The 144,179-nt window shown below is 37.2% G+C and overlaps 2 protein-coding genes across 8 annotated transcripts; one reads left to right on the forward strand and one right to left on the reverse strand.

Annotated features, from left to right (window-relative positions):
* Positions 1 to 2,341: 2,341 nt before the first annotated feature.
* SYK (spleen associated tyrosine kinase) lies at positions 2,342 to 41,834 on the reverse strand. Of its 4 annotated transcripts, XM_007432417.3 has the most exons (14): positions 41,706 to 41,834; positions 28,985 to 29,439; positions 25,815 to 25,975; positions 21,578 to 21,716; positions 18,194 to 18,281; positions 17,146 to 17,198; positions 15,437 to 15,505; positions 12,733 to 12,817; positions 11,715 to 11,892; positions 9,319 to 9,528; positions 8,075 to 8,261; positions 5,652 to 5,792; positions 5,341 to 5,453; positions 2,342 to 4,216 (listed from the first exon to the last, which is right to left on the reverse strand). In XM_007432417.3, exons 2-14 carry the CDS (start codon positions 29,390 to 29,392, stop codon positions 4,144 to 4,146), a joined length of 1,905 nt encoding a protein of 634 aa, XP_007432479.1. In that variant the 5' UTR covers positions 29,393 to 29,439; positions 41,706 to 41,834; the 3' UTR covers positions 2,342 to 4,143. The 4 variants fall into 4 exon arrangements, with proteins under 4 accessions (XP_007432479.1, XP_007432480.1, XP_087985909.1 ...); XM_007432418.3 differs by lacking the exon at positions 15,437 to 15,505; XM_088129783.1 differs by lacking the exon at positions 41,706 to 41,834 and having other exon boundaries at positions 29,257 to 29,396.
* Positions 41,835 to 41,945: 111 nt separating this feature from the next.
* DIRAS2 (DIRAS family GTPase 2) lies at positions 41,946 to 104,018 on the forward strand. Of its 4 annotated transcripts, XM_088129787.1 has the most exons (4): positions 42,261 to 42,678; positions 43,785 to 43,830; positions 97,536 to 97,772; positions 102,971 to 104,018. In XM_088129787.1, exon 4 carries the CDS (start codon positions 103,020 to 103,022, stop codon positions 103,617 to 103,619), a length of 600 nt encoding a protein of 199 aa, XP_087985913.1. In that variant the 5' UTR covers positions 42,261 to 42,678; positions 43,785 to 43,830; positions 97,536 to 97,772; positions 102,971 to 103,019; the 3' UTR covers positions 103,620 to 104,018. The 4 variants fall into 4 exon arrangements, with proteins under 4 accessions (XP_087985912.1, XP_087985913.1, XP_007432478.2 ...); XM_088129786.1 differs by lacking the exons at positions 42,261 to 42,678; positions 97,536 to 97,772 and adding an exon at positions 41,946 to 42,072; XM_007432416.3 differs by lacking the exon at positions 97,536 to 97,772 and having other exon boundaries at positions 43,785 to 43,908.
* Positions 104,019 to 144,179: the final 40,161 nt, after the last annotated feature.

The raw sequence follows: 144,179 nt of genomic DNA on the forward strand, positions 1-144,179 counted from the left end.
ACAAGCACATACTACAGGCTGGGTTATAACCACTATACAAACATTGAATATTTGTAATAGAAGTCCATTACAATCTGTAAAATGTATTTTAATATACAATAGCATTGCATGCAGAAATTGAAATAGTAGACCAAGGAAGGCAATTATTCAGAAAAAAAGTTGGTAAACATACATTTATTTTAAAAAATAAAATGTGGACAATGGAATTAATGCAATAGAAACATTTCTGTTCATTGGCAGATAATAACAGAACATCATTTAAAAACATATATTAAACAATGGTGTTTTTTATTTAGAGTATCAAGGTTTAATGACTGAATGTATTAAATTGCATTCTGTTATATGCTTCATTTTTGATGATTTTTTATTTTCTCATATTTCAGTTATTTTTTATACAAAAGTTTTAACTGTCAAAAGAACAGATATACCTTTTATTAATCTACATTCAGGAGAGGTGTAGGAGAGATTATAACAGCTCTCTCATTTGTATATATTTACATTTAAAGCATCTCGGAAAACATTCCAGTAAGACGTAGCTAGTGATGAAAGTGTGTGTGTGTGTGTGTGTGTGTGTGTGTGTGTGTGTGTGTGTACTATGTTTCTTTTCTTTTTCTCTGGCAATAAAATCAAAAGAAAAGGAGTTGTACTGTTTCCCTGTTGAATCAGTTCTACAGATGGAAACTGCTCTTCTTTCCTTCAGGCCACAAAGAAGCCCGAAGAGACATTTACAGAGCAACCTTGTAAATATCTGTTTGGAAGCTCCATGGCATTCAAGGTGCATAGGTTTCTAGCTTAAATAAAGATGAGTCTGGTTTTATATAAACTCTATATAGCTTTTCAGAATTTCAATCACCCTTGTCAGTCACACATTTATGTCCAACGTTTTATTAAGAACTAGAGAAATAATCTTTTAAGGTGTTTAAGAAAGACATTGATATCTCTCACCTTCAATTTTGACAGTTACAACTTTTAAAAATCAGAAATCATGGATTGTGACAATGGTGGTCTAATCAGAGATGGGAGAACTTTATCTAAGATACATGTACTAAATGAACTTCTCTTTCATGAAATGCATCAGGATTTTTAAACAGATCCATTAATCTCATTACTAGGATGATATATTTATTATACATAGGTGGGCCTGAATTCATCTGCCTCATTACAAATATATTTGTTGTAGAAACAGATAAAATAGGATCTTGTGAATGTATATAAAACTAACAAACAGTAATTAAGTATTAGCTATTCAATTCCATTATTATAGAATGCTTTTCTATGTTCCTAAAGAGATATAAAAATAAATTAAATTCAAGTCAAAATGTTTTATGTCTGGTTATTTAAAACAATATACATTTCCATAATGTAATTTAGTTTCTATCTGCTCCTAAATCTTTATGATAGGATGTTTGGCTGCATGTACTTCAAGTCTTCAGGGATGCAATTAAAATAACTAGTAAGAAATATTAAAATATACAGAAAATACACTATAAAAATCAGTGGAAGGTTGCAAAATTGATCAGGAATTGTTTAGGGAATGCTTCACCTCAAGAATTCCAGAAATCCTTGAATTCTCAGCCGATAATGATACTTCCAAATAAATGGTTGCTAAAATTATCAATCAAAGGCACTGTGGTGCTAGTCCATCTTTCCCTTTTTAGTGGATTTTTTGTGGTATCAAATAGATGTAAGAAAGAATAGAGAAACGTAAGATTTACAAACTAAATAAGATAATAGGAGACATTTAAAGTTACACTTACATTCTGCAGCACATGCAACAGGATTTGCATTTGTTCTCTCGTAATACCCAACTGATACTCACAAGTGTTTGCAATCTTTTGAAGCATATTCGGATAGAATGTTGGAAAGAGAGAATATTTCACTGGCAGATGCTAAGCTAACTGGAAACATGCAGAGTTGGATATGCCCTACTGCCTGAATACCTGACCTTATTCTGAGAAAAAGGCAAGAAGGCTGTTTAGTAGAAACATTATAATCAAGAAACCTAAATTCAGATGCTTTAGTAGTGCTAAGGCATGAACATTCAAGTACTTCTTCTGATAGCCCTATATTACAGAAGATACAAAAAGCACACAGAAAAGTACTTCTCCACAGTAGATACATTATTAGAAACTCTTTATTATATGAATCAGCTCAGTAACACTCAGTCTCTCCGTGGCTGAGCTGACAAATGCTTGGTTGCTTGCAGATGTTTATCATCAAAACATCTTGGTCATCAGCCATGGAAAGATTTCTAGTCAACTACAAATTAGTATTATAGGCTTACAGTTGACAGTGAAGATGGCAGGTAAGTTTTATCTTTTTGGGTTCAAGGTTATATAAAAAAGAATAAAGTAAGGTAGAAGTAATGAGGAGTAAAGAAGACGTTAATCCTAGGAATAAATGCAATGACAAAGAGGATCCTTCCCTACTGCTTAGTTAAAGTGGCTATCTACGTTTGAGTCAGCAGAAAACTATACTGGCATAAAATGTGTTGTCCCATTGCTGATCCCTAACCTGCACCTGGAGACCCCTCACAACTTGTTAAATTCTTGATGAAATTGCTAGCTCTGGAGCAGCTATGCACAGCGCTTTCTGACAGAGGTTAAGAAAAAAGAATGGTGACAGATGCCTGGGAACTGAGGGGAAGGTGTGTGATTGCACTAACTTGAAGCTGATCTTACCCTCTAGCAGTCATCTGACTGTGCTGTTGACAGAATAGTCCATGAAGTACATAAGATTTTACACACTTTGGAACGACTAAGGGTTCCTGCCACTGTCAGAGTGAAAACATTGCTTTAATAATGGATAAGGACAACTTAAGCCTGTTTCATCAGTGGGCTGGGGGACAAGAAGACGACAACATCATGGGAACATAGCAACATAAAGAAGTTGCTAGAGTATGTTTGTATTAGATGCAAGTAGGGGAAAGCCTTCAGAGAAGGAATTTTGGAAGAGGATATTTGATGACAATAATGATCAGAATAGTTAAAGTAATGGTCTTTCCAATAACATGTATGGACAGTGAGAAAAAATGAGAGAAGCAACTTCAAATTATGGATCTGAAGATAATAAGAATACTGTGCAAAATAATTATTCATTCCTGAGCCAAATAAAGGCTTGCTGTCTTTTGAGAAATAATTAGTAAGCTGAAATTCACAAACTTTGAAAATGTAATGTGAATTGATCCTAGATTAAAAAATATGACTTTGCTTATCAAGACTGGGGAAGTAGAAGAAAGGGTAGACAATGGTTAAAATAGATGGATAAGATAAACAAAATTTTATATGATTGTCACTGGAAGAGTTATGGGTTATTGTTGGAGACAAATTGAGATACTGAGCAGTACCCCAGTACACAAACCTGACTCAATGGCATCTAACAAATTAAGATTTTAATACAGAATAAACCTAAATAAATGAGGTTCCCAGAGCCCATTACTGTTTTGATTATTTGATACAACAGACTGAGGTTAAGTGCTGATGCTACTTCACCTATATTTTTTTACTTTTTTACTTTTATTCTTTAGTAAATATACTAAAATAACAATAGGGATCTATTGTGATTGTATGAAATAGCTTGCCAATTTTGTTTATAGATGTTTATATTTTTCCAAATAATAAATACCAAGGGGGAACATCTGGCAGAAGTGGGGATATAGCTCTGGTTTTGCACATATATACCATATGTTTTAAAGCTATGATCTATTATTTCTAACTTTATCAACTCATTTCTAATTTAAAACTAATCTCTGCTCTCTGCTCTAAAGTGAGAGTATCAAATTCTCTTAACAGCAACAATGATGAAAATACAAATGCTCTTTTGATATCACAATAAGTGGTACATTCCAACAACAAGAGAAGTCTCAGGGAGCAACCTAAAATGTTTCAGACCTCTAACAAAATCCATTTTTTAATAGACTAAGGAAGTATAACTAATGCCAAACCCTTGAACATCAAAGTAGCTCACTTTGAAAATATTACTTTAGTTATCAGCAAGCTTTTAAAAGTAGCAAGGCAATTCTACCATAATGGTCTTTTCATAATCATTCTTCTGGAATGCATTTAGGTACTTCTGCAACTTATTTAAAAAGTAAAATTTTGTATCTGCCTCCTGGGATGTCTTCACTGTAAGTCCACAATATTTTTATTGAGCAATGTCATAGTAGAAGTTGCGTAGCTTTAATTCAACAGTAAAAAATGATGGCCGATCATCAATACTGGAAGGAAAAAGGCAAATATTTTTGTTATTTGTCTGACAATTCCCAGTCAATATATTATCTCTTTAACAACATCATTTACCAACATCTTCTCTTGCTTCAGAACAGCTTATTGTGTAACAGCAACCCTTATCAGATACCTTATAGCAGTTTCCCAGCAGTATTAGCAAGAAGGACCCGACAAAATACTGCATTGTGAAATAACATTTTGGAAGCACTGGAAGGGATAACAAATCTAGCAAAGTCATGATCTATATTTTTCTTTCATCTTCTTACTTACCAATACTATCAGATAGGTCCTAACCAGGGGTGTCTGCAGGGAGAAGGTTGAAACCAGGTAATGGGTCAAAAAAGTCAGGATGGTGGTCACAACCAAGAGATCAAAGCATGGTTTTTACACTGTGACACATGTAAAAATGGGGTATAGCCACCTGCCCAGAAAAATGATAAAAGAAAACTAGAATAATAGAAAACATCCTGGAGGCTAGGCAGAGTGTCTGGGGGTTATCTTGCCATTTTGCTTTATGATAAATGGGCATGCCCTTGTGGTCATTTTCTGAATTGAAAAACCCCATGATACTTTGTGAGTACACCCAGGACATGCATTTACAATTCCAAATGTGCTCCCTCCTCCTTGAGAACTATAATTAAATAATCTTTGCTCCAGGAGCTAATGGGAATAAAAGTTTAGCTGCTATTTTTCTTATATATCTATGAGAAAAAGACGTCTAAGCTTTCTACTGCAATAATATAGGATACACTTCTCATTCACTGAAGGATTCCATACCGAGGTGATGAAGAATGTCCCTATATGCTGGTTTAGATGCAACGCTTCACTATGATAAGTGAGCCTGATAAGCTTCAAAATATTCTTCATCCAATTCAACAGTGAGGAGTAATTCTGAAGCATTAGCTGTTTTAGATTAACAGAAGCTTGATATGTTGTTTAAATCTGGATGGATTATGGTTAATCTTAATTGCAACACATGAACAATTAAAGCATGGTTATTGATCTTTTCACCATAATTTAACATAATTAAACAACAACAAAAAGTGGAATGTAAAAAACGAAGCAGTCAATCCAGTAAATAACAGCAAAATACAACTGATATGAGTATACTCACGCATACGTCCAACACAATTTCATTAATCCATAGATTTCAGATGGGCAGCCCAGTGGACATTCCATTCGTTCTCCTCTTTCAATCATCTGAGCAACCTCACTTCCTTTCATACCCTGCAATGAAGTGACACAGAAAACCAATACAATTTGGGCTCTAACTGAAATAAGAATATCACCATTTCTGAAATACTTTTCTCTCAAAAAAGTGCTGTAATGGACATTTGTATAGTATCTCCATGTTGGTTTATTTTTAAATCTATGATTTGGAGTTAAGAAAGGAAAGTTTAATGATGGCAAATAAAGTTTATTTACCTTATATGGCTTTTGCCCATAGGAAAATGTCTCCCACATTAACACACCAAAACTCCAAACATCACTCTTGCTAGAAAATTTGAAGAAGTTCATGCATTCTGGAGCATACCATTTAACTGGCCATTTGCCATGATGTTCTGCCTGTAATGACACCCAAAATTAAAGAAAACAAAATAATACATTGGTGTATAATATCTATTAACCACAACTTATAAAAGAATCAGAAAAACATGTTCCATTTCAATTGTTCAATGAATTATAATTTATTGTTGCAACCCAGAGGTTTTAACATAAAATACATTTTATTAAGTGTGCATTAAAACAGCAAAATTTAATTAAGAAAAAAATAAATTATATAAAATCAGGTTAATAGTCATTAACAAAATTGTTATAAAAACAAAATCATCTTCATTTAATGGCACTATAGAGGAAATTTTTATAATGTTCAGTTGCTGTTAAAGCAAAATTTGCCAATCTCCACATCTCTGCATTCAGCAAAAATTCAATCTTATGGGAATCTGGTCAGAATACTTTCCTTTTTAGAGGAGGTTCTAAAAAGGTTCTTATGTGGAATGGGCAGCTGAGGAAGTTGGGCGATATAGCAGACAGTAGGAATATCCTTTAAAGTGTTTCCTTGAATGGGTAGATTCATTGGGAGTGTGAAATTTTTAGGTAATGGCCATCACATATACCCCCTCCTGTCTGTTGCATCCCTAATCTTACTAAAGTTGAGTGGAGGGAAGCCCCCCCCAGTTGTGAGTTGGGCTGTTACACAAGTTGAATAATACATTTCAGATATTGCTTGTATTTGATTTTAGTTTTTAGCATTGCATATCAAGAGGCAACTTTGTTGATAACCACTAAACTTAAATCAACTTGTGCAGAGATACCAACCGACCAACCAACCAACCAACCAACCAACCAACCAACCAACCAACCAAATCTTTATTATGGCCAAAGACCAGCATAAGATATCAAATTTCCTGTTCTTAAAAGTCCATGGAGCTATCAAATTGTTCTGAGAAACAAAAATATGCTGAGTCCACAAGTGTAGATGAGGTCCCTTAGTGTTCTGAACCAGTAAGGATATGTTGTTGGAATATATTTCATTTGCTCTAATAGGTGAAATTTAGGTAATCAGGAAACTGAAAGGAAATTTACAGTGCTCACATACTAAAAGGTCTGACCATGATGCTTGTTTTAATACGTTGGATGCCATTCTCTGCACAGAGGAAGGATATGGTGGTACCTTTGGGGACTCCCAAAATGGTTCTTCAGAATTTATATTGAAAAAAAATTGAGATTGTATGATGAAGAAAGACTCCAAAACTCAGCTTCATAAAGGAAAAAAAAAAAGCCAACTTCATTCTGAGGAAATGTAATGCTGGATGAATTTGATGACCATTAATAGTTTGCCACCATTTTGGTAGCTGTTGTTCAGCCTTAATTTGAGGAGCACAGTAGTGGGACAGCTCCCTCCCCCCCCCCTTACTGTAAATAAGAGGCCAAGGTAGTGACAAGAAGTTACTTGATTGCTGGACAGGTGCCCACTCTTCACTCACCTTCCATTTATGTCTGGGGAGTTCTGCCCAAAGGCTATAACTTTTGTTTTTTTTATAACTCATGGCCCTACTCTTTGCAATCAATTTCCCCTCTAACTATGTTTCATGTCTGTTCTCCTGAAGTTTGAAAAGGCCCTTAAATACTTTTTTCCCCCAACTGTGGCACTCAATATTGGTTTAAATTATAGTAGTATTGGGGTTAGATAGTGTTTCTTTATGTTTATGCACACACGTGTGTTTTATACTACATATATACTATATTGTTTGTTTATTCTGCTGCTAGATATAAGTACACATCAAATAAAAATATTATAGTAATACTGTATGTTTCTCTGTGAGCAGATGGCAGATCCTATTGGTCTTCACTTTGTCATTCATGAATGTCTCCCTACATGCAAAAAGTGAAAAGAATCACTCACTTTCTGACATTTCTGGAATGAGGACCATTAGTGAATGAGGTGGGTTTCATAGGAAGCATCTGGCTCATGAAGATTCCCACCCTTAACTATAAAGAAATTCATGCCATTAGTTGAAAACAATACTAGAATTCTTCATGTGAATTCTAGCTCCTTGACTCACTTAATTTACATTATAGTTGATATATTGTAAAGGGTGCTTTGCAGTGGCTTTTGTGATGTCCCGATAAAATGTTTTATTGAACAAGGCATATACATTTAATAAATAAATTACAAGAATGTAATTCAAAAAGCTTAATTATAGGAATAAATGTTCTGCTCAATTTCTTTTCTCCCAAATGAATTTGTACAAGTCATAATGTTGAACAGAAGCTGAATCATAGTGACATCACACAGTGACATTTGGTAATAAAATCTTAAAACATGTTAAAGAGTGAAACATTACCTTGTAATAATCATTAGAGCCAAGAGCTTTTGAAAGTCCAAAGTCACTGATTTTGGCATAATGTTGTGTAACCAGAAGCACATTTCTTGCAGCTAAATCTCTGTGCACAAAATTATTTTCTTCCAAATATTTCATTCCCATGGAAACTTGATGAACCAGCTCTATTAGATTCTTTTCTGTGACATCTCTACAAAATCAAACTTGACTTTTAGAAACCTTGTTGTTTTTTTTAACAGTCTTCATTCCCCAGTCCCACCCAGTAGAGAGCAGAGAACAATGATACATCCAATAAATATTCCAACTTAATTGCTTAGAGAACACATTCCTTATGCATTCATTCTTTTTCATACAATATTGCTAAATTTTAATTATATCCATGTAGCCTCCAAGTAATCTAGAACAGGGGTAGATACTTTCCTCCAAGTCTTGTACAGCCTTAGAGCCCTTCAGAAACTGTCACTGAATTGTAAATTTTAATGTGACATAATTATAATGTTACAGAAAGTGATCATTATTAAATACACAGGGAATAAACATATTAGTTGAATTAATCTTTTAAATTAGTCTAAATTAAAATAAATATTTTCTTGTCTTTGCTGATTTCTTTGTCCTGATCCTAACAACCTTTTGGAATGTGCCCCTGAAAGGCTTGACTTAGGATAATAAAGAGTTTTACAAGCTAATCCCAACCATTAAGTAGAGATTTTCTGCAAAGCAGACCTGTTGAGAAGCAAACTTACAGAAACCAATACAAAGACCTGCCTAAACAGACTCATTTATATTTGTGACTTTTCTATAATACAGTGAATTCCGTGCTCTGGAAATGTACTTGTGAAATACTAAATCCAGCAATATGGTAGTCAAATACTATGGATTCAGGTAAGCAGGGATGGCGAGTCAGAATATGACAAGTACAGCCTAGTCATATATATTTGCATTCAATAAAATTCACTTTTATTGAAATTCAGTAGTATGTCAAAAAGTTGTAGGTATGCCTTCAAAGTAAAGCAAGCTTTAGAAAATGTTCATTTATTAATAATTTTGAAAATGTCACTATTATGAAAATATTTGCTTTTGAAGTATCCAAAGAAACACCAGTATCAGCAATTCCTTGGATATTACAAAAGCTATTATTTTCATATAACCTGCACTTTCCAATGAGCTGAGGACATTTTTATGATCAATTTAGATTCCATCAATTTTATTTATTACTGGTCAAAACTTGCAACAAGCTGTCAACTTACCCATGTTTTAGCAGATATTTATTCAAGGGGCCAAGCTCAGCCATTTCCATTACCAACATCCAAGATTCAGCTTCACATATACCAATCATTCTGACAATATATGGGTTATCAAGTTGTTGCATTACATTTGCTTCTCTTAGGAGTTCATCTTTTATAGCTGGATCATTACTTTCATTTTTGAGAATTTTCACAGCCACAGTTTTCTTTCCTCTGTAACAGGAATTCCAGAAAACTTAATTATGTTACGTTCCAGAGAAGGGTAGGCTCTGATGGTTGGAAATGGGGTGCTGGGGATTCACATATGGGCTGACGTGGCCTACTGCTGTCCTAAAATAAATTTTGCTGGCCAGCAGTAATTCACTTTCTTTGCTCTGCTAACATTTTCTGAACAGAATCAATCTTAATCTCAAATCTGTAGATACCATCTTAATATTTTTAAGGACCTGAAACCACTGCGGTGGCTTTATCAGAAATTCCAATTCTTTAGTCCATATTTGAAATATCCTAGACCACTTCAAAATATTCTTGAGCTTTTTATAGAGGTATGTTACAGGTTTTATTTCTGTAATGGAGTCCATCAAGGAAAAAAGCAACTCAGGTGTCTTTGAGGCAGCCAAAGCATCTGGTCCATATTGATCTGTTAGAGCATGCTTAAGCTGAAGATACTTCCACTATTGCGAACTAGAAAGACCAAATTCAATCTGAAGTCAGGAAAAGTCCTTAAAATAGTCATTACGTCATAGCTGATGTAAAATCATGACCCCAGCTTCTGCCCAAGGTTTCGAATTCAATGATTTACCACCAATTTTCAAAGTAGAATTTTTCCAAAGAGTTAGATATTCATGAGTCTCATTATCAAAACTCAGTTTATGTCCCAATATGGCTCAAAGATTTCTCACCACTTGTACTTCTGGAAATAAAACATATTTTCTGCTATATGTTGTTTCAAGCACTTGCCATGATTACAAAGAAAATAGATAATAACAATCCAACCTAGCCCATCAGATATAATATTCCAGTATTTTTTTCATTCCACCAACAGGTGGCTGATAAAATCTTGGCCCAATGTTATTTTTAACCCATATGATATGGTATTTGACCCATATTTACCCATATGATATGGTAATGACCATATCATGACCACTGACCCATATAATATGGTAATGTGATCATTTAGTATCTTTTTGGGATACTGTATTAATGTATATTAATAAATTTATGGGAACATCTTTACATGTTAAATACTGTATGTTAATGTAATGTTGAATTATATACGAAAGCTTTAGAATTTGACTGTTTATCAGGAATTGTGGTTGTGTCAAGCAAGCGGGGGGAGGGGGGGCAAAAAGAATTATATTAAGAAATTGGAAAAATTACATTATTCCAGATGTCAAGGAATGGTTGTTGGAAATGTGTGATCAGTTTTGGAAAATGCAAAACAGATAATTTTCTACTAATTAAAGGATACAGCAATATGCATTACTACGGCAGAGATTCTGTGATACCTTGCAATAATATCTTGTACTGTTCATATTATAGCAGGGAGCTCATTGGTAAACCAGTGACTGCTGATAAGTATAAAATATAAGATACGTTTTTTCTTTCTTTTTTCTTTTCCTCCTTAGTTTGTACTTTTAATTTTTTAAAATTTTCTTTAAGATTAAAAATTGTATTGTTACCAAAAAAAAAAAAAAAGTGTTGCACATACTATTTTTTTTTCCTAATAGAAAAGTCAAAGATATATAGAAAAATTGTCTGATAATTATATAGTCTACTTCTAAGGCACCAGATTAAAATCAAAGGAAGAATGCTAATTTTCCATATGAACAAATTATAACAAATAAACTCAAAGAACGATACTGATATGAAAGTCTTCTAACAAATTGCTAGGCTATAATCCAAAAGACTCTTTCTAGACTAAATCACTTGAATTTTTGTCTAAGCATACACAAAACTGCATTTTAAGGATACAATGATATCCATATTGATAAGGAAGATTCAGGCTGAAATTCTGTAAGCAATTATTGAACTTAATGGGACTTCTGACTGAGCTCAGAGAGAATAAAAGCGCCAGTGTTCTTGGTTTTAAACTAACATGCTAGCTTTTTGTTATACAACTGCAATCCAATGCAAGGATCTGAGAGTTAATTTACTTAGTGGTTAAATTATTGCTACTATTGTTTTATGGAAGCAACTCTATATTAACTTTAAATTACCAAATGGTTTGGAATGTTATAGCAAATGAACAATATTCATTGGATTGAACCTACTTCATTTTTAACTCTATGGTGGATAAAAGGTCTCACACAAAAAAAATTCCTAATAATTAATAGCAGTATCAAAGTCCAACAGCAAAGAGGATACTAAAAGAATAAAGATAGAGAACAATAGCTTACTTTTTCATTTCATAAGTGCCTTTTTTTACTGTACCAAAATTACCGGAACCAAGTTCCTTTTCTTCCAAAGTCAGTAAGTTTCGGTCAAGGGTGACATTTTTAGCTTTAACTTCTTCTGGGTCTGCATATGGACTTTCATAAACTTCTGTATCCATAGGCAAAGGTTCCCTCTGATCACCTGTTAAATGAACAGAAAAACCTATTTTATTACAACAGTCCTTTGGAATCTGAAAATGTCTTTATTGATTTTAAAATATTAACTACTAGTTCAAAACGAGGCACATCTTTTCAAATCACTATGGGAAGATTACATTTGAGTTTGAACTTTAGTTTGAAATTTATTTGGAACATTTATTGAGGCTAGAGTCCCAACTAAATTCTACTGCGAAGACAAATGTTAGATACAAAATGTAAGGAAGCTTTTATACCAGTTAGCAAACAGTAAGAAACAGATGGTCCAATCGGCTAGCTGTGCTGGCTATGATAGCCCCTACTTCATGTCCTTTCTGAATGCCATGAAGACCTGGTTTTTACCCCAGGCATTGGGGTTGGGATGTCAGCATCAGAGTTCTGGCATGAGTGTACGTGACTAGTGGTTTTGTGGTTTTACTCAGCTTCTATATAGTTTTATTTGTTTTTTGGGTTTAATGGAATTCTTTGCTTTTATCTGGTTTTCCGCCCAGAGTTTATTAGATGGATGGCTATATAAACTGGATAAATAAATAAACTGAAGTGCAGCATATTTCGAGGGCACCAGGTTAGAGAAGAGTTGGAGAAGTCTGGTCCACAGTTCTACAAAGCACCAATGTATCTAAATTATTGTGTTGAAATCTTAGGCCAATTTTTTTTTGAAAGCTGGAGAAAGTCATATAGCGTGAAGGCATGTGAGACCTGAACAAGTGATTTCACTTGTTTGTAGTGAAATAAATAAGCATTTTGACTTGTGAATAGCTAGGGACACTTTCTTAACTGCCTATATTTCGCATATTACCAGAAATGAAACAATGTCATTACATACCTCGCTTTGCCCACGAAGGAACATAATTGTTAAACATTGCAAGTAGTGCAGAATCATCTTTCCGGTCAGGAACAGGGAAAGATAGCTATGACACAAACAGATTTTTATTTTAGTGCATTTGGTGGCAAGGTGAGGGACAAAGTTAAAAAGAAAATTAGATGACAAACATTAAGGAAAAAACGAAACAAAACAAAAAGTGCAAGCAGAGTTAATGAATAAGAAAGGGAGCAAAGCTTATCGAAATCTTAGGTAAGTTATTTGCTGCATATATTTTATGACACAAAAGCATAAAGTTTTCTGCAAATATTTTAAATAATTTCTTAAAGGAGGAATTAAATAACGGTTTTGTATTTCAATTACACAAGTGTAGATCTTATTTTAGAATATTGCATCCATTGAAACAAGAACTACTCAGTGTTTTTCTTCTAATACATTTTATATTTTCACTGCTACTTCTCATTGTATAAACCATTCTTCAAAAGTGCATGGACTTTGAAACAGTAATTTGGAAAATAAATGTAATCCACTGGTCTAGCATTATTTGAAACTAACATGGATAATACTGGCCAAATTAGTCAGTAGGATGAACCTATCTCTAAATATCTCCTATTGCTTTTCTCAACCATTGACCTATGCTTCTTTTAATACATGCAAATAAAAATGGAAAGCTTATTAACACATTTAGCTTGCTTGGAATAACAGAAAACTGATGAACACACATGCACCAGGATAAACAAGTGATGTAACAGATACATAATTATGGTGGCCATAAAATTATTCTGTATTTCTTTCTTTCTTTTTTTTTTCAGGTCAATGTGTGTTTGAATCAGAAATACATTTATATACATACAGAATAAAATACTTTGTGGGAACTGGATTGCTCTATATTAAAGCAACAAAAGCATCTTGCTAACTTATTCAATTACTAGTGTTTGAGATAAATTTGATTTAAAAAAGCTAAGCTACAAGGAGAGTTTGGTTGCTAACAAAACAATCTGAGTAACTTTGTTCAAATAAGACAACTAATAACCTAAACATGTTTGTTTATAAATAAAATGTATTACTTCATAAAAATTTATAAAGTAACATATCTTTAGAGCTGCCTTTAGGATGGTAATTCGGAATCCTGAATTCGGGGCATAACTTTTCATGGGAAAAAAGGCAGTCAGTAACACATGCTTTGAACATAAAACCTGCTGCTACTAAATCATTTATAAATGGTTTTTATTTGTTATGTATGCCACAGAAAGACAAACTGTTACTGGTACTGTAACTTTTAAAGGGAATCTATAGTAATTAATAGATGCCTATAAATTTCGCAATATATACAGTATGTAAGTACCTGTTTCTACTAGGAAAACGTAACAGCCCTACTTTGAATGAAGCAAAGAAAATAGAGATAGGAGAGATCACTGACCACTTAGTCTTCCTGTCTTCTCCAAAGCACCCGATTGCTCTCTTTAGCAATAAGGAACTGAGAGTGTTGCAACTGACAGGACTAAATTAATTTATCTGAGAATTACTTTTAAATATGAAATCTTGTTGTATGAGACTTTATCAGTGTGAAGAAGAGAAGCAAACTAAATTATTTTTCCCCTATTTAGTTATGAAGAGGTGAGCATGACCCATGCGATGGGAAAAGAAACAAGCATCTGTAAATCTGTTTTGTAAATTAGGCCTCTCCTTTACAGATTTTTATGTAAAACACGTAAAAGGAAGATAAAGTCATTTCTCTAAATAGTCTGTGTTAATAAATACAATATTCATATTTGTTTCAGACTTGTCAACTTAGTTACCATTCTAACAAAATTGTTCTAATACTTTTCTATTAGAAGAATCTTCATAGCACAGCGAAGCCCATGAACTATTTTCTTTACTGTATATCATATAGGAATTTGCATAGGGCTAAGCAGCTGGAAGACTCTGAAAATGATTAAAAGGTGGCAATCAAAAACACTCAGTATCACCAGTACAGTTATTATAGTTTGAGAGGTAAGTAGTAGAAATTAGTCTGTTGCTTTGAATTATGAAGGCAAGGGGCTCATAACCTCTGGATCAAGACCTCCTGGTGACTGTGAGGGAAGTTGCACTTGCTGCTGCACCTGGATGGGGGCGGCCTGCGCCAATTGCTAGTTTAGCACTGAGCACTTCTTCAACGGCCTTTCCTGCAACCGTCTCTATCTGCTCCTGAGGGCCACCCAAGCAACCCAGCCAAGATCAAGGTGCTCTTATCTAATCTTCTCTTTGCTCTCTTCTAGGGCTTCTTTGTGGGGGTGTGTGTGTGTGTTGGAAGGGCCTACTAGGCCCTGCACTGAGCCTGCACACTCACTCCAAGCAACCTAAACTTCTTATAGGAGGACAATGAATCACAATGGGAGGCCAGTAAGGTTGGGCGGCCTGGTGTTTTAGAAATTGGACCTGTTTCTAACATAGTTATTTATCTTCTTTCTAACCAACTTAATTATGATTAGTAAAACAAATGTAATTGCTGTATTTCAAAACAAGTAATATGCAAGCCCAAGAATATAATAGCCATGGATTAATTCTATAAATTAAGAAGTAAAAGCTGAAGAAAGTTGCCAGATGTGCACAGAGGATTAGTGGTAAGAGACAGAGTAAACTATGAAAAAGATTTGTAAGTTAGCAAAGTGAAGATAAGTCCTTCCACACACTTAAAAATTAACAAAACTGTGTTTAATTGCACCTTTTTGCTTCCCGGCTTTGGGAAAGTGTATGATTTGATTCTGGTGATAATTCCACCTGTTGACCAAGTCTAGAAACCATAAAGGATATCAAAAGGATAAATAAATGTATGAAGAAAATATGAAAAAAAAAAACCCCATACCTATTTTTTTCAGTCTTTTACAATAGGTCTGTTCTAAGTATAGCATATTTTGTGCAGTACATTGCAATCTCTGGTTTTTAAAGTTAAATGGATGTTTGCTTCCATCAAAACTCTGGCTGAATTCAGACTTTGCCTTATTTCAAAAGAGATCCACTAAAATCAATAGGTCTTGAATTATTCATCTGCAGACTTATTGATTACAATGGGTCTATTATAAGTAGAACTAATTCTGGGTTTCATGACAGTGGTTGCATTTTTAATTAGAACTTTTGGCTTTATAATCAGCTTGTTATGTTGCTTGTTTTAAAGGTCATAACTGGGAAATATACCTTTATGGCTTTATCTTTAGCAATTATATGGGAAGGTCTAAAAGTTCTATTGGGTAGGAAAACCTCAAATTTGTTTATTCTTTTTCAATGGTTCAATTACTTTCATGTATACTGGAATATTGGAAATGGAATTTAATTTTTTTATAACATGTACCATCCTCGTGCACAATTAAGAAAACGTTTTATCACTTTGGCCTAGTTCACCTATGGAATGGACATGTAAATAGTCGCTTTGAACCCAAATATCTTGGAGATGGTTCCATGAGGCATTTATAATATATCATATATTCCTGAAGCTTCACAGATCTATCTCAAACAGCCATCTATAGACAAATTTTATATATACCAGTAAGGCCCAGTTTGTTTAAACATGTTTGCAAATTAATCATAATTAATTGGATTCATGTAGCCATAAACCATAATTTATAAGGCATAATGATCAGATTTACCAACCAGTCACATTACGACTTAGCACAATTAATAGATTGGGTCTAAGATAAGAAGAGGTAGAGTTATTTGAACCAGTGCACAAACAAGCTTAAAATAATCACTTTTAAAGTTTAAGTCACTTACATGTTTGTTCTAGCACTAATGTGAATGGAAAGGATAAAATCCAGTCTTACAAACCAGGACATGAATTTCCAATAGTGTTCAATGCTTGAGACTAAAAGCCTTATTGGATCGTGCTTATTATTTTCTCTGCTTCTTCAACTATCTTACATGAATCTCTGTAACATTGTCACCTATTCCTTTTAAATATAGTTCCCATTATCTTCTTTCATCTTGTTCTCCTGTTATATCTTCTGCTTCTAATGCATTCAAATCCTATATGTGCAGGGATTACAGAGCAAACAAATATATCCCAAACTACTTACTTTCACTAGTTATTCTGAATAAAGAATTGGTCTTTCAAAATGTGAAATATTATGATAGCTAATGCACTCCATTTTATCTATATCATATAAAACTCTATATATGGTAGATAAAATATTCACTAATCACTAGTGCTATAGTTGCCTATTAATAAATTAATTTTTATAGCATTTAAAGGGAGAGCAAAACACAGTCCTATCGAATGAAAATACATAAAATGTAACTTGCAACCTGTTTATGAAACTTATTTTAATTGATTATTCAGCAAGAATAAATATGTAAACCATTCCAAAGTGAAACACTTAAATATTGCCAGACTTTATATTATTTAAAACATTACTGGTTTTCACCAATACATTTTCTTACCTTGGTGCTGCGAGACTTAGGAAGCGCTGGCGTTTGGGCAAAATCAAATGTACCTAAGGTAAAAAGATATATCAATTACTATAAAAATATCAGTTGTGACTTTTATTCAGACCAGTGTCAAGGAGAAAAGACAGGTGGAAACTTTATCTCCATCAAAGATAAATCCAGTTCCCATTTTAAAAAAATGAGACTGTAGACAAATGAGCACATATGAATTGGTCCTGGAACAGACTTCTCTGGAGTAGAAAAGGTTATAGATAAACTTTTGTCTGTTGCTCAAGAGGAATCCTGTACTTTGGCACTCTATTGGAAGGTTTTTCAACAGGCTGAAAATTACTACTACTAGCTCATTACTAGCTCATCATCAGCAAATGATCAAATTGGGAGCAAAATTTAGTAACTTTTCCTAAAATTGGCCCCAGATGAAGGATAGAGATCTTCCCAGGTCAGGTTTTCCTGATGTATAAAATAACACCAGCTTATTATAAGTCAAGAAAAAGTTGGTTTTGCATGCTTGTGAAGGCATGGATCCTTTGCTTTATCAGCACTCCCAGTGGAAGTTTGATCTTAGTGACATGTTCCTAGAACCTGAAAGCAGCCAAGTTATCTAGAGGCCACATTAACATCAATATATATGGGAGTTATGTTTCATTTGTGTCAATGTGCTATGCAAAGGATTATTTCAAATGTTTGCACAGTTCTCATTTACAAGTAGATGCAACTGATATCTGATCCAGTTTCATTTTGGATATAGAATCGATCACATATAGGTACATAAAAGTCTCCCCTGCAACACACACGCTACATCATAACTCACTATTCCAAACTGAGAGAAAATTATGTCTCTTCAACTGATGCAACAGATACTCATATCTTGTTTTAAGCACCCACCTTTCAGAGAAATTAAGTTAATTATGCCTGTAATGCCATTGCTAGGTACTTTTAATTTCATTACTAGGAATTTGATCCATCTTGACAGAATCAGATATTATTAATGCACACAGTGTATGGATTCAATTTCCACATTTTAAAAATATAAGCCACTTACTATTTCTTGACTGAAAATCTGGATCTGGAACTGGGTCTGTGATTATTCTTAGAAGTCCATCTGCTTTGTAGGAATAATGTTCCACTAGCTTTCATGTAGATGAAATAAAATAGGAGCAATTAAACAAAAGGTAGCAGAAATAAATGCATGAACAAGCTATTAAATTTTTAGTTCCAGCCCACAGCTAAAATTTTGGATTATAATTTCTACTTAATACTGTAAATTAAATATCAGGTTTCAATGAACAAGCGGGACTGGAAACAACTTGACAATTTCATAACAATGTGAGGACTTTTGATAAGTAGTTTTATTGAAGACAAAAAGCTATCGTGAAATAATTTGTGTGATTGCAGCATTTCAAGTACAAGGGCCATTTAGAGAATAAATATTCAAACCTTTTCTATCACTTTATATTGTTTATCCTTTTTAATGGGCTACGGCATTCGAGGGGCAGGAGGTCCAATTTCCACCTGTCTTTTGTTTTGATAATAGATAGATCTGATATCAGATTGTTTTCCTCTAAAGTATGTGAGATTTAACTCTCACAATAAAATTCAAATATCTTTCCTGGGCTATGCATACTATTTTGAGCTCCTCTTTCTCACTAACCATTGACTTAAGACTTCTGCAGGTATTAAGCCTGTAGAAAGATTAAAAGTATGATGGGCCAACTGCATTAAAAGTCATAAATAAAATTTGAGAAATGCATATTAAGGATTCTCATTTTCACCCAGTCAAAATGCAATAAAATTAATAGTTCATCTCACTTCTAAAACTATTCATAGGAATCCAGTACAAGCTATGATGATGCAGAACTGACAAACAGTCCATCATGATGTCACAGTGCAAATCCTGGCTTTTCAAACTTGCTTCCTGATATTGGGCACAAATATATAAGTCACATGGTTTGTAGTGTGATGTCACAATGCACTATTTATTTATTTTAACAAATTTATATGGCTGCCCATCTCACTGAATGTGACTCTGGGCAATGTACAACCAACAATTAAAATAATGCCACAACTATTAAAACACTTAAAAAAAGAAAAAAGCAAGAGTGCGGGGGAAGAATATCCATCTAAACACAGTACAGACATCGTGCAGGCTCCCCATGGGATTCCCAGGATTGCTGGAAGAACCACATTTTCAGGGCCTTCCAGATGCCTAAGAGGGATGGGGCTAACTTCACCTTGGGGGGTTGATGTTCCAGAGGGTGGGAGTTCCACAGCAGAAAAGGCATGTTGTCTGGGTCCTGTCAGATGAAACACTTTAGCAGACGGGACCCACAAGATACCCTCCTGCTGGACCTAATGGTATAGGTAGATGTGATCGGGAAGAGGCAGTCCCTCAAATAGCCTGGTCTCATGCCATGTAGGGTTTTAAAGGTCAAAACCAGCACCTTGAATTGTACCCAGAAGCAAACTGGCAGTCAATGCAGCTCACAGATGGCAGAGGTGTGACATGTGCCATCCTAAGGGCACACATAACTGTCTGCACAGCCACTCTCTGCACCAGTTGAAGCTTTTGGATACTCTTCAAGTAGACAGCCCCATGTAGAGTGCATTGCAGTAATCTGCTCTGGAGGCGACCAGGGCATGAGTGATTGTGATGCACTTTTGTTATTGCCCTTCCCCCACGATGCCCATGAAACTATTGTGCATGACAGAATTGTTTTGGCACGGTGACGTACATTCTAAGAGTATATCACTTATAAAAATCTCTGTCTCCCTAAGCAACCATGAATTTTGATTCTTACATATAAAGCAATATAATTACTGTATAATCAAGAACAAGTGTTTGTGTATTATAAATATTTATATCTCACCTAGCTCCCAAGACCTGACCAAACTCAGATTCCTTTTAACCGCACTTGCCTGTTCCAAGGGAACTGCCTCACTTAAGCAGCTTTCTGTCTGAGACAACAAAGCTACCAGTGCCCTCTACATCAGTAGATAATCCTTTTATCACGACATTTAATAATAAGGGGGACTGAAGCCAAAAAGCAGTTTATTAAATAAAAGAGGTAATGGCAAATACACAAGTCTCCTGTTTATCTTTTTTTGCACTTTTATAGTTAAGATGTATGGAAGTGCATTTTGCTGCATTTATCTAGAGGGTTGATGGGAAGTACGTAGACTTTTCCCAATAACATACAGAATTAATTGATACCGCTCACAGATATTTATACTATTAGTGGTACACCTTTTTTGCAATGTGGTAAGTGTACTTAAGAAAATAATTTGGCAAACCTGAAGTATGAAATGTTCACACATATCACTATGCCATGGCTTGTTTAAATCATGGTTTGTCAAATAAGCCACAAACCTAGTCATAGAATTCAGTTCTCTATACCATACAACGAATGCAAGTACAGTGGTACCTCGGTTCATGAACTTAATTTGTTCCGTGACTCTGGTCGCGACCCGAATTGGTCGCGACCCAAACCAAATTTTCCCATAAGGTTCAATGTAAATACGATTAATCCGTTCTGACCCCTACGAATTTGGTTGCCAACTGATTTTGGTCGCCAACCGAATCAAATTTTCCCATAAGGTTCAATGTAAATACAGTTAATCTGCTCTGAACCATATGTATTTTTTTTTAAACCACAAAAATATGAAACAAAGTACAGTACAGTACAGTATGAAGAGAGAGAACACTAACTTTGCTTGAGGCGACTTCTGGCATGGAGGACAGGAAGGCGGGTGGGGAGGCGGTTATTGTTTGGAGGGAGAGTCCCCCTCCCTACAGGAAGCCACGACCACGTGTCACAGCAGGAAAAATGGCTGCGGATCCTGTTAGTCACCCGATGCGGAGTTTGTGAATGGAAGCAAAATTTTGTGAACGGTGCTGTTCGTGAACCGAATTGTTCGTGAACAGAAGCGTTCGTGAACCGAGGCACCACTGTACATATAAAATATTATGAAAGTGTCATGCCTTATTGTAGCTATCTGCCTCCTTTCCAAGACTTTTCCAAGACAGTCTCTTTTTTGAGACGTTTTATAACTGAAACTCAAGACACAGAAAACATTTAAAGGTGAACATATATATATTCCCAAATGGAATCCTAAATGTACTTTTTAATGGATTTTTTCATTTAGATCTGTATAACAAACATCTTTCCCAATCTGTTCTGCCACAAAAATTGCCCAGTTATCCTAACTGGATAGGTTAATCTAATCAATATTAAACACGGCATATTTTATACATACAAGCATACACACATACACACACACATAAGGCTTCAACAGACGACATCAATAGATGTAATTATGAAAATAATTATAGCATTGTTAAAAACTATAGGCACTTACAGCAAAATAAATATATATAAAACCAGCATGCAAGTTCAATAGATAGTTAAGTGAATAGCATTTAACAAACCTGACATAAAGTATCAAATTTCTTTCCATCTGGGATTGAAAGTTTTCCTTTCTTGTCTTTATCAATGCGATAATGTGCTACTTTGCCTTCATTGAGTAAACAAAGAGCATAGGATCCATTGTTATCTCTTTCCCTAATCCTGAAAAGTAAAGAAATAAATAAATTATATTCTGTAAAGAGTCATATGGAGGGGTGTGACATATAGGACAACCTAACTTAAAATGCATGTCAAAACATGTTGGGACACATTGCTCAAACTGCAGTCATTGAAATGCTCCTGCTCGCAGTAGATAAAAAACAGGTGATTATTATGCGGTTCAAACTGAGATTCTTTAAAAAAATGTATTTATTTATTTTAAAAGGAAAAGGAGAAAAAAGACACAGAAATTGCAAAATACAGACATTACATGGAAAAGTTTGCAGAGCAATGTAAGATAAAATTAAAACAAAAATAGAACCTATTCCATTGGAAGAAGCATCTCACATTTATCCTTATATAGCCACTCAGATTAAAATAATTATAAATATAGTTTCATGATCGTTTAATACTTCAGCTGTTTCAAAAATGTTATATATAATTATTATTAAAATAACATTTTAAATTTGCTAAAAGATCTAACTACTGAAAATAAACCAGCATAGTTAAAGAGGTTTGAACCCTTATTTAAGAGAACCCCAATCTCAGATATGGCAGCAAGCTATTTACAGAATGAAATGCAATTTCTAGCAAAAAGTATAAAGTATCCTGGCAGCAATTATCATATATAAAGACAGCTCAATCTATTTTGTAGGTATATATACAGTTTAGCAATACTTAACAGAAGAATAACTGGTAGCAAAGGAAAGTCAGTATTTATAACTTGCAGTTGATCATTTACCAGAAAAATTGAGCTTTATGACATTGCCCCCAGATCTGATAAAACATTCCAACTTGATCTTTACATTTTCAAAAATTTTCTGAATATACATTGTCCATTTTAGTAATCATCACTGGAATAACGCACTAGGAGAAGAATATATTATATCATTTTTCTCTTAGTGTATTATTGACAGTGAATTTGATGTTTGTCCTCCATGACTGGATTGTACTGGTCATTTGGAGATACTGAAACCATGAAAGCATTTCATTTCATTTAAAGGGTGGAAAAGGGGGGGAAAAAAATGATTTCTGTAGGCAATCTCTCCTGTGCTTGATCCTTTGCTTCTTCCCCCTCTCATAGAGTGAAGAGATTGGAGAGGAAGGAATTACAAGAGAGTAAGCAGGCACATAATAGGAAACACATTGGGCTGTTTGAATAGCATGCTCACAGCTGCTGGTGCCACTGCATTCCTTTCAATGTGTATTCCCCATTTGTACCTGCTTACTCTCTTGTAATCCCTTCTTCTCCAATGAATGTAAATATAAACATTAATTCCCTTGTTAATTATCCAAGGTGAGCATTCCAAAAGGCAGGGGAGTGGTTAGGAGTCAAACAAAAGAGGAATATGTGAAATTGATTAGTCTTGTCAGTTTGAAGTTGCAGTCATGTGATTTCCCATTTAGCGACCCCTTTGTTAGCGACGGAGTTGCCAGTCCCAATTGTGGTCGCTAAATGAGGACTACACTGTACCTCTAACATATTGATTTTTTTATACTTCTAGAACTTCTTTTCATATCATATATTTATATAGTTCTTCTGTATATTTTGTTCCTTCCACAAATGCAGTCCAACCATATGGTACTATAATCCACTCTGTAATCTAAGTTAAACATTTGGCCAAAATGAGAATCTTATTTGTCCACCAAAGTTAGAAACTACTGAGGATTTTGGCTTTGAATCCAACATCTACCTATTTAGATGGCATCATAAACAATCTATGGAAACTTCCATAGTCTGTTAATCTATTCCTTGCCTAAAAGAGCCAAGTGATAGCAACTGAGCAGCATGCATTAGGATACTTGCTCATTCACTGTAAACCAAAATTCACAGAAATTAGTGCTTATTGTAACATGCAAATGAAACCATTGTTACAGAGAAAAACATGGGTTTAATTCTTCACTGCATCATTAGCTATATGAAGTTCCTGCTTCTCATCATATACTTTTCTGAATTACTTAAATTATCCATAATTTATTTAATGGCTCTGGAAATCAGCAAATCAGTAAATACTTCTCAAGAAATCACAGAATGGACAACATGTGAGGTAACAAAAGCATTAAGAATCAATTCCTGTAGTCATCTAATCCATACAGTAAAAGGTACTCATTGCTGGATTCTATTTCAGCAAACCAGTATTTTAAATGTACAGTCAATGTGTTATATGAAAATTTTCCTATCAAGGAGAAACTCAGCTTTATAATTTTGAGAAAGATACTAATACATACAAAGTCTCTTATCCTGATTGCAACACAAAGATGTTTTACAGCACCTATCCCAGTCTGATGCCTTCTAAATGCATTGGGCTATAATTGCAGTTAATACAACCTAACGTCTCCGATAAGGAGGACTACTATACAAATTGGTTTCATTTTTTACTTACCCCCCTCCCCCAAATCATGTTCTTTGACGGTTATGTTTTAAAAAGTTGCAAAACAAGGAAAAATGAAGGCTAGTAAAAGAACTGTACTGACTTACGGCCATTCTGTGACACAATCTGTAAAAAAAGACATAACTCATGTGATCTTAATGCATTATTTCCAAGCTTCCATGAATAGTATATTCCAGTTCCTGAATTACTATCACATTGTGCATTTCTTGATTGACCTATAAATAGGTTAACTGCTAATAAAAAAGACAGGAAGGCCAGAATAATGTTTGCTTTTTCTGCCGATTTCAGCAACTTTTCTGCCTTTACAGAATTTAGGCTTTCACACAATCCAGTTCTGGTTTTCAGGAAACTAGAAAAGGGTTTTATAATCAAATCACATGTTATGCAGCTTACACGGTTTATTTTATTGGCCTATTACTTACTTAGTAAATTATTAGAGATCTGTTATTAAGATCAGAGTAGGTATAGTTGTCAATCTCTTGAGGCTACTGCAATCTGCTTTCTAAATGGTAGATGAAACCTATGAACTGTAACTTCCTACTTACTTGATTATCCCAAACAATTAAGAATTGCTTCAGGTTGACTAGGTAGTTTATTATTTTTCTTTTCAAGCCAGAATACTGTTCATAACTTACAAGGGGAATAGTGCTATAGCATTTTCGGTCAAGTCTTCGTGCTATAGCTTTTTCCTGGAGACTGTTGTTGTTTTCCCCAACCTGGGTAGCTTCTATATCTGTGGGCTTCAACTCCAAGAGTTTTCAGCAACAGTCAGCAACAGTCCTAGCACTGGAAGTCTAGGTGTAGAAGGACCTATTTTAGCTTATCCTTAAAGTTACTTTGGTAGACAGCACAGCAAACTGCAGACACTGCTGGAATTGTCCAGTTGTGAGTTCAAAGTGAGTTCTAATCTAAGAAATAATACTGCAGAGTGAAAGAAGATTGAAGAAGAGTATGTGATAAAGTATGACACAATACCTACTTTGAAAAACTGTATAAATATGGTCAGAAAGCACAGCAAACTAATTATAGTTTTAGAGAGAAGAATATAGAAATATATTTCAAATCTATTATCTGTTTTCATTCAATGTCAAATGAATGACAGTGGGAGAAATAAACAAAATATTTGCTAGTACTGTTGTTAGGGCTTTGATCCCACAGTAGTTTCTTCCATTGGGCAGAATGAAGAATGCATCATTATCATCCAAAAATTATGTCAGGTCATAGTCCACTTATTTCAGGATCTGTTTTGAAAAAGAGGGTATCCTCTGGATACCCAAAAGGAAAGCATGAAGGCAACATAGTTCTCTAGTTGTTCATCCAGGTTCTGACATTCAATGGCCAAATGCTTTCAAATATGAACTATTTGAAAAATGGACCTTCTATTTAGCTATAGAGATTATAACCACCACCTACCATTAATTTGTCCACTTTTGTTTTTACATGAGGGTGATAGTATATGAAAAAGTTTTTTCAACTCTACAGTCAGGGGACATGAAGTTCTTTATTCTTAGTAAAAAATTGATAATACCACTGTAAACAAATCATGAATGCTGTTTTAAGTAAATGGAAATGCACTGAGTGACAGAAAAAGAAACTTTGGAATGGTTAAAAACAATTAATATACCACATTGTTTTATTTACTTTTTCTATTATTCTTCTGGTTGTTAGAATTAATTTTTGGAAACTGCAGGGAAAAGTGAGTACTTACAAAAATTTCCCATTGGTCTTTGTACCAAGAAGCACACGGTGCTCTGATTCCTCCCGAGATATCATCCCATGGAACCAGGGCATTTTCAAATGTGCTGTTGTAGCAATCAGTTTCTCCAGTTGTGGCTTCTGACTAATAATTGCTTGCTCAAGGGCATGTCCCTGTACAATTGACAGAAAGGGCAAAGGTGTAAGAATATAATACAGTTTATTATAGAAGCTGAAGTGTGAATGGTTTGGACATAAAAAGAGCACTTTACTAAGATTTTAGAGCATAAAAAATTTAGAGCGTAGAACTTTTAGTACAACTCTTAGTGATCATCCAACTGTCTGGCTTGCCCTGACAGGAATTTACCCCACTAACCCTTTTCTGAGGACTTGAAGATATGGTGTTGTTCTCAACCAGAACTGCCTCATTGCAAGGGCAAACTCTGTCCATCTTTTCTTGTCCAATAACAAAAGTGGTGTTTTCTAACTTCTAGCTGCACAAGCAGTACTGTGCAATGTCTACAATGCAAACTGTGGCAGAGAAGGTGTAAAGTCACACTAAATAACACAAATAAATTTAAAATAACTGAGCAGTGAATGGTGAAATAATTAAAAAAGAATTGTGAAATACATATTCAAAGAAGAAAACTAGCCAGAGAAGTGTTTAGGCCATTAGATGACAAAACAGTGAAAAAAATGTTTGTGGAGAATATGGAGTTTGCAGAGAAACTGAATTAATACTTTGCTGCAGAAGATATAGGACCAATACCTGAACCTGTATTGACTTTCCCAGGGAAGAAATTGGGACATCTAAAGCATGCTGGCCTGTCATAAGATGTTCTAGCACATCTTGAAGACTACATGAGACCAGATCATTGGGGTTTGATGGCATCTGCCCAAGCATCCTGATAAAATCGCTGCCTTCTAGCAAAAACATGGCACTTATATTTCAAATTGTAGATAGTGTGAGTAGACTGGAAGTTGACCCATGTGACACATTTTTTTAAAAAATGAACCCAAGGGATATTTAGGATATTATACACAACTCAATGTCATAGCTAAGTATATGGTACATCTGCCTCTGAAATACTGTGTTTTAGATTTAAAAAAGGATATACCAGAGCTATTAAAAATGAGTAAGATGACAAAATATTTACAGGGCCCAGACAGCTTTCTTGTGAGAAAAGGATAAAATATTTGAGGCTCCTCAATTTATAAAAAAGATAAAGGATAGGAAACATGACTGAGGTATATCTTATGCATAAGATAAAGTGGATTGGCAGATTTATTTTTTCCTCTCTCTCTCAAACACCTAGGAGTAGGATCATCCAGTAAAGCTGGTTGCAAGGAAAGTTATAACAGAAAAAAGAAAGTACTTCATATAGCACATGATAAATACTGGAATTCATTAGTATAAGACACAGTGATCACCACTAAGTTTGGGTGGCTTTACCAGGAGCTGGAAAAAATCATGAAAATGAGTCTATCAAGGATTATGAATCTTAGCTTGCCCCAAATACCAGTTGCACAGAAACATCAGTAAGAGAAGGGTATGGCTCCATCTTGTGAGCAGTTCAGAGCCATCTGGTTGGATACTGTGAGAAGCAAAATGCTGGATTAAGATAGGCCTTAGTCAGACCGAATGGGAATGTTTTTATGAAAACAGATATGAAATATGGAAAATAATACAATATATTTGAAATTTTATATGTACCGTATTTTTCTGACTATAAGACGATACTTTTTTCTAAAATCCTTACGCTAAAAATTGAAGGGCGTCTTATTCAAGGAAGTCAGCCGAGGAGAGAACCGCGTGGTTGCAAAACTGCCCGTACTTTGTCTCTGCAAACGGGCTTCCTCCTATTGCTAGCCTCCAATCACGAGTGAAATAGCTTGAGTCTGCAAACAGACTTCCTCCAATCACGAGCCTTATGTAACTGACGTCAGCTGATGCTGAACAAACCAATTGGAGGAAGTCTGTTTGCAGAGACAAGCTATCGGCAGTTTCACTCGTGATTGAATGTAATCAGTTATGCAAAAGAGCATGGAAATAGAGCTGCAGAGAGACGGTTTGGACCTCCTCCCACTGAGTGTATCAGGTAAATGGTAACTAATTACTAAATAAAAATGTGTTCTGCACTATCTTTAAAATATTGATTTCTTAATTTTGGGTTGGAAAAGTGGGGGTCGTCTTGTACATGGGGGCGTCTTATTGATGGAAAAATACGGTATGTATGTATGTATGTATATATATAAAAGTTGCCTAGAAATAATATGGGCAGTGTTTCTGAAATAACAAATTAAATTACATGTATGTATGACTGGGGCATTCCAAGTATTCTGAAATCCACTCTTAGATTAGGAGAAAAAATGCTGCATCCAGTAATAACAGTATTTTTATTAGGGAGGAGGACTTGCCATTTATGTCGAGCATGACTTGCATGCTATTACAAGTTGTGATTTTGGTTCACACTTTTTCCCTTACTCTTTTACATATAGTGGTGCTTAAAAGTTTTTTAACCCCTTTGAATTTTTAATATTTCTCCACAAATATAACCTAAAACATGATGTGTTCCCCACACAAGTTCTAAAACTAGGCTCACATATTTTTGGCATACCCAAATATGTAGGGTTGGATCATTTTCCTCAATAAATAATGAATAAGTATAATGGTTTTGGTTCATTTTTTTAACTGGCCTCTCTTTATCTAGTTTTAGGACTTGTGTGGAAAACAGTTCATGTTTTAGGTCATATTTATCCAGAAATATTAAAAATTCAAAAGGGTTCACAAACCTTTAAGCATCACTGTACATGTTACTTGTTAGACAGGGGTAAGCAACATGTCAGGAGCATTTGTGGCAAGCTGATCTGTTTTTTGCAGTTCACAGAAAATCCTCTGACCAGAATTGCTAAAATACATGACACGGTTTCCCACCATTTTAAAATGATAAATATATGTCAAATGTACCTTAAGTCCTAAAATAGGCTTCAAATAATGAACAAATATAGAAACCAACCCCAATTTCCTCTCCAAAACTCAAGAAAGATGGAAAATCCTGGCTTTATCCACATATACGACATGGTCTTGCCTACTTTGCATCATCGCTTGGCCAACTATAGCCTCTACCCTCCCAAAAGCAAAAGAGGGGAAACTACAGCAAAAGGAAAAAATAATTATCTTACACGTAAATTCCAGGTTTGTTCAACATATTCTCTGATTAGATTTTCCTTTAAGTCCTCAAACTGACTTGTTTTTGGTTCCACTCCTGTTGGCCGATTACATGGTTTCCTGAGTAAACACACTAGACCATCAATTTCATCTGAGTGGTAGTCAACGAGTTCTACAGGACTCCTGTGGGATTTTCCTCCAGTAATAGCATACGTGCCATTAATTTCCCTCTCAATGGTATAATGATAAACCTTACTATTATATGCCAGAGACAAAGCAAAACCACCTAGAAAGTTTCGGCTCTGTCGCAGTAGGTATAGTCCGTTGCTTAGTCCTCCTTGCAGCAGGTAGTCTTCAGCTTCTTCACGTGTGATGTTGCCAAAAAAATAGGTTAGATGGCTAACAGAATTAAAACTTGCCATTTTTCTCCCACTACTTCTGTTTGCTTGTTTTTGAAGTTCTATTACACCTGGAAAGAATGAAAAACCTGAGTTAGTGACATTTTCATATGAATGTATGCTATTTTGTACACTACTTTGATGATCTTATTGGAACCATGAGATGGAAATATATACAATGGAATCAAGATTTAAGAGATAACTGATGAATCATATCATAAACCATAAAGGGAAACTATATTTTTGTTGACTACAATACCTGATGATGCTGTGGTACAGGAGTAAGCAGTGTAGAGCTCATGGATATGTATATCACATGTCAGAAGTAAAACACGGAAGAGAAAGCATTCTGTGGCTTCTGAAATGCCTTCCAATCCCTTAATAATACCTTCACTCTTGGTCATGTGACAGATAAAATGGGGGAAGGGGCTTAGAGTGGGGGAAGGCGCCACCATGAGAGCAAATACAGATTTCAGTAGCTTAAGAATAACCTGCCAGTTTTTGCATTCTTAAGTGTCCCAACTGAATTCCATGTTTGCAATGTCAATGGACGATGTGAAATACTGCAATATTTGTGTGTCGGATTATTTTTCAATCATCTGCAATTTTGCTTATCATTCAAATGACTTAAGAAAATATAATGTGAAATTTCCTGCAGCTCTTCTGTCTTTTCTAGGAATGCATTTGGGAAAATGCTTCTAGATTTTTTTTCTTCACTGAAACTACTGGCCAGATGTGGCCCACTTCTTATCTCAATGTTTCTTCTGCCAACTTCTTATCCCACATAAATTTGCTTCAGTTTTCGGATATTTATTTTGCTAACAGCCTCCCAAGGTCCTTTATGTTCTTTTACAACATTCCATTGAATTGGAAATACTTTTTAAAAATCGTTTACACATTTTGGATCATCAAATTAATTCCCGATAGCCTGAAAATGCGAAAATAATTCTGCTTCGATAGTTTTGGTCATACTCTAAGTCAACTCAGGGGAAAGCAGCATTTGAACTAAATTGACTATCCATGTAGAATTATCTCAATAAATTATATATTTCACCATCCTTAAATTGCATTCATGTGGCTGAGGTTGAAAGAGTGGATTTTGCTTAATAGTTTACAGTACATCAGTTTTGAATCAGGGACTTCCTGACTTAGCTTTACTCACTGAAGTGTGAATTTCTTGCATATGAATGCAACCTAAGAGTTTATCTATACTGGTACATATAGCTCACACATATATACCATTGATTTACTAGACTTAGCATTATAAAATTCAATTGCTCTTTTAGTCTAAGAGCTGCTGAATAATAGAAAAACCTGTGTTTGCTTATGTACAGCTATGATTGTACCTTTGGACCATGCCTTTAAAAACTGAAACTTTTTTTTCCTCCCTCCTAATCCGGTTGATTTAAGGTTTTGCAGACTGAGGGCTCTCGTAGTATCCTTTTAAAAATTATTATTTAGCCTTACACAGGAAACCACAAGTGCTCACTTTTGATGTTTAAATATATGTGCACCTCTAGCTGAAAGCACCTAAACTGCATTTCTATTTCCTTCTGTGGCTAGTGGACATTTAATAGTCACTTAAAATCATTTTCACTATGTGTGCAAGAAAGAGTAGTAGAAGAGAAGCCCAAAAAACCTCAGGTCTAATTTCATTTTAATATGAACCTACCCAATTCATAGTTTCTGAATTAATCTATGAGCTGAATTTATTCATGATTAATGAACATTCTTAGAAATGATTCATAGAAATTTGCAGTGAGAAGGGAGGGGAAAATCAGTGTAAATGGATAGAGTAAGGTGGGGAGGGGAGGATCTGGGTTGGGTAGGATGGGGTGGGAGGAATTACACAAAAGTGTATACATTAATATACATTTATTAAAATACATTTATGAAAGAAAATGTGTAAAAATATGAGCAGACAAGACCCTTTACAAACTGAGGCTGAAATGGGACAGAATTAACATGTGCTTTTAAAATTGCGAACAACAGAGAAAACAGATTGGTCCTAAATTAGGCAATTAGTACTATTCTTTTCCACTGTCCTTGTTATAATTTTCAAACCCTCCAAACTAACACCATACCACCAAACCTTAAGTGAATTTGCAGCAGAAATATTGTATGCCTTTTTAATTAAAAGCTATATACAATCCCCTCAAATAGAATGGAGTAATAGTTAGCAATTTTCTACTAAGGTCCTGCTGGATATATTTCATCCTCCTCAAAAACTGCCCCTGCAGATTTTGGAAGTATATGCAGGTAAATACAAAGACAAAGAAAATATACAACAGAACACACATTTTAAGCAAATACAGGTAGTCCCTGGGTTAAGAACTCCCAGTTTAAGGACAACCCATAGTTAAGAATGGAGCCTATTGTAATAAAATTCAAGTTAAATACACAATGGTTCAAGTTAATTACACAATACTACTTATACAGTATTATACAATAATACTGTTCTGGCTTACATACAAATTCGACTTAAGGACAGACCTTGGGAACGGAACTTGTTCTTAAACTAGGGACTACCTGTAATTACATTTCAACTGAAAGTAAATATTATGATTAAATTAAACAATATTCTTGCACAGACATAATATCCTAGCTTGTACAAGCTAAAATAATAATAAATAATTGTTAATAATAAATAATAGTTAATTTTTTAATTAGTAGGAGTCCTATGCATATTTAACAGAAGCTGCATCAATAGAATGGGCCAAATTTCAAGTACCGAATTAAGAAAATTACTTTAGAATTTATTGAGGAAGAAAGAAACCTCTAGCTCCCAGAGTTTTTTAAAGTAAAAACTGAAAAAGAAAAAAGCGTCCTCTGTCCAAAACCAGAAGTATTTTAGTGACAGAAGAGTTAGGATTACAGTTACAGTTAGCAAAACATGTCAACCAGTAAAATAAGACAATAAGAGAAAAATCCACCAAGAATTTTAATAGACCATCTGTCTACACCCATTTGTATAAGTAATTTGTTAACACCAGCAGCCCAACACTACATGAAAAAGCCAACACTTTTCCAAATGTGTTAGCTACATTTCACTCTCCTGGAGATAATCTTTAATATTGAAAATAAGGTGCTAATTATAAAGTTTACAATATAGCAGAGGAGAGGAAACAATGGCTATGAACTTAGCGTACCAAACACCTAAACCTATAAAACAGAATGTGGAAAGCAGTATTGCCTGCAGTTTTCAAAAAAAAAAAAAAAGTATCCTAGAATCCTAGTTGGCATAAATGACCCTAGGCAAGGGTCATTTATGCCATCAAATTCTACCCCTTCCTCGCTGCAGGAATCTAGACTGAAACATCCATGACAGATGGCTGTCCATGCTCTACTTTAACACATACTGTTAAACACAGACCAACTACTTTTCTAAGTAATTGGTTGCACTGTGAATTAATAAGTAACTACTAGTAGCTTTGGTGTCACCAAGGTAGTGACACTGCTTCACACTTCAGGCTGTACAAACATACAGGCAGTCCTCATCTAATGACCACAACTGGGACTGGAATCTCAGTCGATGAGCGAAGCAGTCATTAAGTGAGATATGCACATGACTGCTTCGCTCAATGACTGCAATCCGGGCACTCCTGGTTGCAGTCACTAGCGATCTCCCAGGTTGTTAAGTGGATGGAGCAAATGAGCTGTCTGCTGAAGGATTTCAGCTCAGTGCAGAGCTGAAATCCTCCCAGCAGGCAGCTCTTTGAGAGCGAAAGGGCTGCCTGCCAGACAGTTGCAGCTCTGCATAGAGCTGAAATCTTCCCAGCAGGCAGCCCTTTTCCTCTCAAACGTTCCTAAAGCCCACTGAAGGGTTTGCCTCCCCTCCATGGACAGAGGGGAAATCCTTCCTAGGGCTGGAGAAACAGAGCTCAAATCTTCAGGATTTGAACTCCGTTCCTTCCCACCACCAAGTGGTTTCCCCTCCCCACTCAGCGGTGAGTAGAAACAGAGCTCAAATATTCAACATTTGAGCTCCATTCCTGCACACTGCCGCATCCCCTCCACTTGTAACTTTCCCTGCCAGCTTCCAATAGGGAAGCTGGCAGAGAAGATTGCAAATGGCGATTACACAATCATGGGGCCCTTGGTAACCAGTCATAAGTGCAAGCCAGTTGCCAAGCACCCAAAATGCAGCCATGTGACTGCAGGGGTGGGGTGGGAGTGGCGCGACATTTACGATGGCCAGGAGTGCTTTCTGAGGTCATCGTAACTTCAAACCATTGTTAAATGAACAGTCGTTAAGTGAGGACTACCTTGCTCAAAAAGCAGATTAAAGCATGCATTATTAATTTGGTCAATCATACTGGATATGAGTGTTAGAAAGTATTGCCCAAGAAGGATAAGTAACTTTTTTATGGTGTAGAAATTTTTAACTATTTATCAATATGGTCTGAAATTAAAAGACCTGCACAAGTAGCTTTACACAAGCAAGCGTGCTTTGTGCTTAGTTTTCTTAAACAACTGCCCCTTTGTCAAATCTGAGAACACTTTCAAAATTTCTGATATGAGGATTTCTCATTTCATTGGAAAAATGAATTTTTTCTTTGGAAAAATGTTTTTCATATTCCTAATCCAGATCAAAGCAGCAGGATAATCTCAAAGGCCATCAAATGACAGATCTGTCATTTTCACACAATGGATTGATAACCAGAATGTACTGTATATGGACATATAAAATATTAAATGGGAATATGGGTGATGGTTCCTGACTATGTTCATTTTTTTGTGGAAGCTTACATACTCAGTCTTCCATATCTCAACCTTAAAATCTTGCCTATTTATTTCTCTATAAATACAAATATTAATTTATCTGACAACTCTATGAATAGAATGGTAAAAAGCAACAAACCAAATCTCATCAAGCACAGCATAGGAAAAGAAAACTGTCATAATTTGCATATATGTGAAAATATAGAGCCAATATCTCCAGGAATCAATACATGAACATCAAAAGGTATCAATACCAGAGCTATTATAACAATAAGCCAAAATAAAACTCACCAGTGGAAGTAAAGAAAATCAAGTGGAACAAAGTGACCTTAAAAATAACTATTGATACAATGACCTGAATATTTTGCAACTTTTAATAAAACCTTTTCATCAGTAGATGACTTATGTATGTATTTTTTCTGACACATGAACTGAGAATGAGAACCACCTCATGGCAATACATAAACTACACAAATAAATAAAACAATTCTCAAGCACAGAAATGGTTGGAAAGTAAATTTACTGAATTTGAAGGTTATAGAGTCTCCAGATGGCAGGGTAAATTGAGGAAGGAGCAATGTTTATTTCTCTCTTAACTCGTCCCAAACAAATATCTTCTGAATACTTCCCTTTCGACTGGTTTCATTTTGTGTTAACACCTTGACTGGAATAGATTAGAATTTAGCTTGGGGAAAGTTCTACAGCCTTTCTTGGCCTACTTTCAACATAATGCCTAATGCCCCTTTCTATTGGTCTCAGCAAGTTCCATACGGGCTGACAGGGGGGTCTCCAAGACTGAATTTCTTCCTCTGTAGTCAGTATTCTCTTCCTATCCCTGAAGGCACAAATCTGAAAAAACTTACTGCTGCTGTGACATCCTCAGAGATTTCAGGATTATAACCAAAACCTCATTAAACATAACTAAAGGTGTTATGGCTGTTGAAAATCTTGGGGCAAAGGCAACATAGCCTAAAATTTGACGTAGTGTCTTGCAGATCCATTTATGCTATACATTTATTTAAAACTCAGCCACAAGGAAGCAGAGGTATGTGATTCAAGAATACACTGCTGGCTTAGTCTAGCAAAGGACATAAATGTCCCATCGTCTTGCCTGACAACCTACCGGCCTTTGGAACACCCCAAAACTGTAGCATCATGTACTTAGTTACACATATCAGAAAAAAAATGGGCAGCAGCTTTTGTAATCTAAAACTGCAATCATACAATTAGTGACAGATAAAATGCAATCCACACTGATTCATAATAAAAATATGCCCAATAAATAAGATTGATATCACTCAGCAGAAATAGAGGGACCTGTTAGTTTTGATTTCTTCTTCACTTGTCTTTTTTTTTTTTTTAATCTCAAATTCATTCCCTCGCATATGTAAATAAATCTGAAATTTTTGCTAAGTTTTCATTGAAGGATATAAACTAAACAAAATGTTCGTTCATCCGTATGTATTCTTGTGCTGGTCTAGAAAACAGCCAAACACAAGATGAGTAAATATTTATAGGGTAATTTGGGGCTGGCCAGACAAGGAGGCTGCCACATGGCCATTACTGCAGCCGGTATCCTGATAAAACATTGACTGGGGTCTGATACTTGAGCCTCATAGGGAAATGGAGGCTGACTCTTTTATCCCATTAGCAGAATATTAGGAGTTAGGTCTGCACTGTAAGGAATTTTTAATTGTCTGTTTACAGCATCATCAAGCTTCTTAATAATATCATATTAATTATGATGTTGATCCAGTACATATTCTTGCTATGACGAGTTACTGTAGTTCATAAGCTATACTCTGAACATTACAGTGGGGCAAAAAAGTATTTAGTCAGCCACCAATTGTGCAAGTTCTCCCACTTAAAAAGATGAGAGAGGCCTGTAATTTTCATCATAGGTATACCTCAACTATGAGAAACAAAATGGGGGAAAAAATCCAGAAAATCACATTGTCTGATTTTTAAAGAATTTATTTGCAAATCATGGTGGAAAATAAGTATTTGGTCAATATTAAAAGTTCATCTCAATACTTTGTTATATATCCTTTGTTGGCAATGACAGAGGTCAAACATTTTCTGTAAGTCTTCACAAGGTTTTCACACACTGTTGCTGGTATTTTGGCCCATTCCTCCATGCAGATCTCCTCTAGAGCAGTGATGTTTTGGGGCTGTCGCTGGGCAACACGGACTTTCAACTCCCTCCAAAGGTTTTCCATGGGGTTGAGTTCTGGAGACTGGCTAGGCCACTCCAGGACCTTGAAATGCTTCTTACGAAGCTACTCCTTCGTTGCCTGGGCGGTTTGTTTGGGATCATTGTCATGCTGAAAGACCCAGCCACGTTTCATCTTCAATGCCCTGGCTGATGGAAGGAGGTGTTCACTCAAAATCTCACAATACATGGCCCCATTCATTCTTTCCTTTACACAGATCAGTCATCCTGGTCCCTTTGCAGAAAAACAGCCCCAAAGCATGATGTTTCCACCCCCATGCTTCACAGTAGGTATGGTATTCTTTGGATGCAACTCAGCATTCTCTCTCCTCCAAACACGACGAGTTGAGTTTAGACCAAAACATTCTACTTTGGTTTCATCTGACCATATGACATTCTCCCAATCCTCTTCTGGATCATCCAAATGCTCTCTAGCAAACTTCAGACGGGCCCGGACATGTACTGGCTTAAGCAGGGGGACACATCTGGCACTGCAGGATTTGAGTCCCTGGCAGCGTAGTGTGTTACTGATGGTAGCCTTTGTTACTTTGGTCCCAGCTCTCTGCAGGTCATTCACTAGGTCCCCCCGTGTGGTTCTGGGATTTTTGCTCACCGTTCTTGTGATCATTTTGACCCCACAGGGTGAGATCTTGCATGGAGCCCCAGATCAAGGGAGATTATCAGTGGTCTTGTATGTCTTCCATTTTCTAATTATTGCTCCCACAGTTGATTTCTTCACACCAAGCTGCTTGCCTATTGCAGATTCAGTCTTCCCAGCCTGGTGCAGGTCTACAGTTTTGTTTCTGGTGTCCTTCAACAGCTCTTTGGTCTTGGCCATAGTGGAGTTTGGAGTGTGACTGTTTGAGGTTGTGGACAGGTGTCTTTTATACTGATAACAAGGTCAAACAGGTGCCATTACTACAGGTAACGAGTGGAGGACAGAGGAGCCTCTTAAAGAAGTAGTTACAGGTCTGTGAGAGCCAGACATCTTGCTTGTTTGTAGGTGACCAAATACTTATTTTCCACCATGATTTGCAAATAAATTCTTTAAAAATCAGACAATGTGATTTTCTGGATGTTTTCCCCCATTTTGTCTCTCATAGTTGAGGTATACCTATGATGAAAATTACAGGCCTCTCTCATCTTTTTAAGTGGGAGAACTTGCACAATTGGTGGCTGACTAAATACTTTTTTGCCCCACTGTATGTGCTTAGTGTATGGGAATACAGTTATACAAAGATGGTTACAACTACAGTATTTAGCCTGCCTTGATCTATGATATCAAAAAAAAAAAAATGCTAGCTCAAGAACCTATTAATATTGCTTAAGTGTGGACTACGATTCAGACATTTAGTTCAAATGTCAGAAACTACTACAAATGATAAGAAAATAATATGACAATACAATATGTAAAATCAAAGTCCCCATTGTTTTTATTTTTTACAATATTTATATGAATACAAATAATTGGATATTCAATATATTTTTCCTACTGTAACAATAAAATATACTCTGTTAAAATTTACAAAAATAGTTCTGAGAAAAGCTGTTTCCTATATCTATCGGAAACTACATTCCTATAACTACACAGAGCTAGTAGAATAATATAATTAGTTTAGTTTATCTGATGTTTCTTTTGTATAATCTGACAAAACAATCAATAATTTAAAATATTATGCACTTGCACGTTATTTTTTTTCCATTTAGAAAACTTGTCTATAAACAATTTAATAATTTATCAATTCTCTTTCTCCCTCTAACATAAATGTAGTAATAACAAAAAGTAACCAGCAAAATGCATAAAGTAAGCAGGAAATTAATTTTATAATATAGACAATAAAATGTGAGAGACGAATCTGGTTATCTACATTGTGACTGTTTGGCACTATGTCAAGCTATGGTACACTTTTTGATACTTTTTAAGAATTTGATACTAATTTATTCACTATGCTTATTTTAGTATGTTTATTCAGAAGACTAAATTTTTTGCTAGATTTTGATTTTGTTATCTCTATGATTATCACTTCTAGTGTAAATTTAATGCTAATTTATTCACCATGCTATTTTAGTCAGTATGTTTATTCTGAAGACTAATGTTTTGCTAGATTTTGATTTTATCATCTCTATGAATGTTATTTCTAGTATCAATTTTGACATTAACATAATTGATATATTTTATAAACCAGCCAGAAATGTTGTTTAGGGACAGTATAGAATTTATATTTCTTCAGGTTTCCCTGCTTCTTTATCAAGATATTTGGTGTAGAGGAAGACTTCTGGTTTAGCTTTACCATACTGTATATAGGATATTTAAGTAAATTTCTACCCTTTGCCAAAATTCAGAGAACTTCAGTTGTTAAGCTATCACTTAACTCCAGCATCTTTAAAATGTACATTTCACCAGGTAACAAAATACTTATTATTACATTTTTGTTCCATTTCTCCTCCCTCCTCCAAACCCACATTACTTAAGATCCTATAAACCAGGGTTTCTCAACCAGAGTTCTGTGGAACCCTAGTGTTCCATGAGAGGCCACTAAGGGTTCCCTGGAGATCATGATTTATTTAAAAAATAATTTCAAATTTGGGCAATGCTCTCGTGGTGATGAGCAGAGGCCGAACAAAAATTTAGTTACAACTCTTTCTGAGTTCTCTGGTGGTGCACTGTAGGACTGTGTTTATTTCGTTGAACCCATTCTTAATTCGTGATGTGAGATAGGGAAGACCATTGATAACAGGTGAACACTATATTGCAGGAAGGGAGGAATGTATTGAAGGAAGGGGAGGGAAAAGGGCATTTTTCAAGAAATTAATGGACTTGTCCAACTTAGTCTGTGACGTCAATCTCCCCCTCCTGCATCTTTTCCCTGTGGTTTTCCTGTAGTTATTTTATTCTGTTGTTTTAAATAAATTTTGTACACGTTTATTCAATCATGTCTGAGGGTCCAATGTGGTGATTTTTGAAGAGGAGGTATGACGCTGGGCTTGGGGATCTGGATGTGTGGTAGAGCCCACTCAATGGCTGTATTGAAAGTTGCTGAACATTTCTGGAACTCTGCAGCTGACTTTGTTTAATAGTTTTAATATGGTTTTATAACCTTTTAAAATATGCTTTTATGTGGTTTTATATTGTGTTTTGTTTATTGTTTTTAGTTCTGTTTTTTCACTGTTGTAACCTGCCCAGAATGATACATATGAGATGGGTAACTCTACAGTAAATTAACAAATAAATAAATAAATGGCCCACCACAGGGCTGCCCCCTCCACCCAGCCATGGAGCTGTGTGACTCTGTGTCCATTTCCTCTTCACCTCCCCAAGAGACTAAAACCCCAGTTCTTCTTTTTTCATGGTCAAAAGGATACTGTATTGACTTTGTGGACTGCATTGCACAAGGTTGCTATTTACCCTAGTAACATCCATAAAACCAGCCACCATGTCTCACCATGATGTTCTTCCTACTGGTATCCTCCCTTATCATTCCTGTTTCATTCTTCTCCTAGCTGTCTGCCTCTCCCCCATCCCAACCAAGCATGGATCCTTTACTTTCTCTGTTCCCAACAGCAGCAGCTAAATTGGAAGGATTTGCACTTGGCTTAGGTCCAACGTGACTTGCTGCTGCTACTGAGGTAGATGGCAATGCTGTCCACCAATTGCAGAGCTAAAAGGGGAGAGGATTTGTGCTTGGTGGGGGGAAGGCAGAGAGGGAGAGGAACCTTCTTTTCTCACTCCCCTGACTGCAGCAGCAGGGACGCACTGCCCACATGTGAAGATGGCAACTCTTTCTTGAACTCTACTTTGATGGGTCCTGGAGATCTCTGAGTCATTCAGAAATGACTAACTTAGCCTGCCAGTTCCACCCCTTCAGAATTTGTCAACAGCACCCATTTGATGTCATGAGGGAATTTCTCTGCAGAATAATCTGATGGGATAGAACAAGGAAAAACCAAAAACCCCAAAGGCATTGTTCTTTCCATAACAGTGATATACAGACACTGCAATAGAAATTGAAGGTTTGTCCTGAGATGATACAACAGCCAGTTTGGTGTAGTGGTTAAGGCACCAGGCTAGAAACCAGAAGCCCAGGAATTCTAGTCCTACCTGAGGCATGAAGCCATCTGGGTGACCTTGGGCCAGTCTCTCAGCCCTAGGAAGGAGGCAATAGCAAACCACTTCTGAAAAACCTTGCCAAGAAAACTGCAGGGATTGGCCCAGGCAGTTGCCAGGAGTCAACACTGACTAGAAGGCAAAAAACATCCAACACGCTTCCTAAGAAGATAAAAACTACAACCCTTAAAAAGAGCAGAGTTAGTTAAGCATGAGGAAGAAAGCAAATGAGCTCCTGTGCAGTTGCTCATGAATATCAGAGCATGAAACGATCAATCTTAACCTACAGCCCTTTTCCAATTTCCCTCCTCACACAAAAAGCTGAAGTTTCAGAACACTTCTGTACACATTATTCTGACTCCTGGTTTCCTCTGCCACCTGCATCAGTGACCCTATTCTGCCCTTACTGTCAACCAGCTTCTTTTACTTCCCTGCCTTGTGTGAAGCAAGTAACAAGTGTTTACTTTTTTCTTTGAGCACAACTTACTGTCTTAAGACTCATCCAAAAGAGATAAAATCATGCCTTTAGAGCAGATTTTGTCTGAATTGATCTGTGCTAATGCAATGAGACAAGAAAGAAAACCAAACCAAATTGTGCCTGACAAAAAAACTACTTCCACTTGTAGTCTGTGTATTATGAAATACAGAAAAAAATTGTAGCCTGTGTATTATGAAAGAAAAACGATTTTGAGTTGTCTTTAGTAACAATGCAGCTTTCACTTCAGTTTTGTCCCTGGCTGTGTGAAAGAAACAATATTTTTCTCCATAAAAATTACGATAATGTTTAAGTCTCTTAACTATTCCTATACATACATCAGCCTCCCTCAACCTAGCGAAACTCCGTCCAGTTGTGTTGGACCTTAACTAACAACCATTTTGAGAGAGATGGTGAGAGCTGTAACCTAACGCAGCCGCGATTTTTCAAGAGTTTGCACCGACGACTCTGTTTCCTTTTTCATCCTCCTGTTTCACACTGGACCACGCCTCTTTCCCTGAACTGACTGGCAGCCACGCCACTCCCTGCCTTGCTTCTTCTGAACTCGACCTCGCACTCCCGCCTTCCAAACGACCCTTTGCTATTTCTTGGTTTGCGTGGTATTGTCTTATCGGTAACTCCCTCTCCCCAAACTCAAAAGGATTATGGAAGCTTTAACTCGGATCTCCTCCTCCTCCAATGTCCCTCTCCTGCAGTTACTCAACTCCAAGTCCTGCGCGACTGAAATTTAGAAGAGGGTAGTTCCGAACCCCTTCTAGCAGCCCTTCCCACCCTCGAAGTCCGGCGTAGGAACGCCTCTTACTTGAGAAATCGACGGGTGGTGGAAACCTCCGACCGGGGTCTCTCCTCGCGAGCCCTTGCCTGTCCAGCGGCGGGAGGGAATTTGCGGAGAGACGCGCTCCCAAGGTGAAATCCGCGTCAGCTCGCGCGTTCAGGCTCTCAGGGCGCCTCCCCCAGCTCCCGCTCCCGGCGTCGTGGCTGTTTTCTGCTACTCTGGCTGGGCGCCTCTGGTGAAGCCCCAGTCGGTTCAGGATGAGCGGAGGGCTCGCTTCCTCATTTTCTCTTTCGCAGCCCCAACTATTTCCTCAGCGCGGAGGCTCAGCCGAGGAACACTTCCTCGTCGGACGAAAGCGCATCTGCCCTCATTTGCTTAAGAGCCTTTCAGGCCGGTAAGGGGTGGGGGAGCAGAAAGACCCAGGTTTGGGTAACAACCTGCTCAACTCGGGGATCGGGTGCTTCCAGGACTTCCGCGGGGATGTGGCGCCTTCGAATGTCGAGCTCCGCCACGTCTCGCAGAAAGGTCTCGGCAATTAACATTGGCTGTCACGGTCCACCGCCTGATTCTAAGTCTTGTGACCTGCAGGACCGTAACTTATGTTTAAAAATTTCCAGAGGAATAGCTGTGCTGGCCTGCTGCTACAAAAACAGCAGACTGAGTGTAGGCATCTTTAACGCTGATGTGATTTGGCATGGACTTTGTGGATTACTTCCATTTGCTTTATTGCATTTATTAACTCAATAATAAACTTGAGCATTCCATTCAACAGACACTTAAACTGAAAACAAGATACCTAAAACCACAAATAGGGAATACTTGATTTGATAAGATTTCTTTTATTCCATGCCTAAGATTGCCTGCTATGTTGATTTTGAAGAAGAAAAAAAGTCTGACATGAGGAGAAGTGATCTAACAGGAAAAATAGCTCTCTTTTGTTCTCTTACTTCATCAACATAGCCTGGAGCCTGGAAGGCGGTATGTAGGGGACGCTCCCCAGGTAGGCAGCTGCTAAGATCCCTTTTGCTTCTATCCCAATTTGCAGGGTGCAAGTAAGCAAGAGAAGGCAGCATCTTGCTTAATCTCTCTGAGCTGATTGACAGATGATGGGGCCCACATTGTTGACATGAGCACGAACAGTTGCCTTTTCCTGCTCTGTGGGGGTTAGAAAATTGGTCAACAGATGGGCAACCACCTCATTCTCTCAGTTGCTGGTGCTCTGTCTTCTCCATGGCATCATGATGAGAACTGAGCCAAAATACCCCACATTTACATATCAACCAGTGAGAGAATTGAGACAGGAAGTGAAGTAGGTAGCCTGTGGTAGAGGAGAAAGCAGGTGAGCATCAACCATTACTCCTCCGACCCTTCCCATGGAGGGAAGGAAAAGTTACAGCATGGAGGCAAGAAGCAGCTACTGCTTCCTTTCACTCACCCTTTCTCTTTGTAGGGGGGAGTGGATAAGTGTGCTAAGGAAGAGAGACCTATTGTTGCCTTTAGTTTGTGCTCAGCCTTTGCACTGCTCCAAGGCCTGAGAAAGAATGTGGGAATGAGTCTTTTGCCACTCACAACCTTTCTTTTGATTATTCAGCATGCAAGTTCAGCATGGAACAAACAGTCTTCTCCAGGCAGCACACTGGTGAGGGTTCTGTCCAGTGTGCCAAATTCTGCCTATTGTGCCATCCAGAAAAACAGAAGGAGCAAGAGAAACAGCTTCTGCCTCCATGCTTTTGGTCATCCTCTCCAAAAATCAGGCAACAGTCTCTGACTGCTAAACTTCCTATGTTATTTAGAGGAGGTCATGTATCAGTGGACCTTATGCATTTATATAGAACATTTCTTAGAAATATTCAGCTGTTATCTTGGAAGAATACCAGGACCATCTATATCAAATTGCTTATGTTTATGTTAAATGAACCCAGGAGGAAAAAAAAAATCAGTGTTTGGAAAAGAGTCCTTAACCATTGTTGCCAGCATATGACATTCAGTCTCATAAATTCTACTTAACTGATACAGCAGTCCCACAGTCCATTAAAGGCTTTATACTGTACTTCTACTCCTTTTGAAATTGTGCTTAAGAACTTTTTTTTTTTATTTTGCCTGCAGTGAATTCCCAGTATGCCATGACATTTGCAACCACTCCTATGCAAAGGTATGAATGGGGAAAAAATTAAAAGTTATGCAAGATCTAGATGTCTGTCATTTCAAAATTTCCCAACCAGCTGGTTAAGTGAGTTTGTTTCCTTCACATATTACATAGTGTTAGTACAAATAGTATTAATAATAATAAAGAAATGTACAGGAAATAGATACAAAAACATACTGTTTTTATTTGATGTCTCTGGGGTGAAAAAAGGTTCCAGATCTTAATATTCAGCATTTAAATTAAATTACAGAAAGGTATTATGAAGGTTGAATTCCAACCATTCATAAAATATTTTCATAAAAGTATTTGCATTTCATAAAATATTCTCATAAGAGTATGTTACATGGAGACTTTATTGACAGCACACTGATGATTCCTCTCTGTAGTTCTGTGTAGCTGAAATTTAATTCTGTTGAAATGATGCCCTTTGGGGTGCCTGCAGTATTGCCTTTATTGACATTTGGATTCCATCTGCCATCACACCATTCAACACTGTTTCTTCAAGTGCTTTGAAATAAGTTTAAAAATACAATTCTGCTAAACAAGAATTTCCTTAGGCACACTTCCATAGACACAGTACTAAAGCAGATTGATTGGGTCTTCTCTAGCCGACTTTGCCCGTTTTCTGTAACAAGGGGTTCTGGGAAGTAGATTCTAGAATGCAAGTCTTTGTCAAACATGTGGTTCATCTCCTTGAGCTATTTTAGTGATGAAGATACCTACAAATCCTGTGATGAATAATCGGGGATAAGTATGTAAGGGACAAAGTTTAATTTGAATTAAAATGTATTATTTTTGCTCTTTGGGTATTTCTGTGGTTTCCTGTAGTTAAGTGTTTGTTTTAATTAGCGACTAGTTCAATCTTAATGTATCGCTTATTAAGTTCTCAAGAGGGCAAGCTATTAGTGGAATTAGAAGACATCAATTATCTCAATATTCACAAACAGAAAAAACACATCAGCCTTCCAACCTAGTGACCTCCAGTTGTGTTGGACCATAGCTACGAACCATGTTGGCAAGAAATAATGGGAGCTGTAAATCTAACACAATTTAAATTCCTAAAATTTAAGGAATTTTAAAAGAGTGGATGCCTATCCTGCACTCCTTCCTCCCACAAAGACGAGGCTGCTTCTTCATGTATTCTCTGCTTAATATTGAATGCATTTCTTTCCCTGAACTCTTCTTGCTTCTTATGTGGCAGGTCTTGCTTCCTCCTCTTTCCAAATTAGCCTTTACTATTCCTACATTTCCAGACTATTAATAACTCCCTCTCCCAAAGTTCCCAAGCTTTAAATCATTTGTGACAGAAATTGAGATGGGCACTTCTGTCATCCTGATCCCCCCTCCCAGTCCAGTATATTAACACCTCTACTTGAGAGGAGAAAAAAAGGGGGGGGGGACCCCTGGGAAGCCTTTCCTTGCAGGTCCCAGCATTTGTGGATGGACATGTCAAGGTGAAATCCAGATCATTCAGAAGCATCTCCTACCTCAGGTGCAGTCTGAAATTTGCATTCTTTGTCCAAAAGCCAGTATAGCTCTTTTTTCTTTTATTGCCATGCCTGCTGTAGCCCCAAGTCAGTTAAGAATGAGTGGAGCGCTCACTTCCTCATTTTCTTTTTGCAGGCCTAACTATTTCTTCAGTGCCAAGGTTCAGCTGAACAACAGTTCAGCCTTTTCTGCACTGCAGCCTTAAACTGCTTGACCTTCCATGTGTAAACTGGCTGGAAATTAAGCTGGTTTAAGAAATTCCTTGCTGGATTTTAACCCTTTTCTTCACTTTGGTCATGGTGATGCATGGCAGGGTGAAGTGCCCTGATCAGGACAGTGTTCTAAAATGGTCTCAAGGACATATATATATATATATATATATATATATATATATATATGTATATGTATGTATATGTATATGTATATGTATATTTCTACTTACCAAAGATATACAAAGTGTCACATAGACACTAAGAAGCTTCTTTGAGGCACAATTGGAGGAGGAGTCTTCAGCAGAGGACCCAGCAAGGGCAAACAGGGTCAGAAGATCTGCATAGCAGATTGGTCTGGTGGCAAAGCTGCCTGCATCTGGGAGGGACAGATCAGATGTCAGTGAGGATAGATAGCACTGGAATTCCTGGCATTTCAGGAAAGAATTATTTTTTCCTCTTTCCATTCTCCTTTCAGTTCCAAAAGCGAGCTCAAGAAGTAAAAGTACAAAAGCTGTATTAACAAAAAAGTGGATAGGCATCCACTCTTAAAATTCCTTAAAAAATGAGCATATCAACTTGTGATAAGGGGCCTGTATGATTGGGGACAGAAGTAGCAAGATAGTGAAGGAACAGTATAAAGCTTTATATATAAAAGAATGTATAGTTTGTTAAGCTAAGGCCACTGTCTATATTAGAAATAAGCACAGATTATTTACCTAAAACACTATAACAATAAAGATCACCATAATTTAGAGAAGAACAGCATGTGTGTGTATGTCTGGAGAGTTCCCATCTGTTTTCCCAGCCTCAAGTAGGATGGCCTGCCTAGTTCATGCCTACCACGGCCCCTGATGGGTGAATTCTGCTGCTGGTTTATCTCTCCCAGCTGCAACAGGAAAGCAAGCACCTATCACTTTCTTTTTCATGGAGGGTTTGACAACATGTTTCCATTCATAGGGCTTTTGTATGAGCCCCCCTCTTCATACTTGACATCTTCCTATCTGGTGCATCCAGAGATGGGCAATTAAAGAAAAGGAAAGGAAAATGCAGGTGGGGTGAAGCTTACATGAGGATTTGAAGATTAGATTATAAATGTAATGGGATATGTTTTGACAAAGAATTACTCCTACTTAATGTATTAAAAACTAGCACTTATGATAGTCTTACTATTCCTAAGACCAGAGATAGATTGGAAGTTATCTATTTTTCATATCTTTTTTCTTTTTCTTTTACTTTATCTCACTTTTTCTTTTCTTTTTCTTTATAATTTGTATTTTCAATTTTCTTTTTCATTTCTAACTTTTAACTTTGTAATTTTAAAATTTCAATAAAATATTATTAAAAAAAAAAGAAAGAAAAGGAAAAAAACCCAGCCTTTCATTGTTCCACCAGTGAACTTGACAAAGGGGGCAGGGGGAGCATTAGTCAAGGTCCCTTCAGAAGGGGGTAGCAACTCCAGCTGCTGCTACTGAATGCCTGGTTGGTCTGCAATAAGGCTTCCCTCATTCATGATTTAATCATTGATGAGAGGGCTAACCTGGCATGTATTACCGAGACTTGGATGGGTCCGGAAGCGGGGAGATAGCCCTTTCTGAGATATGCCCAGCGGGGTTTCGGGTGTGGCATCAGCTGAGACTCCGGGGCAGGTGTGGGGGTGTGGCAATTGTCATCTGGGAATCCCTTATGGCTTTCAGGAGCACTGCCCCCCAGGTCCCTGGATGTGAGACTCTGTTCCTTAAGTTGGGCTTAAGGATCAGTTAGAATTGTTGCTGTTGTACCAGCCTCCCTGCTATATAGAAACCTCCCTGTCTGAGCTCCTTGACTCCATCTTGGGGTTGGCAGTGGAGCTCCCCAGTTGTATGGTTCTGGGGATTTCAATCTGCCTTCTCTCAGAGTGGGGTTGGAGGTGGCTCAGGAGTCATAGCCACCATGATGGCCATAGGGCTGTCCCAGGTCATCCAGAGCCCGACATGGGACAGTGGTCACACTCTGGATTTGGTGTTCCTGTCAGAGCAGTGGCTATATGATCTGAAATTGGGGGAGATTGAGAAGGTGGTTGCACAACAGCTTCAGAGGGCTTTGGATGAAGTGGATTATCTGGATCCTTTTCCATCGGGATTCAGACCTGGGTATGGGACAGAAAAAGCATTGGTCGCACTTTTGGACAATCTGTGGTGTGGATGGGATGGAGGTTGTGCATCCATCCTTGCCCTACTTGACCTCTTGGTGGCTTTCTGGATCGACTCGGGATTTGGGATGGGCAGTGCGATGCTGTGCTGGTTTGCTTCCTTTCTCCAGGCTGGATTCCAGTCGGTGATGATTGGGGAGGAGAGGTCCCACCCTTGGCCCCTACTTTGTGGGCTGCCATAGGATTCAGTGATCTCCCCTCTCCTATTTAATATCTACATGAGGCCACTGGGTGAGATCATCCGTCACCATGGGATGAGGTATCATTAGTATGCTGATGATACCCAACTGTACATCTCTACCCCTGGTGAATTAAGTGATGCTGTGAACGCCTTATCCTGGTGTCTAGAGGCTGTGAGGGTCTGGATGGGGAACAACAGGGTTTAACTGAACTCTGGCAAGACTGAGTGGCTTTGGGGTTGGGGTTCTGCTGGTTCTGAGGTTATACCATCTTTGCTGCTGGATGGGGTGGCACTGCCCCAGATAGACCTGGTGTGCAATCTGGGGGTCCTCCTAGACTCACAACTTCTGATCAAAGAGCAGGTGGCAGTCGTGGCTAGGAGATCCTTTGCATAGCTTTGTGTTGTGCACCAATTGCACCCCTTCCTGGATTGGGAGGCTTTGCTCACAATCAGTCATGCCCTACTCATCTCCATATTGGACTGTAATGTGCTCTACATGGGGCTGCCCTTAAAGAGTATCTGGAAGCTTCAACTGGTGTAGAATGCACCAGTGCGGGCAGTTATGTGTGCTCCTAGAAGAGCAAATATTACACCTCTGCTACGTGAGCTGCATTGGCTGCCAGTTTGTTTCTGGGTCCAGTTTGAGGTGCTGGTGTTGACCTTTAAAGCCCTTCATGGGGCTGGGTTATCTGAGGGACTGCCTCTCCCTGATTACATCAGCCAGATTTGGCAGGGAAGGTATGCTATGCGTTTCATCAGCCAGGGACTTGCATTTGGTGGGTTCCAGGAGGCAGGCCTTCTCTGCCATGGCTCTCTTCTTGTGGAACATTTTCCCCCCTGAAGTTAGGTTCGCCCCTTCCTTGCTGTCATTTAGGAAGTCCCTCAAGACCTGGTTATGTCATCAGGCCTGGGGATCTTTGGGAACCGGAGACAGTCTTAGATGGCTCCACTGTGATTGATACTCTACTCTTTCCGTGGGGTTTGTATATTTTAAAATTTTAAAATTTTTGATGATGTTTGCATTTTAATAATTACTTTCTTATCTTTTATAATGATTTTTTTTATCCATTTGTTATTTTATTCAACTATTGTAAACCACCCAGAGTCACTTTATTAATAAACAAACCTCTACACATACCCCAGCTCATGAGAAGGTAACCTCCATACACTTTCCCTAATATGCATCAGGAATGCAGTTTTCTTACTTGAAACCACCACTGTGCTTCATTTCATTGTAGACAATGCCTCCATTCCATTTGGCTCCTGAGCGTTGTGGTAGGAATGTTCCCTCCCCTCTAGTCAGTGGTCACTGTTCTCCACAGCTATGCTGTCCTGGGCAGTTGAGTTTGCTTGATTGTTCATTTATTTATATATCACATTTATATACAGTAGCTGCCCATCTTGTATCAAACTCTGGGCAGCTCACAACCAAAAAATAAAACAACACCTATTTGCAACAAAAATATTAAAACCAAAAGACCTGGCACCATAGCTAAACTTTCCCATGCAGCCCACAACAAATTCATTTCACTAATCTCACCCTATCCCAGTGCTTGGGGAAAAAGCCAAGTTGTGAGTGCTTTTTGGAAAGTGAAAAGGGCGGGGGCCTGCTGAACTTCCAGGTTCACATCCTGTCAATAAAGTGGAAGCTTTCTTTCTGGGCAGGGCAGTATAGAAAATATTATCAGGTAAACAACCACCTCATTCTCTCACTTGCTTATGCTGTCCCCTGTCCATGGCATCCGGATGAGAACTGAGCCAAAATAGCCCACATTTACATATCAACCAGTGAAAAAATTGAGACAGGAAGTGAAGTAGGTAGCCTGTGGTAGAGGAGAAAGCAGGTGAGCACCAACCATTTCTTCTCCAATCTTCCTGTGGAGGGAAGGAAAAGTTACAGCATGGAGGCAAGAAGCAGCTACTGCTTCCTTTCACTCACTCTTTCTCTTTTTGATGGGTGGGGAGTGGATAAGTGCACTAAACACCAATGGTTGCCTTTAGTTTGTGCTCAGCCTTTGCACTGCTGCAAAGGCCTAAGAAAGATTGTGGGAATGACTCTTTTGCCACTCATACTCTTTCTTTTGATTATTTAGTATACAAGTTCAGCATGGAATGAGAGCCTTCTCACTGTATACTAGAATCTTCCCTCTAGGCAGTGCAGTATTGTGGTCTTGTCAATGTGCAACTGTTTGAACAAGTACTCTCGAAAGATGCTCAATTCTGAATTGACCTAGAAGGAAGAATCAGGTGGGGTTCCTGAGTCTACCTAAAGCAGTTGTAGCCTCTCACATGCTGGAGGTATACAGATGGGAACTGAATAGCTACTTGTTGATGGTTTACTGGGTTCCAGTACTGATCAGAGGATTGACCTATGACTTATAAGATCCATTCCATTTCATACAATCTATTATTCTAATACTGTAAAACAAGCATGAATAATTAACTTCACAACTTAATATAGAAATATTATAGAAACTATTTTCATCTAATTTTCAACTGATTTCCCTTTATCTTTTAATTGTCCTCACAATTAAACTTGATCATCAACCACATCTGGATTTCACTCCAGTCTAATTTAACAGCTTCTAAATTTCATTCCAATCTTCCTCCTGCCATGATTTTTGCATCCTTACAATCATATGTCTCCACCTATTCCTTAATGCAGTCTAAGTCATTTGTATCAAATACTATTTTGATGTTTTACTGTTAAAAGAAAATGTGAAAAAATACTTTGCTTAAAAATCAGGGAATAGTTGGTTGCAGATACTTTTTTTTTTGATATGAAAAGTGTTTACATGACTTTCACCTCTTAGGACTTTAGGACACTCAATTATAATGAGTGGTGGGTGTCTTGCCAAATACATGAAATGTCTAACTAGTTGAGATATCTAAAGTAAGCTTAGGAGTATGTTTATGAAGATTCTCAGTCATCCAGGTGGAATTGTCTGGAGGTTGAGTGATGGCTAGTGGACTTCTTTTCTTTTTGGTAGAGACGTTTTGCTACCTGTCCAAGCAGCTTCTTCAGTCTAAAGCTGCTTGGACAAGTAGCAAAACGTCTCTACCAAAAAGAAAAGTCCACTTGCCATGACTCAACCTCCAGTAAGCTTAGGAGGAACGGGGATGCTTTGGAAAATTATATCCTACATTTCTGTGAGTTTTCGAGCTTCAGTATGTGAATATTATGTGTTACTTAGTTGAATATGTTTTAGAAAAATAAAGCAGGATATATCTTTTATGTAAATAAATAATGGGCATACTAGTACATGTCTGACTTTTTGTTTTATTAAACCCCTACCGTGTAGTTCTCTAGATAGATATCTCTTACCAGATGGTCTGAACTGTAATAATGTTACTGTTACTCAAAGGTAGGTGTGCCAATAACAGCTATGTCTGAAGTGAATGAGGGCATCAGGAACTATGTTAACTGGTTAATTTAGGTCCTGAAAGTTCATAACTAAGCACAAATGGGTTTGTGAGGTTTAAGGTGATATTGTAAATAATGATGTCACTTTGAATGGCATTCAGCGATGCATATATCCTGTAGTTTTTAGACAAACCAGTTGTGGACTGTGTTTAATACCGTCCAGACAAAAATGGATTAATGAAACAGTTGATAAAAACTGTAGAGTAAAACTATGAGAGGGAAATGAAGTTAACATGAAATAGCTTCCAATAAATTACTATGAAACTGAACAATATTTAAAATTAATATTAAACATTCTAATTACTTAGGCCTTTAACTCATTTCAAAAAATTGGCAGGGCTGGACTTGATTAGTCCTTAGATGGAGGATTATCAGGAAATCCCAATGCTGCAGTCTAGATTGGGAAGTTGAAAAAACATAGTGGAAGAAAGTCACAAATCACTTCTGTTTTGTTGTCAAGAAAACTACATGAACGTATCCATGAAATCATTTGGCATTAAGTTTGATTTGAAGGTGAGGTCACTTTCATCTTAAATGTAAAACTAGTTGCCACCTAGAATCACAGGCATGTATTCCACATATTATTTGACGATTTGGACATTATTGAGGAATGCCCCCAAAGTCCACTTTTACTTAATAAATATGGTTAGTATTGCAGGCAAAAAATATAGAATTGCGCCTTAGATGGCGTCATGCCAAAAATCCCCCCAGAAAACAAGATTTAATGAATTTGATCATGTTGATCTCCATATTAGTTATTGCCAATTTGTAACAAACTTGCATTCTTATTTAAATTGTAATTAATGTGTCAATGGATAACAAATGCTAATTATATCTTTTTAAAATGTAAAACCATGACAATTTGAAATGCTACCAAATATTAAAAGATGCCAATCAATTCTGTCTTTCGATTTAACAGTATTAAAGGACCTGCAGATGGGTCCAAAAAACTCACAAATTTTCAATCAGCATTTGGAATATATATGTATGTATGTATGTATGTATGTATGTATGTAAAAACGTAATGGCTTGATTTGCAAATGTTATCAGCTTTGGGTACTATCCTGCAGATCACACTGCTATTAAAATCACAAGAGTATTTTTCCCCTGGTCAATTCAATTTCCTTGTCACAGGATGGATTGGATTCTGAAACTGCATTTTAATAGGGCATTGGACTTCCTTTCTTTTACATGTAGTATTAATCACACTTGCCTTCCTAAAACAAAATGAAACTTTGTCCTTAATTATCAATTTATGTCACGAATAATCCACCACTAATTATAAGAATTGCATGGATCATTATATCTTCACCCTGAATCTGTGTAGGCATTGCACTATGTAGGCGTCACTTTAAGGAAAGCTATTTGGAATTAGATCTAGAATTCTGCTATTTATCATCATACATCTACGGAAATTATAATTAGCTTGCATAAAAAGGTCAGAAGCTAATCGTGACTCGAGCAGATATTTTTTAGTATGGATTTTGCAGAACAGAAATACTTATTTATCCATAGCTAGCAAATATAAAACTAAGATCATTAGTAGGTATTTGTTTTCTAATGTAGTTTTTGAATTCCTGTAGTGGATACTGAAATTCTCTGTTGGATTTGTTCTTGTTTCCAGCAGATGGCACAGTGCATTGCAGGAACTTAGAACAATAATATGACTACATTTTTTTTATTATTGATGGTTTTAGGAAGAACAACTCTGCTTTTTTTTTTATTAGCATTTGCAGTAAAAAAGAAATCAAACTCTAAATCATGACAGCACTAGGAAAATGCTGCAAACACTGGTGTTCTTTACTTGGGTTTTTTTTTTCCATAAAAATTTTATGTAACTTCAGTGGAGGGAATATTTGTACATTTATCTTTGCAGTCAAAGTTTAGAATCATTAACAATCCTGTGTATTTGACTTTGGATAAAATCCATATAGTTTAGAACTGGTTGAAATAGGATATTACATGATTTAAAACTCTAAACCTGTTTACAGACATATTACTAGATGTGGAGTACACACATACAGAAGGAAGACTGACTTTACCATGTTGTTCCTAATAGAACAACAATAGAATAATGGACTAGGAAACCATTGTTATTGCCCAGTGCAGCAATAACAGATACTGGTTTGGGTACTAAGTCAGTATACTGAAGCTTGAGAAAACAAATTCCACTCAGCTCTTCCCGAGTTCAGCAATTCAAAGTCTAAATCCTATTCTTGTGTATAATCTATTAGTAAAGGCTACCTGGTTTTTAACTGCTGAATTACACTGTGTGCACAATTATTAGGCAAGTGAGTATTTTGACCATATCATCATTTTTATGCATATTTTCCACCGCCAAGCTGTATAAACCTGAATGCTTATTGGATATAAGCATATCAGGTGATGTGTATTTGTGTAATGAGGGAGAGTGTGGCCTAAGGAGATCAACACCCTATATCAAAGTGTGCATAATTACTAAGCAGCTTCTTTTCCTCAGGCAAAATGGGCCAAAAAAGAAATGTAACTGACTCTGAAAAGTCAAAAATTGTAAAAAGTCTTTCAGAGGGATGCAGCACTCTTGAAATTGCTAAGATATTGGGGCATGACCACAGAACCATCAAACGTTTTGTTGCAAATAGTCAATAGGGTCGCAAGAAACGTGTTGAGAAAAAAAGATGCAAATTAACTCCCAAAGATTTGAGAAGAATCAAACGTGAAGCTACCAGGAACCCATTATCCTCCAGTGCTGTCATATTCCAGAACTGCAACCTACCTGGAATGCCCAGAAGTACAAGTGCTCAGAGACATGGCCAAGGTACGAAAGGCTAAAACTCGACCACCACTGAACAAGACACATAAGTTGAAACGGCAAGACTGGGCCAAGAAATATCTGAAGACAGATTTTTCAAAGTTTTTATGGACTGATGAGATGAGTGACTCTTGACAGACCAGATGGATGGGCCCGTGGCTGGATCAGTAACGGGCACAGAGCTCCACTTCGACTCAGATGCCAGTAAGGTGGAGGTGGGGTACTGGTATGGGCTGGTATTATTACAGATGAGCTAGTTGGACCTTTTTGGGTTGGACTCAAAATCAACTCCCAAACCTACTCAGTTTTTAGAAGACATTTTCTTCAAGCAGTGGTACAGGAAAAAGTCTGCATCCTTCAAGAAGACCATGATGTTTATGCAGGACAACGCTCCATCGCATGCATCGAAGTACTCCACTGCGTGGCTAGCCAGTAAAGGCCTCAAAGATTAAAGAATAATGACATGACCCCCTTCCTCACCTGACCTAAACCCTATTGAGAACTTATGGGCCCTTCTCAAATGGGAGATTTACAGTGAAGGAAAACATTCCACCTCTCTGAACAGTGTCTGGGAGGCTGTGGTTGCTGCTGCATAAAAAGTTGATTGTCAACAGATCAAGAAACTGACAGACTCCATGAATGGAGGGCTTATGACTGTTATTGCAAAGAAGGGTGGCTACATTGGTCATTGTTTTTTTGTTTGAAATGTTAGAAATGTTTATTTGTAAATTTTGAGTTGTTGGTTTATTATTCTCACTTTAACAGATGAAAATAAACGAATGAGATGGGGGAATTTTTATTTTTCATTTAGTTGCATAATAATTCTGCACACTAATAGTTGCCCAATAATTGTGCACACATAGATATGCTCCTAAGAAAGCCAAAACCTCACTTTTACTTTCTTAAATATTCAGGTTTGAGGTTTATTAACATTTTGGATTGACCGAGAGCACCGTACTTGTTCAATAATGAAATTCATCCTCAAAAATACAACTTGCCTAATAATTGTGCACACAGTGTACATATATGGGTCTCAAACTAACTTGGCTGCTCACATGATTACTGAGCTTCCTGTCTTATCCAAAATCTGCTGTCAATGAAAAAAATAGAGCCGTGAATACAGGCTACTCAGTATCAGCTTAGCAGACTGGGAATTACCTTTTATTTCAACCCTTGGAGGCTCTGCATGCTCTAGCTTTGGGGTTAGCAGCTTAGCTTTGGGGACAAAAGGCAAGTCTTATGACACATGCAGCTTTATTCACTCTACTCTTTTCAGCAGCTACTGCCTAAAGTAACTACCTCATTCTAATCTCATAGTAGGGATGACTTATTTATTTATTTTATTTATTTATCATATTTATATAGCCGCCCATCTCACACAAAGTGACTCTGGTTCTGAGAAGATTGAAATAATGTGGATTATTGGAAAGAAGTGAGAACACAGCTTCCTACTAATGGTAGTAAAAAGCTAGGGAAAAGCAGCTTTGTGCTAAAAATGAATGCAAAAAGGGAGAAAGAATTGACTTTGCTCCTGGACCCAATTTTCCCCCCAGAATTTCTAGCTAAACTATCCACAAAAACAGTTTTGAGCCTAGCTCATTCATTTATTCAGGATTTTTTTTCTTTTTTCCTTTTTGTCTAGTCAGCATAAGATATAAAATAGAAACTGCAGAATTATAGAATCATCAGGTATTGGTATTGTATACAGGCAACCTATATTATTAAAAGTTAACAAAAATATGTTTACTATAAAATACCTATGAAACTTAACATCTGTAAAACAAAAATATGTAAGTGAATGAATCTGCGAATCTAGGATTTATAAGATACTATACTGTAAAATATGTACTATATATATCAAACCAAAATCTGTAAAATTAGAAACTATAAATAAGTGAATCTATCAAATAGTATAACAACAGCTAAAACCAACTTAATTTAAAATAGCCTAAGATAATACCTAGTCAAATAATAATAATGATGATGTATCACATGTAAAATTATTGATCTAAATAGTAAGGTACTAATATCAAAATACAAATTTGAAATATTTTTAGCCCAGTTCACCCTTACTGGCTTTCAGGTCTTGCTTGGCTACATTGGAAGTGATAAAAGAGTTGATGAGAAGGAATAAATGGACAATTATGGATCTATATGGCCTGGTAAGCTTAAAATTGATGGTAACTATAAGTAATGATAGATAAATGTAATTCCTTCAATAAAAATCTATTCCATAAGGTTTATTATTCATTTACAAACATTAATGGGGTTAATCCTATTGGAAAATGGATAATCTGAACCAGAAGCTCCACCTTCACAAAGCCTCCAGTTATTGCCCAGCATTTTAAATGCGAGTCCTTTGAGGGTCTTACAAGGGATAACCATGTCATCTGCATGAATAATCTAAACAAATGTTTTTTATATCAATTTGGAGGGGTAAAAATCCAAATTATTCAGATGGATCACCAAATCATTTATATAAAAAATTGTCTAAGAAGATGAAATAGTATAGAATATCAGAAAGAAGTGCAAAATATAGCCGCTTAACAGTGGTAGTATCTTTGTTGCATCCTAGCAGTAATAATGAAGCATTTCGCTATTGGGGTAAAGCATTGTTTGTGCTGAAAATGAAATATAACTAAAAGAGAAATAATTGTTTTTGAAGTTAGAACCAACCTTATCCCCCTAATTTCTCACTGATCTATCTATAAGGGTCAAGATGATAGAAACATGGTTTGGATTAGTCTGAAGCTGTGCCAGAATCTTGCTTGAATTGCTGATAAAATTGTGGCTACTGTTTTCTGGCTTAAGCATCAAAAGCTGTGACTTGGTTCATAAACCCTTGGCTCTTGTAATTCTAGGATATATTCATGTGTCCCCACCTTCTCAAAATAAATATAATTACTTTCCAACAAATTTATTAAAAGCTTATGGTAATGTCCTGATAAAGGAAACAACTCAGGTGTGTACAGTTTCAAAGCTGTGAAAGATACACACACTAGAGCTGTAGAGTCAACCTAGATTTACCTCAGTAAAAAAGATTAATACAGCAGAGGCAGAATAAATCTATTTGGCAAAGCAAAAAGGCAAAACAGTTTGCTGAAATCTTCAGTCGCTGTGCAGAACATGGCAAAGCTTCCATTCTGAGTGGCCTGAAAAGAATGGGAAGCAGCAGCAACCTGTAGCATCTTTGCTTTTATTGGAAGGAAGTAGGACTTCTCATCGGGGGCAAACTACCCAGCCCACATCTAGAGAAAATGCAGCAAATCTGTTATCATCACTTTTCTTCTGGAGCAGCAGGCGAGCCGATCAATCGAGGTAGTTAATCTGTTTTACCTGTGGCCTGGTGGGGAGCCAATCTCCTATCGGTGCCAACTGAGAGGCACTAAATATCCAAGTAGAAATGGGCAATCCTCAGTCATAGCCGCATGAGCTCATCTTCATTTCAAAAGCCCTCTGCAAGAGATCAGTTCAGGTTGTTGTTTATAGTTACCTCTCCCTTCCCTGTAGCCTGATAGAGTCAGAAAGAGTCAGAAAGTGCCAAAAGATTAAGAAGAGGAAATGTGTGTCTCAATCCACTTCTGGGGTCTAGCTCAGCTCTTTGTTTCCTTTGATCCACCTTCTATGCAACATCCAACAGATTAGCCCTTGGTGCATATGTACGGAAAAGAAGATGCCAATTTTAGTGGATAAGATTTTTGTTTAATTAGTTTATATTGTAAAAATCAGCCAATTGTCTTCTGGATTGCAATAACCAGACACAAATGGAACTGTGAAACTTAAAAGAAAGTTAAGTTCATATATAGGACGCCAATTCTGTGACATCCACATTGCAAGATTGAATACTGCAGAATTCAGTACCACTGTTTTCAAGCTAAGACCTTGATTTAATGTTAGGGAATGCTTTAAAACAAGCTCTGTTGTGACATCTGACTCCAAGAAGGTGAAGTTTGTTCTTTTACTCACTGATTTGTCAAGAGCCTTGCCAATAATAAAAGTTGTGATTATTTATATCAAGTCCCATCCCTTAGGGAATAATCAAGGAAGCAAGAATCACACAAACCTCAGTAAGGAGTTTTATTGCAAGAATTAGGGGCAAGGGACAGAATCATGGAAACTGTGATAGGAACCTCCACCCCCCCCCCTTTAATTAAGGCAGAGTCTCTTTGAACATTTTGAATCTTTTCTTCCTAAATTGACTTAGCTGCCATTTGTGGGGTAAACTAATGAACTCCTCTTCCATATGTGGATTGTTTATTTCTAGAATCCCTCCCAATTCTTTCTCACCCTCCTCACAATCTCTCACAATTCTTCCTGTGTCTAGAATGTAAAATCATTTAAGAGATGTTCATTCAGTCCTGTCTCCACTATCCCATTTCCATGAGAATGTACCTGATTCCCATTTAACAGGCAGCTCTACTCCATACCACTCCATGATTTTCCATGGCCCTAAATAAATTTACTATTTCATAGCAAGGACAACCCGAAGGGGATTAACTCATAGTAAGAGTAATAGTGCAAATGAATATGCTTTCAACTCAAAGTAGATGCTGGTTGAAAGGAACAATGTGGAATGATGAGAGATAATCAGAAATGGTAAGGATAAAAAAATTCAGATGCTCTTAGCAATCACATTTGCCAGTGAAAGATTCCCTGAACAGCTGGTCCATACAGGGGACTCTGGGATCTTTTGCTTAAGTACTAGAGGATTTAAAAATTTAGATGGCCATGATGTGGATAGTAACAGCCATAAACACGAATGGGGTAGCTAGTGCTAGACATGACATGGGAGGATAGATTAGAAGGGCTAGAGAATTCAAGGCTCTTGGAACAGAATGCTGACCTTCCTCAAAGCACTGAGTGCAGGTTGGCAGTATCACCAACGTCACTTCGCTTCATGAAGTTGAGCAGTATCATCAATGTCTTTTCAAGCAGACTCCACACATTACCAGTAATACTAATACATTCCTTTTACACTATACAATAAAGAAGGGAATTTGGATGCACATATAATACCTAATTTAAGTAATGGTAACAGTTTCTTTTCTTTGACGTTTACCTGTAAGTGGTTTATCACCCAATTCCCATTGAATTTGCTGCTCTCTTTCACTCTCCAGTGTGTCATTCATGCTAGGGGGAAATTGCCCAATCACATATAAATTGCAAACATCATTTTCATGACTTCTAAGAAGGCAAAACTGATTGCCTGTTTCTCACACTTAAACAGATGACAATTGATCTTTCGGTAAAAATAGAATTAAGAGTGGTTTGTGAAGGGAAGACTCAGAATGGTTGTTATTAATATACTTGCAAGTGATTTCTCAACAGCTAAAAGCTCTATTTTGTACGTATCTATGCATTTCCAAAAAGGCACTCTTTATAAAAGTGCTAATTTTTTGTGTCCCAATTTTAGCTTTCAGCACTTTGTCATTCTGTTCACGGATAGCCCTTGCCATCAGATTCAGTCTTTCTGAGATAATTTAACTGACGAAAACAGTAATTGCAATTTTCACATTTTGTTTTCTATTGGTAATACAGTTATATATATATTACGGTTATATAAAACCGTAATAAAATATTCTGTTGTATGTAAATCCACCTTTGTAGAAAAAAACTGGCCATGACAAATTAATCTTACTGAGCTACCACTACCCCATATCAGACAGTTGATCTCAAAGAAGATGAATATATGGCTATTTATCTGAGCTTGCTTTTTATTTTTAGTCTACTTCTGATATTTTATGATAAATTAATTTATTAAAAAATTATAAAAAATAATTATGACTCATGCTGGGAATGCTGATGTCACTTTATAGAGACATTATGGCCCATAACCATCAGTAAAAAGGCTTTCTTCCTTCAGTGGATTGATTTGGGAATATTATTATTATTATTGTTATTGTTATTATTATACAGGGACATACAAAGCATTTGACTTTATTCTGAAGACAACAATTTTATTTAAGAGAACTTCAGTAGGCTTTGTTGTGACTGATACAAAGCTACCATATTTCTTTGGGGTGATGTACTGGTCATTTTGACATTTAGCAAGTAAACTTTATTCCGTTCCTCTTTGTATAAGAAAATACTCTGTCCCAGTGACTGTGGTGCTAAAAATTGGAGACAGTGTCCCAGTGCAACACTTCTGCAGTGGATTGGTATGTGTTATTACAATGACCATTTTGTCTTTTCTAATATGTGAACTTCAGATATAAGCATCCAAAGGCTATAGGTGAAAGTCTGGAGGTAAGGCATGCAAAAATGCTTTTGAAGCTAGCACTCCTTCTCATATAATGACCCTAACTCTCTGCTAAGATATTGTCCCAACAATTATCTTTTGAGGATACTTTTCATTTACAGACTGATTTTTTTTTCTTTTCCTTTTCTTTTTCATCCAAAATTATTGTTAGTAGAAACACACAACGAATAAGCCACATTCATGTATTTAATGGGTGCACCCAAACCTGCCTTATTTGTTTCTTACTGCTTTCTTTCCACTTCAGTTGAACGAATGAAGAATAATTACTTCCAATGACTTAATGGCTGCTTTGTAGTGGTGCTTGGTTTTAACTGGTGGCTATAAGTTGGGCAGCCACTGCACGGCTGTTGCAGAATGGACAAGCATTTCCAAAGATTCTGAAATAGGAACATTTCTAGGCTGCACAGTCAGCCTAGAATGTCTGTTGTTCAATGCCTCACTTCTGGGATTAACTTTTGAAGAATAAAGTTTAAGAAGTTTTAAAGTAAGTTATTATTGCTTCGGGCTATACAGTTAAGAAAGAAAGGATGTTCAAAGCTTACGAAAGAATTATGTATTCTGCTCCTATATATCTGTAGTAGAAGCAAAAAACAGGTAATAAATGGACTTTTGAAACTACCTGAAAAAATAAAAGGTGAGAGATAAGCTATTTTGGACTAAGTTGAGAGACCAGTTTCCAGTATGTACTTGGCCATAGTCACTCAACACAACCTTCCTCACAGGATTGTTGTTGTGATAAAATTGGAGTAGTGAGTTTTTATATACAAGCTGATGGTAAAAATACTGTCCAGGAGTAATGTTAAAATTAAGAGCTGTGACTTTTCATAATCTCTTTTCTTACAAGATGACTAGTGAGGTGTTAGTGTAAATACATTTATGGCTGAAATAATAAAATATATAGAAGTAAGTGAAGTTCTGATTCTTGGAGACATGAATGGGATTCTTTCCACAAATCTTGATAAATACAGTTCATGCAAAAGGAGCTCCGACAAATTGCCAAAAAATGTTGTAGATTACATGCAATTACTTTCTCAGATGCATGGATAAATAAATACTCTTTAAGGGAAGAATGAACTCATTTTTTCCCTTGGCATGAAACTTATTCAAGAACAGATATGTGTTGGATATCTAATTCATTATTGGGTAAACTTGTAAAAATAGAAATTCCAGCACTCATTTATGCAGGCCATAATCCAATAATTATAACATTGCATAGAGGAATCATTGGCTCAAAAAGTTGCTGATTGAAAGTTTTATTATTACAAGTAGTTACCAAATTAAAGTGCTAATTTGAATTAAATATCTTCTTCCAAACCAATTCAGCTCTGATGTTTCTTTATTTGCAGTGTGGCAATCCAGTAAAGTGTTTATGAGAGGATTATTAATTTCTTTGGCATGGAACAGAACGTGAAAGAAAACTGGAAAGATACATTGTTGAATGGTTTGAAGTAATTAGAATAAAGACACAAGCAGGATCTGATGCTCATTATAGAACAAATATTAAGGTGATTAATATTAACTAGATCATTTGGAAATAAATTAGACTTTTAAGAAGTTAATTTTGTTAAGCAGAAATTATTTCAAGAAAGATATCAAACCAGATTAATTTTTGTCCTATCAACTGAGAAAAGAACTAGAGAAAAAATTACTTCTTCAGTTGGGGGCAATAAGTGTGTTTCAACTTCAGAAGAAACAGAACAGTTTGTTACTGATTCCCAACTATATATAGGAACAAACATCAGGTTTGGAGAAGAGTACAGAGTACTTTCATACAGCACAGATTATGAAATATACAGATCAGCAAAAATAATTACTTAAGCCAATTACAGAAGATGAAAAAAAGGAAGCAACACAGAAGCTAAAATTGAATAAATCTCCAGGACCAGATGGTTTTTTTTTTTGCAATATACTAAAACACTTTCAAAGAAATGTTGATGAAATCAACAGATTGAACAGATCAATCAACAGATTGAAATCAACAGATTGAACAATATCAACTACTTCTTTCTTTATGGCAGGAGATTTTCATATCTTTGATGTATAAGGAGGGGGATGACCCAACCCATCCAGAATGTTATAGACTTATCTTCATTGAATGTAGACTACAAGGTATTTATGGCTGTTCTTGCAAATAGGTTAAATAGTCTTTTAGCTGATCAGACTTAATCTACCCCTAAGAGATAGATGAGATATCAGATTGATTTTGAATCTCATTGACAATAATAATCAGGAAAAAAAGAGAAATAAACTACTGTGTGATTTTTCTTGATTCAGAGAAAGCTTTTGATAAGTTGGAATTGCCTTTTATATTCATAAAGAGGTTGACATGCAACTTTAATTTTCTTTCATGGACAGAGACTATTTACAATGAAGAAGAAGCTAAGATAATTGTAAATGGATTAGATGTATTATTAAGGAAGGGACAAGACAAGGTTGTCTCCTCTTTCCTCTATTTTTATTGGCATTAGAATCACTAGCAAAGAAAATATAACAAGAGAGTAAAATTTCGGGAATCAGACTGGCAAATAAAAAGCATAAATTAAAATTATATGTGGTGATGATGTTCTCACACTTAACTAAAGGACTGCTTAGAATCTACAATGCTACATATACAACTGTACAATTGAATATCAGGATACTGGATTAACAAGAATAAGACAGGGATAATTACATGTAATTTATCTAAAGAAGAAAAACAGTATATAAAACAACAGAGTTTAATATCAGTGTTAAACCAGTTGAGTTCTTGCAAATTTACTTAACTAGAAACAATAACTTATTCAACATCAGGTTTTAAAACATGTTCAGCATCTAGCATTTTAAATGTCTGATTGGCCATAAAGATACTGCTTCAGTTTATTTAGTAATTCTTGCTAATTCTTATTACATTCTTGTTAATTTGATTTATAATTCTAATCTGGGGTGTTTTTGTCAATTTCTGATCTGATTTTAATATTCATAAAATTCTGAACTGATATATCTGGGGGAGATAGGCGGCATATAAATTTAATAATAAAATAAATAAAAATAAAATATTATTTTCTTTGTAGTTCTAATTCAGGGGAAAAAACATAAATTGGATGCAGTGGGCATGGAATACAGGTAATCCTCACTTAACCCTAATTGGGACCAGAATTTATACTGCTAATTGAAGCTGTCATTAGGCAAAACATCACATAACCACACTGCTTAGCAACAGCAGTTATGGTAGTCCCAGTTGTGAGGACCTCATGCTTCTCCTGCCCTGCCACACTCGCCTACACTTCAACCCCCCCACCTGCCTATCTCCCCCCATCTCTGCCCTTTTGGCCACCCTGCACTCTGACCCTGCTGCCCCCTGCCACCCCCAGCTTCACTGTCTTCTTCCTCCAGCTGCTGATGAGGCACACCCAGCTGAAGCAGCTGCTGGCCCTTTGCAGAGGGCAGAGATGGGGGGGGAGATAGGCAGGTGGAGGGAGTTGAAGCACACACTGCACTTAAATGCAGGTGAGCTACCTAGCGCCCAAATTTTGATGACATGACCATGGGGGTGCTGCAATGGCTGTAACTTTGAGGACTGGCTATAGCTTCCATTTGTTCAGCTCCATCATAACTTTGAACAGTTACTGAATTAATGGTCATTAAGTGAGGACTACTTGTACTGAAGTACGGGTGCCAAAATAAGGATAGGGCAATAGTGAATAGATGCTGAATTAATATGGATTGAATACACCCACTCCTTATTTAGTGACTACCTTGGTTAGCGACCATTCACAAATATGGTAATTAGCAGTAATAAAAATTCATTTTCCAACCAATGGGTGGATTTACAACCAAATTTCATGGGCCTGACAACAACACATGCCACAGTGAGAGTAAGACTGGCATAGCTGTATGAAAGACCATTATCTGAATGAGATAGCAGCAACTAGTGATCTTTGTAGCATCTCTCTCTCTCTCTCTCTCTCTTTCTCAGTCATGTTTCACTTAACTACCATTTCACTTAACAACCTGGTCATCGGAACAAATGCAGTTGCTAAAAGAGGAGGGTAAAAAGATCAGTGCGAAAGAAGTATATTAAGGTGGTTTGGCCAGATACACAGAATGAATAAAGACCTAACAGCAAAACAAATATATGAAGGAACAGTGAATAGGCTGAGAGGGAAGGGAATTAAATGGTGATTCTCAATAATATCAGTAACCATGATAATGAAAAACAGGTAAGACATTTAAAGGACAAAAAGCAATGTGTGAACTAGTGTTTGGATATAGTAGATTCAAGGATGGTTTGCAGGATGGAAAGTTATGGAGAAATATAGTGAATAGTGTTGGTATAATCAAGATTTAGCTATATTTCATTTTATCTCATATCTTAATTGCTTTTTCTAATCTCATACATTAATTTCTTTTCCTTATCTCATACCTTAATTTCTTATCTCATACTTCATTAAGCACCATAATTTCCTTCTCTTTTTCTGTACTTTGCCTACCATTGCTTACCTGAAAAGAGAATAGTTTGATGTATGTATATAATGTATATAAAGTTTAAAACAAACAAGTCTGAAAGCAACAATGAACAACACAAAAATCAATCTTAGTTCTAAAATCTAAAATACATTGAAACGAAATTTAAAGCGTGGAAGCTTTTATATTAAAAAAGGGTTCAAAGAGTCTGCAGCCAGAGGCAAAAGTATTCCAGGCAAGCGTCTCTAAAAAAAAGTAATGGGTTACTGGGTGCCAGCTTTGCAAAAACACTCTCCTAGCCCTAAAAGCCATCCATCACATTCCACATTTCATTAGGTATTAGAATCTTGTAAGGAGCCTCTGATGAATATCATGTGTCCATTTAATATGCGGGGTGGGTTCCATTATAATTAGAAGAAACTACCTGGGGCTACCATGTATGGCTTACAAAAATCCAGATTACTAGATAGCAGGAAAGTGTAGAGCTTTTTCCTCTGATCAAGTGATCATCTGTAAAAACATGGGTTTTTACAGCCCATGTATATCTACCTTAACTTTTGATAAGCACATTCAACATTGTACCATATAACTATCTAACAGTGTTGTCCAGACTTGGCCACTTTAAGATGAGTGGACTTCAACTCCCAGAATTCCCCAGCCAGCTGGCTGGGGAATTCTGGGAGTTGAAGTCCACTCATCTTAAAGTGGCCAAGTTTGGACAACTCTGACCTAACATATAGGATGTAACCAAAACAGTATGTTTTTTAACAATGTCATCAAAACTAAAGGTTTAAAAATCCAAATCTCTTTAACACAAGAATAAATAAATCCACTAGTGGCACCAAAATTAAGCGCCCTCTTATTAACTTGGTACTCTTATCTTATTAGATTGCTTTATTATGTAACATTAGGGAATGACCATTTTGAATTTGCAAAAGTAATTTAAGGTTACTGCACTGTATGTAACAAACTATTTTTTATTTCTAAGAAATCAAGCTCTTTTTTCTTTTTTTACATCCACATCCTAACTGATGGGAACACTCAACACAAATAGTTATAAATAGCATTGAAGTATGTTTTTGAAAAAGGAAGTTTCATTCATGCATGCTAACTGGTAATTTGTAAATGTTCTTTAACCAGAAACATCTGCTTGGTCTTCTATATGTAGTTTTGGGCACCACCCCTATTTAAGTTACTTTTAACAATTTAAAGAAAGTGTTAAAGTTTGCAAGAATTCATAAGAATTTCCAACATTTCATATGTTACCTGCCTGAATACACATCCTTCAAAAGTATTATAGTAATAATTTATAACTTGGAATCATGATGTATAGATATTATTTTGTGAAAAAGTTGTTATTTAATCAACTTTTGAATTGAAGCAGAGATCAGCAGTTCTGGGCTTAAAGAATAAAGACAGCCAAAAGATTTTGCAATTGTAACAAAATATTAAACTAAACTGATAAAAGATACATTGAACAATTATCTTGGGGTGCTTGGAGCCTTCCTTCCCTGGTTTTGAGTGATTACAAATGGAAGGAAATGCACTTAGCTTCTCTCCTCAGCAGTTCTGATCATCCAAGGAATATTAGCCTCCATAGTGTCATCGTTACTGATTATTTAGCCCCTTCTTTCAACAAAGAAAGAGAGCAATTTCTCCTCTTTCATAATTAAACCTGTGTCCACTGGCTTCCCATACTCACATATGGCTGGAGCAGGCAGACTGGGCTGCTGAATGAGAAGGGAGACTGAATAGTGAAAGTCCTGAGCCCATTTTCAAATCATCTTTCAGGCATGAAATTTGTAAGCCATGTTTTCTTAGCATGGAACTGGTTGTATTTATAGAGAGAAACAAATACCAATTATGAAGTCCTTTATACACTGAAATATACTGAAGATTCAAAGATGCCAGTTAATCACAGCCAAGCAAGCCAACATTTTTCTTTCTTTTCTCTTCATACCTGTTATTAGCATTTTTACAATTGTACATTGTTAGCACTCTGGAAATATCTTAGAAGTGCCGTGAATAGCTCACTTTTAACACATTTGCTGTCTTCCTTTCCCCATGAAGGTTTTTAGAAAGCTCATTAGCACTTCATCCCTGGCTTTGCAATGAAGACTGAAATGGCAAAAGAGAATGCAGTAACTCTATGCTTGCTTCTATAACCATTATAGGCTTTCAGACCTAACTGAACAGTGGGCTCTCTTTCCCATGGAAATAGGCTCACCCTCATTTCAGTAGTCCTTGAGGGGAAAACACACGATGTCGACGGACAGCAACATTTTCAGGCCCTGGCATTACCAATAGTCTGGGTCCCTCCTCTCCTCCTGGGGTTTTAAAATATCCAATCTCTTTAAAAAAAATCATTTAAAATATTAGAATTGTTTTAACTTTAATTTCACTGACAGGTGCAAGGATAGTTTTCATTGTCAATGGATCCCCCAGTGCTCAGGTAGATCATGTTGTTGATCCCTATTTTAAAGGAAGCTATCAGCATAGTTCCCCCCTCTTCCTTAGCTTTTTAAGTCAAAGAAGTATTGGTGGATCACTTCTTTGCAACATGTATTTTAAAACTTAAGTTAGATTTTTTTTTCCATCAAGACCCACATTTGCTTAGGATTAATGGGTCAAGGGAGAATACTTATATTGGCCAAAGGCCATTATCTTCATTTCTACCCTTTCCTTACCTGATGGGCTGCTAAGGGAAGAACAGATCATTCCTACCAGAAGTTGCACTGGTCACTGACCCTAATAAAGTTTATTCTGTTCTGTTCGTACCAGAAGTCTGAACTGATCTGCAGAAGGATTCTTCCACTCTTCCATCAGGTTGGCTTTCTTCCATTTTTAAAATATTTATTTATTTATTTATTTATTTATTTATTTATTTATTTATTTATTTTTCACATTTGTCATCACCCATCTCCCTAGAAGTGACTCTGAGTGATTTACAGTAAAGCAAATTCTTTGCTTGTGACTCTTCTATCCTAATGCTAAATTAGGTTGAAGCTGCATAAAGTTGGAAGGAAGGAAGGCATACTATTCAAACCATGATGGCTAAATTCAACTTTAAAGAAAGCAACAGGATGATCCTCCTCAAAGAAGGGGAGGATAGCGTTGGGAGCTGGTAAGGGATGATGCTATCTTCCTGTAAAGAGAGAACCATAAGATTTCAGGTTGCACTTCATTTAAAGGGTTCTTACAACTGTTTTCCAAAGGAAAATCACTGCTTGAACCAAAATGTGGCCTTCTCTTATTTGTTAAGAGAGGGAGGTAAGTTACTATCCTAAAGCAAAAGGATATTTTTCTAGGCAAGGACTGCTCTTAGGAAATATTTTTATTCCTCAAAATATCCCTTTTCTCACAAAATAGTCACCAACCACACATTATAAAAATTCAGGTCAACAGAAATAGCCACTTTGACCTAATAGAAACTGAGATGTGAAAGTGCAATTATAAGTTTTGTGCAGAAGATACATTTAGCACATGACCATGACACTGAGCTTCTGTATAAATTACTACATATTCATATATTGGAAAGGCACGATGTTGACATAGCAAATGTTTACTTATGGGAAATGGTCCCATCTGGTGATTAAATCTCAGGTTTTTTTCAATGTGGGAAAACATATCACATTTTTTGCAACTTCTGGGTTCAGATTAACTTCCAAAGAATTGCGTTCCTCTTTTACAAGAAAGAACTGTCCAAACCTCTACATCTGATCTCTTTTTTTATACTATAATGCAGTTGTAAGGAAAGTATTTAGTATAGTTCCCTCCTGTAATTAAGTGAAACTACAACCTTGTAATCACTGAGTAACTATAATGGCACAGATTGTCACTGAAAACTGAAATTCTGGATGACATACATATGACCAGGCTATTTATGTCCAAATCAGGTTGCAGTTAGTAAAGCAATCTAAAATGATAAGATTGTTTTAAGGCTTTTGGGCCTCTAGATATAATGCTGTATCTAAGAATACTGCCAAACTAATTTTTGTTGGAATGGAATTCCATTCAAAGCAGATTAGACACCATTCATTTGGGATGTGTAGATCAGTATAAGTACAATCGTTTTTCCTGTAAAACCTAGCATGGAAGCATTCTGTTTCTTTTTTTTTCCCCTAATGATTTTTCTAAGATTTGTGTCTGTTTATATTTGCAGGTTTCCCTTGCATATGGAGCTTTTGCATATAACAACTCCTAATATTAATAGTTAACATAATTCTTTCTGAAATTTTCATTTAATGCAAATTTCTCGGTTCCATTCCTTGTTATATCAGTTTCCTGGTACAGGGTTTTAAAATATAACTTTTCTCAATGTACATTCCTTCACTGTTAACATAACAATCTCTTGCATTTAGTTCATTAAAAACAAAAGGGTGCTGGATTTTTTGAAGTGAACTATTGACTAGAAGAAGCCAGTTGCTACTATATACTGTTCAGTACAGTCTTTTGAGTTGTTGCAGAATCCATTTGACAGATATTACAATCTGTTGCCATAGAAATCCATGGCAGATTTCACACTCCTAATACTAACAGTCTCACCATTTTGTCTTGACTGAGTCAAAACTTATTGACCTCTTATAGTCCTTATTGTACTTGAGAACTGGTTCAGAACATTAATAGTTTCTTCTGGATTTGGAGAAAAGGATTAATAGAGCTGAATATTATCTACATATTGATGTCAACTCAGTTCTCATTTTCAGATAACCGCTTGCAGCGGTTGGATCTGGAATTAACCAAAGTTGTAGAATTGAATTTGGCGTATGTGTGTTTGTATGTGTGAATGACAAGGGTGTGCAACTACCGATAGCTTTTTTGCTTCATCTTCTGCTGGCATACTGCCCCTGTAGAGGCATCCTTACCGTGACAATGCCAATATAATGAAGCAAGCTCCATGGTGTCACAAGGAAAGCCCCACCTGTTCATACCTGCATCATAAACAACTATATAAGGGATGGAGTCTCCATCACAATACATATTTTGTTGCTTGATTCCCCTTGCCTGCTACTGCAGAAGCCTCTGTGCTCCTAGAAGGTTAGTCCTGATATAACATGGCCTCTGGAGTGAAAAGATTGTAGAAGGAGTTGTATCCTAAGGATGCTTTTGCTTTTTAAAAAGAAGAAAAATATTTACTGTGTTACTTACCTAGGAGAGGAAGGAGGGACTGACTCAGATAAATATGGACATTTGGAGGGTGCACTAAATGGGTTTCTCAGCATGCTCTCCCTCTAAATCAGGGGAATGTGGCTCTTACTTTTAGCTAAATGCTGACCAAACAGAATGTTCCTTTATGTTTTGGGCTTTTTGCCAGAAATAGTCATCTCAGGTATCAGGGCTCTCACTTCCAAACTGTCTTGTAAAATAGAGACATGAATAGGAATCTGTTTAAAGATTTCATGCAGATAGTGTGTGTGCTGCCTTTTAACTTAGCTTTTAGAGCAAGCCTTAAAACTAGGACAGTGTTATTTTTAGTATGGTTTTTAAACACCGAGCTCTAGTTTTTAAATATGACAGATGTTTGTTTCAAGAGCTGTGCAATCACAGGAAATCAAAAGCACTTGCCAGAAAGATTAACAGGCAGTGTCTGACATTAATCTGAAAAGTTGCTTCTGCAGCAATGCCTGTTTCCCTGTCCACACCCCCACCCCAGTGGTCATAGATCTAATCCTCATAAGTCACAGACCAATTGGACTGTAACCCTTCAGAATATTTATCAATTGTGTGGGCTGCATGTTTCAGAGGGTATATCAGGTCAGGGAGATGTAGCCTTCTTGCTGACAACTGTACGTAAAGACTAGTTCAATATCATTCCTATAGATAATATGAAGGAGAATTAGAAAGCTTGCTTGTGTGAACATACATAGTCAAGATATGACTTAGAGTCCCTGCTGTTCATAAAAGCAGCTAGTTTTATAGTGAAGAAGGATTTTGGAACAGTGAAAGCTTTAAAAAGAAAAATTAGATGTGGAAGATTCTCATTTTCAACTGAACCTAGACTGAAATTCCCTTGGAATTATATGATTACCCAGCTTTGCTGATGATAAACCATTTCTCCATATATAAGTGTATGTATGTATATGTTCCTGGCATATGTTTGAAAGTGGGGTGGGAATTGGGGTGGGAATACTCATTGAGCCACAAGAAGATGAAATCAGATGGGGCTGGTGTGGAGAAAGGGGATACTTACATTTCTCTTCCTGCTAATGCTCAAAATGCCCCTACCCAGTTGCCTTCCAAAGCTAAGCATGTAGTCCATCTGCCTTTGTTATTCCTCCAGTTTCAGTTTCAGTAACAAGTGTAATCTTAGTGTGGAATCAAAACGCAGGACACAAATGCAGAATAATCAAGGCTTCACTGCAGTGTTTATTGAGCAGTACGTACTGGAGGGGGACCCCACCAGAAGTTAGTGGGAGGCACTCCCCTCCAGGCAAAATGGATGCTCTGATATTTATACAGTTCTACAAGAAGGGGAAGGGAAAAAGAACGTATACGCATACATATTCATATGATGATGCAGGCATACCTAAATAAGCAATAGTTCTCAAGTTACTCTCTGCCCCTCTGTTACCTGTTAACTGCTAGTAAAACAATAGTGTCACAGAGGAGAAGAAACAAATTAGTTCAAGATGCCAAATGCCAGGAAGAAGGCATCCTCCCTCAGGGCAGATCCCCAGGTTGCTATGGGGATGTTTGTGATAAGGAGTTTACAACCGGCCTGGTTCACATCAGCTTCAAGGATGCTTCCACATTCCTTTATGTTTCAATCTTATTAAGGTGATCCCATTCCTCTAAAAACTTGTCTTTTTCACCCAGAGATTCACCCAAAGATATATTTTTCTCACATTAGTTATTTATTTTATTTGTTATTTACTTGTTGTTATTTGACCCATATCTCCTCTAAAAGTTCAGGGCAATTTATATACCAGCACTCCTTCTTCCAATTTTAACCCCACAACTCTAATGCCTGTGAGATGGATTGAGTAAGAGAAAGCAATCAGCTTGAAGATGCTCAGTAAGCTTCCATAATTGATGGTGGATTTGAACCTTGGTCTCCCAGCCCTCTAGCACTTAACTAAGGTGTAGGAAGGATAGGAAGAACAATCATAGTGGCATGATTTGGCTTTCACTGGGTTCCTTTTCCCCTACCTGCTAATTTTCTATATGAGGAGACTTTTGAGAGCCCCCAAATAAAGTCTGAAGTGATATAGGCCAGACTGTGGACTCAGTGAGTTTTTGGCCAAATAAAATGTGAATCAAAACAGATTCCATACTTCACATTCTTGGACCAGAAGTTCCCACTTCTCCTTCCTTCCTTCCTTCCTTCCTTCCTTCCTTCCTTCCTTCCTTCCTTCCTTCCTTCCTTCCTTCCTTCCTTCCTTCCTTCCTTCCTTCCTTCCTTCCTTCCCTCCCTCCCTCCCTCCCTCCCTCCCTCCCTCCCTCCTGTAAGATTCTAAAGTTTACCCATTGTAAGGAATAGGATGAAAGAAGCACAATAAAGATAAAAAATGGTGTATTTTTAACTGAAATAGAAAGAGAGCTGCCAAACAAAAGGCAGTTTCATTATTAACATGAGTTACATGTGAGCAAAGAATTAGGATTGAAGAACTTCAGCAGGTGGATCTAGAAACAGTGGGCACCTGATTGGCTAGACAGAGCCCTAACATGCTCAAAATCTCATTTGACATTCTGTGCCAAAGTATAACATTTGGGGAAAGCCAAATGTTCAATCCATAATTTTTGTTCTTCTTGTTGTTCAGTCGTTAAGTTGTGTCCGACTCTTCAATCCATAATAGTGCCAAATAATTCCCCTACTGTTCCAGGTGATTATCAAATAGCAACTCCCTCTGATGGTTCTTCTTAAATCCAAACAGTTAAAGGAAAGAAAAAGTCATATTTGAGTCAAGCTGATTCCAGAAATGTGAATAAATGTTGGCTGTCATCATGGCTCTTATCATTATTGGAATTGAGTATTTGAGCTGGGCCTTTTACTTTATTTTATTGAGGCTCTTTCCTGAGTTTGCTTATAAGCTCCCAAGGTATCTGATAATTATGGAGAAGTGATCCCCTTATGCAAAATCATTTGTATCCTGCCCAAACCAATATTTTCAAATTGAAAGCAACTCAGTTATGATGTACATGGGATATCTGGCAGCAGCTGTGCCCAGGAGAACTCAAAGTTAATAGTTTTTCAATCTGTGCGTATAATATTCAAGCAGAGCTTCCTTGGACTTGTGGGTTTCATCACTTATATTTGATAAAGCAGTTAGTTTTTCAACAGCTTTCCTTCTGGGCTTGAATGCAGATGCTACTTGGGTAGCATTTCAGGTATGTAAATTAATTTTTACCCAGGTAAGCCAATTAGACTGCTGGATTTCCTAGCTGGGATCTTGAGTTAAAGCAGGATAAACAGAAAGATGGCTTTTTTGTCTTGTTTTGTCAGTTTATGCATGCACTTAATCCCTCCTTTTATGAAGGTTACCTAGCAATAATATTAATAATGCTAAACTATTATGAACTACCCTCTCAAAATGTTAAAGTAATGCTTAAATAAATGAACCTAGCTCTTGATTCTATTGCAAAGGGTGCATTTTTCTTCCTTTGTCAAGATTTCAGCAAGGAGTCAGCTTATGCAGAAATACAGTTAGTTAAGTTACACCGGTGCTGAACTAATCTGGGAGAATGAAGAATATTTGTGTACACCGTGAAATCCCTTTTGGCTCTTGTTTTCACAAAAGGACAGATGTTTGAAGAAGAGAGAACATATTCTCATTTCTGAAGCGATTGGTCATAGTTCCACTGCAGGGATAGGCTACAGAGTGACAGCATGGGTAGTCCTCTCTTTTGGGGCTTGCCAGGCTCTTTGCCCCAACTGTTACTGTTTTCATTAGATTCTTTTAATTAAAAGAATGAATAAATAGGAAGTGACATTTTGCAAACCAAAGCATACAGGCCTCTCAAGTGTTCCGAGATGGCGTTTACATAATCCACTTGATTCATTTAATAAATTCACCCACATACAAGGCTCACACAGTACATTGAATAATAAATAAATCAAGTAGGTTCTGTTTGCACAACATGCTAAATTGTGAATATACTAAGCAAGGTTAAAATTAATGTGTAGCATGTTGTGCAAATGATGCCACTAGGTTTTTAATTCACCTGGTTATGTCTGCCGTCTGAACCCAGCCTTAGAAAATGGAGGAAGCCATTAGGTCAGTGCTGCATTTGGAAATATGCCCACCAGGTTAGAGAAAGAATTGAAAGATGAAAGATAACTGGGATGCATCAGTGTCCAAAACAAGCCACGATGACATCAAGATGACGTGTATCATGATATCACTGAGCAAATGACAAGATGATGTAATTCTACCATGATATCTGGCACAAGTCCATACCTCACAGCATTTATGGGATATGACTCATGATAGTTTCCCACCTTACACCCTGTGGACACCCATGGTAGGATGGTAAAGGAGGCTAGAGGAATGATGGGGACCATTGTCACCAGTTTGTCCCATTAACCCTGGCAGACATTTTGTTCTTAAGCAAGTCTCCACAGCAGTCATTTTGTGCAAAAATTGATAATATAAAATTCCAAATGTGTCCACTGGCCCAAAATAGTTGTCCCTTTCTATTACATTATTAAAAGAAACAGAGGTGGGCCCCTGAGCTTCATTAGGGCCTGTATAACTAAAGGTAAAGAAGGTACCTTTTTCTTTAATTTATCAGAATTATTTATTTCTCACTTTGTATGTTCCTCCACTACTGAAGTAACTCCAGGCAGCTTACATGTTAGAACTAGAACAGCTATAGAAAAATAAAATAGAAAACAATAGTAATAGATAGCCACATATTAGGGAGGATAACCAACACAAAACTATTATAACAATGAGGAATTAATGATCACAGAACAGATCATTGCACTCCATCCCAGGCTTGCTGGAAGGGCTAAGTTTTCACAGCATTGTGAATAGGGTCAAGGCCATACAATCCTCAGGGGAGATGCTGTTCCACAGGTTAGATGCAGTTATAGAGAAGACACACCTCCAAGCTCCCACAAGATGGCAATGCTTTACAGCTGAGACCTGGAATGTGCCAACAGAAGAAAGATGGTTCCATAGGTAACCAGTTTCCAAGCCACACAAAGCTTTATAAATGACTTGCATTGTGTCTGAAATACCACTGGTAACCTGTGCAGCTTGGAGAACACAGACATTACATGGAGGAATAGAGGAATATTCAAAACTGCATTTGCAGCTGCATTCCAGACTCCTAAGTGGCTGTCAAGGAATGGTGAATGCATCACAGTAGCCCAAACAGGAGATGACTAGGGCACGAGTGACTGCAAGAAGAGCCTCCTGATCCAGAAGAGGATGCAGTTGGCACACAAAATGCATTTATGCAAAGACTCTTCTGGCCATAAATGCCATCTGCTTATTGAGCAGGAACTGAGAGCCCAGGAGGACCCCCAAATTATTACCAGTTTTGCCTAGAGAAGAGCAACCCCATTGAGAACTAAAGATGGTAAATCTCCGTGACCCAAAGGTCCTCAAAAACAAAGCCACTTGGTCTTATTTGGGTTGAGCTTACAGCCTCCAAGCCCTGGGACAGACTTCTGTGTCATTACCTGTCCAGCCCAGGGTTGAGATACAAAGCTGGGTATTATCTGTGTACTGATGATATATGATCCCATGCCAACAGGTGATCTCACCTTGCAGCTTCATCTAGGAGTGAGAAAATGTTGAAGGCCTTGGACTAGCTCTCTCCCCATCTACTGATACAAATTGGGACTGGCCCTGGAGAAAGGAGGAGAACCATTGCAATACAGACTCCCCATTCCCAGTCTACCAATATATCATGATATATGGTACCAAATGCCATGAGAGGTCAAGCAGGAAAATGAGAGTGGCACAACACCTATCCTGATCCTGTAGAGACCATTCACAAGAGATACATTTATTTGTATATCTCTCTGTTTAATTAACTGCACTTAAAAAAACCCACTGAAATTCAGTTATATTTGTATGTCTATACAGTGATACACAAGCAGAAAGCACTGTTATATAGGCTTTGCAGAGTTTACTGAGATTACATCAGATTTTTTAAGAGTTATATTTTTGCTTCAAATATAGAAGGTACAAAACTCTTTCAAAAATGTTTGGTGAGATAAGAAACCTTCCTTCCTTCACACATTTTATTCAGTCATGTGTGTGTATGTGTCTTTGTATATATACTTTTTCTTGATCTGCTGTGAACCCTGTTGCTGAGCCAACATATGAGGCTATGAATCTTGGAGCAAATTTCACTGAAAATACAACAGAGGAGTTAAATCCATATGCATATCTGAGTCAATCTAATTCTACATATTAAACTTGGATTGATGTTTGACTTTTAACCAATTCCTCAGTTATATTTAAATATATTAATATGTTACTAAACCCTTAATAAGCCCTATTTTGAGATGCTAAAGAAAGTACAAGATTTCTTTTCTTTTTTTCCTTCCCATATGTTTCCTGCATGTGCAGGGTCCCCTTTGTTTTGGATCAACTGAATGTTGATCTATTGTCAAAGGCTTTCACGGCCGGCATACAATGGCTGGTGTGGGTCTTCCGGGCTGTGTGGCTGTGTTCTTGAAGTTTTGTTTCCTAACGTTTCGCCAGCACCTGTGACTGGCATCTTCAGAGTGCAGGAGCACAGACAGGAGCAGTTCTCTCTGTGCCCAGGGTGATGTGACCCTTTTGTGGGTATTTATAGAGATCTGAGGGGGGGGGAAGGGGGGATTGGGTGTGTGTGTGGGGGGGTTGGGTTACTGAGTGGCTGCTTGTTTTGGTGTCAGCATCTGTGTGTATCTTCCTGGGGATTAGGCAGGGTTTTTTCTTCTATTGAATTGTTAACGAGGGGCTGCTGGGGGTGATTAGCAAGTTCATTGTGTGAACTGTTCACATGTCCTGGTGGTTGAGCTGAGTTCGTTGACCTTTTGCAGGCTGTATTTTTCAGGATTGGTAGCCAGGTTTTGTTGATTTTTAGACTCTCCTCTTTTTTATTGAAACTGTGCTGGTGTTTGTGAATCTCAATGGCTTCCCGGTATAGCCTGGTATAGTGGCTGTTGGTGTTGTCCAGTATCTCTGAAGATGCCGGTCACAGGTGCTGGCGAAACGTTAGGAAACAAAACTTCAAGAACACGGCCACACAGCCCGGAAGACCCACACCAGCCATGAATGTTGATCCATTGGTTGCAACAGCAATCGACCAACCAGCTTGTCACCTGAGACTGACATTGGGGGCTGAGAGAGAGTGACTGGCCCAAAGTCACCCAGCCAGCTTTCATGCCTAAGGTGGGACTAGAACTCACAGTCTCCTGGTTTCTAGCCTGGAGCCTTAACCACTAGACCAAACTGGCTCTCTAAAGAAAGTACAAGATAGTGTGCAAAAAATAGGACTAATGGTTTTGCTCTTTATGAAGATTCCTGATTATTGCACCACAAGAAATTTTAAAAAGCCCTACATATTTTCTCTATTCTCAACTTCACCTTAATCAATGGGGTTAACAGTTAACCAGCTAAAGCTTTTGTTGATTAGTTTACTAATTTGGAACTAGTAAATTACTAGTTTAAAGGTTACTGCCCTCATTGAACAGTCCTGATTTTTTCTTAATTCAGACTACACCAATTATCACATACCCTTTGGCATACAGGTTGTTATACTTCCATAATGAAAATGATCCCTTTGAGCCTTGCATGTTCCATTTATCTACATATGTGGATATAGTTCATGTGCACAGAAAGCAAAAGTTGTTTTAAAATTATATTATGTAGTTATACCCTAGTTTAGTCTTCTCAAACCTGGGGAGCCTTCCAACTGTATGGATTTCAAATCTCATAATTCTCAGCAATGGCCATGCTAAGCAGAAAACCTGGGATGTCGTCTGTAGCTGGAAGGTGTTCTTGGAGAAGGCCGCTCTAGCTCTTATTAAATACTGCATTCAAAATTCAAAAATCCCTTCAAGAATTATATGGTACCAATGTTACAAAAAATCAATTTGTTTATGCATATGTTTTATAGATTATTTTTTCCCATTAAGTTTGTACATAAATCCAGTTTTTGTGATACAAACATGTAGTGATAGACACATATTACTATCAGCCCTTCAGGGTAGACCAGACAAGGATTCCAGAGTTATGAATGCTAATACTACTTTATTATAAGTTTATGGTAACAGAATCTTGCAAGTCTGAATACACTCCTCCCACCCCCACCCCTTATCTTCATGAGAACTAGGGAGGGCCATGCCTGAAACAGTTAAATTACATTTCTGCCCAGGACTCAGATTTCTTTTATCTGATTGTTGTCTTGGTTGCGGCCCTTCCTCCTGTTCCTAAGTGTTATTCCTACTTCCCATTACCATCATGTTGTTTGTTTTGCATTTTGAGTTTTTATTCTATGTTAGCTGCCAGAATTGCTATTGTGAGGTGCACAGCTAAACCTTGAATGAGTGAATATTAGTTCAGCAATACAGCCATAATTCTAGATATTCAGACACATTCTTATGGTATGCTACATTACATCCAAACTTCCTTACCTAAACTTGGCGCAGCTTACATAGGGATCATCCTTCATTTTGCCTCACAACAATGGCCCTGTGAGGTAGTCTGGGCTAAGAGAAAGTGACTCACCCAAAGTCATTAGTGGATTTCCATGGCTTGATAATGGACTTGATAATGGCTGATAATGGACTTGAACTTGGCTTTCCCCAGTCCTAATCTAACACTTTAGACATTATACCACACCAGCTCTTTATAGCACATTCATTTGCACAGTGTTCATGTGTTCTGAATACAGGCAAAGTAATAACCAAAACAGGGACATTCTTGAGAGAAACAAGCAAATGTTCAATTTTTCTAGGATTGGGAAAATGGATTTCCAGGTCCAAGTACATCATCTACATGCGGCATCTTCCAAGGCTGGGCATTCATTACTGCTAATTTATAGTAGCAGTGGCAATATTGTTATTGCTTCGGTTTATCTTTCTACCCGCGGAACTTTCATCATTCTTATTTGCATTCTTTTTTCTTGCTTTTTTAAAAACTAGTCTAAAGTGCAAAAAATGAGTTTTGACAATGAAATCCCTTCACCACAGTGATCACAGTGCATTTTCTGGCGACCCATTTTCTATAGCCCATGTCTCCTGGCTTCACAAGGTACGATCAGGCTCTTTTGACTCTTTTAGGGCATCAGGACATTAGGTGCATGTGTTTGACGGTCTGTGGTGCTGGTAAAAAACGAACTGCCAATAATAGCTTCCTTTTTCTGGCCAAGACTTGCATACTGAGAGGTCTCAGTCAATCAATCCTTAGCTGCTTGCTAACACAAATATCTTGTCCTGCTCACCTCAGTTCACACTGGGGAAAAAAACCCCAACCCTTTCCTTTCTATAAAAAAATAACAATCAGGTGTTTTGTATATTTGTGATGGTACCAATTTGCTTATACTTTGATATGCTAACTCCTTTATCCATCCAATTATCCAGCTCCTGTGTTAGGAGACATGGGGCTGGAAATCAGGCCAAGCCAGCCAGCCCCTCCAGTGACTGCCCCAAATGTCCCACTCGACCCAATGCAGTGAAACAATAGCTTCTCTGCTTGCAAATGAGTAGCTCAACTGGAAGAAACCAGGGTCTAGCTCAATAGAAATTCCCCACCAACAGTATCCTAAAATCCCCAGAGGATCAGCTTAGTCTGTGATTGGATCAGCACCTCAGTCTGAAAATTGCCACAAGTGTACATCCTGTGTCAACCTTAATAGGTTCTGTGGTGCTGGAAACTGGAAAAAGAAAGCCACTTTCTAGGCACAATTAGAGCTATTCACAGAGTGACCTATGCTTTTGAGCTTCTGCATGGCAGAAAGGAGTGACCAGAAATCAGCCACCAAATAAATATATAAAGGGAGAATGCAGCTCCTTCCAAAAGATGTGCATCCCCTATTTATTCAGTAGGTGGCAGTTAAAAGCTTAGATGAGATCTGCTGTCGCCATTGAGGTACTAATAGCAGCTGAAGCAGCAGTGAAAGCTACAGCTGGTTCACCACCGAGAGGAAGAAGGAGCGTGACTGGAGGGAGCTTGTCACTCCCTAGCACTAGCATTAACCACGACCCCGGCATCCAAATAGGAAGGCAGAAGGTAAGCCCTTGAATCCCATAAGCAATGCAAAGAGCCCCCCAGAACAGTTTCTAATTGGACATAAAAGAGGAAAAGGAAGCTGAGCTACAGCTGGGTAGAAGAAAATCAGCCAGCTATCTGTCATAGCAAAAAGATTCTGTCTCTCTCTCTCTCTCTCTCTCTCTCTCTCCCCCTCTCCCAAATCTCCCTACTAATATGACAGAAACTGAATGGTATTGATCAGACCTATTTCCCTCAGGTAAGTTTCTATGTTGTTGTTGCTTTCAGTTTAACCATTCTGCAAACCTCTGTTCTACAATGAGCACATGATAATGCTCGCTGAACATTACAAATTTTCATCTAATGAAATAAACGTGTGATGGATGTTTGGTTCTGCCCAAGCATTGGAAAAAGGTAGAAAACAAAAACAACAACAACAAAAAGAAATTATTTGAAAGGAAGGTAGAGAGGATGTGGGGAGGGATGTGTGAGAATAGATTTTGGAAGGCAAAGAGATGCTTGCAAGAGGGAACTTTATGTACCTCAGCATCTTTTAAAATGTTCAGAATATTCAGTGATGGGTTCAGGAATTTTGCCTCACATGCCTTAGCAAATGTGTCTGAATTTATTCAAAATGAAAGAGGCAATGCCAGATATTATTTTAAACAAAAAGTCTCCAGTATGTTTATAGCAAGTAAACTTTAGAGATGGCTTGCCATTTATAAGCCAAGGCATGTCCAAATAACTCAAATAATCATTTGTCCCTAAATCAGTTTTAATCAAGGAATGATGGAAAAACCAGCATTACAATGATTATTTTGTTCCACATTATTTTTAACCTTTCAAAGAGGAATATGTTAAGAATCATAAGGTCTTTTCTTTAGATTCTGGCTTTGCATGTTTTAATACAGGTGCCTATCTTTATAGGCATAAGTATTATGTATTTATGTTTCTGTTCCATATACTCATAGTTTTTTGAAATGTTTGAGTAATAAACTTGCTTGTTTTGACAAAATCACAATTGAATGTTGACTGATAGTGATATGAATTCCAGATAATTTTTCAGTATCTACACAAATCTATACCTCTATATTCAGAAGAAAGCCTCACTGTATTCAACTGTATTTATTTCTATGTCATTGAATAATTACGATTTAGGCATAGCTATTAGTCAAATTCTGCAAAATATAGCTACAATTTTACTATACAAGATCATTTGTAAACAAGGACTGCAGCTCAATAGTCATACACAAATGTTCAATTTCTAATCCTAGCCAACAAATGAAGAAATGCTTACACAGAAGCATTTGAATTTAGCCATATTGGCATCTTTTGTCATAATCTTGTGTAAGATTTTAACTCCACAGTTAAGTTATGAATATGGAATGGGCATAGAGTATTGCCTGCAAGAAATATCTAGAATGGTTGTGCTATTCTATGACCAAATCTTCTATATTTTTATCAAGAAACCCTATGATTATTTATATGGTTTATTCTTTTTTCAAATCCGCTGACTCTGAAGCTCTCTTTTCAGTGTTGTGAAGTATTACTATGTCATCAATACCTCTTATTTTTAAAATTTCTGAGGGAGTCAATTCAATACTAGTCTGGCCATTCAGAACAGTATAAAATGGAACAGCTTTAAAGTGGAGGAAGTTTCATTACAGGAGTGTTTTATTTAAAAAAAAAAATCTTTGTAATAATAAGTAATCTGAATAAACTACTCAGGGAGTTTACATGTTGACCTACAAATCATAATCAAACCCAACCAGCATGGAGAGGAATTATAGCCCAACAGCTTCTGAGGGTCCAATGTACATTTGGCTGGTTTGTGGGAGCTTCATTGAAAGAAATGTGTGTCGCATGGGGCACTGCTTGACAAAATGTGCCAGATGTTGCAGAATAGTTCCAGTGGGAAAAGCAACTACTGGCAGACAAGCCTATGTCCTTTATTGCTCAAACTTTTTAAACCACAAATGTAGCCAGAGACTCCAGCTCCATAATAAACCTTGCAATTCTCAACTCATTTTACAAGATCCAGCTAATATTTGGTTTTTTCCTTGCATTATCATATGGATTCCTTTAGAAATAATCAGACAGCTGTGAAGCTCTTATCCTGATTGTTATAAACAAGACGTAAAATCTGCTGGATGATTACCCTAAATTGAGTCATTGTTCTATCTCTCTCTCTCTCTATTGTAAAATATCTGTTGTAAAAAGAGACAAATAATTACCTCTGTAACCATACCTATAGCTATTACAGTCTGAATAAAAAATAAAGGATAGTTCATCTTTTCAGTATCTACTGCACTGAGCATCTGGATCAAAGTGAGAAGCTGAGGATTATAAAGCATTTCCAAAATGTGGGGAAAAGATTCCAGAAATCTTTTTCTAAATCTCCAGAAACCGTCTCCTAAATTTCTTTACTGAGGGGCCTGTCACCATGTGTTTAGTGTTTTTTTTTTTTTTTTTCCACCTAATAGAGTAAACTTTGCATTAAGGCTGTGGGAAGAGAGGTGGATTAGCTGCTACTACAATGCTAGCATCCTTTCCTCTTTCTAAAATAAATGTTTTCTAAAGCATGGGAGCTAAGATAAGAGCTCATCAATTTCCAGTCTGCATCCAGTTCCTTCCTCTAATGCTCAGCAGCTCACACTAAAAATCAATGTTGGATACTAATGAGATTGCATGACTGTTTCTTTATTTTTCCTCCTTAAAGTAGATTTCCAGTGGTTACTGAAAATTATCCTAATTCCAGTGATTAAAAAATAAAAAATCTCACCAGATTTTATTTTTAAAATATGTTGTCCTTTCCATTGTAGTCATTACAGTCAACCTATAAGTGATTCTAATCCCTCCATATTCCAGACCTAAAATAATTTTTGTATTTACTATTTTAAAATGATTTATTTGAATAACGGTCTGTTTTCTTTTTTCAAAAATCCCAAAAGCCCTGCTTTAAAGCATCACATTTATCAACTGTTAAAATATTTATTAATTACCCTCAAAGCTAAAGACAGTTTTAAATTTTTAAATAGTTTGATAAGCCATTGTGAAATTATTGTCAAGTAAAGTTATAAATGAATTCAATCCATTCTGAATTGTTCTAAAAATTAACATTTAGACATTACAGAGTTTCAGAAAGAGTAGAAGTAAGCATTTGTTTAACATAACACATAAAATATGGATTCTGCTGCTAGGGAATGTGGTGGCGTCCATCAGTTTAGCTGGTTTTAAAAGGGGACTGGAAAATGTTACAGAGGAGTGGACTATCGGGGTTACTAGATCTCAGAATCTAAGGCAATATGTCTTAATTACTAGTGGCTTTACATTTCCAGCAATTTTTTTGAAAACGAATTGTCCATTTTAGCAATCAAACCATCTTATACCAATTTTCTCTGAATCTAGAGTTCAGAGTAAATTGCTGAAATTTTATGAGCAAGTTGGATCACTCATATTTGGGAGCAATTTGGGAAAGCAATTCACATTAGAATGAAATAAATTTTACAAGTTGAATTCCTACTCCCACCTATAATGTTCTTATTGAACTTTACCAAACCTACACAGGATACCGAATTAGCCTTAGATATGATAACTGCTGCAAGAGTACCATATATTTCTTACTGGAAAATCGTCTGACCCCTTCAATGGAAGAATGACTAATCAAGTTGTGGGAGTGTGTTCTGACATTCAGAATAACTTAAAAGACATTCAGAATTACCTTAAAAGTAAACCTGACACAGAATTCAGCTCAAACTGGAATCCATTCTTAGACTGTAATCTAATACATGAATTGCTACCACATCCCAAATTTGTGTTTATCCATCCATAGCATTTATATTCCAATTTTACAAGATACTTACATTAGAACAGATTCTTAGTAATATGGATTGAATTTATTATAATGTATAATTTTATTCAGTGATCTATATTATGTTAAACATGATTCTTGATATTCATTTTTAATTAAGTTTAATGGTAGTTGTTAGTCTTTTAAATGATACATAAAATATACTTAACTGTTTACAACTAATCAACAGCATATTAAAAAGGTATATTTTCCAAGAATATTTAAATCCTTGGTTTATTCACTTCTTCTCCTTTTTTAAAATAATAATTATATTAAAGTTTACACAAGCAAAGATAAAAAAGTAATACAAACCAAGAAGAATATAAAAAATAAAAAATAAAAGGTGCAGAGAAGAAAAATAAGAAAAAAGGGAAAAAAGAAGAAAAAGAAGATATATTGGTAGTCCCCAGTTTAAGAATGAGTTCATTCCCAAGGTCTGTCCTTAAGTTGAATTTATATGTAAGCCAGAACAGTACTGTTGTATAATACTGTATAAGTAGTATTGGGTAATTAACCTGAACCATTGTGTATTTAACTCGAATCATTGTGTATTTAACTTGAATTTTGCTATAATAGGCCCCATTGTTAACTATGGATTGTCCTTAAACCAGGCATTCTTAACCCAGAGACTACCTGTATAAATAAATGACTCCCCCCTCCCTCCAGACAAGTATAAACAACTTCAGTAACTTAACACCTTCTCTAATATTTCAATAAAAAAAAAACTCTTCTTCCCATATCTCATCTCTTATCAATAAACAAATTGTAAAAACTCATCATACAGTCCTAATCAGCAAAAGTCAATTAAGAGCTACCAGAAATAATATATATATTTTAACCTTAATCAAATAAATCCATTTTATATTTCAACTTATCATTTTCCCTAAAAAAATAAAGCAAAAGAAATGTCTCCCCATATCTTATCTGTTATCTATAAACAAATATTTAAAGTCTCATCATTCAGTCCTGACCCAAAAAAAGTTTCATTAAAAGCAACCAGAAACCACAACATATATATTTTGACCCTGATTGAATAAATATATTCCCTCCATTTACTTTTTAAAAGCTTGATCTTTAATCCTCTCACATAATATTCCACAAGTTGATTCCTTATCATTTTCTCTTTGTCTTCTCTCAGAAACTCCTTCACTAGTTTAACAAATCTCTTTTGTAATCTCAAGAAGAAATCTATCCAAATCGCTCTTCTAATTTATTATTTGTATGTCCCCTTTAATTATTAAGACATCAGCCAGTTTCATCTGTAAATCTAATGTGGCATCTTTTTCTATATCACTTTTTCTATATCATTCATTTTCAGATCCACATTCAAATCAGCCTCAGTCTCTGTTTTGTCCAGTAAAATCTGTTCCTCTTCACACTGAGAGCTTATTGCACCGAAGTCAAATTCCTTGTATGTCTCATACTTGGCCAATAAAGCTATTCCTATTCTATTCTATTCTATTCTATTCTATTCTATTCTATTCTATTCTATTCTATTCTATTCTATTCTATTCTATTCTATTCTATTCTATTCTTCTGTAACCTCTATTTCCATTTTTATAGTGGTAGACAATCTTAAGAGTAAATTCTGGGTACATTGTTTCCAAATATTCTTGATTTCTTCCATAGTCAAATAATATTGCTCCATTGTATTAATGGGTCTCTTCTCCTTTAATTGTAATCTTTCTCTTTGGTTCCCTCTAGACAACCTTCAAAGTCCCCTCTTATCATATGTTGATTTTTCAATCAACAAAAGTTTCCCACGGGAGGATTTCTTACAGTCAATTTCAAAATCTTCATATATACTTTTATAAAAATTTAAACACAGGAAACATTCTGTCAAGTCCATCTGGCCCCTTAACATTCCAAAATCAACATTCTAGTCCCCTTTTTGCTGTTTTTCAAAAATAATCCATAAACTTGCATGAAACTTCTTTCATCAAGGATAGAAGGAAACTCTTCTGGTGTAATGAAACTTGCCCTTCTGAAGGTTCTTAACATCCAAAAAGTCAATAACAAGCAATTTTTTAAGGTGATTAAGAGAGGGTGTGGGCAAACCCAGTGTCATTTTGAAGGCGCCAAACCACGATTTAGTCAAGATGATTTTTCTCCTGGCTCCCAGAGCTCTAAAACCCTCCAGAGATCGCTATTTTATAATTTTTTCATGGGGACCCTCTGAATGGAGAAAATCTGTGGGTGATCCTAGTCCTCTCCTTGATCTGGAGAGGAGTTCTGAGCAGCTGATCCATTCACTGGCTCCTCTTTCTACCGCAGCAGTCTGGTCTCTGCGGAGCTGTCTTCAGTCCGCCATTGCTTCCCTGGAAGCATCTGGTTTATTCACTTGTATTATATTTTCTTATTCTTTTTTCATCATCTTTTTTTTCTTGTTTATATATTTTCTTTAAAGTTCAACTAAAAATGTTTTTAAATATGAGTGATTAAAGAGGAACTATTGTTCTCATGTCTTGCTTGTGAATTTCCCAGATCTATTTGGTTGGCCATCTTGTGACAAAATGCTGGAATAGATAATGCCACTGGCCTGAGTTTCAATAGGACTCTTCTTATGTTGGCATATCCTTCTCTGAAAGAAGTAATGATCATAAGATGATGATCCAGGAGTTTATGAGTACTGATGCTGCACTAGCCTAGACTTTAAGTAATGTCGTATGATCACTACTAGGCTAGAAGACCACCTAGAAATTTGTGTAAGACACCTAGAGAAAGACATAGTCATCACCAAGCTGGATTGGTCAGGAAGCAGACACCCAAGAAATACTGGGACTCTTCTTTATTGATATAAGCTATAATAACAGAATCTTGAAAGCCTGACAGAATTTCTCTTTGCCTCCCTCTTATACTAAAAAGAGTCAGACAGTCTTGAGTTTCTTCCTTGCCCACTCTTGTCTTTCCAGGCTAAACTGATGATTTTGGACCAGCTGCTGTATATTTTCTTCAAGGCCATCTCTGTACTCCTCTACACTACCATTAACCAAATTGAGGCAATTACTTTTGATAGCAGATACTGGGTGCAGAACAATTGCAGGAAGAAGGCTTTTAGCAGGTTTAAAGTTAAGAATCAACCATCTTTCTCATCTACTTTGGGTTACAAAACAGGAAGAAGGAGGTATTATTTCAGCTTTTATAGTGGAGGGACAGAATATAAACTGAGTAAATATAATAAAAAGAGCACAAACTATTGGTTTTAAGAATCATATCAAAGAAAGTTTCAAAGTTGTAGCCTGTCACATTATCATAATAAATTCAGTGTCTACTAAAATTCTATCATTTATTTATTTTTTATTTGTTTCCTGTGGAACTTGATCACCATCACGTCCCAAGACCTGGGAGAACAATTAAGTTTTTAAGTTTGTCAAAAGTCAATATGATCTACAAAGTTCTACATGAAATTAAATAAGCCAAATGGAAATGTTTTTCCCTAAACTCATTACTGAATTTGAACCCCAAATTTACATTCAAAAAAACAAAATAAATATTAGATATTGCATGCTTCTATGTATGACCTTGGATTCCTTAAGAACATCATCTGCTTTAGTGGCTTCTGTTATTTGTTGGCACATGTGATGGCTCAGGAGTGGCTCTTCTGTATGCCACTCACATGGATTTTGTGATCATAGTCCTCTTTGATATTTGATCTGTGAAATACAGTAAGCTCAAGACAGAGCATCTGTGTTTATTAAATCTTTGTCTGGTATGAAAGTCAAGTTAACATCAAACCATGGAAGTGCCAGCAATAGTAGCTACATTCTGAATTAGTCCTTTCTTCAGTCTGGCAGTCAGGCAATTATGATTGGTTTCTGCAAAACTGATGCTGTACAATATTCTTTATGTAATTTGTGTCCTTGTCATTTGCTGAAGTCTAGTGCTAGATGGCACCATTACCAAGTTGCACCCTCAGATTTGTGGGTGGGCAGCCAGCCTGAGAATGAACTTTGAGACATAATTTACCATTGTTAGGATCACCTGGACCCCTTTCTGACATTGATTTTGGCATTTCTATAACTGCCTGTACTTTAGCCTGTTCTAATTTAATGCCTTCTTTTTGTTAGCATTGCTACTAACGTTTGTATTTCTTGAACTCTGAAACATCTGACTTTGTTGAAATTAATATTTGAGGACCTGATTTTTTAAATACCTGTTTTAATTGTTGATTATATTCTTTCTCTGTAGTGGCCCATACAAATGTGTAATCTGCGTATACCACAGTTCCTCAAATGTCTTCTATCAATTGTTGCATAGTGCAATGAAACACTTCAGAAGCAAAACACAAGCCAAAGGGCATGCATTTAAAGTAATATTGACTGCATAGTATTTTAAATGTATATAGGTGTGTGCCTTCATCATCCAGTGGTAGGTGTCAAAACTCAGCTGATGAGTGAGACTTAGAAAATTTATATGTACCTCTTGGTTCTGCTATGAATTCCTCTTGTGCTGGGATGTGATAATGCTTTTTTTTTAATTCACTTGTTTAATTCCTTGGGATCCAGACAAATTCGCAGACTTTCATCTTTCTTGTGAATTATAATCATGAAATGAGCCCTTTCAGTTGCTCTTCAGTATGGTGAATAATTACTCTTCATTCTAGCCTATACAGTTCTGCTTCCAGTTTTGTTTTAAAAAATACTGGTACATTGCTCATAACATGTACTACTGATTGTGCATTAGTACAGTGAAAGACACCTTCATATCTACGGGGGCATTTTTTTCTGAGATATTTCTAGATTGACCGAGTCAACATAATTGCCAATTTATAATTTTTCAGATATTTCTGAATGGTTGTTTGCAGATGTGGTACTACTAATACATTTATATCATATAGAGTGCCATTCCATTTTAAAGTAAGTTCAGAGCCATGTAACATGGCTATTGGTTTCTCAGCATATAACTTTAGACACATGGTCTGGCTTAGATGTCAATCTGTTATATTCACTTTCAGCAATTAGACTGACTTACACACCAGTATCTATTTTATAAGCTATGAAGGTTCTGTTTTCTTTTTGATATCTCATTGTGTCTGCATTGATTAGGCTATGAAGAAATTACCTTCACAGATTCATATTCTTTGACACTTCTATCTATATTTCTGGAATTGTTTCTGTAACTTTGCACATTTTAGCTATGTGGTTATACTTTCTACACTCAGAACATTTTCCTCTGTATGCTCAACCATAAGGATAGTTCATACTGTATTAGTAGCATTGGCTGCATACACTTTGCCCTGTTTCCATACTTTGTTGCCTGCTGCTAGTTCCTTTGTTAGGGCCAGATCCATGCTTCTAATGAGAGTTTGCTGGTCCCCTTTGTTTCCATTAAGTTTGTATAACAGATGATTGCCAATATTAGCACAGCTGTGTCCCTTTATTTTCAACTGTGAGTGAGCAACTTCTGTGTTTGGCATATATTGATAGTATTTGCTAGAGACAAGTTCATCTTTCTGAGAAAGTATTCTGGCCCCCTCATATTTCTTATGCCCCAAACAATTTAATATTGGATCAAAGTTTAAATCAACATGACATATTCACTAAACTTACTATTTAGCTTCAAAGCTTTCAATTACAAATATCTCTACAATCCCAGTCTCTTTTTTAGGTGTGATCTGAAGACAAATCCTTCATATGTTATATTATTTCACAGCATACAATATCCTTATATTTCTGCATTAAAGTTCCTGAATTAAAGTCACTTCTCTTTTCATGCATTAATATAAATGTACACATCAAAGGCATTTCTGTTAGGAAAAATGCTCTTCTCTCTCATTCTCTTTTTCATGACAACCAGCTTCCGTCTTATAAATATAAATCTTTGTTGAAAGCATTGCCATTTCTTTTACTTTGCCAGTAAGCTTCAGATTTGGTGGTGGCCTCTGAGCATCTTCTTTTTTCTGTTAAGGCTGTCTCTACTTGGCTAATACCAAAGAGGGCTCTATTTTCTACTGGCACCAAGTAATTCTACAATTGGCCTTCTAGCTGTGTGATGTCTCTCTGATATGGCAGTAGAATAATCCTCAATTTTTCTTTTAACAAACTACGAGAAAGACATACCTATCCCCTTTTCTGCCAAACTTGAGTATGTAGGACGTCATTGCTGCTGCACAGGCATTCAGCTTCAGTTCTGATATCAAGTACCCAGTGTGTAATCTGTCCTAAGAACAGACAGTGAGAGTGTTTTTCTGTTGCTTCTGTGGGCCTGTTAAATGAGAACAGTGAGAATATTTTAATTTATGATTTTAGTGTTTATATTATTATTATTATTATTATTATTTCTTTCTGGTTTACAAGGGACTTGTGGACTATATTTTATAATTTTATTGTACACTGCCCACAGTCACTTTTTCATGAGATGGGCAGCCATATAAATTTGATGAATGAATGAATGAATAAATAAATAAATAAATAAATTGTAGTGATTCCAGTCACTTTCTAAGGGTATTTTTCATAATGATGGAAGAAACCTGCATGATAATTTATGATTTATCTGCCATTGCCCCTGCTGTTGCCTGCCCTATGGAATATTCTCCCCCCCAGAGTTGCGACAGGCCCCTACCCTCCTGGCTTTCCAAAAAGGTTTAAAGACCTGGCTCTGCCAGCGCACATGGGGTGATATGGGCTCTAACCATCCTTGGGAGTGGTTAGTGCCCTGACAACGCTCCCTTGAATTATTCCCCAACTTTCCATCTTGCTTGGAAGCTATTTATTATTAGGTCTGTTTTATACTGCATTTTAACAAATTTTATTTTTGCTGTAAACCGGCCAAAGTCGTTTCAACGAGATGGGCGGTGACAAATTTGATTAAATAAATAAATAAGCAAACCTTGGCATTCTTATTCCCTATGCTATTAATATATTTCAAGATTGTCCAGATGTTTGGAATGGACTGATACCAACATAGAGATGATATGCTGCCTTCTGCCTCCTTTTTCTTTCAATTCAGGGAAACTCTAGAAATTCTGTGAAGGTTGAATGTGGCAAACAAGGAAACTGCTTTATCCTGAGACACAACTTTAATCCCTCTAATCTAATATGGTCATCACTGATTGCCAATGCTGTCCAGGCTTTCTTTGGTGTTGAATCTTCAACCTCTGTTCTGTTTTCATGTAATTACATATTTACTAACAGCACAATCCTATATTTTTATATTCAGAAATAAGCTCCACATAGTTCAGTGGAACTTACGCCCAGGTAGGTATGCTTTGGACAGTAGCCTTAAGCATCACATATCCTTGAGGGCTGTATAGTCTTTCAATATGGCTTTACAAATAGCTGACATAAATGCTTTTTTTTCTAATAATGCTTAGAATTTCACCTTTCAGAATTCTGGGAGTTATAATCTGGAGGAAATCTGTTCTTTAAAAAGAAGTAGTTATAATTACTTATAAAAGCATAAGAAGAGCCCCATGTAATCAGGCCAACATTCCATTTAGCCCTACATTCTATGTTCCCAAGTGGCTAGCCAAAGGCATTCAGGAAGCAATAGAAGGGCAATAAGCCTCTTCCACTGTTGCTCCCTGACAATTGATTTTTAAGATATGTTGACTGTGATTCTAGAGATAGTAACAGCTATCCAGATTAATAGCCATTGATATCTCAAGACTCCTTGACTTTGTCCAGTTGCTTTTAAAACCATCTAAATTGGTCTGAAGGCACCCTTGAATTGGCACCCTCTACCCTTGAGAATGAACAAGGGTTGCCTTTAGCTTGCAATTCTAGAGGATTAATTCCTTGACATCTCATGGGTCTGTTCTCTTGAGGACACCTGTGCAGTCAGAATGATCTTCAGTATCAGTTGTTGCCTAATGTGGTATTCCTGAATATCTAGAGTATTGGTTGTTTAGTTCAGAGTGGCTTAAACAGGTTAAGATTGGTTGGAAAGGAAGTGGTGAATAATCCATTCCCTATTTGTGTGTGTTAGAAATGGATTTAACCTTCTGACCCTCTTCCCTAGCATGCCTCTATTTCTCCAGTCATTCATTCCAACTGGAAGTAAATTCTCCATGCTGGTTTTGAGGCTATGGTATTCTGGAGCTACAGTGGGAGTGGAATGGCAAATCTAAAGCCACTCCATCCTACCTCCATTTTTTTTTTTCCAGGGGATATAATTGCTGTTGCTGCTAGCCTCTAATTTTATCCCCGTAGAGTTGGGGTCATGCTGTGTACAAACTATCCGAACCTTTCTTTGATAATGGAGAGGCAATTCAGTCTGTTCTAATCTTTTTTGGATAGCATGCAAGGACAGAAAGAATTGCACTGTGGGGATCTTATTAAAGAACATGCAGTATTGCAATATTTGTTTGCTCAGGAAAAACTCAGAAGAATTCTAATTACATTTCATTAAATCTGACATTTTTGCTTCTTAGCTAAATTTAGTATGACTTGGCTAGTCTCATAAACTGTACTAAAGTGATTCAGGAAACTTTTTGGAAATTATTAATTCTTCTGATTGGAATTCTGCTTAAAATGCAGTTCTTTTTATAGGACAGTAAAAATGGGACAGATCCACCAGTGAGATTTTGTATATGCACAGGGCAAAATCTATGCTTTGATTGGTTTCTAATGCTGCAATCCTATTTTTGTCTACTCAGAGGCAAACTCCAGTGCCATGGAGTTTAATCTCTGGTAAGTATGCAATTGCAACCTAAGCCTCTTTTATTCTCAAGATGGACAACTGACATTATAACATGTCCAGATGTGCAATTCCTGCACAGGTTTTATTCTATTTGGAAACAGGGCATTGAAGTCTTATTGATATTTTGTAATATTTGGATGTATAAAAGCTGCAAGTTGTGTATGGATGGAGGCACAGCTTAAATTTCCAAGAAGTTCGTTCATTCATTCATTCATTCGTTCATTCATTCATTCATAAGACTTATATGACTGTCCATCTTATGAAACACAAATTGGGTGGCTCACAACAATAATAACACAAAACCCAGAAACAATAAAAACACTTCTTCAGTATCAGATGTTGAAAAAAACAAACTGCAACCTAAAATCTTTATAAAATCAACATCCCCAGTCAGAGGTGGAAACCCTTTTGTGGCCAACAGTCACATTTGGAATTTTGAATAATGTTGTGGGTGTATTCACATAATGGGTGCCATAAGATAGGGTTTGTCTCTGCACAAAATGTGTGTTGTGGCAGAAGGCAAATTGATGAGGTTCCTTGTGGTTGCATGATATGGGAGTTTTGTAGCCATACTCCTCAAAGAAGGGTAAAGTGGGCATATTCAGGATTTGTTCATCTTAACCATTTAGGCTTAGTGATATGCAGTTTTTATCTATTTTATTTATTCAATATATGAAATATATTTATATTTGTAAAAATTAATGCATAACTATAGCGTGTATACACATTTGTCTACATATTAAAACCACTGGAAAATAAAGCTCATTCAGAAGGAGAGCAATTTCTATATGGGAAAATTTATTGCATTTGGAATGAACTGCCTAGGCCCTCATGCTATTAACACATTATCAAGCTTGATTGATACCCGATAATATTACTATTGCTAATATGAAGATAGTAGGTTAAAACTGCAAATGAAACAAAACTGCATTTAATAGGTAGCAAGAAAAGAGTTCATTTATTCCCTGAGAAGTAAGTATTATACTGAAGGCTTTTTTTTTTTTTTTTTGCATTGGATAGGCAGGCTTGGAATGATGGGAACTATGATTATGATCAGACACACCTGGAGGAAACCAGACTGGAGAAGACTGCCTTTAGAATACACTGATTTTTCTTTCATTGGTGGACTACCTTCAATTATATGCTCCTTCTTCCCACAAATGCAGGAAAGCAGTATAAAAATTCTTCTGAAATCAGTCTGTTCAGAGCCCGTAATTAAAGTGTTCATTAGAGAGATTCTTTAATAATTACTTGAGTTGACTAATGAGAACTGTAATATTAGACTTATCTTTTTCAGCCATATTTGGCAATTAAAGTACCTCTAAGCCTTCAGAATCAGAGCTCATAAAAGCAATTTAAGTACAGTGCTAATAAATGTGGCAGCATGTACGGAGTGTAATCTGCACATCTCAGAACAATCTTTGTTTTGTTTTTTGCTTCAGTTTTCAAGTTCTTATTGTTAATTTTTTAAAAAAACTTTAATTGCATTTTGTTAATTCAGTTTAAGTATATGCAGTTTTTTCCAGTTTCAATTTGCATTCATATCCCAAAACTGCAGGGCCACACAAATTCAAGTAAATTCCTACACACACTCAAGTCCTTGGAGAGAGAAAGTGTGCAAACATAAAATGGCTAGTGACAGATGGGAGTTCACTGTCTCTCAAAAGACTTTAAAGCCCCAATCACATAGCAATCTAATTTTCAAGATAGCACCTGAATTAATGCTGCAATCCTATAAATGCTTCCCTAGGGTTTCTAGAGAGGGAACTGCATTATTCAGTTGAAGCAAAAAGAGTTAAGAGTTTTTAATGGATAGTGACTTATACATGAAGGTTTTTATGACAATAAGCCTGTTAGTCTATATGATGCCACACAACTCTTGTTGTTTATTATGAAATATGGCTCTGTTATTGTTGATTGTTTTATTTTGCACACCCAGAGTTGCACTGTTCAAGTTGGGTGGCCGTATACATTCAATCAATCAATCAATCAATCAATCAATCAATCAATCAATCCACCTTTTAAGTAGAGAAACCATATCTGGGCTGCAAAAGTCCAGACCACCACAAGGTGACAGTAAAGACCCTTGCTGCTAGCTAGTAGTCCTGATTTTTGCTGCCCCCAAATGGCAGCCCTACACTTAAGTAAATATGCAAATATGCTGGATAGCAAAACACCCTTAGCTCATGAAGAATGAATTTTAATTCATTATTTGACTGGTGGCATCTGTATATATTTGATTGTCAATAAAACAATAGGTAGGAATATAGAAAGTTGCCTTCTTTTTTTTTTGTATACTGAAGGATGGAGCTTGGGGAAATGATCATTTTCATTATGAATCTAAAATGCATAAAAAGTCTCAAGCTAATCAAGAACATAGGAACACTGTTGTATAAAATAGCTACAGGAGAAATTAAATTGAGGATCAATTATTATTAAATTACTGCAGAATCACATGCAATTCAGGGGGTAAAAAGCCTCTAAATGGTAATAAAACCATCACAGCCATTGGTCACAGAACCCAACTTGGTAGGCATCATATTTAAGACTAAATTTGGTGTGAAACATCGAAAGTGGGAAAAAGAAGCCTACCTCGTACCATGTATAGGGCCAGGATTTTTATTCAACAAATGCTTTTCAGGTGTTAACCCTTGTTTTTGAATGAACAAGATAAATGGATCGTTTTACTCATGAGACAACCAAATAATTTAGGAAAAGAAAATGAGTAACTTTAGTCCTGGAAAAAACATCAAAGTACACTGGAGATCCTGATGAATCTAATCTAATTTGTGACTAAGCAATTCCTGAATCACTCTTTGATATGAACTAAAATTTAGTTCATAAATTTTAGCCAAAAATAAACTGAGGCCCCAAACTTTAAAAAAGACAACTAATGCCTGTGCCTAAAAGCAGTTATAGAACTCAAAACAAAATGTAGATAAAATTTTAAAAGAAGAATTAATGGCTTTCAGGATGGCTCAAAATGGATAATAACAAAAGAATCAATAGTATATTCTGAAAGTAAGAAGGGAAAATTCATTCTTTTAAACCTTGAACAAAAATATTGGGGTAATCTCAGTAGAAAAATACAAGGCACAACTACACTTCCAGTTTGAGCTCTCATATAACACTGCTCCCAGCCTTGTGGTTCATCATCCAAATACCCTCCTTCTCTTTCATCCACTATTACTGAATAAAGAGACTTGGTTGGTTCCTCTCTAACAAAGTTAGTGATTATTTCTGCTTGCTGAGATGTCCATTTAGAACGAATGGGGCAAAGGTCATCAGCCACTGTTGCAATGTGGCAAGGAGGTAAAAATAACCATGTTTCCTGGAAAAAAAACTATGTTGTAGCTGGAGATATATTCCAAAAATGATGGATCTCTACTTCTGGATTTCCACCCTGCAGTGTTTCAGGAAATGAAGGATAGAGAAGTATTATTAGTTGAATGTCATTCAGTTTGGGCAAGCAGAAGTATTGCTGTAGACGCTTCCTGAGAAACACTGGGGGGTTACATCTGGTGCATTGTCAGCTGCTGCACTGGAACAGCCCATGTCAGATATCCAAGTGTCCATCAATGCAGCTGAGATGGAGACCAGTAAGTGCTGGTTTACAATCTCTGTAATTTGTGGGACTGAATTTGCATCTCCAGGTGGTGTATTTGGATCTTCAGTGACGTTGGTTCATTGGTTGTCTGTCTAGTTGCCTGTCTTCAAGGGATGATGATGGAGATGAATTCATATCAGTACTTCTTTTGCAGCCTTCTGTATGGGGCACAGAAACCAAGCCAATTAGTGCGGCAGCTGCTTGTACACCATGGTTAAAGTTTGCATGAGATTCTCTAACTTCTTCAACAAATCTTCCTGTTCACAGCTTGGCAAGGCTCCAAAGGTGTCAATTAATTCTGCCTCCAGAGGTTGAGCTACAATCTGTCCTCCTTTCTCTGCCTGAAATTGCTTATCTAAATAAGCTTCTCCCAAGGACAGGGCTGGTTTGTAATCTTTGCAATTGGCAGCAGCAGCAGCAGCCACTCCTTGATTCTCATTTAAAGTGTTGGCAGCATCTTGATGTAGTGACTCAAAAAGTGGGGAGATCTGTGTCTCACAAAGTACACACCTTGGAAATGTTAGGAAAGCGGTCAGCATGGGCTTGATTTTAAAAAGCATACTTGGAATTATAGACTGCTTGAATGTCAGTAGGATCCATTTATAGCCTATCTTACGAGGGAGCCACTCTACTAAATGTAAGTCAATTGCATAGTAGTGACATTGAGTAAATGACTTAGAGAATAATATATTGCTTTCTTTGAACCCCACCGTCCACCGTTGAATCTATTAAGGGTGATTTGTAGGTAAATCTGATTAGTTTGTAATATATGGTTGTTTTGATTTTGATTTTCAACCCTTCGGTGTCTCAACAGTTGAAGGGCAGGCTTTTGGGGGCCTTGTTCTCCTTTCTCAGTAGATTCAGCTATAGAGTCTTTACTTTGGGTTACAACACTTAATCATTTTTGGACTCAGAATTTTCTTCTTCAGCAATCTGAGTTAATTTATTGTAAAAGGACTCAGTAAATACATCAAGGGACTCTTTCAATGAATCCACTTTCACTTTTATTTCTGTTAAATAATCAAAAATTGATAGAACAATCTGTGCTGACAGTATGCTTTGCCTTGACACAAGATCTGTAGTCTCATTTTCAGAAATCTTTTCCTGACAACATTTTATAGTAAATGCTGCAATGGAACATGCTGCAGCTGCTTCGGAAGAGGAACCTGTTATGTCTAAGGGCCCCAGGGAATTTGGTTCCCCGCTGTTGTAAATGGGATGGTCCACTACACTTTCATCTTGCAAGTCCCAATTCAACACCTCATATCTATTTGGAGTGTACCTGGGGTTTGGATTATTACTAATGCTGGTGCTGTCATTACTTACGCTATCTTCTTCAGTCGCCTTCTTTTTAAATTCCATAAGGTCATCTATTTTTTGTTGCTTGGATGGTTTAAGTGATGTCTGCATGCCAGAATTCATTTTTTGTCATTTCTTCCTCTTTCCCATGCTGTAACCTTCTCTTGTCAGGTTTAGTCCAAGGAACTCCAAGAGACAATGCAAAATCAGTTCAGCTATGTTTATTAGCTACAACCTCTAGCAAGAATCTTCCCAGACTCCCAAACCAGCCAGCCACAACACCGTGAATTCCTCAGGGAGGTGCCAGCCTCATCCTCTTGTAGTTCCCACGCTCTTTTGGTGAACTAAGAAAACGCTTATCTCCCTGAGCCTGGCCTTCATAATTCCATTCCATCACATCTCTTGACGGTAAAGTATAAACAGTTCTCACTTAGTTTATAGATAAAATAAACAGTTCTCACCCAGTTTGTTTGGAAATTAGTCATATACAGTTGTGCACAGGGATCAGTAATTAATAAAAGATTAGTCTGATAATATAGAGGTAAAAATAAACATTTGCCAGAGCACTCTAGTAGCTAGATGCTTTCACGTCACCATCTTGGGTCTGTGTCTTATCAAAGGACATTCCTAACAATGTGCAAGTTGCCTTATAGTAAGACCATTGATCCGTCATATCCAATATCATAATCCCTGATAGGCAAAGGCCCTTTCCAGGAATTTTGCTAGGAGTATATCCTGCCCTGTCTAGTGGTCATACCTGGGTTCATCTGCAAACAAATCAGAAGCTCTCCCACTGAGCTATGACCTTTTCCTTTCTCAAGGGAAAAAAATACTGTATCTATTTAACATGCATAGACTGCATTCCCATTTCAGAGGCGGATCAGAAATTAGAGAGAATGTCTTCCAAGATGGCACCTAATACCTATTTATTCTCTTTGCATGTATCGATGATGAATCAGGAATGATTTTTATTCAAAGAGTTTTCATCAATTAAAATAATAAATTAATTCAAATTATATTGAGTCTACTAATGTAATTCAGAAATGCAAAGACTGCAGGACTGGATATTTGGGTTGATGGTCCATTGATAGGGAATTGGTGGAGTTAGCCTCTCAGGATATATAATAAATTATGTTTACTGTTAGCCTTGGAATGGAATATGGATAATTGGATGTTTTAAAAAGAAGACAGAATGTAATGACACAATTGTAAAACAAGTATAGAGAATCCTAAAATGAAGACCCACATGGGTCCTTAGTCATATCAGTCACATTGGAAAATGCAAATGGATGTGCCTGAGTGTTCAATTCAATTTCCTTCTCTCTGTCCTCATGTCATCAACCTGTTGTACACACTTTGGACTGAAGTTGCATCTATCAGCCTTGTTCCTTTAGCTGTTACCATGACTACCACATTATTATCCTCACAATTGTTTTTTCCTGCCCTTTCTAAACCCTAGGCCTAGTTAGTAGTTGTCTCATATATTTTGTCAGTTTTATTTTCCATGGAAATTCTCCTTCAAACTGCCTATGATATTATTATTACTATTGGTCACACAGTCAGCCAGGTGTTTAGACTGGATTTTGCATTTTTATCCACCAATCAAGTCCTTCCCAAGGACCTGGGATAGGCAGATGTTGTTGTTTGATGGTGTTAAAGGTTGTAAGCTGTTCCAAGTAAAGCTGCCTTTTGCAATTGACTGCTGGTGATTTTGTCAATGCTGATGATCTTCAAGTAGTGCTCCGGATGTTTTGGGATTGCATGTAAGGCACCTATTACTACTGGTACTATCTTTGCTTTCTTTTGGCACAGTTGTTCTATTTCTATTTGTATTTTGTGATTTTCTCCAATTTTTTCTCTTCTATTCTGCTGTCTCCAGGTATTGCAATGTGCACTATCCAGACTTTTTTGCCTTTCTTATCAACAATTGTTAAGTCTGGGGTGTTGTGTGGCAGGTGCTTGTCTGTTTGAATTTTAAAGTCTTTAGCTTCTTCATTTTCTATGACTTTGTCTGTTTTGTGGTCCCACCAGTTCTTGCTTGCAGGCAAATGTTATTTCTTGCAGATATTCCAATGCACCATTATTGGTACTTTGTCATGCCATTGTTTGTAGTCAGTCTATGTGGTCTTTTTGCAGCAGCTAACCAGGTGGTCCCCTGTTTCTTCAGTTTCTTTGCAGAAACGGCATTTGCTGTCTGTTTCTGGCTTTATATGCATTTGTTCTTAAGGCTTGGCCTTGTGCAGCCAGAATTAGCCTCTTTGCCTCTTTCTTCAACTTTCCTGCTCTTAGCCATTGCTAGGTCATGTTATCTGCTTTGCCTGCTAGTTTTTTTGTGTACTGGCCATGGGATACTTTGCCTTGCCATGTCTCTTTTCTATTCTTCATTTGGTCTTTCTTATTGGCCAGTTCGGTTTCTTTGGTATTCAGTAAACCTTCATGGTATACTAGCTTCAGTGCATCTTCTTCACTGTCCTTCAGATATTTTTCCAATGCCCTTTTTTCTTCTTCAACTGTCTGGTGTACTTGTAACATTCCACACCCACCTATGCTCCTTGGTAAGTAGAGTCTGTCAGTGTTGCTGCATGGATGTCATTATTGTTCTGGTCTTCCTATCCAGGGCTTCTAGTTCAGCTTGAGTCCAGTCCACTATTCCAGCTGTATATCTAATGACTAGAATTGCCCAGGTGTTAATCACCTTGATGGTATTTCCTGCACTGAGTTTGGACTTTAAGATCTTCACTTTTCTGATGTATTTACTGCTAACCTTTTTCTTGACTTCAGTGTGCTTGATGTTGTCAGCCTGAAGGATGTCCAAGTATTTATAGTGATCTCCTTCATCCAGACTCTTGATGTTCTTTCCATTAGGCATCTTGATTCCTTCAGTTTTCACTATTTTTCCCCTGTTGATGGTGAGGGTGGCACATTTGTTCAGTGCAAACTCCATTGCAATATTTTGGCTGTATATTTGGACAGTGTTGAGCAGCGATTCTATTTCAGATGGTGTATTTCCATACAGCTTCAGATCATCCATGTAAAGGAGATGGGATAACCTGGCAGATGTTTTTGATGTTTGATAGCCATTGCCTGACCTGTTCGGTATTGTTGACAGATGAATCAATGCAATGACAAACAGTAGTGGTGATAGTGAGTCTCCTTGAAAGATTCCTCTCTTGATGTTGACCTCTCTGTCTATCGCCATTTACCAGCAACTGTGTCTTCCATTGTGCCATTGATCTTTGCACAAAGCTTCTGATGTTTCTACCGATATTATTATTGTTATTAACTTTCCTGCAGCTGCATACACTCATGAACTAAAGACATCTTTGTCTTTGCCTTCTCAAGTCTTTCCTTATAGTCTCTCACCATTTTCTCCATTCTTTCATCTTGAAATTATCCAGGGAGCTAGGAATTCCATTGGACAGGGATAACTGTAATGCTATCTCTGTTTTGCCATGTTAGGTTGACTGCATTTCCATTTAAATGGCTCAATTAAACAGTTTATTGCTTTTACTATCCGTTTTGTGTCAGCCTCAGAAAGCTTTGAATTTTTCTCACGACACTTCCATATAATCACTATTTTCAATCCCTCAAAAGCATTTTGCAAATGACTCATAAGTGCCTTCAGTTCTGTAGTTTACTAAGGGGAAGATTCAAAGGACCTAATAAGGTAGTTCAATGGGGAAATGGTGATTCCCCAAGCTACATAGAGGACAATGGTCTGACATTTTCTGCTGGAAACTTGTTACAGATTGGTTCTTGTGCTGCAGCTGAGCTGGAAATAAATCATCTCAGCTGCCAAAGAGAAATAGCAGCAAGGGATCAGCCTAGGGGTAGGGACTGGAGCAACATAAGCACTTCTCATAGAAGTACCCTAAGGAAGGCTTTATTGAGACAGAAAGTTCTTATCTTTAACATGAAATGAAAAGATTTCCCTTTATTCCATTCTGTTATTGGTCTGTTGACTTACTTTGGCTCTCACTGCTCTATGGAATTCTGATTTTTAGAAACCTTTAATCCTGCTTAATAACAGGTTGGGAGGTTTTGCAGCCTGTGCAGCATTCAATTTCTTCAACCTTCTCTTTCCCTTGATAGATCCCTTCTTGTGTTACCAATAGTGCGTATCTGCATGTGTAAACTGTGAAAGGGTATGTGTAATTTAGTCACTCATTTCCTTTTAATGTGATATTTTGCTGATGTTTATATGTACTTTTATGATTAGCAGAGCACTACACAGACAAATCTTGTTGGTGTTCATTAATGCACATGAATACACATGAATACAATGGTTTCTCAACATGGACTTTGGCATCAGAAATATACGGGTGGGAAAAGAAACAAAACAGACTGAACAAATTGAAAACTGCAGAAGACTGCACATTCTGCTTATCAGAAATAAAACAGAGATTTATGTAGGATTATTGATGCATCAATTTCACTTCAAAAACAAGATCAAGAAGTTCATAATTCCCTCAATCTGAGGAGAAATGTAATAGACAATTTCAAAAAATCTTTGCTGGAAAGTTCCTGAAATCTTCTAAAATCATGGAAAATATCACATCCTCTCCATATTGCATTGCATCTTTTTAGAATTAATACATAAGTTAAGATTAGTTACATACAGAAAATTGCCCTAAAGTAGGCCAGTGAACTTCATAATTCCAAGCCTAATTTTAAATTAATTACCCTTGGCTTTCAGCAAACCTGTTGATATGTGTTTAATTTTACAGTGTTTATTAAAATACATTTGAAATTAACAGAATAGTAAGGGTAAGAGTAATGAATGCTTGGCCTGTGCAAGGCAGTGCCATTATTCTCTTTGTCCAGGCAAAGAAACAATGTAATTTGTGTCAGTGAAGCAGTTTGCATCACTTTAATTTAATTTATTCGATTTAGGTGCACTTTGAAGCCTCTGCAAGCCTCTTATCTCCTCTATCATTTGCAAATTCAGGGGAAGCTTCTGCACTAATACAACAAAAGTGAAGAAGCCTCTTCTTGCTTTTGGAAGAGATAAAAGATTCTAAAAGGGGGTTGTTAAGGAAAGTCTTATCTTGCAATCTCCTCTTAGCAAGGCAAAATCCAAAGCATCTTCCAATTTTTGCATCTCCCAATGAAGTTTTACTAGTTCAAAAACCAGGAAAATAATTAGATATACAAATATGGCTGTTTCCTTCAGGACTGTATATATACAGCAATGGATTACGACTGGCAGATCCATAAATTCTTTCATCAACATGCTTAATGTTCAGGAGATATATAGCTTTCTATGTGAATCTAATAATGAATAAACATTTCTACTTTACATCCTGAAATCAAGTACTCATGATAATTTCAATTAATTAAGAATTACTATTAATTCACTGATCTGATCTGTATTGCAAGTTCCAGGTCAGATGAAAGAGATTTTCTCATGGTTAGGTTTCATGACTTTGGGTGGTGTACAACAATTAAATATTGAGAATGAAATATATGAGAACAGTTTGCAAGTCACTTTGTGTGAGATGGGCGGCTATATAAATACAATAAATAAATAAATAAATATTCTGGGATTTTTGATAAACTATTTAAAATGGATTATTAATATGTCTTTCATATTTTTCCCACTGCAGGTTTTCTTTCCTGGTTGAAAATAATAATAATAATAATAAAAAAAAAAACATGCCAGAACAAAGTAATGATTACAGGGTGGTGGTGTTTGGAGCAGGAGGAGTTGGCAAAAGTTCACTGGTCTTGAGGTTTGTTAAAGGCACTTTCAGAGACAGTTACATCCCTACAATTGAAGACACCTACCGGCAGGTGATCAGCTGTGATAAGAGCATATGCACTTTGCAGATTACCGACACAACAGGGAGTCATCAATTTCCTGCCATGCAGCGCTTGTCTATTTCCAAAGGACATGCATTTATTTTGGTCTACTCAGTCACCAGCCGGCAGTCTTTGGAGGAACTCAAGCCCATTTATGAACAGATATGTCAGATCAAAGGGGATACAGAGAGCATTCCAATCATGCTGGTGGGAAACAAGAATGATGAGGACCACAACCGAGAGGTACAAACCACTGATGGAGAAGCCATGGCAAAAAAATGGAAGTGCGCCTTCATGGAGACCTCAGCTAAAATGAACCATAATGTCAAAGAGTTGTTCCAAGAGCTGCTGAATTTGGAGAAACGTAGGACTGTGAGTTTACAGATCGATGGCAAGAAAAGCAAGCAGCAGAAAAGGAAAGAAAAACTGAAAGGCAAGTGTGTTGTCATGTGAAAAGATCCTTATTCTGGAGCAGTCATGAGGATGCCTTCTTCTGACTGTACCAGGTTTCATGCCCCTAAGCCATGGGAAAATAGGTGAAACTGTTTTATTAATAGCAATTTTGAAAGAAAAGTACTTGAAGTAAAAGTACTTTCAAGAAGTTGTCTTTTCATAAATTAGCCATTAATAAGAACAAAAAATTGTTCCAAAGACCCAATGGTGTCTAACTTCCAGATCATAAACAATAACATATCCATAAGAAAGGACTTCCACTAGCATACCATTGCCATGTGCAGATCTGGTAATTAATCATTTAAAGATATATGCTAGTGTTATGTATAGAATTGTGAAAGATGTGTGTGTGTCTGTGTGTACACACATCCATACACACATATTTGGCTAATTTAATTTAATTTAGGCATTAGAAAAAATTACTTTCCTAGATTGTAAGTTTTTTCCTCTTCTACTATGTCTTGTCTTGTCTTATTCTCACTGATCTCTTACCCTGCTAAGTAATGTGTGAAATAAGTGAGGTACTTCTTCCCTCTGTGATCAGTCTTGTTGCCAGAAGAACTGCTGGCTGTGTGGGTAAGCTTCAGTAGCCTTCAGCTCTACTTGCAGGGAGCTCAGTTCAGAGATGGCAGTTCAAGATGGCATGGAAATTATTAGAAAATAGGATACCTGGGAGAGGAAATATTTTTGACCAAAGGATAAAATTAAACAATGTTATTTGTTTAATTCTATAATCCTTAACTCTCTGTATATTTATTTTTACCACATACCAAATAACGTCAGTGATGTTCTGTAATCTGAAGAATTTCTAGTTTATATAGTTATCAAGTGAATTACAGTTACAATCTGTCAACTGTGAAGAGTTACAACAAATACAATTTATTTAGATGAAATATCAGATTGGCTAGGGATATTTGTGTTGGGGAACAATCATATGTTACCTGGAGAGCAACCAAAGAACATACATGTCGCTAAGGCACAGACAGGGAGGTCCATACCTTTATGCCAGAGGTGCACTGATACCAAATCAGAAAGCTCATATAGATAGATGTGAATATTTTCTCTGTGATATTCAGTCTGAAGAAGAAAGGAGTAGTATGTTAGCATCCATACACCAGTTCCAAAATCTGATTGTTCCCCACACACATAAATAGGACCATTAGGACTGTACAACAGGTCTGGAGCTGGTGCAGATAATTTTTTACCAGTAGTGGGAAGAAGTAAGAAAAATCTGTTCTTCCTCACCCATCCCCCTCACAACAGACACACATCCCATTCTGGTTGCAGCAAACCACAGAAGTTGTGGATATGAGGATGGATCCACCAAGAGATCTACATTTTAAATGATCCTTGGGATTAGGGATTTTTTTAAAAATGCTCTCATTCCTCAATAAATCCTTTTCTGTGCACAATAGACTTCAGAGAGTGTCACTAAGGAAGGAATGGATTCAACATTCTCATGAATGAGTTGGTACTACAGTACAGGGCAAAGATATAGTACCAAAATACATGGATGCAGCTGTCCAAGAACCCAAAAAGTTGTTATCAGGTTATAATTACTCATGTGACTAAAGGGAACAATGGGGAAAGTATATCTTTATGAAAGGAATATCACCATGAATTTAAATAGTTCCTCCCCAAAAAGGAAGTTTAGACAGAAAAAAAAACTCATCTGCCTCCTCACCATATTCTCAGCAAATCTAAGCTGATGCTTCGTTTTAAAGATGAATCATTTAGTTATATTTAGTACAAAAGAATAATAATCCTAACTGTGTTTCATTGTAATTAAATATTAATTTAATTTTTCTTCCTCCCCCCAAGCTACTTTTTGAATGGCTGTCCCTGGTTTGTCATTCAGAGTCCAAATAATGACCCTAAGTTCAGAGAAAGATCCACACCCTTGCTTTGGAGAATAGTGTAAGATTATTTGAATCTTATTTGCAAACATGTGGATTCAAGGTAGGCAATTTTGGGGCTAGGCTTGAAGATCTTAAATAGATAGCTGAAACCTCTGCATGTATATTATAGCACATGAATCAGAACATTTGTGTGTTTTTTTAAAGAGAATATAAAGGGAATGGGATCTTTTGAAATAGCATATTAAAGTTTTGGCAAGTTCATATATCAAAAGCGAGGCAATACAGCAAAGTATTCACAAAAATAGCATGTGTGTTTCACTGTGAATGTCACTGACGAGGTGCTTTTAATGCATTGTCTGCTTTTAACTAGGTATTGCTCCTGATGATGTTAATGCTGTGAGCCCTTCCATCTTAGCAGCTTCAAACCAATTTCTGTTTTGCACAAAAACAGGAATTGCAGACAAGCAAGAGCCTGCCATATGAAACCATAGCTCATTCCCAATGAAACATTTTTTTTTCATTTTCTTCAGAGGAGAAATAAAAATGGAAATAAAAATGGAAAGCGGATGAACCTAAGGTGAAGACAGATGTCCTTTACAAATGTTTGATCATGGTAGAACAAATGTGTGTGGGGGGAGTGTGGTGTAACAGCAACACCTCTAAACTACACACATTCATTTGAACGAGAAAATCTGTCTTCCGATGTTCCTGTAAAGGAGGGGAGGGGGAGGAATGCTACTGTAACAGTGCTCCTCCCATATGGTTATTTGTTCCAGACTGAATGCCGGAGATGATTAATGGTGTACTCTGAAACGTGGTGGAAATTATTTCAACATCCATTCAGTGCATTTTGAAGCATTTGTTTTCAGGATGTCAAATCCTGTTAAAACGTCTTCCTCCACATTTAGAAACTATAGGTTGGATCCAATTGCTTCCTTTTCTCTGAGTCAGACTCTCCCGGAGAAGGACACCAAGAGTTGGGTTCATACAACATGCTTAAACTAGTCAGTTAAAAATCTAGCAGTTGATTTGACATAATATACTAAACTTTATTAACCTTTCTTAGGATTTTTTGTAGCTTACCCTGGTGTGAGAACCCATCCAATTTGGTTAGTTTATGATTTAAGGCAGGGTTCCTCAACCTCAGCAACTTTAAGATGGGTGGACTTCAACTCCCAGAACTCCCCAGCCAACTGGGGTTGGCTGGGGAGTTCTGGGAGTTGAAGTCCACCCATCTTAAACTGGCTGAGGTTGAGGAACCCTGATTTAAGGTATTGTATGAACACAGATAAAGCTAACTCATGAACCAGGTTAAGCTTTTTGTCTGAATTCAGTCATTCATTGGGCATAACCCAATGGTTTAACTCAAAAAATGCTTCCAATTCAGTCTTTTCAAAAGCAACAGTACATCCTGTTTTCAAAATTTCTTTTAATTTATTTTCATCAGGCTTGCTATTAGAAAGAGCCTTTTTTAAAACCATATGTAAGCATATGCACCTTTTTAAAAATTTTCTATTGAGCAAGTTGATTTTCAAACTATCAGAAAATCCAGCAGCATTTAGTAGGGCAATAATTCAATAGAGAACCACATAATTGGTTTCTTTTGTTTTTAAGCCAATGCTTCACTAAAAAGGTTTTCATCTTTTCCATTTGGGACTCCATTAAGGAAAATGAAAAATCAAGATTGAAATACATTTTGGAACATCATCTGATAGCTGCTTGCTAAAATCACATGCTACATTTAGCATCTATTTATAAGCAATGAATGAATATCTTGAATTAGAATCTCAGGACCAATTTATGCATAATATAAGAAAGATGGCTCTTGGTTCTTCTGTCCTTCATGCATTCTGCTAACTTCACTCCCCAGGCCTATTTTTCCTAACCTGCAGAAGCTGAATAGAGCAACTCCAATACATTTCCTTGGAATCATTCAGTACCTTAAGGCATCCATGAACACTGAAGTCACCTGATAGCCTCTTCTTTGGTTTCCTGTATCTCTAGTTGCTCCAACTATCCCTATTTATCAGGGATGCTTCCTATTTTATGCTATCAATTCCTGGTTAATCGCTGTTTCTCTTAGTAATTTGGAGGGTGCTTTTCTAGTTACTTGCTATACTTAATATTCTTCAGGATTTATCTCCTTACCTCTGGGGATGTGGAAAAGGTGTCTGGGGTTGGACTCAGTCTAGTCATTTTTGCAGTTGTGTCACTGAAGGTGAGATGCTTTAGTGATGATTTAATTAAGTCCCATTGTTTCATCAATTGGTTCTATAAAACTACATACAGATACAAGCCATGATGTATTCTAATGGCAATGCATGTGCATGAATATTGAGGTGCCAGGCAGTACATAGCCTGCCAATTCACAAACTCACAGATGCTAAAACATCTTTAGTTTTTCTGATAGGGCAGGACAATTACGTTCCTTTTAACCAACCCAAAAGAGCTACGGTTTTAACTCAGTTTAACATGATCAGCAACAGACAAAATAGAACTTTCAGAAATATCTCAAAGCATGTTTGTGTGTGAGAAAGGAGCTCCACTTGGATGCTACAAACATGCTCCTATTTTCAACATGGTAATGCTGGGAGATAACTAAGAGCGATCCCATAGAACAGCCTGTAACCCCCAGAAGAGCTATTAATAGAACTTTCCTTGTAAATGCACAACACCCCTGATGAAGAAGCTTGTTCAAATCCTTCTTAACTTCATTGCAGTCTATATTATGTAAAAAGGACAGTTCCTTTATTTCTCAAATCCTGTCTGTGATTGCAGATCTAATCGTTGTACCAAGGAAACTGAAACAATCAATTTTAAACATCTAGCTGTCCTATTTAGATTCCAGAAATTAGAAGATATTTTAGATAGTTGTGCATATTAGGCTCTGTCAAATCAGTCATCCCTTGGAGGTCACCATTTAGATGAAAGCATACAATTCTTCTGTTGCTTGTTAATCCCATTCTTGTAATAATAGAATAAGCCATGACTATATTTCATTGCCTTGCATTTACTCAGGCAGGGCTACTATACAAGCAATATTTATTCTTGGACCAGTAATTCTAAGGAAGGTATGTTTTATATTATACCCTTTTGTTGTAATTTATAATAGATTTTACATATATGTGTGTTTATCAAAATACGTGTTCACTCTTACAATGTAAGGTTTTGTGGGAGTTTTTTGATAGAAGACAGAAATTCTTAGGGAATAAATAGTTATTTGGCTTTGTTACATTTGTGGTTTGTTTCCAAGTGTGATACTAATAGATATGAGATGTTTGAAAATTGACATTCACACAAAAAATAACATGTTTAAACTTGTCAAGAGATGCCAGCACCATGAAAACATAATATGGAAAAGTATGCTGTTCAAAAAGCATGATTTTTATATAAGTGTGCAAGCTATTAAGATGCATAGTTATTCAAACGTATTTATTGTTAGAGTTTCATTAAGTAATATTTTATTCAATAGCATTTATCATGTACTTTGTGCCTCCAGGTTTCTATGTTCCCTGTGATATTCTGTATATAAAACAGAGAAAATAAACATTTTAAATGACAAATTTTAGATTTTGTTCTATTTATTTATTAATCAGGTTTATAAGTCAATTGCATTGCAACCAACTCTAAATGAAATCACACCTATACCAGTAACAAAGATTAAAGTAAATAACAGCATTTCATAAATTATTACTTCTACACTGAGAAGAAGACTCTCCCAATGTAAATTACCTACAAACCACAGGGAGACCATGTCTGCTTCAGTCTTTAAAGGGTTCCTTTAACACCATATTTCACTGGAACAGAGAGTATGCATTTAAAGACCAACTGTTTAACAGCAAATTCCAGGGATGATTTACTCAGGGGCAGAGTTTGTGAATCTGGGTATGCTATAAAAGGAAGATGGAATCATGAACTTGCTGGAGGGTTTCTGACTTGGTCTGTCAATCTGCCACATGTAGTATCTTCTCCAAAAGCCCTAGCCAGTTCCCAGTCAACCTGGTTGAGTGAGTGAGTGAATGAGAGAATGAATGGAAATTGATTATTGAAACTGTTGAAATAAACCAACAGTTTTTATTACTTTGGTGCCTGTGATCTCATATCTATGGTTGCATAAGATTCCAAACTTTTTAACTTTGGCCTCTGAGTGCAGCCAACCCTACATCTTGAAATAGAAAGCAAGGATCCTCAGGCTAGCCTCCAGATGTTCTGTAACAGTCCTAAGCAACATGAAAATCAGCACCTTGCATTCCACTCAGAAGCCAACTGGCAACTAGTGCATCTCTCAAAATAACGATATGTGAGCAAAATATGAATTTCCATAACAATTTGAACTGCTGTATTTTGAAGCAGCTGTAGTTTCTGAGTAATCTCTAAGGACAGTCCCACTGCAATCCAACTGAGAAGTGACCAAGGAATGAGGGACTATGGGCAGGGCTTCCTAGTACTGCAGTAGTCATGACTAGTGCACATGATAGAATTAGGCAAAGGTCCTCTTATTGTCAAGCCCCACATGTTGTGAAGCAAGAGCAAGGAAGCAAGAATGCCATACATTTCAGTGAGGTCCCTTTAATGCTAGTTCGGACTCTTGGAAACTGTAATAGGAATCTCATGACCTCAATTACACTGAGTTAATTAATGCCCAGTCTTTCTGAAATTATTTTTTCCCACCTCTTTCAGCAGCCAGATTGAGTTGCCTTTTCTGAGAAAAACATTCAAGGTTGAATCTCCCAACCTTTCCACTACTTACCACACCTATTCATAGCTGCCACTTGCTCTTTGAGAAAGAGCCATGAGTTGAGGAGGATCCTTATATAATGAACCAGTTCTAAATGAGGGAGTCTGATCTCTTTTCAGCCTGAGATCAAGATGTAGAACTCAGTATCAGCATACTGATGATATCTGATCCCACTGGCTTTGTGTAGATGCCAAATAGGAAAAGAAAGAGAGAGCAAAGCCCTGTGGCATCCCATAATACAGAACCTTAGGACTTGACCTCTTCCTTTCTACCACAACTAACTAAAGCTGGCCCTAAGAGTCTGACCAGTCTGAGCCTCAGCCTGTGCACAGGAATTAATTGAACAGAACACACCCAAAGAGATGCTTATCAGCTGATCCAAAGCAGGAGCTAGGCACGGTCCCAAGCCCAGCAACGTATCACAAATTAAAGAAAGTCAAGCCATCGAAAGAAAGAAACATGGTTCAGCAAATTAGTCAAACTGGCAGTAAGGATTATATAAAGAAATTGCAGCTTGACTGGCTCTTTGTGGCAATCAATGTTCTACCTCCTGCTCACAATTGCTGTATGCTGCTTTGAATTCCTTGGTTGACCCAACTGAAATTTGGACTGGACTGACCACTCTTCAATTACTTCTGAAGAGGTGTTCCATCTCTTTGACGATCTGAAAGGTAACTTTTCATGCATTCATTCTCTAAGGAGAAAATCTGCAATGTGTTTATGTTACAACAAGTGAGGATTTATAACTGCAATAAATACCTTACATTTGTATTGTAAGCTGGCCTTGTGTGTGTAATTGGTAGCACAGAATGTGGAATGATGAGAACCCCTGCACCACTATGCCCCCCAACTCCTATAGGTGGTCCACAAGATATCATGATCTGTTGTATCCAAGGCAGCTGAGAGATCAAGAAGAATCAGGCCAAACCCAGGTTTATGGGAAAACCTGGGATGCACTATGTGCAGAACTGATGGTTTCATATGTAGAATAATGGACTGAGATCATCCAGATTTTTTTTTTCCCCTTCTCCAAGTGTTCTACCATCTGTGATTTAGTCCTATGGTAGACTTTTAGATTAGTCATGTATTACCTCTTCCACAGCAAAGAGTTTGTTCCTTGGGCCAGACTTTAAAAGATGATATGAGGGGAAAAGGCAACAGGAGTAATGCTGAATCTTAAAAGCACTTGATAAGACAATTATGTTGCAGGGAAAAGAATAAAAGATAACTATCTTACTGGCTTCAGCTCCTTGGAGAACCACTGGGAAATAACAACAATAGCTAGTCATTCCTTAAAAGTGTGACTAATAAACTGGACCAAAGCAAGATTAGACCTAATCCCACCATATAACTGGCTATAAATCAGTAGCTGATATGCTTTTATGATTATTTATCTCAAATGGACAGATCTTTCATGATTAGCAAAATAGGACATTTGTATTGCTCTTGTGAAGTGCTATTCATTTGGCAGGCAGTGTCTGCTTTTTATTAATTCAGTGCTTGCCAAGACAGAGCAAAGTGCTTAGCCTTAAAATGAAGCTGATTAGCTGAGAGCAAAGTTGCTCAGTTGGTACTATTATGCAGAAGCAGAATTGCACGCCAGGTTTCCTCTTGACAAGAGCCACGTTGTTTGCAAAGGTGCACCTCTGTTCTTGTGAAACAGAAGCGGGGTGCAGTGGGGGAGCTGAGTGCAGTTCGGGAATGTGTTAGGTAGTACTTCTAAATAAATTGATTTTAATATGGTCATCCATACTATTCTGGTTGTATATACATTACAATACATGTATTACCCTGTTTATACTATGGGAGAAAAACATAATGTTTCAATAAAGCATTCTAAGATTTGATATAATGCATGATATTGTCCAGAGTGCTGAAACACATACTCACTAAGCAAGTTCGTATAAGCAGAATAAATTTGTATTTCAACATATTGTGAGACCTAAGCAAGCATATAGAAAAGCTGTATATGGTCAGAAACTTGCCACTCACAATTCTTTTCTTTGTCCCCAAGATGTGGAAGTGAAATAGGGTATATTCAAAACTAGCTCATGAGGAGGAATAACATTTAAAAATTATCACCTGACAATTTGTCAATCAATAACAATTACTTTAGAGTTCATATATCAATTGCTTTTAAAAAAAAATCTATGTTGGTTTTCCAGTCTTTGTTCATATTTAAAAAGCAGCTTTTTCTTAGCAGCTAAACCCAGTTCTAGATCCTTATCTTGGGTAGAATCATGAGTGGGTTCGCCCAGATCAGCGCACATACTCACTAAGCAAGTTCATATAAGCAGAATAATATTTAATTGCAATTTTAAAAGATAAGAATAAAATATGTTTAGATTATGAGTTGCCTAAGCATAAGTGGCATTAAATGCAGGCAATTTTTAATTGCACTCAGTTTGTGCAGTGGAAATGAAATGTCTTCTCTACCAGGGCAATGGATGACCACTGCCACAGTCTTGTTTCAAATCTTAATATAAACAGCTTATGTGGAGGAGGTCCATTGATTCAAAACAACCAAGAAAATTGTTCACTTCTCTTCTATGGGTACCTTTGTAGTTTAATGTGCTAATGGACAGCAATAGGCTATGTTGACAAGTTTTGAAACAACTGGAAGTACTATATTTGAGGATGATAGGATATTTGAAATGTCAGGGAAAATATATTCCTATTGCAGTGTAACATGTGTTGATTCAGAAGCATTCCAAAAGTTCTCCCAGAAAAGTGCATATTATTACAGAATGCACAATTTACTTATGCAAAATGTAGAGTGACAAGCAAACTAATTTTCTTTAGGGACCAAGAATGATAGCAAATAAGCCGTTTAATTTCCATAACCGGAATACAACAATAAACAAGCTGTCTTATGCAAAGAAGAAAATAAGAACATCAAAAGTGCTATGCTGGATCAGATCAAAGGCTTACCCAATGCAATGATTTGTGCCTACTGTGGAGAGGCCTCTGGAAAGTCTGCTCCACAGTCTTTCATTGCTCTTCTCAGAATGATGAAAGCAGCGCTGTAGTGTCATGCCATAAGCTCCACCCATACAGAGCATGCATGTGACATCCCAATGCATGTAGAAGAAGGGCTTGCAGTGTGATGCCAGAGTGCTGCTTTCATCCCTCTGACCCCCCTCATCCCCTTCCTCACTGCAGAGGCTGCTAGGAAGCTTGCAAATAGAAGGAACTCACAACAGCATCTTCACACGACTCTCTGTAGCTGCAACCCAAAGGCACACTGCTTCCAGTACTGGAACTAATATATAATCATTACAATTTATAGTTGTATGAACCAGATTTTTGCCACTTCCTCTCTTGAAGGCTCCAAGGTAGGTGTGTCAGATTCAGCCTAGGAAGCACACACTGCAGCCAGAGCCATTGGTCAGTTTCACTGCCTCAGGCAATAGGGCAAGGAAACCATGTAACCACAAGTTAACTACCGACAGGGCGGGAGCCAATCAGAAGTGGCAACACTGTAGTGCAGCCGGCTCCCCAGGCGCCCTGGGCAACTCCGGTTTACAATACACCGGGAGCGGAGCAGTCCAGAGGCAATTGGCAGGTAATTCAAAACCAGATTAAAACAGCCACACCAACTCAACATGAGAAAGGCTCAAGGAACGCAAGGGCAAGACAGACAAAGGATGAAAATCAAAACACAATCGAAACCGGCTGAATCTGCCATCAAGGCGAGGGGAAGGAAGATCGCAATGGACAGATGGGTAGCCCAGGGCAAGGGTAAGGGGCGGAACCAAGGGGTAACTACGGGTCAAGGGGAGAACCCTATAAAACTGCTGTAAGAAACCACACCAAGCCAATCCTGGCTTTGTCTGTAACCGCTACGCATTACGCCTGAACTAGTTTTCATCCGAGCCTGTGCCTCAGGAGGTTTCTGTTCAGTGCCGAATGCAGCGAACCTTACAAGGTACACGTCACTATGTTTTATTTCCTGATGATAAAAACTGATTTCCTGAAGTCAAATCTTTCATTTGAGATGAGGACTGCCCTGTGTGCAGGTATGATATGAAAAGGTCTATATGGAAAGCTAGAATCAAAGGGCCAGGTTTTTTTCCAAGCCTTCTTCCTCTGAATTTTTCAACAAGTCGGAGGGTACGTTTAACCCCAGCCATAATTTCCCTCTACTTTTGTGTTATATTTGCTTGAGTACCCTTATTAGCTTCTGATTATAATTCTATATTACCTTAAGAAATCATAAAAAGGCAACTCATTCCCATATATATTCCCCTCACAAAATTCAGAGAAAAACAGGTTAACTAGTAAATGGAACATTTCTCTCAGATCATAGTTTGGTTCTTTCCAATTTTTTTTCTCTTGCCAAGAATTATGATTCAAAGGGAACCCACAACAAATAATTCTACCAGATGATCCACCTACAGTCAAAGTTAAAATACACTAACTGCAGTCATCACTGCATAATAAACAGAGCAACTGAAGTTAATGCAGTAAGTGAACAGATTATAACCTTTTAATAATAGATATGGAGCACAAATTTTCTCTTTCTCCTCTACGCTGATCACCTTGAAAACAAAATAAGGTCACCATCCTATGAGACTGCAACAGGCTTGGGGGAGCACTGAGGTATATGATAGATTTTTCAAAGGAAATTACCTCTTTCCATGAAAAGGTACAATATGTTCCTCAAACAGAAGAAAATTGTAGGTTCCTGCTGCCCTTATATTACTATAAAATTTTGCAGAGTTGCAGAGAACAGATGCAAGCAATAGCCACAGCAACCATTCTATGCTTAAGGGGATGCATTTGTTTTGCCTCAGGAATATACATTCAAGAAGGAACCGGGGGGGGGGGGACCAGAAATGTTATGTTGTCCTGGCTTTGTCAAGGAGCAAGGATCCTGGCTGAATAGGTAGAGAGTACACTTCTTTAGCCTAGGTATAGTCAACCATTTTTGGTCTGGTAGGCAATAAATTGGAGGAGTGGGTTAGTCTTATTGACCCCTATCTTAATCTCACTGACCCCTATCTCATAGCCTACTAACCGCAAGGGGCAGCTGGGTGTAAATAGACAGGAATCTATTGTATCTGTACTCCCTCTTGTATCTTCTACTCTGCCTGCTCTTTGCCTGTGAGGTTGCTAACCTCAGGGTTCTTCCTTCCTGTCTTCCTTGTCTCAGCACACTTGCTCTTTGGCCCTGCCTGACAAGATGTAACTTGCTGGCAATTAGGATTTGCCTCTTCCTCCACCCATTTCTCTATAGAGTTTCTTGTAATAAACTTTATTTCTGCTAATATTAGAAAGAGTGTCTTATTAATCCTTGCTCAGGTTACATTCCCAATCTCCAGGACCACACTCAAATCACTAGTTTTCACACTATTTTCACACAATTTCACACTATTTTTCACACAATTTTGAAACCATGGTATGAGACCTCTTATCAAATGGGGGAGGTTTTCAACTCATAAAATGTTTGCCATAGAGGACATGATATTTACTAAAAAGCAAACTAGTAAGTTGGTTCCCCACCATCCCTGCTAGACCCTCTCAAGCATTTCAGCTTGGTCTTCTTTGTAGGCAGGACCGAACAAGGCCACTGCCTCTCCATTGCTCCCTCAGGATGTACATCAGGATGACGCTAGAGGCTGTTGTTGTGCTTTGCAATAACAATTTCCATTTTTTAAAAAAAAAGTGGGAAGGAAGGAAGGAAGGAAGGAAGGAAGGAAGGAAGGAAGGAAGGAAGGAAGGAAGGAAGGAAGGAAGGAAGGAAGGAAGGAAGGAAGGAAGGAAGGAAGGAAGGAGGCTCAGGGAGCTTGACAGGCACCAAAGTTTTATATACACAGGTACATTTAGTCTGGGAAAGAAGAGAAGATGTTAGCTTTTCCCTACCAAACTTTTACTGATTGTTATATTTTGATTTCCAGTAAGGAACTTATGAAATGAAATGAAACGAAATGAAACGAAATGAGGCACAAAAGCAAAGTCCAGTCACTGGTGTGGCCATTTCTCTGATAGCCAGAAGTACCGGCAATTGCTCAAACATGTAGGGTTTGGGGTTTCTCTGTGTACACATATCCCCTTTTAAAAGCTATTCAGAGCAGAACTGGTTTTTCTTCTTTCTATACATTGCATCTAAATGGTTTGCTTGTTGCATTTGTAACCTTACAACTGTCACTCTTCCTTTAATCGATTGATTGAAGGTAATTAATCACACCAAATATAGATAGAAGCACTGGAAAATAAGGCAGCACAGCAATCATATGCATAGCAGCTCAGAAGATTCAATTTATTGGAATTTACTCCCAGGCAAGTGATGATAGAATGGCAGTCCAAGACACAGAATCAATAAGAAGATAAGAGCTTTCAAACATGCAACTAGTATTCCTTTTGATGCTGATCATAATACTCTTAGAGTTTGTGTGTTTAATATAATTGACAAAGTCCACATTTTGCAACAAAATTCACCACAATGTTCTATTAGCAGATTATTCCATCCGCTCTCTCTTTTGAGCCGTTAATCATATTGGATGGCAGGACCTTGTATACAAAGAGAAGCATAATATTGGCATTGTCAACTCATTTTTTTATTGCAGGTGAAGCTACCTCACATGCTTATTAAACAGAAAGTAACAGATTAAAGTTTTGTTTTCCACTGATGTTTAGACCATATGCAGCCCAACCTGCTGACAAGATACTGTTTTTCAATTAAAAAATGGATAGTTCAACACTTTCAGGCTGAGTTAAAATTCATCATTTCAGAATAACCCAGTTTCTGCAGCAACATCTGCAACATTACTTTGAAATATAATTTAATTCTGAGCTGACCAGTTTGGTCAGGGAAAAAACAACAAAGACTTTTTTGAAAGACTAGAAACCTTATATGGACTTTTTGTTGAAAGAAGGAAAGACCGAATTAATGATTTCTGGATTTGGAAATTAAAAAGGGCCAAAGAGGATAGGGAAGACAATTGGATGGTAATTACTCAATAGAAAGAAGAGTGAAAGGCATAACTCTGTTTTCTTCTTTTGTCATTTCATTTCATTTCACTTTTTCTTACTTTCTTTTTTTTTTTTTTACATACTTTTACTATATCAAAAAATTCTATGAAATGTAATTTAATTCTGGAAGATGCCTGATTAAAAAAAAAGGTTACTGTACTGATTTCTATTTCTGCTTTCAGGATTATCTGAATAAGAGGAATGAGAGCATAAACTGCCTGCTAAAAGTAATCACCTAAGTAAATTTGTACCACCCTCCAATCATCTCAGTAGGTCTTTTTGATTTTGCCATTTTCTTTTCTAAGAATATCTTTGGGGTTTATGTGGGGCCCATAAGAAGTGTGCTAGTATATCAAAGTACACAGAATTCTTGAGCTGGTACAGAGAAATAACAACAGTCATTAAAAATTAAGTAACACCACACTGATAAGAAATCAACAGTTAGTACAAGACCCTGCCTAAACATTTACATATTACTACCAAAAAACAAAACAAAAACCTTAACAGTTGCTCCTTATGCTTCAGTTTACCTGGATTGCTCATTTTCCTGGAAATTCCAGTATTAATTCTGAGGATCTGGGGAGATGTTAAATCCCACTTATTTCTGCCTCAGTCCAGCAATTTCTCTTCCATTTCCTCCTGAATTCTGTGTTACTTTTTAAAAAGTGTACCGGGATTTCTCTGTGCCTACCTGCCATAAAACAGGCCTTACCCGTGGGAAGGTATATTTCGATTCAGATACTGTCTTCTCTGTCTAGGAATGGGAGCTACCTGGGAGGTGACCGCATAACAACTGTAATCTTTTCATGCTGGCAAATAAATGATCAAGCCCAAGGCAGCTACAGGGTAAGAAGGTAGAATGTATGAACGTGAATATAGCAATCAGTGCCAAGTAATTGCTGTAGTCTCATGAATCTCCCAACTTGCAGAGGCAAAACATATTCTGAAGTGAAAAACAAATCAGTAAAGGGAAAACCTCCTGTGCCTTCAAATACATACATACATAAATACATACATGCATACATACATAGAGAGAGACAGAGAGAGAGAGAGAGAGGGAGAGAGAGGTGTAAATACCATGAAGTGGGGTATAACTAACTGCATTCAAAAATAGGGCAGAGCTTTACAGTAACAAAACAAAGATGGCTTTATAAAAAAAGGTTTCTTCCAAAGGCAATCCAGCCAAATTATGTATTGTTAAGTCTGGATTTCAGTGGCATATTTTAGACAAAAAGAACCAATCGGCCCTCACAGTCAGAGGAATTCTATTCTCAGATTGCCTGTATCAAGCGGCAAGCTAGCATGTTCTCACTCTAGAGTAAGCATTCAGGTTCACAACTAAACTAAGAGATTTGCTGATGAAGATATTGGAGTTCAGAGAGTTGGAGTTATAAGGAATTGGCAATACCAAATATGAGTTTCCCTTTGACATGGATGAGGAAGATTTCAACTGCAGTGACTTCCAGTTCTGCCAGATGGCATTAACACCTCCATTGTGTTTGACCTTCAAATTCATCCTTGGGTAAAGAGGGTAACTCAAGACAACTTCATAATGCAGTAAACATCTCAGGTCTGTGTAATATAGTAACTAAAGGCTCAGGTAAGATATTTCACAAAAAAGAAAACCATGCTGCCCCATTATCTCTAAACGAGGACATACTGTAATGACCTCTCATAAGGTAACCTCGTACGGTCTTCCCTTGAATTTAATTGAAGCAGGGAAAACCAGAAAGGATGCATGCTGTAGAGAAATGATTGCACAGTGAAAGATGGGATATGTACACCCCTGCGTCACCTTATAACTAAATAAATGTGAGGCCATCTCACTATCACATTCCAGTCCTGAGAATTTCACCAACATTCTCTTCTCATTTGAAAGAAATTTGAACAACCACTTATCTTTCTTCAGTCTGTATTTAGCCCTTTTGCTTCAAGGAATGTGCTTTTGTCAATGCAAATTGACCCATTAGGATTCCAATGTGAATCAGATTAACAAGTAAACTTGTAATCTTCCTTGGAGTAAATGGAGTAGTGCAGGTGTTAAAGAAGTTCTTCTCCTCTCTCTGGTTATCATAGAAACATCTAAGCAGCACTTAACAATGTGAGAGCAAGTATTCTGAAGCCAACATTATCAGCAGCACCCACAGCAAAATGCAATGATGCCCGAATGATGACACATGTGCAGTGACATCAGCCCACAAATGCTGCTTTTGTAGGCATGGATTCAAATATGTAAATTGTGGCATTGGTGTGATGATGTTGTCACAGGTATTCCGTCATTTGCCCCCTTATCCTCCTGCAGATGCCTGAGGGCTTTGTTAACATATCTTGCTCAAAGAATTTGGCCTAAGTATTTTTCTCCCGAGAAAATATATCTGGAAGTTCACAGGGAGCAGAGCAACAAATATATAGAAATATATGCATTTCTTGCAAACAAAGGTAATAGCCTGGGATTAAAAACTTGCTGGTAGATATTATTTTTATTGCTTCAAATTTATATTAATAGAACCATTGAAAGATCAAAAAATGAAAGAATGCTTTGAAGTGCATACCCTGGAGAATTTTATATTTGCTTTTGCCTCAGAGGAATTGCTTTTAACATCCAACTAGGTGAGGGCACTGAAGCTAAGTGGCTTTTATTGTTGCAGGTTAGACTGAAAAGTCAAGAAAATATGGCAGAAATAGGCAGGGGCAAACCACTGCTGTACTGCTGCCAAGAAAACTACATGGACATCTTTGTGAGGTCACTAGGGGAAGAGTTCCGTTGAAAGAAGATTTAATCTTAACTCCTGATATCATACTGGAAATTTTGAAAGGAAACTTGTATATGACAAGTTCTACAGGTTGTTACTTTGAAATCGCAGTTAATGGCAGAAAAAAAGTAAAAAGAGAACTTTCACTTTGCAGCATGTAAACCCTTCCAAACTGAGAACAAAATACTGACTGTGGATCAAAAGAACAATTTTTTTTTTAAAAAAAAGGTAAATAATTTGTATAAGAGCAGCCATCTTTATTATGACTACAAAATACCCAGCAATTTAAAAATAACAGCAGCAAAGGAATACATTCTACAATGCAAAAACCACCTCTGTTTTGCATAATAGTCTTCATGCCTTATGCTTTATGAACGTTATGAACCTCTAACCCATTGCTGTCACCTTCTGGCTACCCAGTTTTTTGCAGCTTTGATATGGTGGCCCTAGGCTTCACTGAGTGTTAGATGCTTTAACCTTGATTTGTAGCTGACTTAAAGGAGGTCCCATGGAATTCAATGAGGCTTATTCTCAAGTGACTGCTTGTAAGACCATAGCCTCATTACCTTATGTAGGATGAATGCGCTGATCCTTTTTCATTACTGGTTGTAATGGGATAAGAAAAAAGACATTTAGCTGAACATTAAGTGAAGCAATTTCCTAGCTTTGTTTTTGTTTTTGTTTTTGCTTTTGCTTTTTTTGTTGTTTCTTTTTTAAAACCATTTTTTAAGAAGTAGCATGGTAGCAAAATCCATATCTTCCATTTTGCGCTCAGCACTGGCACGTGCATCTAGAATTACTTCATTTGCAAGTGAGGTTTCAAATATCTCAAATGAAATGAAAGAGGAAATAAATAACAAGGAATATGCACCAATCTAAAGCATTTTGAGAAGAAAAATAGAATGGTATACTGCCCACAAAAGCAACAAGAGCATCGTACAGCAAAAAGAAGAACTATTCTCTCACCCTTTTGTTACCTTTCAGTTTCCCCCATTCTCCCTATATACAGTATTCACAGCAAATGCATGCTTGATGAATACATTTATTGTATGACTTCAGGTACACTTCTTACTTCCCAGAATGACAGTGGCATCTCCTTTCTTAAAGGACATAATTCTCTCATTTAGTAATCACGTTGCTATTTTGCCATACTCCAAGGATTGCCCAAGGTTAATCAGTAAGCTTTAAAACTGGGCAGCATTTAAGCCCTTGTTTATCTCCAATAAGCTATCTGTAAGACTGAGAGTTTTGTCTTATGGCAATGATTTTAAAGTCTGCCATTTAAAGAAACATGGAAGCAGGAAAGTCTTTCTTTTCTGCTATGCTTTATGAGCACTGCTGAATTAGTCAAAAGGGTAACTAGGAAACAGAAATGTGAAATCCAAAGCCGGTTGATGGGCATATTTGTGGACACAAAATAGCTGTCTTGGGGATGATGGTTGCTTATTCACGTAATGACCAACGTATCATGAAACATCCCATTGCCAGAAGATTGGGCATGCTCCTCCCAATGTCTCCAATAGTTTCTAAGGGTGATTTTTACATATTTCTGAATAGGTGGGCATACTCCCAAAGAAAGCCCTGCAATGCCAGTATTCTGTTAAATTTTAATGAATGACTTTGGATCTTATGTGGGACATTGAAGCTTTCTATACCTAAACATGATGTTGGAGGTTGGTGCTTTACAACATGCCTACTTCACATTCAATTAGATGATGATGATGATGATGATGATGATGACGATCTTAACAGATTCTGATGTCTTTGGTAGATTGGTGCCCAAGGGCACCATGTGCCTACTCCAGATGTATTCCAGATGTATTCCAGGAAAGAAAAAGCAGCACCTTTGCCCAGTACTTGTTTATTAATGCATATAGAAGCCAATCTGAAGATAGAATATTGGAAACTATAATCCAAACAGCAATCAAATGCCTCTTAGCGGTAGTGACAAAGACTATGACCAGGTGAATTAGGTACCTGCTCCAGCTACTGTCCAGATACAGATCCTTGATGAGCAATTTCAGCTCCCTTCAGGGTCCCTGCTCCCCCTTTTAATAGTTCTTCATCTTTAAACTGGACTTGGACCATGCCTGTAGCCACTTGCAAAACAGAGTCTAGTTCTGTGACGACCCTTCAATTACAGGAAAGATTTTGCTAAAATGAGCAGAGAACCATCCTAAACTATGCACAAAATATTAAATACAGGTAACAGGTCTGCTAGAATAGGTCTAACAGAATCAATGGATGGTTGCTGATCAGTTCTCTGCCATAGGCTGGACTAGGAATTTAGGAAATGGCTTTCCGTATAACTTTCTAAGCAATAATATGTTTGGCTTGGGTTTCACTTAGCACAATGTGCAAACCTATTTATTGACAGTTAGTACCTCTTTGAGATTTCAGGCAGTAGTCTTACCATCTGGAAATACCAGGGATGCAAAATTGGCTGAGCTCTGGCTCTTTCCCCAATGTCCTGATGTCTAAGTAAATATCATTTTATTTCTGCACACTATCCAAATACAAATTGTAATCATAAAAAAGGCTTAGCACAACAAGCTTATGTTGGGCCATGTAAATTTCTTGCTCCTATGGCACTATTAATGGGAAATATAAGAAACATCATATGTGTGCCTGGGAAGGGTCTCAAATGCAATGCCTGAGCAAAATAAATCTTTCCAGAGGACATTCTGTGAGGCTGGAAATTCTCACCATCTGCCCCTTTACAACTCTGCATTTTGCACACTGTTCTGTAAAATAATCATACAGCTATGAAAAAATCCAGTCTACTAGAAAACACTGAGTCTAGAAAGAAAGATACACTGAAGATACTCAATGAGTCTGAGTTTTATCTTGAACAGAGTTTCATCTTCTCACCATCTAATGAGTAATTGCAAACCATTTGAATTCTATATATGAGTGTTTGCATTGTTGTGGAAAAATGTTGAAACTGATCACTCAGCAGGCCCTGTAGAAATTATGATGATCTAAGAGAAAGTGGGGAAAAAAGCAGTTTCAATAGGGAATGTATGTTGGGTAATTTATTAACACTGTGGGATGCTAACTAAATAATTAACTAAATCCTGCTGTGTTTTTAAAGCCTTTGTGTCAGTTCAAAGCAATGAGCTGGTACTTTTATCGAAAAAAAGAAACTAGAAACTGCAGTGGGAAATTAGATGGCAAAGCTAAGAATGTTTAGGTTTAGGATTTCAAGGAGCCAACCCTATCCCATCCTGCTTTAGAAGCCTGGCTTTTGAATATCGTCTTTTTTACTATGATAGTGAGCTGCAAAAGAAAATACTGAATTATAATTACTGGCAAGTGTAACTCATTCTCAGTAAATTATAATTATTAGGTTTCATTACAATTGCTATCATCTCTACTCCCCCCCACAGGAAGGCCCCATGTAATAGATCCAGATTGATATGAGCCAATATCTATAGTTGAAAGCCCTCCATGCCATATTTGTTTGCTTTAGGAAATCTACTGAGATGGCATGGAGACAGCATGAGTGGCTGCTTTATAATATTCTTTTCATTATATAAGATTGGGTTTGCCAAATTATTTATTAACCAAGCTCAGCTGGGATCATAGAAGTTGAAGATGCATCCAGAAAATGGTCAAATGGAAGATGAGGTAGAAATCCTCAACTGGTGCTTAGAGATTCTCCAGTCCTGGGTGGGGAAAAACAGGCTCAGATTTAATCCAAGCAAGACAAATTGGCTGTTGATTCAGAAATTGGGCAATTCTGGGGTAACACCAAACATGGCTCTTGATAGGGTTGTGCTCCCCTTGAAAGAGCAATCTTGTAATCTGTAGGTCCTCTTGGATTCACAGCTCCTGCTGGAGGAGGAGATGGAGGTTGTTTCCAGCTCTGCATGGTATGCAAATTGCAGCCTTACCTAGAACAGGACACATTCACAATCCAATCTCATGTTTGGATTACTGCAAAATGTTTTACATGGCTGTCCTTGAAGACTACCTACAAATTTCAGCTGATACAAAATGTGGCTGCCTGTGTATTTATTGAACTTACATGGTGGTGTCATATAAGACAATTCCTACAGGAACTGTGTTCATTACTGGTTTGTTTCTGAGTGCAATTCAAGTCATCACCTATATGGCTTGAAGCCTGGGAATGATAGAAACTGTCTATCTCATATATATTTTTCCCACCAGATTTTCCAAGATGAATCTGATTTTGCACAGGCTTACCTCATCTAGTATCTAGTGTCTTTCTTAAAGAAAGAGATAGAAAAGAAAGAAGAAGAAAGAAAGAGGTGCAAGGAAAGGAAAAAGAAAAAGAACCCCCCCCCAAAGTTATGAAATATGACTTCCAACCCTCTCTTCAATGGATATTAACAAGCCTATAATCTTCCCTCCCTCTTAACTCTTCCAGAAATCCTTCAAAACCTTATTTTGTTCTCATCAGTTTCAATCATTAAATCCATAGATCATCATTTCACTTTTTTCTTCTTTTAGCAAAAAGTCCATAAAAGGTTTCCAGTCTTTTAAAATAATGTCTTTTATTATTCCACGTATTCTCTAACCTTAAGTGTTGGCGTTTGTCCAGCATGTCTTCACTATTCTATTGTTAAGGATGTTGATGGACCCCAAGTACTACCAGAATGGACCCCAAGTACTACCAGAAATTGGTAGAAACAGTGCACTGTTGTGTTGCCCAACAGAACCAACCATTGCTTTTGGACTACATAAATACTGAGCCCTGAGGGGACATCCTCTTGCTATTCACTATTGTCTTTGGCAATACATCTCATGAAGAGTGTGACTGATTAGGTCAACTGCATGCACCTTGTTTTTTAAATATGCAGGTATAGTGGAGCTATACAGTGCAAGTAGTGGTAGTAATGGAGAAGAGAATGGAGAACTGCCACCATCAGATTAAAAAAGGATGAGAGGCAGAAGCAAGTTAGCAAGCAGCTGAACAAGTGAGCAGATTGAGGCACAAAGGAAGATGAATGTGCAAGAAGAAAAAGGCATCAGCAGAAGAGCAATGGAGAAACTTCACATCTGTGCTCTCCTTTTATCTGATGGCACCACTGTTCAAAACCTATTCCATTTGCTTAGTCGAACATTGAGGAGCCTGATAGCAGAATTATTCTAGGCCATTCTCATCTGGAGGCAAAACCTTTTTAGCAAAGTCTGAAAAGGGCTAAAAACAGATTCTGATTCAGGATCCTGATGTGGCCAGTGCTTGGAGTAACCACAGCACCAATGACAGTAACTTTATTACCTTGCCTTTCTATAAAAGCAATGCAAGAATAATTTAAAAAAAAACAACAACAAATCAATCAGATAGTAGTATTAAAACATTAACTTTATCAAGAAGTGTCTGTTGAGCACTAGTTTTGGACTGCTGTCCAGAGTTCAGATAGACAAAATGAAGCTCTTCACACAATGAATAATTAACTCATAATGAAATCTCCTACCAATAGAAATGCGATGATGATCTCCAGCCTTGATTCATTAAAAGGATTGGATGAAAGAATGGAAGATGAGGTTGTCAGGGGCTACTAAGCATATGCTACCTGAAATATAGGTACATATGCAGTATATAATTTCAGATGAGCACCAGCAGTTTGAATTGTGCCCATCTCAGCCACAGGTTGAAGTCACATTCTACCACCACTTCTGTTTCTGGCCTTTGGGATTCTGTAAAGTGATCAGGAAAATCTCATTACAGTAGATTTTAAAATGGTGCTAGTACTTCTATCAGCATCCTCATTCCCTGAAGGATGTTTCACAGCCCTAGGCAACTGTCCTATTTTTGCAAGCTCAATTCTTGTCTTATAACAAGTTGGTATTGCTAAATAATACGCAAAGCTTTGTCTAGATAAAAGAATTGCATCACCAACTTCTTGAACATTTTAGATTTATAGAATGTCACAAAACAGGAGGATGAGGAGAAGTTGTCCTGCCTTGTAGTAAGTATTACATCCAATATTTATGACGAGATATACTCTTTTTCTTTGTTATCATGACTTATTTCAGCACAACCTGCCAATAGGCTGAGGAAGAGGAAACCTCTCATTCTCTGAATTCAGAGTTGCTACAAGTAGACTATCTGCATAAACCATAATCCCATAGGCCTAACATATGGGTCCTGTGGTTTGCCTCCAAAGCACCAAGTCCAATTCCCAATACCTCTAGTTAAAGAGATCAGATGACAAGTGGTCTCTACCTGAGGCTATTCGTAGACAGACCATGTCAGCTAACACTGTCAACACTGGGTTTGGTAGTTTCATTTGCTGGAAGGCTGATTTTTACTGTTTTGCTCTTTAATGCTAGGGCAGTGAGAGATATTGCAGAGAATTTGATCATGCTCTGATTAGGAAATGAACTCCAAAAGCAAGATGAATCATGCATGACTCTAGAACTACAGCTCCTAACATTTATTATTAGTGGCCATTTTGGCTGAAGGCTGTGAAAGTTGGGAGTTTCAGCAACATCTGGAAGGCCACAAGTTCATAACTCCTAATATAAGCTTATCTCTGGATATATATTTGTAAGCAATCTTGGGTTGATGAAAATAGTTGAAAATAAATAAAATGATAATATGAGTCAATCATTTAGTATACTGATTAAGTAAGTCTGTTAGGGTTTGGTGTTTTTTATTTTAATCCCTATTAAAGATTAAGATTTTTCTGGCACAAACATTAACAAATACATTCAAGAATTTGCTACAAGCTTCTTGTATTCATAGATCACTGAAATACACTTAAACCTATATGTAGATCATTTACATTTTTGTCAGTTCCTGCTCAGAATCCCTTCATTATTTAAATGACAGACCAGTTTTGCTCACATTGTGGTGTAATCCTTGAATGATGGATGTTCTGCAATGGGGCAACTCTTCTTGGTGTGACTTCTGTGAAGTCTGAGTACTGCTTGCAATGGTACTCCTGGGAATTGATTAGCATGTATTTCAAATCCCAAGACATTTTCATGTCTCTTTTTTAAGATCCATAGATCCCTGGGGATATATATGGATCCCAACCTGATGGTATTCCAGAAGCGGTTGAAAACCTGGACTTGCTCTCAAGCTGCCCAGGTTTGTTTGGAATCAGATAGCCTCTAAATTTAATGAAATAAAAAAAAAATAAAGATACAGTTCCTTGATGTGAACCTCATGTGAGCCTTCTACCAGAAATCAAAATAAAAACAGCAAATTCCTGCATCAGTCTAGCTCAAGCATTCTTCACCAAGATTTTTAAAACAGTTATGGAAAGAAAGTTTGCTTTGTCCACAACAAAGCCTTTTAAACTATTTATCTAACTGTCCACTAATGCAGAGTATATGAGAAAAGCACCATTTAAACTATTCAAATGATCTACAAGACAGATTTGTTTGCTTTCCAAAAATTACTATAGAGTAATAAAAAGATCTGTCACTTTTTTGCTTTTATTCAGATAAAGGCAGCTGATGATTAGCAGGGGAAAAAGTGTTCTAAATTAAAGAGTATAATCTGCATTTGAAGAGCTATCAGAGGATAGTTCTATATTTGTAGGCATCCTCTACATCAACTTTCAAATAGTTCCAATTTATCTAGACAGCATCTGATGAGGGAGATTCCTCTGCTTGAAGAGGTGATCAGTTATAATCCCATTTGAAGGTAAAGAATCACATGAAAGGAAAGCAAAAAGTGAGAAGTTGTCCAGCATCCTGAACAAAAAGAAAAATCACTTGACTGCATTCTTGTCATCTCTATGGAAAGAATTATAACTTTAACAATAGTAATTGTTTCTAGATTTACTTTTAGATCTATGTATTAACATGTATCCTTTTTTATGCAAAGATCTGCTCTCTTTTGTGCTCTTATACAGAATTGTGAGACAGTCATTTGAATGTTTGTGTAACAAGTTGCCTTTTCATTCTGTTACCATAATGATTAGTTAATTTATAGCAACAAACTAGATTTGGAGAGCAGGGTTTCTCATTTGATCCACCCACCTGAGGATTAAAAATGCTTGGAAGAATCAATTTAAGTCCAATCTTGTAAAATATTTGTTGGAAAATCATTGTGGGTAATTTCCCCTTTTTTGGTAATAACTTTATTAAATATTTCAATAAGAAAGATAAAACTAACAAGAACTAATGTTTAAGATAAAAGAAAGAAAGAAGATAAAGAAAGGGAGAACCAAGCCAAAAGTACAGAAAGAAAAGAAAGAAAAAAGAAGTATAAAGAACTGACTTCTGATTTTATTTTACAACAGTTATAGGTATAAATTTAACCTGAACTCTTACTCTAAGGTTACAACATAACTTTCATTTTTTCTATCATCTAATATATTTTCTAATAATCAAACCCATATATTATATTGTCATTTTTTTCTGTTTCACACAAAAAGTCCAAACGGGGTTTCCAATCAGCATTGAATTTAATCAGTATCTTTTCTCTAATCAAAGCTGTCAATTTAGCCATCTCAGCAAACTGCATCATCTTCACATCCACTCTTCCATCGTGGGTGATGTCAAATCTTTCCACCATTATGCATATAAAAGTCTCACTACTGTTATCATATGTAAAAACAAAAGTTCATGAGGGTTTTTTTCCAACTCTTTGTCCATCAGTCCCAAAAGAAACATCTCTGGCTTTAGTTGTATATTAATCTTTAAAATCTTCTGAATTAATGTGTGTATTTGGATCCAAAATTTTTCAGCATTTTTATATGTCCACCAAGCATGATAAAAAATCTCCTCTTGTTCACATTTCCACAAAGATTCAAAGTACCTTTATACATTTTAGACAATGTTTCTAGTGACAAATACCAGCGATACATTATTTTATAAAAATTATCTTTAAGATTACAACATAATGTAAATTTCAGTCATTTCATCCATATATTCTCCCATTGTTCCATTTGTATGTTATAACCAAAATTTTGGGGCCATTTTATCATACATTCTTTCACTTTGGAGTCCTTGGGGTTCTCTGAGCTTGGTTCTTTCTTGCAAACATTTCATTACCCGGCTAGGTAACATCTTCAGTGCTAAAATGGGACGAGGTTTGCTCTCTATCTATTTTAATATTCTTCTCTGATGTTTTATCTAATTGTGGAGAAATCACTCCATTCCAATCTTCCATCAAACACCAATTTTCATAGGAAAAGCTTGTCAATTGCTCCATAAGTTATTTATAAAAAGTTCCTTTATCCTCATTTGGGGCGTAAATTCCCAATACCATAGTTTAGCCACTTGCGATTCAATTTCCACCTCAACAAATCTACCATGTTTGTCAATCAATACAAGTACTGGTTTTAGTTGGGAGTTAATGTATAAAACAACTCCATTAATTTTTTAGGTCCAGCTGATATAAATTCTTCACCCAGATTTTTGCAAGTCAGGTATTTTGTCCTTTTTTCTAATAGGAGTCTCTTATAGGCAAATTGTGCCCTGTTTAAATTTTTTTAAGTAGTGAAAGAGGTTTTTTTTTTCTTCTTTAAGGAGCATTTGCTCCATTTATATTCCACATTAAACATTTATAATCCATATTTAGGCCAGTAATTTAGAAAAGTCAATGTCTGTAGTACCTAGTTCAGAATCATCTTTTTCAAAATCCTTTTGCATCTGTTGTATTTTTGAAGCAGTCTCCACTACAGCCTCCATTTGAACCTCTTCCAATTCTCCTTTAAATGTTTCCAGAAATTCTCTAGCCTTCTGAACAGAGTTCAGTCAAAATCTTTGCTGTTTAAAAAAAAATCACACTTTCTAATTTGTCCCAACAAAATGAAATCTTTTTCTGCTTTAGTATCTCAATCAAAAAGGAATATTCTCTTCTCATACTTAAATTCTAATAGGAATTTCTTTTAAAATAATTGTATCTGCATTATCAATCTTTAATCTTGTATTGAAGTGCCGTTGCATAACTTGATTCCTTGTTTTTTTCCTCACAAAATGCACCAAAATATCTCTTGCAACATTTCTTATTCTTGCAAAATGTAAATTTATTCTATACATTTTATCAGTCTCTAGCTCAGTATCCTCCTCTTCTCAGTTTAAGAAACTTGTCAGTGCTTGTATAATTTTTCCTCTAATACCTTCATCAAAACTCTCTGGAACAGCTCTAAATCTCAAACAGAATTCCTTCTCTCTGAGTTCCTGCTAAGCCACATTATCCATCTTTCTCTCCATTTCTCTATCCCTAACTTCTGATTGACTCTCTAAAATTTCCATCTTATCATTGACTTGTTTTATATTTCCAGACATTTGTTTTACAGAATTTTTCATCTTACCAAACCTTTCATCTATCTCTTTTTCAAAGGCTATAAATTTGGCTTCAAGTGACTGAGCCAATTTAGTTCCCAATTCATCAAACATTGACTGAAGTAATCTTAAAGGAATTGTTTTATCTTCTTTATCTTCTCAATCTAACAGCTGTTTGGAGGAACCTCTTCTAGCTTCTAGTCTTGCTGTCTTGTGTGTCTTCATTATTTGGAAATGAAAGTGTTAAACAGCAGAGAAGATAAAGACAAACTTCATTCCCTCTAGTATCTTTATAACTGTAATTATAAATATTTAACATCAGATCATTGTTTCCATGGTTACAAGCAAGTACCCAGTTTCAAATTACCTTAATCTTTTGTTTTGTAAATCCAGCCAATTATCAGCAGTCTTTAATGAAACCACATTCCTGAGAAAGAATTGAGTCAATTGTTTTCATTCAGTTACGATTTTTACAATGCAGTTTCATAGAAAAATTAATCTTTTTTTAAAAAAATATAACCTTCCCCTTCATTTGTTTTAAACTTTCTTACTTATATAATTCTTTATTGAGCCTTTTGCCCAATCCTTCTTGTATTTTAAGTCTTTAAATCTCTTTGTAATTTAATCTCTCTCAGGCTGAAGAATAGTTATATCCAAATGTGGTTAAGAAATGAGGATTGGTCGATTCTTGTGTCCATGCAGACTGCACCACAGCCATGAATGTAGATAGAATCCTACACTTCCCAGACACTTAACTCTCAAGTAATGTCAGGTTCAGCCCAAGAAACTCAGTGGGACGATTCTGGAACAGTTCAGTTACTTTATTAGCTTATACCTACTAGACAGAATCTCACCAGACTAACTCTAACCCGCAAAGACTGCAACTAAACACTCTGAATTCGTTAGGGTGGTGCCAGTCTCATCCTCTTAGCTTTCACATTCTCAGGCTGAAAAGATGCTTGAGATTATTCTCACTCTCCCCATGACCTTGTACCTCCTCACTCAAGTCTTCCATCAAAAGTAAACTGCAAAAGCTTCCATTTTTGCAAGTAACTAGTGGGGAGCAACCGACCTGAGATCAGATGGGTTGATTTCTCGCTTCCTCCTTTATCCGGAGGAGATTCAGCATCAAGCACTGGCTTCAGGGCACCAATCTGTGGTGTGGTGCCATCTCCGCTCCTTGAAGAAGAGCTAACCCACCATTAATCCACATCAGAAGCTCATTAATTTCCAATTTAGTTTGCACCCAGTATACTTCCAGTCAATCCCTACATCCAGATCAGAGCAAGCTCATGTGTCATTCAGTTCAGCTAGCAAATGTATAGCTTGATATTTATTTATTAAACACCAGCAAATATATATTTAAAAAAACACACAGATAACTGGCAAAACAGGATAAAAAAGGCAGACAAAGCAGGGAGAGAGAACAAATAACAGGCAGGAGATAAAAAGGACCCAGGGCTTAATATCAGTGATCCCATTATCTGTATCTCTAAAAGGTGTAGTATTTTCCAGAGCTACTAGAAATAGTACTGTGGGTAATTAGCATGGGCAGTGCCAAATGAAGTGGCCTTTGGTTATTCCAGCTTTAATCCTTTTATGTCCATAATGGCAACAGAATAGAGATGGAAAGTAGAATACCAGATGATCCTTCCTCTATCCTGCACCCTGAAGGAAAGCAATTTGGAGGATGGGGATGATGTATCCAACAATTTTATTTTATTTTTTAATCCATTCAATCGTGTTTGATTCTCAGAGACTGCCTGGACAAGTCCCTGCAGTGGCTTTAAAAAGATACTTTTCTGCAATGGTAATGACCTGAAAAATCTTATAATGCACAGTGGTGTCACTGGAGATTTGCTCTCTTAAAGGAAAAGTCCCAGAATTTGAATTTTGTAAAACTGAATTTCTAAGGAAGAGCTTAGAAAGATGGGGGGATAATTTTGTGCAGAAACAAAATACAACAAACAAACAAACACTAGCTTCTGGGCTGAAGTAGCTAACACATGCCACCCACTTACACCCACATCAGTCTGATTTTAGATTCAAATATCATGACATATAAAAATGAGTAGTTGTTCACTCTGATGAATTTACAAGGTGAATTAATGAAATCCCCAAATGCCAAACCATTAGACTTGTGATGGAAAGAAGATACATGGTCAGGGTAGGAAGAGAACAAAGTAGATACTAGCAAGGGGATAGGAAAGCGATGGTAGGGAAAGAGTGAATCTGTGAACAAGGAAAGGCAAGCTGAAAGATTAGTTTGAGGAGAAATGGTTATTAAGTAAGCAACAAGATCCCAGAAGAAAAAAAACAAAACAAGGATTCAGGATTCAGGAAGCCAAAGCAAACAAACAAAATGAAACCCCCAGGTCAGCTCAGAGGAAAATAGCATTATTATTTGTTTTCTGTTTAAATCATTTATTCTTTATTTGCATATCCTGACGTTTTCAGCATACTGCATGTCCCTGCTGCTCAGTGAATTCTGAGCCACAGAGTGTTGCCTTGCAAAGCAGTATCTAGACTGAAGATACATGGAACAGAGAGCACATGCCTGGGGTAAAACTGGGCTTTGATTGCAGTTGTGGCATATGGGTGAAAATATGCCAGAACTTACCAGGATTCTCCTCATTGTTTGCAAGGGATGCTGCATGTTGCACAAAATCGAGTTTAGGCTTGATTTATGTGAAAGCCTTAATTGACCACAACTATGATGGGCAATAGTCATCAATATTTATGGGTCCATCTCTTGACAACCAGGGAATATGGAAGACCAAGACTTAGAATTTAAGAGGAATATATGGTAAAGAATTATGAATTAATTAATCAGATGAATGGATAAAAGAAAAAAAAATAGGGTCTGCATTTGGGAAATTAAGAGAAAATGGATAATGTCATAGTTCTGTGAAGTCGATGAATACATGCATGCAAATGAAAATACAGGTTTACTTATGACTGAAAGGGCTAAAATGTATGTCAGAAAGTAGGAACTGAGGTTATCTAGAGCAGTGTTTCTCAGCCTCGGCAACTTTGAGAATTCCCCAGCCGGGTTGAGAAACACTTACCTAAATTGTTGTGGGTGTACAAGAAAGTTACAATTCATTGTTTGTTTGTTTGTTTGTTCATCAAATTTGCCACCGCCCATCTCATGAAACAACTCTGGGTGGTTTACAGCAAGATAAAAATTCCTTAAAATACAACATAAAAACAATCCTAAAAATAAATAAATTCCAAGAAGATAGAAAATTGGAAAATAATTCCAGGGAGCATCATCAGGGGGCTAACCACCCCCAGGGGTGGGTAAAGCCCATATCACCCCATGCACCCTGACAGAGCCAGGTCTTTAAATCTTTTCAGAAAGCTTAGAGGGTAGGGGCCTGCTGCACCTCTGGGGGGAGAATATCCCAAAGGGCGGGGGCAACAGCAGAGAAGGCTCTCTTCCTAGGCCCTGCTAGCCGACATTCCCTTGCTGACAGGATCCGCATCATGCCCTCTCTGCCTGACCAGGTGGAAAAGGTTGATGTAATGAGGATGAGATAGTCCTTCAGGTAACCTGGACCCATGCCATGTAGGGCTTTAAAGGTCATAGTTGCATGTAGTGTTCCAGTGAATGATGATAATGATGGTGGTGACAATAATGGAAGAACCAGGAATCAGTTTCTGAATGACTGTGACCCAGGAGAAAAAGTTAGTTTGTTAGATGGCATAACAGAATGAATCGGAAAGAGGCTAAAGAGTATAGAACCATTTGGAGACCCAAGAATAAATGAGGATGGTGAATTTTGGAGGGTATCAGCTTACAAAAAAGTCTTAGTCTAAGACTAAGTCACTTTTTAATAAGTGATTTAAGCATAAAATTGTTCACACATACACAGGGCAAAGGACTAAATTAGAAAGCATGATTGATTTGTTTATCGTGAAAGAGTTAGAGAATTAGTGAATGATACCAGAGTGATGAGAGGTTCTGAATGCAGAACAGACTGCATTTCGGGGGGGGGGGGGTTACAGAGTGCCCCAGAATGAGTGAGAATATGAGTGCCCTCATATTTCCTAATGGGAAATATGAAAAAGGATGCTTGATGGAAAGATGAAATGAAAAGCTGAGGGAAAGGAAACAAACAGGATTAGAGAAAGCTATTACATAATGTATATAGATAGAAAAAATAACGAAAATGTAGTCAGAGAGCGTAAGGAATAATTAAGATTAAAAGAGGCAGATAAAACACAGAAAACTTGTTGAGATAGGAACCAATGATTCTCAAGGTAGACAGAACCATTATGATGTCAAGAAAAGGAAAAGAATGGTTAAAAGTCCATTGAGTTGAAAAGCCCAGAAGAAAAGGCCTAGAATTTAAACCTGGAATAGACATTGTTTGTTGTTTAGTCGTTAAGTCGTGTCCGACTCTTTGTGACCCCATGAACCATATTGCGCCAGGCCTTCCTGTCCTTCACTGCCTCCCTGAGTTTGCTCAGTTTCATGCTCATTGCTTCAGTGATGCTATCTAACCATCTCATCCTCTGCCGTCCTCTTCTCCTTTTGCCTTCAATCTTTCCCAGCATCAGGGTCTTCTCCAAAGAGATCTCTCTTCGCATTAGGTGACCAAAATATCTGAGCTTGAGCTTCATTATCGATCCTTCCAATGAGCAATCAGGGTTGATTTCCTTTAAGATTGACTGGTTTGACCTCCTAGCAGTCCAGGGGACTCTCAAGAGTCTTCTCCAGCACCACAGTTCAAAGGCATCAATTCTTCGGCGCTCGGCCTTTTTTATGGTCCAGCTCTCACAGCCATACATTACTACTGGAAAAACCATAGCTTTGACTATGCGGATCTTTGTCGGCAAGGTGACCTCTCTGCTTTTTAATATGCTATCTAGGCTTGCCATAGCTTTCCTCCCAAGGAGCAAGCGTCTTTTAATTTCATGGCTGCAGTCTCCGTCTGCGGTGATCTTGGAGCCCAAATAAATGAAGTCTGTTACTGCTTCCATTTCTACCCCTTCTATTTGCCAGGAATTGATGGGTCCAGATGCCATGATCTTAGTTTTTTTAATGTTGAGTTTCAAGCCAGCTTTTGCACTCTCCTCTTTCACCCTCATCAAAAGGCTCTTTAGTTCTTCTTCACTTTCTGCCATTAGGGTGGTATCGTCCGCATATCTGAGGTTGTTGATGATTCTTCCTGCAATCTTAATTCCGGCTTGTGATTCTTCCAGCCTGGCATTTCTCATGATGTACTCTGCATATAGGTTAAATAAGCAGTATACAGCCTTGTCGTACACCTTTCCCTATTTTGAACCAATCGGTTGTTCCATGACTGGTTCTGACTGTTGCTTCTTGGCCCGCATACAGATTTCTCAGGAGACAGGTAAGGTGGTCTGGTACTCCCATCTCTTTAAGAATTTGCCACAGTTTGTTGTGATCCACACAATCAAAGGCTTTTGCATAGTCAATGAAGCAGAAGTAGATATTTTTCTGGAACTCTTGTGCTTTCTCCATGATCCAGCGAATGTTGGCGATTTGATCTCTAGTTCCTCTGCCTCTTTGAAACCCAGCTTGTACATCCGGTAGTTCTCGGTTCATGTATTGCTGAAGCCTAGCTTGTACGATTTTGAGCATAACCTTGCTAGCATGTGAAATGAGTGCAATTGTGCGATAATGCAATTGTGCAATTGTTCCTTCTTTCCACAGCTATTTGTAAAGCCTCATCAGACAGCCATTTTGCTTTCTTGCATTTCTTTTTCTTTGGGATGGTTTTAGTTGCTGCCTCCTGTACAATGTTACGGACCTCCGTCCATAGTTCTTCAGGCACTCTGTCTACCAAATCTAATCCTCTAAATCTATTCATCACCTTCACTGTGTACTCACAAGGAATATGATCTAAGTCATACCTGAGTGGTCTAGTGGTTTTCCCTACATTCTTCAATTTAAGCCTAAATTTTGCAGTAAGAAGCTCATGATCTGAGCCACAGTCAGCTCCTGGTCTTGTTTTTGCTGTCTGTATAGAGCTTCTCCATCTTTGGCTGCAAAGTATATAATCAATCTGGTTTCGGTATTGACCATCTGGTGATGTCCATGTGTAGAGTCGTCTCTTGTGTTGTTGGAAAAGAGTGTTTGCTATGACTAGCTTGTTCTCTTGACAGAACTCTATTAGCCTTTGCCCTGCTTCATTTTGTACTCCAAGGCCAAACTTGCCTGTTATTCTGATTACTCCTTGACTTCCTACTTTAGCATTCCAATCCCCTATGATGAAAAGGACATCTTTTTTTGGTGCTAGTCCTAGAAGGTGTTGTAGGTCTTCATAGAAGCGGTCAACTTCAGCTTCTTCAGCATCAGTGGTTGGATGACTGGATAAACTTGGATGACTGTGATATTGAATGGTTTGCCTTGGATACGCACTGAGATCATTCTGTCGTTTTTGAGGTTGTACCCCATTACTGCCTTTCCCACTCTCTTATTGACTATGAGTGCAACTCCATTTCTTCTAAGGGTTTCTTGCCCACAGTAGTAGATATAATGGTCACCCGAATTAAATTCACCCATTCCCGTCCATTTCAGTTCGCTGTTTCCCAAGATGTCGATGTTCAATCTTGTCATCTCATGTTTGACCACATCCAGCTTGCCTTGGTTCATAGATCTTACATTCCAGGTACCTATACAATATTGTTCTTTACAGCATTGGACCTTCTTTTCGCTTCCAGATACATCCACAGCTGAACGTCCTTTCGGCTTTGGCCCAGCCGCTTCACTCTTTCTGGAGCTACTTGGAATTGCCCTCCGCTCTTCCCCAGTAGCATATTGGACACCTTCCGACCTGAGGGGCTCATCTTCCGGCGTCATATCTTTTAGCCTTTTAACATTGTCCATGGGGTTTTCTTGGCAAGGATACTGGAGTGGGTTGCCATTTCCTTCTCCAGTGGACCACATTTTGTCAGAACTCTCTGTCATGACCTGTCCGTCTTGGGTGGCCCTGCACGGTATAGCTCATGGCTTCACTGAGTTACGCAAGCCCCTTCGCCACGACAAGGCAGTGATCCATGAAGGGGGGAATAGACATACAGGCTGATTTTTGCATTGGGCAGCATGTATGTGCATACATGTCTTCTTTCATTTCTGCAAATCATATAATTGTGTCAGTCTGTGAAGCTTCTGTTGAAATTAATTGCCATGCCTGCTACGAAGTCTTACTGCTGACATGCCAACTGATTTACAGAAAATTTTACAGAGTATGCATGATAGGATGAAGAGCAAGGATCTGAACATTAATGCACTAATGGCTAAGTTATGTTAGGGAATTTGGAAATAAAAATTGAAGTTGTACATAAATCGAATACACACGAAGCAAAAGCAGCACTCTTTCAGGTTTTGCAAAGTAGTTTTTCTTACGTTTCATGCCCCGCTGTGACCAGTTCTTTAGGGACTCAACAGGAAAATGACAACAGATAAGGTCAATCAAAGACCAGAGGGAAGGGATCATGCCCATATCAGTTTGAAACAGTCAATGAGTGCTTCTATTCAATCCTGTCCTGGTCATCTGACTTTGCCTCTGATGTAATAAGTGGTAAAGCATAACAGAATTTACATATTTTGCCATTGTTCCTGGATGCTAATAATTTAAGGGAGAAAAACTGGATTTTAACATTGCTACAGCCAAAGGCAACTTAAGCCTGTCTCACCCAGGGGCTGGGAATGAGATGAAGACAAAGTCATGGGGACACAACAGAAAAAAAAATGTTGGGAGTGCAAGTTTGTACTATGGTTAGGTGTAAATAGAAAAGGACTCTCATGTTCAGTAAAACTAGAAAGACTGCTGCAAATTTGTTCCCATGTACTTGAGAGTGGTGCCCCTTAAACTCAGTGAAATTTGCTTCTTAGCAGACTTGGATATGTTTGGACTGTGAGTTACCTAAAAAGGAATGCAATAGGATGGAGAAAAAAGATTTGATTCGCTGGAACAGAAGGACAGAGATACATACAAATATAAAAAGATAGAAATCTTAATCGTCTGGACAACAACCTCCTAGTTCACATTGAAAAACTGTTTTTAAATGTCCTGAGGGATTCTACAGAGATCTGTGGAAAAATTAAAAACTCATTGTAGCTGGAAGTGAGCATAAGCTCATTCACCATCCTGGGCATTTCTTTAGCCACTGCTGGAAACAGGCAAGCCTTTGATCTGATCTAGGATGGAGGTTTTGATGTTAATAATCTGACTTTAAGGTATCACAGGACTTTTCGTCTTTCAATAGCAGACAAAATTGCCTCTTTGGAATTTATTTTAAACTGCAGATTTGCTAATGCTCAAAGATCTCATTCAGCAAGATTTTTTAAAGTATCAAGCAAAAGATTGAACATATTTTAGATGGACACATCACTGAATAGAATTTCCCCTCATAAATGTCATCACCGATGTCACTACAGGGAAGACATGCATATCCCAGAAAAGCATTTCCTTTCATAAATGTCAGTGCTGCAAATCCTATAGGATGCACACTCCCAAAAGAAAACAAATGACATTTGTGTTTATCAGTGTCTCCGTATGGCCAATCGCTCCACATATGCTAAAGTACAGTAGAATAAACAGGATCATGATGCATCATGCTGAATATCTTGTCACCATGAGGAAAACTGGAAACTTGAAACATATTGCAAAAAGACCAGCTCATTCTTACTGATGGCAGAATCTGAAATGTGAACCAAGCTATGTATATTTAAGGTAATAAACTATAGAAACATTTGTTCAGTATGCTTCAGTTTAAAACCATAGTGTCAAGAAATTAAAATGCCTCTCAGCACATTAGGGAGCCAGTTTGGCCTAGTGGTTATGGCACTGGGTTAGAAACCGGAAGACCATGAGTTCTAGTCCTGAGTTAGACATAAAGCCAGCTTTGGGCCAGTCACTCTCTTTCAGCCCTAGGAAGAAGACAATGGCAAACCACTTCTGAAAAAATCTTGCCAAGTAAACTGCAGGAGTCCAGGCAGTTACCAGCAGTCAACATTGAGTCAAAGGCGCACACACACCCCAGTACATTATCTTATAGGTGGGCAGAGTGATCTTCCTATAAGCTCTAATCTTGAGCCACCAACATGGCAGATTCAGAGAAGATGCTAAAATGGGACTGTATCCATTAGCTGGAAGGAGACAGTTGCCTCAGGCAGCAGATACAGTCCTGAGGCCCAGCAGTGGCAGCTGTCCAGATGGATTTCTTTTTGCATTCTCCTCTGATGAGGATATATTTGTGTGCTTTCTGCCTTCAGATATGATGCAGGGCATTATCCTTTTCCAGTCCCATTTAAATATACTGCCAGTTGAATTGGCACTGTAAATGGAATGGTAGTAAGGAGGACGGAACGAGATGCTCTTTCATAAATGAATATGAGCAGGCATAGAAACAGAATTAGCCTTCTGTTTCTTTTCCTCCTCTTCACAGGCCATTCACTCATAGATTTATAGCAGCAAAAAATAATCTAGCTATCGATTATCTGTATTCAGTGTGTGGGTTTATGATCTATATGACCTAATCTGTCTGCTAGGCATTGTACAGTGTGTACTGAGTCTTTGGTGACTCTTGTTTATTGTATCACCAAAAGATCTCTTGGGGGATGAGACTGGAATTGACGAATTATTCTTTTAGAAATCATCATTCACACATTTGGGAAACTATTGCTGTCTCTTCCATATCTATCATATTCCAATAGTACCATATCACATAGTCCTTATAAATATACAGGCCTGGACTATCTTTTAAATTGGTTTGTGCTCACAAGATCGGCTTCCAGGGCTTAATAGGTAAAATGGTTGTCAAAGAGGCTAAGATGAACAAGGGATTTAAGTACTGTATATGAGAGCAAACCTGTTATGATTATAATAATTGCTTGTAAAGGAATATATATTTTAAAGAAACTTCCATATACATATAATATGCTTTTAAGAAAAATACTCATCATGGACACAATTTTTTGCATCTCATTTTTACTCTGGTATTTCAATAAGTATTTTTCTCTTAGATTTTAGCTTCCTATTTAAAACATTAAAGGTCTACTATAGCATAGGTAAACCATATCTTGCTACTAAGCCTTTTATGGAGAAACAGAATATCTTAAAAAAATACTTGCAAAGATCACTCAGAATGGTGGAAAGCTCCCTTACCCTGGATGCATTCAAGGATCTAAAATGCTTTAATTTGGAGCCATTTTTTTCCCCACTGGCTCCCTGTATTTGAGGAAAAGTATAAATGCTATACTCTTTCTAAATAGATTATTCATCATACATCTGCTAGTGAAGGAGAGTTTCCAATCTTTTTTACTCAACCGCAACATGTTTTCTGAAAAATAAAAATGTATTGAATATAAAAAACAAAAACATAAAAAAAAAATTTGGTCACTGCTATCTCTTGCACCCTCTCAGTTATTCTGCAAAGCACTTTCCCAGATAGCCTTAACAGCCTTAATTCTCTGTTATTTTTATAATCGTCTTTGCTAGCTTTCCATTTGTATAGGAGAACAATAATGGCATTGTTCCAACCTGTAGTAAGATGAGGTACCGCAACCATTACTTATATAGTCCTCGCATACAAGTTAAACAAATTGCACAGCCACTCCAGAGTTTAACATTTCTTCAGTTATTGTAATGGATGGCATGAGCGGGAAGGTGCTGGAATGGAAGTTCAAGGTTGTCAGGAGGGGGGAGAGGCATTCCAGAGCAAGCGCCTCCTCAGCCCGCAACAAGAGTGTGGGAAGACGAAGAGGATGAGGCTGGCCCCTTCCTAGAGTCTCACGGGGTATAGCCACTAGTTGCTTTAGCATAGGTTTAGCCTGGCGAGATTCTGTCCATTGGGTGCAAGCTAATAAAGGAACTGAACTGTACTGGATTGATGTACTGTCGAAGGCTTTCACGGCTGGAATATGATGGCTGATGTGGGTCTTCCGGGCTGTGTGGCCGTGTTCTGGAAGTTTTGGTACCTAACGTTTCGCCAGCATGCTGGCGACACGTTAGGAACCAAAACTTCCAGAACATGGTCACATAGCCGGGAAGATCCACATCAGCCAATGTACTGGATCGCCTCGCTGCTGTTCTTGGGCTGAACCTGACAGAGAAGGAGGCTTCACAGGGTCACGAGGAGTGGGGAAACAATTGATAATTGCAGTTAATATATTTATGGCCTTTAGGAATTGTCTTTGATTTCTGTTTCATCTCTCCCTGCCCCCCCCCCCCCGTGGAAACTGTCCTCTAAGTATCTAAATTTGCCTTCTGCTATTGTCAGGTTCAGCCCAAGAATGTCAACAAGGCGATCCAGTACAGTTCAGTTCCTTTATTAGCTTGCACCCAATGGACAAAATCTCACCAGACTCAACCTATGCTAAAGCAACTAGTGGCTATACCCCATGAGACTCTAGGGAAGGGCCAGCCTCATCCTCTTCGTCTTCCCACACTCTTGTTGCGGGCTGAGGAGGCACTTGCTCTGGAATGCCTCTCCCCCCTCCTGACAACCTTGAACTTCCATTCCAGCACCTTCCCGCTCATGCCATCCATTACAGTTATACTGTACACACCTGCAGCCCTAGCATTTTAATATTCCCTCATCAATATAATAAATACATAAATAAATTTCTTGTCATCATTTTAACTTGGACACTAGTGTTTATAGTTTCATCTCAATCTGATATATCACTATAATGATGCAGCTTAAATTTGAATTTGCCTTTTTTGTAGCCGTAGCTTACTGCTGACTCATATTTATTTAAATCAAATACTATGTCACAAGTAGTATTGCCTAACCTATCAATACGTGTGTATTTATTTTTTGTTTTCTAAGTGCTAACTTTGTATTTGTCTGAGTTAAATTTGGAGTTTTTTTCCCAGTCCATTTTTAGAAAAATCAATATCATTTTGAATTTTATTTTTATCTTCAAGATATTAGCTACCCCACATAATTTCATATGATCTGCCAATTTGATAAGCATTCTCTCCAACTCCTCATCCAGCTTGGCCTGATAGAGAAGGCCATTTCCTGGATCCTCATATAATCTCCCAGTTGTCGAGCACTGAGGAAGACTCCCTATAGATCTTAAGGTATGGGCAGGTACATGTTGGTATCAGCTCCTAAAATTTTTAGGGTCTTAAATGTCACTACTAAAATGTGAAATCCACCTAAGAGCAAACAGGCAGCCAAAGCTAAAAGATGTTCAGATATTTTGCACCAGCTGCAGCTTCTAAATCATCTTCAAAGGCAGAGCCACATAAAGCATATTGCCACATCTAATCAAGCAGTTACTCTAACACAGATTACTGTGATGAGACCATCCCTATAACTGGCCAAACATATTTTGGCCACTGAGCCTATTCACATTTTTTAAAAAAGCATAAGATGAAGTACAGCGACCATTACTTTCAAAAACAATAAACTACTGCATCTGTCAGTGTTGTGTTTCAATCTAAAGTATATTTACTTGGTTGTAAGAACTGATGAACTTGTAGAAATTATTTTCAAATAATGCAGCTGATAAAACAAATAATAGCTTGTAATGCAGGTTTTCCCAGTTGATGATGCTTGCTTCCCTGTCATTCTTTCTCCCTTTGTAATTAATCCTGAGATGTATTTTGAATGGAAGCTTTTCTTTTGTCCTGGGCAAATGGCACTCATCAGTCCATGCCTCCCTGATACAATCATATTAAGGCACAACCCTTCTTTCCAAAAGAGAAGTGAGACTTCCCAATTATAGCACAGGTTCTGCAACAGAATTACAATTCTGGTATCATAGAAGCACCTTCCCTACTCTTATTGTTGTTAGACTCTGACCACCCAGGAAGAATTGGGCTGGATAATGAATGCAATGGACAATCCTTTGGAACCAATCTAGACTAGCAGCTGTAGGTATTATCTGTCTGGTATTTAGCAGGCAATCCTTAATTCTTTAAGAATTATTGCTTCCTCTGGTTCCTCCTACTCCTGCACGCTCCAGTCCAGTAGTCAATCGAGATCCAAAGTATCAGTGTTTGGGAATAAGACAGAAGCTAAGGCCTGACCATCTTCTTGCAACAGTCCCAAGTTGCACTGTGAGAATGCAATGACCCAATTTATAACTTTTAAGAAAAGAAAGCATTTTTTATCATTTATGAAGGAAGTTTGCCACTAGTGAACTAAATGCAATCTCAGCTGAAAGAGGTCCAAATAAACATTGTAGAGACCTATGCTATGCTGCAACACAAGCACTTCAGCTGAACTCAATGTGTGAACTGATCTGTACATCTAGAATGCTTAATTTAGGAAACAAAACAGAACTGCTGTTTGGTGGGAATGTTTCATGGCACTTCTTACGTGACAGATTTGCTGATGAACCATCTTAATATGCAAATCCAATGTGGATAATTAGTTTAGAATAATGGGATGGTTTTGATTAAATACTATTTATAAAGACTTTTTTTTTTTTTAAAAAAAAGCCCTAATTATTTCCATAATATGTTGCTAAGATTGTCTAAAATGATTCTGGAGAGAAAAAGAATTGGAAGTCTCATTTAAAAAGTCATTATTAAGAGAAACACTGAACAGAGGAAGAATGTGTGTATATTTTAAATTGTCAATATTTTTGTGTATGTATTTTAAACTAGCTCCACATTTTTCAGTATTACTATGCACAGAATTAACATACATTAAGTTACATTAAGAAAGAAAAATAACATTAACTATACAGTCAAAATTAATATCCCCCTAAATCCATTTTGACATTATGAATAATTGATACTTGAGGGTATCATTTGGTATCTGAGGTTATTGTAGTATGTTTTTTTGATACCCAGAAGGAAATGTGAGCTCACCTCAAATTTCCTAGTGGCTTCAGCTATGCTAGTTTTTCAGATGTGTTGCTGAATTGCCTTTGTGTTTGTTGTGTTTGTGGTTGTCCTTTGCCCCAAAAGAACACATAGGCTTTATGAAAAACCTTTTATCGTTCCCAGCTTGCAAATATTTTATGTTGTTTCTTCCGAATTTCCCAAGGTTTTTGTTTGTATAAAGAACGAAATGC

The sequence above is a fragment of the Python bivittatus genome, unplaced genomic scaffold, assembly GCF_059951505.1.
Source record: "Python bivittatus isolate LINGU-HERP-01145 unplaced genomic scaffold, Pbiv_v1 ctg000850_np1212, whole genome shotgun sequence".
Classification (NCBI taxonomy): Eukaryota; Metazoa; Chordata; class Lepidosauria; order Squamata; family Pythonidae; genus Python; species Python bivittatus.

What these genes read in the sequence shown, in the direction of transcription:
- SYK (XM_007432417.3), bottom strand. Translation starts at nt 29,392, where the DNA reads ATGGCAAGTTTTAATTCTGTTAGCCATCTAACCTATTTTTTTGGCAAC. An exon ending in AGATTTTCAGTCAAGAAATA is followed by an intron (nt 17,199 to 18,193) that starts GTAAGTGGCTTA and finishes TTTTTACCTTAG; the next exon opens with GTACATTTGATTTTGCCCAA. An exon ending in GCTCTAATGATTATTACAAG is followed by an intron (nt 5,793 to 8,074) that starts GTAATGTTTCAC and finishes GTGTCATTACAG; the next exon opens with GCAGAACATCATGGCAAATG.
- DIRAS2 (XM_007432416.3), top strand. Translation starts at nt 43,871, where the DNA reads ATGTCTGTCATTTCAAAATTTCCCAACCAGCTGGTTAA. An exon ending in TTTCCCAACCAGCTGGTTAA is followed by an intron (nt 43,909 to 102,970) that starts GTGAGTTTGTTT and finishes TTCCCACTGCAG; the next exon opens with GTTTTCTTTCCTGGTTGAAA.